Genomic DNA, 144,179 nt, shown 5'->3' on the forward strand with positions numbered 1-144,179 from the left:
GAACAGGAATGTCCAGAAGATCACAGAATTTCTGAAGGTCTGCGAGGTTACGGAGAACAGCGGATCTGCCATCTCTACGGGCAGATAGGGCAAATGGAAAGTTCCACCGATACGTAGCGTCATAGTCCCGCAGAGTAGTTAGGAGTGGACGGAGGAGGCGGCGTTTCTGCAACGTTATCCACGACAAATCGGGGTAGAGTTGTAATGTTGCACCATCAAAGTCCAACTCGCGGAGGGAGCGCGCTTTTGCCATAATTGCCTCCTTGATGGCATAGTCATGTAGGCAACAGATAACATCTCTTGGTGACCCATTGGTAGGCTTAGGTCTCAGAGCTCGGTGCGCCCTGTCAAATTTTATTTTGTGACTGGGTGGCTCACCTAATATGGTGTTAAACAGGCCTTCAAGAGTGTCCATCAAATCGGTGTCTTGTGTAGCCTCGGGGAGGCCCCGTATGCGGATGTTGTTGCGCCTGCCCCTGTTATCCAGGTCCTCAATATGGCGCTGCATGTCATCGAGTGCAAGAGCCTGGGTGGAAACAGTGGAGCACAAGGCGCCGATGTAGTCCCTGGTGGAGTCATGGTCATTTTCAAGGGTATCAACTCTCAGGGATATATGCTGTATATCTTTCCGGACCTCCGCAATTTCCACCCTACAGGCTTCCTTTACCTCAGAAATGAGGGACTTAAAGTCCTGCTTAGTAGGGAGTTGAGATAGTATGTCATGCATCTCCCCCTGAGACCTGGACCCCACCACCGAAGTCTCGGATTCAGAGTCAGTGTGAGGCCAATCAGCCTCCTTATGTGAGGCAGATCGGGTATGTGGCTCAGATGACTTAGATGCTATTGCCTGTCCTCCTCGCTTCACCCTGTCCCCTTTTTGAGATTTAGTAGGGGCAGCCATCATGTACTGAGATATGCGCTGCTGGCCCTTTAAAACGGCAAGGTCTTTGAGCAGGGTCCCAGGTACGGAGAGAGGGTGAGGAGATATAGAGGGATCGGGGTCCCTACAGATCTCCAATGTGTCAGGGATAGTACCTGTGGTGGCAGGGGAAGGCCCAGGAGGAACGCCGGCGGAGCTGTGTCGCAATAGAGGCATGCGGTATAGGCCGCAAGATGGCGGCGCCTCACTCCCTCTCCCGGCCTCACTCGTGGCTCCGTCTGAGCTGTGGCGGCGGCCGCTGTACCGCGTCGGTCTCCGAGAGCGGCGGAGACGGGATATGCCCAGGGCCCGGTTCGATGGACCTCCCGGACCGCTGGGGCCAAGAAGATCCCGTCGCCACGTGTCACGAGGCCTGGGGCGCAGCACTACTGCCGGACGTGTGATGTCCGGGGGGATCACCGGGGGGCCGGGGTCCGTCTCGGGGCACTCACAGGATGGTTCGGGGGTCCCCCTGATCTTCCTCTCCATGCACGGAGGTAAGTCGCTGCTGTGGGTGCAAGGTTTGGCTGCGGATGTAGCTGGATGGCCGGGAGCTCCTCTTCTATGCTGCCGCTCTCATCGGCGGTTCGCCACGCCCCCCCCATATGCAGTATTCTTATGCTGGCCATAACTACAGGGTAAGAACAAAGCCTGAAAACCCTCCAGAATATCCTGAGTACATTTTACCATAACCTACGTAAATTGAAGTAAAAGCAAACAAGATTTAATAGACAGATAACCTCAGCGAAGCCCCTGGGATTACTCTGAGAAGCAGAACATCCAACTGCATCAGCACAGGACATATCCCTTAGGCAGAGAGATGTGTGCAATCCAAGTGGAAAATTCCTCCTTTTATTAACATAGGGGTACAGCCAAAGGAGTAGAGAGGGAAAACTGCAACATGAATATAATGCTGCATAAAATAAACTATCCCTATTATTTAAATGTTGTATAATTGTAGGCAAATGCACAGGATTACTTAGTAATACAGGACCTAAGCATAGCATCTTACTTATCAGCCCTGGGAGATATGCACACAGTGGTAAGTGTCAGTGACCATGTACCCTTTACAGCCGCATCTCCTTATCGAACTTACAATTTTAGGCTATGTTCACACAATGTTTGACTTTAACACAACGTATTCAACAGGACCTGTGGAATTAATAAGCATGTAAATTATTTTCAACCGTTGTGCATTGATTTCAATGCAGTTTTCACTGCATACAATAGCTGTTGCTTGGCACTCCATACAACCAGTGTCGCACTGGGGTACCTTGGGCCCACCATGGAATTTGGGGCCAACCCTACGTACACCAGATGTGACAAGCACCAAACCTTTCACTTTACTATAGCAACTGTGCATAGAGCTGTGTATCTGACCAGCGGGTGCAGTAACATAGTAAAGAAAATATACTTACCGGCATGTAACATACACAGAACCAGGCTAAAAATTACTTACGGCAGCTGTGGGAAAGTCAAGAGAGTGGCCCTGTGGGGGCACTGGGACTGGTCAGTATACGTTCTTTATTATCTTCCCGTACCCCCCAACCTGTCTGTCATTTGTGAGTTTTACAAGACTTCTCTTTTAAGGGGAATCTGTCAGCTGTAATTCATCTTCCAAACTGATGACAATGTTAGGTCAAGAAGACACATGATACCTTAAAGGGGTACTCCGCCCCAGCGGTATTTTTGAACTACGGCCGGGGAGGGGGTGGTTACAGACGGCGGCGGTCACTTACCTCCTCGGTTCCAGCGCTGGGTCCCGGATCGCACCGCCCCATACCCCTGTCCTGTGGCCACTTCCTGGTGTGAGCTGCGGCATGAGACGTGACGTCTCAAGGCAGCTCAGCAATTCAGTGGCCGTAGCGGAGTCCCGAAATCCCAGGTTACTAAATAGAGGCAGTGAGTGACCAGGTGACAACCGTGTGCAGCAATGCTGGGGGATTATATGTTGACCTGGAGCTGCTAAACAGAGAGGCCTACCTCCTGCTCAGGGGCCCACCAGGGGATTCCCTTGCTCCCCTGTGGGCTAGTCCAAGTCTGAATACAACAGCCGTTGTTTATACATTGCGTAAACATAGCATAAAGGAGCGTTACATATATAGTCTACATAGTGAAGAATACTACAGCCCCATGCTGTATGACAGATGCAACCCCAGGATTATAAATGTAATTAAATAGAAGTTTTCACAAATTATTACACAGAATATTGTGATGATAGTAGCTGATGAGAGTTAGGCTATTAATATAAGTGCTTGCTGGCACATTGCATGCAGGTCACAGATAAGATTTGATAAGTATCATGCTGTTTAATCTGGTCATTAGTAAATGTTAGCTCTTGGTAATTATGTATGACAAAATCACCCTTCACTGTGGAGTTCTAGCACCCCATGGTGGACATCATAGCGCACAACATAATTTTGACCTTTTTGATGTAAACATGCTAATTCAGGGCAGTGGTCTCCAGCATGCTAGGAGTTATAGTAATAGTTAGAGTGCAGGGCAGGCCTCAGCCCCTATTCACACATACTTATCATTCTCTGTAATCGCAGACCCCCAACTACAGACAGGTCTACAGACGTGCATTCGTAACCATCCACATTTACACAAACCCATTCATTTAAATACTGTAGGTAATAGAATGAATAGATTGCTTATCAGCATAAGGCTAAGGGTGGTATTACACGGAACGATAATCGGCCGAATTGGCCCGATTCGGCCGATTATCGCTCCGTGTAATAAATGCAACGATCAGCCGATGACAACGATCATCGGCTGATCGTTGATATAGGTTAGAACCTATTTTCGTCGGGCGCCGACCGCGCACCGCTGCGTGTAATAGCGGTGCGTGGCCGGCGACTAACGATATACATTACCCATCCACGTTCCAGGGCTGCTCCTGCCGTCCGCTTCTCCCTGCGTCCCGCGCGCGCTCTAGCGTCACAGATGCCTGTCAGCTGATAGGCCGCTCAGCCAATCACAGGCCGCGGCGGTCCCGGCCTGTGATTGGCTGAGCGGCCTACCAGCTGACAGGCTGCTGTGACGCTAGAGAGCGCGGGGGACCCCCGGGAGAAGCGGACGCAGGAGCACCCCTGGAACGTGGATGGGTAATGTATGCCAGTTTAGCAAGGGCTGCAAGGACATCGGTAACGATGTCCTTGCAGCTCTTGTCAAACGATTATCGGGCTGTGTAATAGGTCCAGTAAACGAGCAACGATCTAGCAGATCGCTGCTCGTTTACAGGTATTATCGGGCCCTGCTCGGCCCGTGTAATACCACCCTTAGAGGTATAAGATGTACACAATCAATACATGCACAACACCAAATACTTTCTTGATTTTTTATCTCAATGAACTATTATTATCCATAAACTTGTAACAATTCAGATATACATCACCACGGTGCACGAATCATGATCAATGTGAGAGGGACTCATGTAGGCTTCGCCCAAATAGGGCTGTCGGAAGACAGTCCACATTCAGAGACACCAGCTGCACATCACGAATAGGCTGAAGTTGGATAACGTTCATGACATGTGGTGTATTATTTCCAGTCTGACACAGTGCTCTCTGATGCCGCCTTTGGCCATGACAGGAACTGTCCAGAGCAGTAGAAAATCACTATAGAAAACTGCTTTTCAGACTGGAAAGAATACCATTTCCTGTAGGACATACAGCAGCTAACAAGTACTGGAAGACTTGAGAGATTTTTTTTTTATTGAAGTAAATTACTAATCTCTGGCACTTTCTGGCAAAAGTTGATTTGAAAGATTTTTTATTTTTTTTTGCTGAACTACCCTTTTAAGTAAAAAGCAATAAAATAAACCAATACACAAAACTAATATTGCCATGTGCAGAAATGTTCTAAACATAAACATTTCATCTAATCTTATAATAAATCCTGCAAGGTGAATGATGTGACATAAAAATGGAGATGGGGGGGAGGGGGGGGTGTTAAAAGCAGAGAAAGATGGCCGCTTTGTGAACCAGCTTGTCACACTAAGGGGAATGTGTCATCTACATTTTATTTTAATGATTAGAGTCAGATACAAGCAGTTCAATGTGACACAAAATAAATCCCCCCCCCAATAGAAAAACAAAATACATTTGGTATCGCTAAGGTTGTATTAACTTTTTCTTTTCTACCTTATGTTAAAGCGAATGTACCATCAGGTACATTGTTTTGTTTTTGTTCACATAAATGGTTCCAGTGCACCAGTCTGGCATGAAACGCTGGAGGCGGGCCCCCAGTGTGAAGAAACCCCCTCCCCTCTGTGACGCAGCTCCATTAGAATCAATGAATCTGCGTCACAGAGGAGAGGGGAGCCCCCAGTGCTTCATGCTGGGCCAGTGCTTGGTAATAGACTGGCACTGTGCATTGGAACCAGGCAGCGGTTCATAAAAAGGACCATGCCACTGGCATCCCCTCGCCAGTGCCGATCCATTCATGTAAAAACCTCAACGCAATGTACCTGATGGTACATTCGTGTTAAACACTGTAAATGGTGCTGTTACATGGACCGATTATCAACTGAGTGTTCCTAGGATCGTTTGTTCCTGATAATCAGCCTGTGTAAGAGGGCCAACATTCATTGGCTGCCTATCTTTTGTGTGGCCATTTAACCCTTAGACGACCCAGGGCGTATAGTTACGCCATGGAAGTCTGTCCCCAGACGACCTAGGGCGTAACTGTACGCCCTGGGTGTTTCTCCCGCTATGAAGCGCGCTCCGGAGCGGAGCGCGATTCATAGCAGGTGGGGGCCGGCTGCAGTGAGCAGCCGGGACCTCACCGGTAATGACACGCTGCAGCAATCACGCTCCCACATGTCATTAACTCCTTAAACGGCGTAACCGCGGCGTTTAAGTGTAAGTGACAGGGGGAGTCCCCTGTCACTTACCGATAGGGACCCCCGCAGTGTGACTGCAGGGGTCCAGATCGGTAAAACGGACTGCTGGAGGTCTCTTACCTGCCTCCCTGCGGTCCGAACGGTGATCTGCTGCACTAAGCCTGCACAGGCAGGCTCAATGAGCAGATCGCCGATAACACTGATCAATGCTATGCCTATGGCATAGCAATGATCAGTGTAAAAATCCAAGTACTGGATGTAAAAGTCCCCCAAAGGGACTTCAAATGTGTAAAAAAAAAAAAAAAAAGTTAAAAACACTAACACACAACCCCAAAACCCCTCCCCCAATAAAAGTTGAAATCACCCCCCTTTCCCATTATATAAATAAAACATATAAAAATAAATAAACAAATAAACATATAATATACCGTAGCGTGCGTAGTTGTCCGATCTATTAAAATATAACAAGCGTCATTGCGAATGGTAAACGGCGTACACGAAAAGAGGGAAAAATGTGCGCGGATTACCGATTTTATGTTACATAATATATAAAAAAATTTTTATAAAAAGTGATCAAAACGTCCGATCTTCACAAATATGGTATTAATAAAAACTAGAGATCATGGCGGAAAAAATGACACCCCATACAGCCCCGTAGGTGAAAAAATAAAATCGTTATAAGCGTCACAATAGGCCCATTTTATTTATAATTAATTGCCAAAAAAAAGGATTTCATCAAAAAAATATATATAACATTAGAGAATCTGTGTAAACCTGCATATGGTTGTGTTCGGGCTGACCTAAAGAATAATAGTATCATGTCGCTGTTACCATATAGTGCATTACGTAGACACAGGAACCCCCCAAACGTTACCATATTGCATTTTTTTTTGCGATTTCACCAATTTATATCTTCATAAATAATATATTTGGAATTACATCATACATGTTATGGTAAAATGAATGACGCCATTACACAGTACAACTATTCCTGTAACAAATAAGCCATTACATGGCCTTGTAGATAAAAAACTGAGAGTGCTAGAGCTCTTAGAAGGGGAGGAGGGAAAAACGAAAACACTAAGATCAAAATTTGCGCGGTCCACTGGGTCATTTTGGGCCTGGTCCTCAAAGGGTTAAATTATTGGCATTGCCCACATTGTCCCGTGTAAACAGGTGATGTAAAGCCAACAACAATGAATTTAAAGGGCTGCATGATGGATTCAGCCCTTTAAGGTTGTGTTTACACAATCAGGTTTTTAACTGCAATTTTTAAATACAAAGCCAGTAATAGATTTGGACATAGTCTCAGCTTTTCGTTTATATTTACCAATGGTAATTGTGACAGCATTAGGCTACGACCACACATCTTTTCTTGAGCCCTTTTAGTCTGGCTAAGACCACGGCCACACAACATCCTTTTCTTGGACAGCTGTCCTTTTGTGGCCAAATAACAGTCTTTATTTTAAAACAATGTCCGGTATTGGTGGAATAGCGGACGTTGTTTTAAAATAACGGCCACTTTTTGGCCACAAAACAACAACCATCCAAAAAAAAGACATTGTGTGGTCGTGGCCTTAGCCAGCCTAAAGAGGCCTTTAAAGGGGTCATCCAGCGCTAAAAAAACATGGCCACTTTTCCCCCAACTGTTCTCTCCAGTTCAGGTGTGGTTTGCAATTAAGCTCCATTTACTTCAATGGAACAGAGTTTCAAAACCCCACCCAAACTGGAGACAACAGTAGGGGGAAAGTGGCCATGTTTTTGAAGCACTGGATAACCCCTTTAAATATGTGTAGTTTATTATACCCACCCAAATGTAAAACAAAAACACTCACTACTGAAATAAAAGCATTTATGTAATCATTTAGTTCATGAATAATGAAAAATACTGCTGCCAGATTGGGAACCCTTCAGTCTGTATACTTCCTGACACAGAACATGCACGCTCCTAATATCGGTATACCTGTATGTTATAACCCTACATTTCTGGGGAATTTCAGTTGCTGTATTTTTAACTTCATCCGCAGACAGTTCTCGGTCACCAGGAGGTCAGAACTGCAGGGATAAACAATCTGGTATTCCTGGGGGGGAAAACCAGTCTATGAGTTTCTGTCATAAGAAGCATTTTCACACGGCTAGTATTTGCAGAACTAAAATTGCTGAAGATTACAGAGATTTTATTATTTGGTGAGATTCCTTAAAGTGAATGTGTCATCAGAAAATGACCCCTTAAAATAAAGTTTTTCTGTACATATAGTTATTTAGATCAAATCTGCTGCGGATCCGCACCTTAAAATTTGCTGCGATACAGTACGTGTGAAGCTAGCCTAAGTAGTTTGTGCAGTTCATGACTAAAAAAAGGTTCCCAAAATACTGTGAGAAACCGTGAATCTCATTGATAACTACTATGGTCAGCCTTTCTCTCATTTTGGGATAACTGATAACAAGAGATATATACCTCTCAAAGGGGTATTCTCATCTTGGACATTAGCAGCATATATCTCCTAGATGTGAGTCCTACCTCTGTGACCTGCACCTAACTCTACAATAAGGGCCTTCTGCTCCCCTACATTGAGCACTGCCCATTCTAAACTTTTAAAATGTCTATGCAAGTCAAGAGTTTATGTAAATGACAGCAACATTTTAAATGATTATAAATGATCACATCAATGCCACTTCATCATCATTTAGCTAACATAACTTTGTGTCTTTAAAATAGGGAACACAAGCATTCACTGTAGATGATGATCATCATAAAAAGTTTGCAGACCACAATAACTGTGTTCACACTGAGTAAAAGGGGCGGAATCCCACCTGCCTCAACGTGTCAATGAAGAATGCCGCATGTGCCTCCATATAAAGAATTGACATGTCAATTCTTTGAGCGGAGAGCTGCGCAGAGCGGAGGTATGTGTGGCATCCCATTCACACACTGAGGCAGGCAGGATTCTTCGGCAGGGGCTCTGCTGCGGAATTGTGCCATTTTTACTCAGAGTGAACATTTGCATTGACACAATTTAGCTCTGGTTCCTCCTATTTCTCTTTGAGATGTTTTTACACCTCAGAGACAGGATAGTATGGAGGCACAGGACAGGTCAAGGGGACAAAACATTTCTGCTGCACTAAAAGTTCCCAAGAGCACAATTAAATGTTAGAGGTTTGGAACAACCAAGACTCTTTCCTTAAAGATAGCCACTCACTACCCCTCAAAGTAATCAGTGGGAGAAGGGCCTTAGTAAAAGAGGTGCCCAAGAACCCGAAGTTACAGTGGCTGAACTCTAAAGATCCTGTTTGCAGATGGGGGAAACTTCCAGCAGGTCAAGCATGATCGCAGCACTCACCAATCTGGGCTTAGTGGCAGACTGTCCAGAAAGAAGCCTCTCCTCAATAAAAGACACATAAAAGCCTGACTTGAGTTAAAAATTATCCTAAAGAGACTGTGAGAAACAAGATTTTTTTGGTCTGACGAAACAAAGATTGAGCTTTTTGGTCTCAATTCCAACTTTCATGTCTGGAGGAAACCAGGCACTAGTCACCACCTGCCTAATGCCATCTTTACAGTGAAGCTCGGTGATGGTACACATCATGCTGAGGGGGTGTTTTTAAGCAGCTAGAAGAGAAAGACTGGCAAAGGTTGGGGGAAAACGGAAAATACACAAATGGAGCAAAATACAAAGATATTCTTTATTAAAACCTGATCCAAAGTGCTCTGGACTCCAGACTGGAACAAAAGTTGACCTTCCAACAAGACAATTACCCTAAGCATACAGCCAAGACAACACAGGAGAGGCCTACACTAGGTACAACTCTGATCGTCCTTGAGTGGCCCAGCCAGAGACCCAACTCTAATTCATGTCTGAAAATACCTGTAAATGGCCATCCACCAAGGGCCCAATCCAATCGGACAGAGCTCTAGAGGCTCTGGAGCAGGGGTGTCAAACTCAAATACACAAATTTCATACAAAGCAAAAGGACAGGCCACTACTAATTTAAATATATAAATTTAGTAATATGGGGTGCTCAACTCAATATGACATAAGGGAACCTAGAATATCACAAACAAGAAAAAGTATTCAAATTCAAAGTCACATTCAAATAGGTGGCACATCCAAAATCAAAGAATTGTTTAAACCTTTGAGAATACAGTCTTTGATTATGGATGTGCCACCCATTTGTATATGACATACTTTTTCTTGTTTGTGATATTCTAAACTCAAATACACAGTGGGCCAAAATAAAAAAAATTGGATAAAGTCGCAAGCCAACCATGATAATTATTAAAATGCGAATGTGGCGGTCCTGGCAATGTCAGAGCAGCGTGCGTTATGTGTCTGTCAGAGCAGTGGTGTGCGTCTCCCAGCCCTGTGTACTATGATAAATGACATAACATGATTAAACCCCAACCCATATAATAGCCAACCCCTCAAAAATTGCCCCAAATATTAGCCAGCCCTTCCATTAGAGCTCAAATAGTAGCCAGGCCCCCAAGTGTCCCATATAGTAGACAGCCCTCCCCATAGTCTCTTATATAGTGGCCAGACCTCCCCAATAGTCTCATATAGTAGCCAGCCCTCCCCATAGTCTCTTATATAGTAGCCATGGCGGGCCAGATGTAAATAAAACTTTGAATTGCCTGGCGGGCAAAAAATAATGGCACCACGGGCCAGAGTTTGACATGACTGCTCTGGAGGGAAGAACACCAGAAATCTCCAAATCCAGGTACTGAAACCTTGTGGTAGCATACCAAAGAAGACTGAAAGCTGTAATCGATGCTAAAGGTGCTTTAACTGCCTAGGTTAAGGGGCTGAATACTCATGTAATGTCAAAACAATATTTTACTTTTTCCTCATAAATAAACTAGAATTACTAATTTCTTTTTTTAATAATTTGATGTACAGACTAATGGGGCAAAGCTTTTTTTTTTTTTTAATAGTAGTACAAAGCCACAACACTATAAAATGTGAAAAAGGTAAAGGGTCTGAAGACGTTCTGAGTGCATGGTAGACCTTGATACTGCCTGCATAATCTTCTAGTTAGTATACATACTATGTAGGTCATGTTTATATCAAAAGTAAAACAGTAACTATCAATAATAGTAAAACACAAAGTCATAATGACTAAATATTAACTGGTCTATTTCATCTGGCAACTCTGCAATTTCCCCATTCTTCATCATGTTCTTGTCTATATGGAGTTATACTGATAATGATGTGTATTCAACAAGGGTATGTACAATATTTGTAATGTGATTTCCTGCTGTTGTGCATGTGTACAGAACAGCTGAAAGAAATATTAATGCCAGATTTGCTGCATGCTAACCACAACTGCTCCCGACAGAACCCATTGATTTCAATGTGGTCAATCAGGTTTCTGTCATGGTGTCCAGAATCATCTGACTGGTGAAAATGTCATATCATGTTGCACTATTCTGTCAAGACTTTAGCGCGATAGAAGATAAGCCATGAGGACTGTAATAGTAATAACCCATTTACTCATTTCACCAAGACTGGTATAAAGAGATATTTGAAATTTTAGTTGTAATGAAAATAAACATTCTTTATTTTAAAACACCCAGAACATTTACAAAAGCTGTACACAGAAACAATGTGAGATCCTACACTTACATGGACCACGCTTACAAAGTAAAGATTTCCTCCTGGGCATTATATGACAGGATGGACTAAGGCAGTTTTATTCGCTCTTTTTTTTTCGGTATCTAAACGTGTATTTCTCCACCTGGATCAGATCTTTATTGTGCATCATTTTCCAGTATAGTAAATTTGAGCAGGTCTATAAACAATGGATGTTTATGTTCTGGATGCCATGACTACATCTGATGCCCACGTATATATGTATACAGGGAAGTGTATTGTTTGAAAATATTCTCCTATAAATGGTGTTAAATATCAGGATGTAAGACCACGGTAGCTAGAACCAAAACCTCCATTCTTTATACTACTGTCTGGATGCAGAGATCAAAGTTAAATGCAATAAAGGGACCTTATTCTTTTGCGACTTAACCTTGCAGTATTTTAGCTTCTACCACCTTCCCCTGTCCCCAGATAAGCAGGTTTTTTTTTTCAGAAGCAAAAAGTAACATTTTTGTACAGCATGGGGTCAACCAGTGATGTGCCAGATTTATTAAAAAGCATGCACCTCTAAATAAATTAGGTCATTCTGACACCAGCAGGTTTTTACTTAATGGGTAACGGTTATTAAAAATCTTCACCCAATCAGGGTACAGTCGCACCCGATGCCTGAAGATCAGGTAACCATGGCTACGTCAATACCAGGTGAATTCTGTTCACAAGCCCTTTTTTTACTTAAACAGAACGCATTTGGCTTGGTCATATCCATAGTAAAGCAATCTTCCAGCAGCAGGAGCGACTGCACACTGATCAGGTAAAGATTCCGAATGACCGGTATGTGGGACTTGCAGGCTTTATTAATATCCCAAACACTAAATGATTTTTGACCTGTAAGGTACAGGGCTTTCCCCTATTAAGCACTTGGTAGTTTGCGGATCCTTTACAAAGTTAGTCTGAGCCCTACATTTGTGTACTTTTTAGTATAATTCCCCTGATATCTTGCAGTTGACTATGAAAGGTGTCTCCAAATGTCTAGAAACACAGCAGCAGCAAATACACCGTACTGAAAATGTAAAACAGAACACAGTTTTACCATCTAAAAATAAATAGAATATTTAACTGGATGTAACGACACCTTATGAATATATTACACATAAATGTATGTCCTTATATTTACACTCAGTATTACACACTCAAGTTGTAAAATATATTTGCAAGTTAAAAAAATTTTATACATTAAAAAAAAAGTGGCAATGTGTTCCTGTTATCAGGAAGGGAAACATAACTTATGAGGACCCTAGCAGAGAACAGGAAAAATATTTTTCACCTTGCTTTTAGCAAATAGATACAACATGGACCAAAAATACAGCTACCTGTATGCTAACTCAATGGATTGCACTGAATTTCTGCATTAACAAAATTTATTTTAAAAATATAAATTGTAATCTATGTGTATGGGTATGCTTTTAGGGGAGCAAGGGGACATCAACTTTCATTTAATAAAAATTAAAACTAATCTTATTTGTAACTAGCAGCTACTACTACTCTGCTTCAATAACTACTACTGTCTACTTTTGGCATCACTTTCTATAGGTCTTAAAAAAAAAAAAAAAAGTGTGAAAAACACTACTCATGGGACTGCAGGGACCCTGCTTTACACATTACTCTCAGCATCACAGCCTGTTCCTTTTTTAGTGGCCCACTGGTTTAAATGGGTATGCTGGTGAATAAAAAATTATATATATTTACTTTTTACATTTCTTTCATAAAGTTATATAACTTTGCAATATAACCATACCAAAGGAAATGCAATTTTATTGTATTTTTTTTACACTGAATATTTCTTATTCGCTGGAATACCCCCTTAATACGTTATACAGATCAATAAAATTCTAGTGTTTATTAGGTTTATCCAGGAAAGGACAGACCCAAAAACTCCCTATCTAGTATGAATATATGTCAATGTATTTATGCATCAAACTTGTGAAAAGAATTGAGCTATAAAGTTAAAGGTTGAGGTCATGTTCACACAGCATAATAAGGGCAAAATAAAGCCATATTTGGATGAATGCGGCCTGAAACAAAAAAACATGGTCATTATTTCAGGACGTATTTATCCAAACTTTTACGAACTAGGCCTTAAAGTGACTCTGTACCCACATTCTGACCCCCCCCCCTAAACCACTTGAACCTTCGGATAGCTGCTTTTAATCCAAGTTCTGTCCTGTGGTCCGTTCGGCAGGTGATGCAGTTATTGCCCTAAAAAAAATACTTTTAAACTTTAAGCCCGTGCCAAACGGGAGTATCTGTACCCTAACTTTGCACCACCCCTCCGTCCCTCCTCCCCACCCTCTTCATCGTTAGGAATGCCATTGAAACATTTTCTCCATGCTGAACATTGCAGGTCCTTAACGATCCAGCCCATGTGCCGGGCTGCCACAGGTGGGAAATAGGAGGCAATCTGCCTGGAGCATTCCTAATGATGAGAGGGGGGGGATGGAGGGGTGATGCAAAGTAAGGGCACAGATACTCCCGTTTGGCACGGGCTTCAAGTTTAAAAGTATATTTTTAGGACAATAACTGCATCGCCTGCCGAATGGACCGCAGGACAGATCTTGGATTAAAAGCAGCTATCCGAAGGTACAAGTGGTTTGGGGAGGGGAAGAGGGGGGTCAGATTGTGGGTACAGAGTCGCTTTAACCTGTCTTTACCTTTATCTGTAGACCACCTATCCACCTGTCATTTCACAGAAACATGAAGCAACAGATATTAGTATGGGAAACAAAACAAATGCATTGGTGCAGATCTGGCACAGAAAAAAACAAACAAACAAGTTTAATAAAACAGCTTCACCAAGGAAGGATGAGGAGTGTGAACATACACTGGGTCATGACTGTTCAGTCGAGAATCATAGCCGACAGGGCATTGAGATCCCGCATGTAAGGATGTGCAGATAAGACCTGGTTGATTTTCTCCCTCTGTTGGGATTCAGGAAAAATTTTTAAAAGGGCATCTTTTAGGGATAAAGTCTCATGAGGAGTCCTCTGGGGTGGCACGATGGCCTGTGGGCGCAGGATGTTTTGCATGACCGGACTTAGTGTGGGTCTTTTGTCTATGGGTAAGAAAGCTCTGTGATGTGAGTGATCAGTGCCCGTAAGGAACATCCCGGAGACTGAGGTGTCGTAGCTGGGAAAAAACACTCCACTGTCCAATGGACGAGGGGTGGGAGGATAATTTCTGAGGAAAGGAGAAAGAACAAACATACAGTGTCAGCAAAACATATATTAATAAGTGCTACTATCATTTAGAAAAAAAAGTCTATAGTTGTGAAACTATTTTAATATAATTTTATTATTTTTCATTCCTAGAAATAAGACACACACACACACATATATATATAGACAAGAATAGGTTGTTCTGCTTGATAGGTTTGATAGTCTGCCGGTCCAGGTAGTAATAGCACTGGAGGTCATCAGTGATAATACTCTCTCTGCCTCCACAGCCTTCTGAAAAATCAAATTAATCTCTGTATGACATGACGGAAAAAAAAACAAAAAAAAAACAAGCCGAGTTTACCCCCCTCATTGATTTATTCTGTAAGCAAAAAGACGGCATGAGGCCTTCCCTCACCTGTACTCTGGCTGCTTGGTGAGAAAATCATCCAGTTTTGGGCCGTGTCGTCCCAAGGGGTCATCTGGGATCATGAAGATATCACCGGCAAAAGTATACTGTAATAATCTGAGGAGAGGGAGAAAGGAAACTTTTGAAACAGCAAAACATGAATTGTGGACATCTGAACATGTTACAACATCTTTCATAGGAGTGTCGATTTAGAATAATTCCCTTTTACGTAAAAGGGTATCCTGGAAATAAGCTGATCACAAACTGTCTCACTGCCCGAGTCCCAGGGACCAACTTTTATTTGTGGAGAAACCTGGCAGTAGGTATAACTTTCAAATAAATTTAATTCTGAATGACTAACTTTTAAATGTCTGTGCAGCGTGCCAAAAGTTACCCTGCAGTATTAATGCCAGGAAAAAAAAAAGCTGCAGTACCTAAAAACAACCTCCAGATCGTGTTCTGCAATAAGTTATTAACCCCTTTTGTGTGGCAGGAGGTGAAATTAAAAAAAGAAAAAAAACTGCAATTGAGGAAACAGGTTTTTTTTTTAGTTTTTTTTTTGGGGGGGGGGAGGGGTTACATGCAGTTAAAAAAAAGAAAAAAAGTAAAACTTTTTACAAAAGGAAAAAAAAATTGTATTTAAATACATTATTTTTATGTCTACAGAGGTGTTTGATGGTTCATTTTTTGTGACATGATCAGTAGTTTTGATCACTTTTAGTATTTTCTTTTAGTATTTATGGTGTTCACTATGCAGTTCCGCATGCAATGGTATAAAATATATTTATTTCTTGGTAATTTTTATAAAAAAAAAAAAAAATAGGAAAAGGAGGGCAAATTTATTTATGTTTTAAAACTTTTTTCTATTCACTTTTGTAGCCTCCCTAGGGGCATTCTGAGAGCAATATCTCGATTGCCATACTGTACCGTACAGATTACTGATCTTGGCACTCAATTGCTCCAGCTTGCTGAAGACAGGCTGAAACAACCCCCGACGTCAGGTCGGAGGGTTTGTAAAGGCCTTGGGCTTCACCAACAATAGATTGTTTCTCAGCCATCTTGTTGCGGGGAGCTGATCTAGACCACTAAGGTATGTCTAGGCCATTTAAATGCCGCCATTAGTGTTTAAAAGTGTCATCTAAATGGTTATAAAGCTCCATGACAGCCATTAGCTAAAGCCCCCAGCTTTTCATAGCAGCTGGGAGGCGCATAGTATGGAGCGGGCTCGATTCCTGAGCCTGCTTTATACTACGTTGATGGCAATAGGAGAAGTATGCTTGGCGTGTGCCATCAACCAATTAAAGGGTTTGTGAGTGCAGGAAGCGTTTATTAATATGTAACTCCGGCTTCTGGAAATATAACAAGGAAGTATATTTACTCTGCCCACTCCCCCATCTCTGCTAATTTCCCAATTACTCGTTCTTCGCTGCTTAACTGTTCTTTACTTATTCCGCTTATGTTTCACATTGACAGAAAATGCCTGCTTAGCAGCTGACCTCTATGCTGTTAATTCTTAGCCATTGAGAGGGCATTTCCTGTCTGCATGAAATGTCAGTGGAGCTAAAAATGACGACAGCAGCAGAGAAGTGGGCTAGGTAAGTATTTCTCTGATATGTTCCCAGCACCCCTAGACACTTGTTTAAAAAAAAAACAACAAACACCACAAACACAACAACCACAAACACAACCACAAAACAACAAGCTCAACCTAGACCAGTGCTTCTCAATTCCAGTCCTCAGGCCTCACCAACAGGTCATGTCTTGAAAATTTACTTAGTGTTTCACAGGTGATATAATTATACTCAGTGCATCAGGTATTAGCACAGGTGATCTTTGTATGGGAAATCCTCAAAACATGACCTGTTGGTGAGGCCTGAGAACTGGAATTGAGAAGCAGTGGCCTAGACAACCCCTTTATAAAAAAGGCAAAACGTGTTCAATCAAAATATTTTACTGACCTTTCCTTGATAATCTTGGTCCATTCAGTAGATTCAACTACAAACTCCCGGAGATTGTCATTTGTAACAATGATTCCTCCAGTCTTCTCTGCCAAGTGCAAAAGGAACCTAGAGGAAGAGGAACATTTTTACATGTTGCATTCGAAATCTTTTTATTCCACCAAAACCCTGTAGTCCTCCAGACCTTCAAAGTGAGGGACCATGGAATCATCTTTAAACCCTTAAAAACCAGCCAGTTAAAATGATTCTAATTTAGATTTAACCCACTGCTGCTTTGCCCATATTGTGCAGTGGCAGCAGTGAAAGATTATTGGCCACACATCAGAGGGGCAGAGATGTTTAGCTTCGCCTCGTCCTCTGTGCACATGGCACAAACAGAACAAGGAGAAAGTACAGTAGCTGCAAGCAACACATGCAGTTGATATGTTGACATGTTCAGATTTTTTCATTGCAACTCTTGAACACATACTAAGTAATGAATTTGAAAAGACAGGTCTCAGTCCTTTAGGCAACTGCATCACAGCTTAAAGCAATACTATCACCCCCTTTTTGCATTATGACTTATCTTATGTGTCATGGTGCTTGTTCCAGTAAAAAGTGATCTTTTATCATCTGCAGATTGTGCTATATGGGCAGGGCTTCAAGCCTGGGCAAGACCTACAAACCTGTCATCATGTGATGCAATACGAGATCCCATCACTGTCCTGGATGGGGTGAAGGATAAGATTCCCAGTTCTTCCAGCTGCTGAAGAAAATGTTGCTCTGTTTGAAGGGAAACAAGAGGATAATGTGTTTGAATGGCAGTCATTTACAACAAACATTCCTAACTCACTATTAAGGCCCTTTGAAACTAAACGATTATCGACCTCACTAGGCCGATTACTAACACTTCAGGCAGATAAGTGTTCAGTGTCATAACGAGTGTTGAAAGGCAACGGTCAGCCACCATGTACCATGTCATGGTTAATCATGGTCTTTCAAAATGCTGAAATATCCTGATTATGTCGGCAGCAGTCCGCTGCACTTCGCTTTGTGCAATAGGAGCAGTAGACTGTCACAGACTCCAATGGGCTGCCCGAACAATCTAAGGATCATTCAGGTGGCCCCTCCCACTGCTCACCGTTCACTATCTGTGCAGCACAGACAGCGAGTAGGGAACAAGGGGGAAGTGAGGGCTGAGCTGAAAGGTTGGCATTCGCTTCCCCTGGAAAATCGTGCCATGTAATACGCTCTTTACACCTTCACACAATGTTCCACACAATCACTGCCTGAAGACATCAAAGGTAATCTTATGAGCAGCAATTGTTGTCACCACCTCCTCAAAGGGGAAGTATCAGCAGGTTAGAGGAATCTAGCCCCCGGGACACTGTAGCGGAAGGTATGTTATCTTCCTCCGCGACGCTGGTCATCAGCTTCATCCTAACAGTGCTTCCAGGCTCATAATTTGTCAACTAACAGCACAGGACTGGTGCAGAGGAGGAAGGTAAGACAGATACCTTCCTCTACATCGTCCCGGGTGCTATCAGCAGGTTAGATTCTCTTTTAATATTGTGTAGATCCCTCTTCTGCTAGCAAAACAGCTCTGGCCTGTTCAGGCATGGACTCCACAAGACTTCTGTAGGTGCACTGTGATACCAAAAGCTTTCTCTAGAAAATTCTCTTAATTCCCTTCCCCATATAGATTTTTTTTAAAGACACAGAACAGAAAAAAAATTCTAGGCTGAAATTGAAAACCCCTGCAGTTACGCAACATTTAAGGGATTCTACTTCTAATTTGTTCACTTTGCAATGAAACGGATAGGTTTTCTTTATTCTGCAGGTCAGCACGATTACAGGGATACCCAATTTATATAATTTTTGCTTTGTTATACTAAATTTGAAAAATTAAAACTTTAAGGAAAAAAGAAACAGCTTTGAAATAACCATATTTTGATTTTGTAGTTTCTATGGGGACCAGATGTTTATTTTATCTGATATATAATATGATTTAAAATGTGTAATTCTGGCATTATGTATTATTTTTTGTCTATCACCATGCTGGATGAATACCAAATATACCAAATGTTTTGTGTTTTTTTTGTTTGTTTAAATTACTTAATTAATTTGTTCTTTGTAATGAAGCCTTTCAAATCTACCATAAAATGTATGACGAAACCCCCCAAAAAATTATTTAGGAGGTAATACGGTAAAACTGACATGATATCTTTATTCAATAAGTTGGTCCGAATACAATGATTTTTTTTTTTAAGAATACATTTTTTTTATGACTATTAGTTTTTTTGTGCCATGATCTTTAGTTTTTATTAAATTCATATTTGTGTAGATCGGACATTTTGGTGACTTTTTAAAAAAAATTTTTTAATATATAATAAAATAAAAATAAAAATCAGCAATCCTGGCATTTTCCCTTTTTCTTTACACGGTTCACTGTGTGGGAACAATATTGACGTACTTTATATTTTAATAGATCACACAATTACGCACACTGCGATATATAATATTTATTTATTTAACTATTTTTATGTGTTTTATTTGTTTAAAAGGAAAGGGGGGGGGGGCGATTTTAACTTATTGGGGGAGGGACTTTGGCATATTTTGAAAAACATTTTTATTTTTTTACACTTTTACACTATTTAATACTATGTCATTGCATAGCATTGATGAGTATTAATAACCACTCTTCTAATAGAGCATACCTTAGAGGAGAGGATTGCTGATCGGACCGCATGTAGGTAAGTAACTCTTTCTGCAGTCAGGAAAACGATTGGGACCCACTTACACTTAAAAAATGTGATTGCGCTGCAGCCTGTCATTAACCCCTTACATGGCGCAATCACATTTTTTAAGTGTAAGTGGGTCCCAATCGTTTTCCTGACTGCAGAAAGAGTTACTTACACCACTTCTGTCTGTCATTAACAGGGAGGGCCCAGCTTCTAATAACAGCAGGTCCTCATCCACTATGAAGCGCGCACAACTATGGCATACAGGTACGGGTTGTCTGGTCACAGGTGCCCATGCCACACCCATACGGCATGGATGATCTAGGGCTAAGGCCCCGTGTTCCCACTGAGCAAAACTAGCGGAATTCCGCGGCAGACAATGCCATTAGCCTCCCGCTCATAATGGGAGTCTATGGGAGGTGCGCGCTCCTGCCCTGTCCGCGCTGAAGAATGAACATGTCCGCTAGTTTTGCTCAGTGGGAACGGGGCCTAAGGCTAGGGCCTAAGTGTCAATCTTTGCTGCTTAAAAAAACCCCACTATTTATGATACAGGATGCACAGGGAGGGGACGCACTTATGTAGTTTTATTTTAGAAATTGTATTTATCTCACTGTCAATACTAACTAATGATATACGGTATATGAGGCTGCAATCTATGAAGAGCTCCAGTCACACAGTATGTATGATGGGATTATACACAAGTAAATGACTAGATGAATGTCACTACATTACCTGTGATGTTGGGATCTCGCTTTGTTCTCCACTGAGGAACAAACACTGTTATTTTCCGGTGTCCTTTCTTCCAGAAATATTCTACTGCGATTGCAATTCCTCGACATGAAAAGAACTTCGACAAACCGTGGCTGCAATAAGCATATGAAAAAAGTTGTTACAAAACATAATTCCTCAATGCGAAGTATCACATGAAATAATTCCTTTAGACTAAAGGCTGTATTCCGTTTGCGCCTCGTTCCCTGCTCGCTGCTGCCGCTATTACATGCGATGGCAGCGAGCCGGTAAGTGCAGGGGAGGTTGCTCGATCGTCCGGGCAGCCCATAGCATATAGCAGCAGTCTGCTGTCGCCACTCCTGTTCTGCAGGGCGATGGCAGCAGATCGTTGCTAAGAGTAGTTTGTCTTTCAACATGTTGAAAGCATGGCTGTGGAGTAGGTAAGCCGCAGCTCCGACTCCAACTCAGACTACTGAATTTTATCAGGACCTACTCAGACTCCTGCTCCTTCATAAATGGCCAGTCATATACCAGGGGAGTTATTTATCACACTGGCTCAGCAGCTTCTCCCTAATGTCCTACATGATCCTGGAGCGACTTCTGAGCGAATAAAGGAATACTGTATATAAAGCAGATTCTCCTGTGTGTGCAGTGGATGCAGCCAGTCTCCAGCCTCCATGTCCTGAACTACTCACGACTAGAGTAGATGGAGCAGGTGGTCTTTTCCTGCTGACAGTCTTCTGTGTTTCTAACTAAATATTCACCATACTACTAAAGCGTTCGATAGGGTGGAGTGGGACTACCTTTAGGTGGTTCTCTCCTGAATGGGGTTAGGGGATCAGTTTATCGGGTATGTGAAACTACTATATGCGGGTCCCGAAGCACGAGTAATTATTAATGGAATACCATCTGATGTGTTTGCACTTATATTATGCGAAAGCAATTGTGTATGTGTATGCTCTATATGTAGAACCTCTAGCAGTGTGGGTTAGGCAGTATCAGAACTTTGAGGGATTTGGAGTGCGGGCCAGTCTGGATAGGATTATTCTCTATGCAGATGACATATTAATTTTTTTTTAAAAGAACCGAGAAAGGGTCTACCCATAATTATGAGTTTGGAAGTCTGTCTGGCCTTGAGATCAATTGGGGCAAGTCCTGCCTGTTGCCCGTAGGAGAGGAGGAAGTGGAAGGGATAGAAGGGGGGCTGAAAGTATTGAGTGGTGGAGATGTGCTGGAATATCTGGGGGTAAAGATCACAGCAGATGTGGGTAGATTTAGTGAGAGCAATCTAAACCCATTTATTAAAGCTCTAGAGAAAAGGGTGTAAACCTGGAAGAGGCTCCCAATAAGTATGGCTGGTAGACTAGCAATCATAAAATTAGTAATCCTGCCACAATTATTTCTTTTCAATGCCTCTCCAATTTGGATTAGCAATACCTGGATGAATAGAGTCAAGACTATGCTAGGGAACTTGATTTGGGGCCGCAAGAGAGTAAGACTAAAATATAATATATTTGCTTCGTGCAGACAGGATGGAGGGTATGATATGCCTAATTTAAGATTATACTTCATATCATGTAAACTTAATAATATTGCGGGATGGAAAAATTGTAGTTATTGCACGTATATTAACACTTTTTTTTAAGACAGGGGACTTCTTTGAACTGTTAGAATCAGGATGACTGAAGCACAAGGGCACTAAAACATTTTTATATATGTTGAATAAAGTGTGGTGGTATACAAAAACACTATGAAAAGTAAAAGGGTAATCTCACTTGCACACCCTTGTGGGGAAATGTGGAATTAAAGGAATTTCAAAAAATTACTAATAATCAGATTTGGATTAAGTATGGGATCACTAAAGTACGACAGATTTCTGATGGGGGGACTATTATTGATTTTCAGGACCTTTGTGGAAAATATGGGTTGGATAGTAGACACACATATTTACAGGTAAAGCATGCGTATGAGCACACCTTAAATAAAGCATTGTTCACTAAAGGTCAGCAAAGAGTGTTACAACTAGTTCTAGGAATGGGTAACGTTAAAAAGGGCCTCTCCATGATCTATAGAAGTATTGTTACTAGCAAGGACCTTGGTAAGGGACCATGTAAAATATATCATAGATGGGTTAGCAAAATCGGCCCCCTTCCAGAGGATAGCTGGGAAGTTGTTGGGAAGAACATCTCCCTGGTCTCTTTGTGCGAGGCACACAGTTTGATCCAATAGAGGATCACTCGGATGACCTACTCCTCCCCACAGATTCTTCAGAGGATGGGGAGGTGGAGGACATCTGACTGTCCTAGGTGTATGCAGCCAGGAGCAGATATGGTACATCTGTTTTGGTCCTGTGGCTCTATACAGCCGTTCTGGCTGGAGATGAATGGAGATCCCTTATTCTCCGGCAGTGGCAATCTTGGGGGACACCCCAGGACTTCAGGATAATGTTAATCTGCTAAGTAGATGTCTATTTTACGCGCGTTTGTCGGTTTTGTGTCACTGGTTTGCCCCGGGTGCTCCATTACTTGAATGGCGCAAGAGGGTAAGCAAAATTTGCCAATATGAAAAAATCTGGTTTGCGCGAAAGAGGAAAGGAAAAGTAATATTTCAGGGGATCTGGAGAGGATGGCTGAACTAGACTAGGAGGTAGTAGTAGAAAAGCTGAGTAATTAGTTAATTGTGCCTTTTTTTTTTTACCTCATTAGCGGTTTTTTTCTCCTTTGCCACTGCTGCTCTCAAGGGGGGGGGGGGGTTGGAGTATTATTGTTTATTATGCCTAGGTTGAAACCCTATGATATCCAGTATAGAGAGAATATCGCTTGGGCACTATCCATGCTTAAGCACGTTGGTTAGTAGACATAGGGTATATGAATGTGCTGTGCTTTTAGCATAGAGACTTGATGTATAGGTTAGGTGGAGGTTGCGGCCTACTAGGCTGGAGCCCACTTTTTGTATATGTATGTTATATCCTAGGCATGGTGACATTTTGGTCGATGTTGGGTATTTTTTATTGTTTATGAATTTGGAAACATATGATATTTTGCAATAAAAACTATTTAAAAAAATAAAATAAATATTCACCGAACTTAAAGAAACACTGCTAACAATACCAGATCCCCGTGATATAGAGGTCAGCCATAGTGATATACAGGGGGTCACACATAGTGATATAGAGGTCACACAGTGATATTGAAGGTCACTGTGGGGGCACGCAAAAGCACGCGCACACACACACACAGCCTGCTGCAGCCATAGCATACACACACACACAGCTTGCTGCAGCCATAGCGCACACCACACACACACACACAGCTTGCTGCAGTCATAACACACATACAAAGCCTGCTGCAGTCATAGCACACACACAAACTACTGCTGCCATAGCGCACACACACACACACACAGAACACTGAAGAAAAACACACAATCTTCTCCCAGAGAGAAAACACCACACTGATGACAGAGGTTACTGCTACACTACTTATGTCTTCTCCTCCTCTATATTACACAGGGTATCTTCTTATTACACTGCTGCTCATATACAGTCATCCAGCATCCAGGAAGAGAACAGCACAGATCTCCCCCCACACAATGGACTCTTCCAGCTCAGAAACAAACTGCCAAATAGTGACCGACAACTTTTCCATGACCCCCCTTATCTAATAGGGCCAGTGTCCTATTACAATGTTGCTCATAATATATATTCATGAGCAAAACATTCATATTAAAATTCAATTCTACATTTTCCATAAATTTTTTTTTTTTTAAGCTGAAGCCGGTACATTTTTTTTCAGACTCCAACTCCAGCCAAAACTAGCTCCGACTCCACAGCCCTGGTTGAAAAACCACTATAAAACAACTATAACGATCAGCCGACATCGGTCATGTTGGATGATTGTTGCCTTCTAATACACGGAACGATTATCAGCCGTTAATCATTTCGTGTAATAGGGCCTTGATTCTCCTTTTTTATATATATAGCACCAACATATTTTGCAGCAATTTACAAAACATATTTAACCATCAAGTCAAAATGAGGAGTAAGGGCCCTGCTCAGAAGAGCTTATCTATAATCTATAACCTGTTGATCAGCACCCACAATACACTGAAAACAGGACCGGAAGCAGTTGGCTCCAGTCACAATATAGCAGCGGCACCACTGTACTGAAAAAGGTGTCTCCAATTAATGGAAATAGGAGCGGAGACTGCAGTAATGCTGATACACTGAAATTGGAGCCACATTCTAAGGGTAGTGCTGGATCAATTCTGATGTGAGGTGTTGCCACCCAGCCTATACAATTATATCCATTTCCTAGAAAACCTTTTTGGCTAAGTTTATATTCGAAAAGAGCTGTGTATGATATATGAACTCAACAGTCCACACACACACACTAAGATAGATGGATAGATATCTTTTTATACTTGTAGATGATTGAGCTTTTGGGGCTCTGACAATATAGCATATGTTCAAGAAATGAACCGAACCAACTCATTAGTAGGCTATATTTAGTCCATTAAAGCGAATGGGTCCACTGTAGGCATGTCATATTACACATCAACCAACCTTTCTGTGGGTGTACTGACATATACCACACACATAGAGCTCTGTACGGTGACCATAACCGTACCGTATGTACACAATGCCTTCACTAGCACAATCGCAGAATAGAGTGCAGCTCTGGTGCATAATATAAAGACGTGAAAGGTTCTTCAAAATGGGCATTGGTAAGATGAACATTTTACACAGGGTAATCTGTGTGTTTAGCTCAGAGAGTTTTCCCTTGTATGGCGTGACCCAGTCTAAGTGAGTGCCTAACTCTGGGATCTCTGGCCATGCCTTGTGAAGGCTCTGTAAACAAGCAGTCTTTTGGCCCTTTCCTGATATCAGCCATCGGTTGCACTTCCCCATGGACCTGTTCCCACTGAGCAAAAGAGGTTGTGTTTACGAGCAGAGTACATCCAGTGGATTCTGCATGTCCTATTGCATCAGTGGGATTTCTTGTGCGCCTCTGCTCATGTACATGTTCATTCTTTGAGTGGAGAGAGGAGAGACGCACGAGAAACCCCATTGAAGCAATAGGACATGCAGAATCCACCGCACAGACTCTGCAAACACCGCACAGACTCTCGTAAACACAGTCTCTTTTGCTCAGTGGGAACGGGCCCTATTACACAGGGATACGTGCAGCTGATGAATTTTCAGCTGACCGGAATGGCCCAATCAGCCCATAAGCAAGTGTTTGTACGTTAGGGTATGTTAAGGTCATGTTCACACATATCCTTTAATTAGGGCTAATTAGCAAGAAAATGACACAAATTAAATGCTATGTGTGAACATGGCCCTACACACCTTGGAGTTTCATCGCGTTTACACAACAAAGGACGGCTGGACAATAACTAAATAAATAAGTACTGCAATGAAGTGATGCAAGAACACAATGAAATGAACACAGCCTAAGGCTACGTTCACATTAGCGTTTGACCATCCGGCACCATTCCATCTACCTTTTCCGTTTTAGAGTAAGCAAAACGGAAACTGTCGGATCCATTAAAATCCCCATAGATTCCCATGATATATTAGTGTGCTCCGTTTGCCCTAATTGTGCTCCGTTTGCATGCAATCCGTTCAAGATCCGTTTTTTTGAACGGAAGAAAAAATAGTGTTTGCAGTATTTTTCTTTCCGCTTAAAAAAACGGATCACGAACGGAAAGTGCACTTCTGTTTTTTTTTTACATTGTAGTCAATGAGGACGGATCTAAAATGGAAGGTATTTCCGTTAACATCCGTTTTTTTTCATCCGTTTTTGCACTGAGCATGCGCAGAAGCAGCGAGAAACCAAAGAAGAAAAATAAACGGATAGAAAAACGGATGCTGACTGATGCAAACTGATGTACAAAAGTCAGTTTTTTTTAAGCCAAAATACAAACGGACCATTAAAAAAAGATAAACATTTTGCAATCAGTTTGCATCAGTCTGCTCATCAGTTTATGCTCATCCGTTTAATTAATATAGACGGATCCGTTAGAAACAAAGAAAACCGCTAGTGTGGCCGAGCCCTTAGGCAGCTGATCACTAGTCCTATCAGTGCAAGATAAGTCTTAGTAAATACAAGATTTATGTAGATTAGTTCCATATGCAAACGGTAAAATAGTGTTCAGATTTCAGAAGTTTCAACTGCATTGATTTTGATATGACCTGAATAACCACTCACATAAAGATACTAAGCAGCCACCATCTGCAAATCTTCAGCTGCTGCTGACACAATGAGTGTCGTAAGACTTGTGCACAATACTACGCAGCTCATAGGTGCTTTCCTGTTGTAGAAGGACTTCAAAACTCATCATAGCTTGAGATTTGTAGTTTCTGCGGCATAACAGTATGTGTACAATAGCAGATTCCTGCCAGCGACTACCCCCATGTGACTGGCTTTACCAGAGGACAGCAATGACTCAGATCCACCTGCCTGCAAACATGACTTCTCATAAGTGTTCACTTTTCTTAAAATTAAAAACAAAAAAAAAAAAACATTTCTAATTTTAAGCCAAGACCCACTGTTCCCAAAATACGCATAACCACCAGAGAAATAAGTAAAGTAATAGGTCAGCAAGGCCGTAAGTCATTAGAAACCTAGAGAAATAACTTCTTACAAAAAAAGAACAACCCACATTATTGAAATGTGTAGATTATTCTGAGACAGGAACGGACTATAAGCAGATAACAGTTCATGAAGGAAAGATTGACATATATGCTCTTTCAAATATATTCCTGGCTTTGGCTTCAAAAATATGTCACATAAATCTGTCTGTGTAAATACACCATAACTGAAGGTGTGAAAGTGATTGCACAAAAAAAACAAATCTATCACTATAGAAAAAAACTTTTGAAGTGTCACAGACATGTCAAGAACTTTGATCGATTGGGGTCTGAGTGGTCAGAATGCGACTGATTAGAAGAACAAGTCAGGAAAAGTAGTTCCCCACTACTTACAGTAGTAGTAGTAAAATATAGTATTATAGGTTTCCAGCTGCTATGGGTAAACAAATGTTCTCTGACAGTAAGCAGAGATCTTTAAAGGGAACCTGTCACCCCCCCCCCCCCCCCCCATGGCAGAACCTACCCGACCCCCCGATAGAGCCCACTAGAGAATCACAGGAGAATCACTGGAACAGTGGTTTCCTAAGGAAATCGGACTGATCTCTTCTAATTTGAGCGCACAGACAAGCGAGCAGTGATTTCTCCGCGCTGGGACCGGTGGGAGAGGGTAAGTATAGTGGGCTCTATTGGGGAGTTTGGAGAGTCCGGCCCGGGTGCAGGGGTGACAGGTTTCCTTTAAAATGGGGATGAATTATAATACAGGGCATGTTAGAAAACACTATAAAGTGAGTTGTCGGGGGCGTGGCCTAGCGATGGCGGAGTAGAGACGTGTATTGGCAGAGCTCCCACCACGAGGCACCATTAGCGGCACATATCCCGGTCCCCTGGCAAGCAGTACCGGCCATATGCACAGACAGGAAGCAGACGCAGCCCAGCACCCGTTGCCTGCGATCCACCCCAAGACAGGGCCGGCTGGACAGCTTCCTGAGCTCCGGATCCCAGCGCCGCGCCATTGCAGACAGGCCCCACACTCACCCCTGTGTGCACGGACCCGCCATCTTCTCCACTCTGCAGCCGCAACCTGTCAGCAGCCTGTGAGGTAGCTCCGGCACTCCCCACTCCCTCATCACTGGAGCGGGCATCGGCAGGTGAGAGCCGGGAACCAGCAACCCCCATCTTGGAGGCGGATCCCCCTTCAGCCTTGTCGGCCTTGTCGCCGCCATTTCTCCCTGCTCACATGGCGGCTAGGGCCTCCCCGCATTCCATGCTCCAAGACCCATCACACTCATCATCCCCAGCTGCTCAGAACTGGGACTGGCAGGAGCACATGAGATCACTACCAACCAGATCTGAAATGGAACAATTTGTTCAGAGGCTCGAGCACTCATATAAGCAGGAGCTGCAATCTCTTAAAGCTACCATACAAGTGACTGAGGCTAAAGTTAAGGAAGTAGTGGCTGAGCAGGGTGTCCTATCTGCAAAAGTGGAATCTGTGGCGGCTAATGTGAAATCTCATGAATATCACATCACACAGCTTTATCGATTACATGATAATAATAACCGTAGCCGCTGCAATAATATAAGAATCAGGGGGTTACCTGAGGCTACGCAGGCAGCAGATTTGATCCCCACCTTGCAAGGGATCTTTAGCTCTCTACTACAATGCCCAATATCCAAAGACTTTGACATAGACAGAGCCCACAGAGCATTGGGTCCACGCAACCCTGACCCAAACAAATCATGTGATGTCATCTGCAGGATGCACTATTATGCAGTCAAGGAGGACATTATGAGGAAAGCTAGAGAAGATGTAATCGATTTTGATGGAGCTTCCATTGTTCTACTGCAGGACTTGTCCCGCCAACGCTGGCACAACGTCGTGCTATGCACCCCCTGCTGTCTACGAGAGAGGGAGATCCCTTATTCATGGGGATTCCCATTCCAACTAGTCAGTCACCAGGGCAAACGCCATATTCTCAGAGACCCAGCTGAACTGCCATCATTTCTTCAGACGTTAGACCTTCCTACAGTATCTCTTCCCACCTGGTCGTTGATTCAGTCGTTTCCTGATCGTGGAACATTCGCCTCTGCACAACCTGGGATTGCGACTGGAACAGGCTGAAAAGCTGGATTCCTTTTCCTCACAATGTTTGTTGGGGAGACCATGTTCTATATCTTTTGTTACCTCACTAGCCTGTTTGCCTTAAGCTCCTTTTTCTGAATCTGTACACTCAGATTATGCTTCTGTTTTTACATATTGGCTCGTCTTTGTATGCGGCTGGATACATAATTTTACCATTATACTGGACCCACTATACAGGTGTGATTCTAAATGGTGCATAATACTTCTGAAGCTAGTGGATCCCTTGTGGGAGGGGGGACGTTATATCTTTCCAGTACCCTTTTGCTGTTCTCCTGGGATAATGGGCCACCACACGGGTGCTGTCTCATGCTCTCAGGGCTGTGCACGTCACGGCCGGAATCTGTGTTACTTATTACTGATGCATGTGTCATTATACCTCGTGGGGGAGACTGCTACCGCTATTGGTAGACAGGTTCCCTTATAGTGCTTGAGCGCCTGGAGCGCTTGATTACACTCTGTTCTTTTCTGCAGAGTCTAGATCTCTGTAGTTCCGGGGCCCCTCTGTGTGCCCTTTTGTCGTGTTAGAGTCTCATTTTGTCCTTGTGTTTTGTCTTTGTCTTGTCCGGTTTTCTTTCCCTGGTGGGTCTTGTCCTCTGTGACCACTCTTTTTTCTCTTCACCGCTTCCTCACCTAGCCATATCCAGGATGGCTGCGACTTCTCTGAAATTATCCTCTCTCAATGTAAGGGGTTTTAACGAGCCCTCTAAATGCTCCTTTGTCACCTATGCTATGCATAAACAATGTGTTAACATTCTTCTATTACAGGAAACCCACCGGGCTGATCATGTGCCTCAGCTACAGACTCGCCATTACGCTCACTGGTACCACAATACAAACCCTGATTCCAAATTGCGAGGAGTCTCCATAGCCCTGCATAGGTCTTTTCAGCATGTACTTCTTGACTCAAAAGTGGATCGCAATGGTAGGTTTCTTTTCCTTAAGCTACGTATAGCCACCTCAGTGTACACTATCGGCAATATATATTTGCCAAATGTAGATCAGGGTCGGGCTCAGAGAAATATTGCTGGAGGTAGACGCTTTCTTGGAAGACGTACTGATTTTAGGGGGCGACCTTAATATGGCATTATACCCTGTAATTGACTGCTCAACCAGACGGTCTGTGGTCCCCAAAACTACCTTACATACAGCCAAACAGACGTTCCACACAAAGCTGGACGACATTTGGAGAGTGCTCCACCCGACCAATAAAAATTTTACATACTATTCACCAGCCCATTCTTCCCATAGCAGAATAGACATTCTTTCTATCGCACCATGCCCTTACCTTTACCCCACACGCTACCATTGGCCAGGCACTGTGGTCAGATCACTCCCCGATCTTTCTCTCCCTCGCTCTTCCAGATGAGACCCCACGAGAGTGGACCTGGAGGCTCAATGAGTCTCTATTAAAAGATGTAGCTTGTAAAGCAGCAGTAGAGCTAACCATTGCAGAGTTTTCGAGGGTGCACGAGCATGATCAGACACCTCTCTCGGTGCAGTGGGAAGCACCGAAGTGCGTACTCCGAGGAGTCTTCATTCAGCATGGGGCCCGGCTCATGCGAGACCGGGGATCTAAAAAAAAATAAACTATTGGCAGAACTAGATTCCATATCCAAGGCCCATAAACATACCTCAGACCCTTCCCTTCTCCCTAAACTAACCTCGGTGCGAGGACAACTTAAGACCCTTATCGAAGATATGCACACTAACCATCGTATCAAATTCCGTAGCTACCTCTATGCACACGCTAATAAATGCGGCAGGGCGTTGGCGAGATATATACATCCGTGCACCTCTACTACATATATACCTATCCTCAAATCGCCTGCGGGTAATCTCCTCCATGAACCTAGACTAATAGCAAAATGGTTTCGCGAATACTATAGCTCGCTATATTCCATCCCAGGCTGTTATTCTGAGCTGCCGACCACTAGCTTGGAAGCAAAAATCAATGACTATGTAGAGAAGACAGCCTTACCTACAATTAGTGTAGAATCCAAAGAGGCCTTGGATTCCCCATTTACATCTGAGAAATTGACAGGTGCCATAGCCTCCCTGAAAAACGGAGTCGGGACCGGATGGATTCACAGCGGCATTTTTCAAATCCCTTAAGGACTGTCTCCTTCCCTTCCTCACCAGGGTCTTCAATGGTGTCTCAATAGTTACCCCCTTCCCTAAGCAATCCCTCAAGGCCCATATCACAGTCTTACCCAAGCCCGGGAAGGACCCACCCAGTGTAGCAGTTATAGGCCAATATCGCTAATCAACTGTGATGTTAAGCTTTACTCCAAAATTCTGGCCACGCGCCTTAAAGGAGAAGTCCGGCGAAAATTATTTTTTTATGTTATTACTTATGGAAAGTTATACAATTTTCTAATGTACATTAATTATGGGAAATGCTCATATACTGCTATTTCCCTTAATTTAGTGTATCAGGAAGTGTTAGAATTATCTCTGAAGCAGTGACGTCACGACCAACGGTGTAATTCCTATGGAGTGTCCAGCAGGGGGCGCTCTATATAGAGAAGTCAATGAGTACCATTGACTTCTATATATAGTGCGCCCCTGCTGGACACTCCATAGGAATTACAGTGTATGTAATGTAATGTAATGTAATGCACTGTACTGTTGTGACTTTATGAATACATTTATGGAATACTTTGGGGAGCAAGTGTCCTTGCTCCCCAAAGTATCCCATAAATGTATTCAATGAATACATTTGCAGGGCACCGAGCAGGGAGGGAGAGAGGTGCCATCTACCTCCCCCCTCCCTCCCTGCTCGGTGCTGGGAACATATACAAAGTACTACTCCCCCATTATCTGCAGATAATGGGGGAGTAGTACCTGTGCTATCCCTATCAACGCCCGCGCCGCCGCCGCTCACACAGGGGCTGCTATTCATCGCGCCGCTGATTCCCCGCCGCCTGCGCCGCTCCTAACTACCCGCCCGCTCGCTCGCTCGCCCGCCCCGTTCCTGGCCGCCGCTCTCTGCTCATGCCGGCCGCATCAGCCCGCCCCCACCCCGGCCGGGAGCACGGTGCTTCCTGGTGGGGGTGGGCTGACGCGGCCGGCATGAGCAGAGAGCGGCGGCCAGGAACGGGGCGGGTGAGCGAGCGGGCGGGTAGTTAGGAGCGGCGCGGAATCAGCGGCGCGATGAATATCAGCTCCTGTGTTAGCGGCGGCGGCGCGGGCGGGCGGTGATAGGGATAGCACAGGTACTACTCCCCCATTATCTGCAGATAATGGGGGAGTAGTACTTTGTATATGTTCCCAGCACCGAGCAGGGAGGGAGGGGGGAGGTAGATGGCACCTCTCTCCCTCCCTGCTCGGTGCCCTGCAAATGTATTCATTGAATACATTTATGGGATACTTTGGGGAGCAAGGACACTTGCTCCCCAAAGTATTCCATAAATGTATTCATAAAGTCACAACAGTACAGTGCATTACATTACATTACATTACATACACTGTAATTCCTATGGAGTGTCTAGCAGGGGCGCACTATATATAGAAGTCAATGGTACTCATTGACTTCTATATATAGAGCGCCCCCTGCTGGACACTCCATAGGAATTACACCGTTGGTCGTGACGTCACTGCTTCAGAGATAATTCTAACACTTCCTGATACACTAAATTAAGGGAAATAGCAGTATATGAGCATTTCCCATAATTAATGTACATTAGAAAATTGTATAACTTTCCATAAGTAATAACATATAAAAAAATAATTTTCGCCGGACTTCTCCTTTAACTCTATTATTCCGCAAGTTATACATAATGACCAGGTGGGCTTCGTCCCGGGCAGCGAGGCGAAGGACAATACCCTGCGCACCATTAATCTGATCTCCTATGCACGTTCGGCTGGAATCCCATTGTGCTTGCTATCAGTCGATGTGTAGAAGGCCTTCGACAGGGTCCGTTGGAGCTTCCTTGTGGCTACTCTGACTCAAGTAGGCCTTGGCCCAGATTATATCTCAATGGTGATGGGGCTATACTCGCATCTATCGGCGAGAGTTTGAGCCAGCAGGACCCTGTCGAGGGCCTTTCAAATTTGCAATAGGACCCGACAGGGTTGTCCCCTGTCGCCCCTACTATACATTCTGACTATGGAACACCTAGCAATAGCCCTGCGGAGCAACCCCGACATGCAAGGGATTATGATCGGACAACGCCACCATAAACTGGCGTTGTTTGCCGATGATCTTCCATCCTCACACTTCCCTCCTCTCTGTCCTACGGGAATTCGAACATTTTGGCAGATAAGCAATTTTAAAGTAAATCTCACTAAGACAGAGGGTCTCAATATATCGTTGCCACCTGCTGACCTGTCTTCTGTCCAAGAAAACTTTTCCTTCCATTGGCAATCTGAAAGTATCACATATTTGGGTGTGCAGGTTCCAGCGCGCCTAGAACTCCTATTTTCTTTTAATTACCTCCCACTGCACCGGAAGACATTGGATATGCTCCAAGCGTACCACCGGAAATTTTTTTCCTGGTTTGGGCGCATGAATGTGCTAAAAATGGATATCCTTCCGCACTTTCTCTATATTTTCCAAACGGTCCCAATATCTGTCCCTGCATCCTATTTCAAGCAATTACAGCGCGCATTTACCAAATACGTATGGGGCAATGGGAGGGAGAGGATCCGAGCCCAGGTACTTACTCAGCCTAAATCAAAAGGTGGGACAGAGTTACCTGACCTGAAGCTATACCACGAAGCAGCAGCCCTAGCATGGATTATTGACTGGACGCGGGAAGGGGAGGGTAAACGCTGGGTAGACAGAGAGGCAGGCCGCGCCTATAGATCTGGGGATGGCCCCCTGGCTACTTAGAGAAGATAGAGAGTCTCTCTCCACGTGGGCATATCTGACTAAACACACACTCAGTATATGGGACAAATGGGTGACACGGTTTAAAATATCCCACAGACCGGGTCCAATGACCCCACTATTTTCTAACCCTGCTTTTGTACCGGGCCTCACCCAACAATCCTTCCTGATATGGAAGAGCTCTGATAATCCCAGACTCCACCAATTAGGTGTGATTACTGCACTCCCCTCCCTACACTCGTTACAAGAGCAGAGTTCAGATAAAGTCCTGTCCTGGTTTTCCTGCAACCAATTTTGCTCCTTTATACGCGCTTCCCTAATGGATTGTGCCTCGAGCCCTGACTTCACAGAATTCGACCATTGAGTGCTATCAGCCGAGAAGAGTGCAGGGACATTGTCACGGATGTACTCCTTTCTCCTCTTACTGAGTAATGACACTAGAGCTCCCCTTTTTTGCAGCCTAGGAGAGAGACCTGGCAGTCACTTTCTCTTCTGATGATATTCTCAAAATTTGTACTTTCACCCATGGCCTGTCCCTGGACTCGCACTCAAAAGAGAAAAGTTATAAACTTCTTTCCAGATGGTACCGGTGTCCAACCTTGCTCCATCATATTTACCCTGAAATACCAGATAGATGCTGGAGGTGTGATACCGAGGAGGGCTCCATCCTACACATCTGGTGGGGGTGCGATAAATTGAAGCCATTCTAGGAGGGTGTGCTGAAGGTCTACGAGGCCTATTTAGGAAAGACAATTACAAACACACCCCAAATTACACTTCTGTCCATGCTGCCTGGCACTCTGGCGACCCACAAGAAAGATGTGCTGAGACATCTATTGGCAGCGGCCCGCACAGTGATACCGCGACACTGGAAAACAACGCAAATCCCTTAGTTGTCCGAGTGGTACAGCGAACTTAAAACGATCCAACGAGCTGAGGAACTGGTGGCTGAGGCACAGGATCGTTCCGATAACTACACAAAGATCTGGCTACCCTGGACCCTCTTTGTGGAGTCTGACATTTTCACCTCCTTAGTACACTGAGGCTCGCTCGGCAGAGCTTCTGAAACAGGCCACCAATTATATTTGTTCTTTGTTTCCATCCCGACTGGTAGTTGGAAGCGTATTTGGCCACCATCACAAGTCCCTGACCATGTGCCATAACCAAATATAGTTCTCTTTCTTTTCTGTTGTTCATTTGTTATACAGTTGAGCCTTATGGGGCGGGCTTTCCCCTAGCAGTTTTCGCACTGTTCATTTTGGTAGAATTTACTTGATATGTTTCTATTTGAGGATGAGACGCATTTATCCTGTTATCGTTTGAAGCATATGCTTTTGTATGTGATGCATATTTGACTGCCTTGTATCTGTCTTTTGTTAAAGTTTGAAAATCTAATAAACATAAAGTGAGATGTCTCATGGATTTTACCCTTTTAAAACTAAAGTTCCCCCTGCTGATCAGCTGCTTTTGGTAGAGGAAGTTGTGGCAAGCCAAGCACTACATCAGGGAATGATATACGCAGCAATGGGAATGAATTTCTACCATTACTGACATATTGCAGTTCATGCCCTTTACTCTAGTGTGAGCATGGGAGGGGCACGTGTCCCTTCTATAGCCAACTGTAATAAAGACCTGACTGTGTAAAAATCCATTACATTGCTTTCAGTATTTCTCAGGTTTCTGCATGAGGCCATACTTATCACATAACCTTTACACCTATTTTTGTATGGTGACTCAAACACATCAAATCTTCCCCTCCCCGCCAATGTACGGAGCTTCAGTCATTACACAGCTGAATGGGCTCAGTGGAAAATTTTTTTTCTATATTCCTCATGAGTTTCAGTCATGTGACTACGGCTTATCACCTGATGATACAATCACCCAGAAACCATCATGTAACAACCATGACATTATAAACTGTGTTCCTACATTGCAGTTTGATGCAATTGTTTTATATAGGTTTTTATTAATCACATACACAGATCAGCCACAACATTAAAACCAGGGCTGTGGAGTCGGTAAGCTGCAGCTCCGACTCAGACTCCTGAATTTAACAGGACCGACTCCCGACTCAGACTCCTGCTCCTTCATAAATGGCCAGTCATATACCAGGGGAGTTATTTATCACACTGGCACAGCAGCTTCTCCCTAATGTCCTACATGAACCTGGGGCGACTTCTGGAGGGAATAAAGGAATACTGTATATACAGCAGCTTCTCCTGTGTGTGCAGTGGATGCAGCCAGTCTCCAGCCTCCATGTCCTAAACAACTCAGAACTAGACTAGATGAAGCAGGTGGTCTTTTCCTGCTGACAATCTTCTATGTTTCTAACTAAACATTCACCATACTTAAAGAAACACTGCTAACAATGCCAGATCCCTGTAATATAGAGGTCAGCCATAGTGATATACAGGGGTCACACAGTGATATAGAAGGTCACTGTGGGGGCACGCAAAAGCACGCACGCACACACACAGCCTGCTGCAGCCATAGCATACACACACAGCCTGCTGCAGCTATAGCACACACACAGCCTGCTGCAGCCATAGCACGCGCACAACCACACACACACACACAGCCTGCTGCAGCCATAGCACGCGCACAACCACACACACACACAGCTTTCTGCAGCCATAGCACACACACATAGCCTACTGCAGCCATAGCATGCACACACACAGCTGCAGCCATAGAACACTGAAGAAAAACACACAATCTTCTCCCAGAGAGAAACCACCACACTGAGGACAGAGGTTACTGCTACACTACTTATGTCTTCTCCTCCTCCTCTATATTACACAGGATATCTTCATATTGCACTGCTGCTCATATACAGTCACCCAGCATCCAGGAAGAGAATAGCACAGATTTCCCCCCACACAATGGACTCTTCCAGCTCAGAAACAAACTGTCAAATATTGACCGACAACTTTTCCCCGACCACCCTTATGTAATAGGGCCAGTGTCCTATTACTGACATATTCCCTGACCACCCTTATGTAATAGGGCCAGTGTCCTATTAGAATGTTGCTCATTATATATATTCATAAGCAAAACTTCACATCAAAAATTCATATCAAAATTCAATTCTACATTTTTTAAATATTTTTTTAAAGCTAAAGTCGGAGTTGGTACATTTTTTTCCCGACAAACTCCGACTGCAGGTAGTTCCGACTCCAACTCCAGCCAAAACTAGCTCCGACTCCACAGCCCTAATTAAAACCGCTGTTCGATGATAAAAACTTTATCATCCCGTGACAATGGCAAGGGGTTGGATACTTTAGGCAGAAAATGAGCGGAGAGGAGAGGTGTGCCAGAGTGTGGCACAAACCAGAGTCAGAACTAGTTTTGGCTGGAGTCGGAAAAAAATGTATTGACTCCAGCTTTAAACAAAAATCTTATAAAATTCATATCAAAACTCAATTTTAAATTGTTCTAAGTTTTGCTCATCAATATATATTATGAGCAACATTCTAATAGGACACTGGCCCTATTACATAAGGGTGGTCGAGGAAAAGTTGTCGTCACTATTTGGCAGTTTGTTTCTGAGCTGAAAGAGTCCATTGTGTGGGGGGAGATCTGTGTTGTTCTCTCCCTGGATTCTGGATGACTGTATATGAGCAGCACTGTAATATGAAGATATCCTGTTTAATATAGAGGAGGAGGAGGAGGAGGGGGAGGAGACGTTAGTGCAACAGTAACCTCTGTCCTCAATGTGGTGTTTTTCTTCAGTGTACTATGGCTGCGGCAGGCTGTGTGTGTGTATGTACTATGGCTGCAGCAAGGTGTGTGTGTGTGTTCTATGGCTGCAGTAGGCTGTGTGTGTGTGTGTGTGTGTGGCTGTGTGTGTGGGTGTGTGTGTGTGCGCGCGCTTTGGCGGCTGCAGCAGGCTGTGTGTGTGTGTTTGTGTGTGTGTGTGTGCGCTATGGCATTCCCCCCACACCTACAGTGACCCCTCTTTATCACTATGTGTGACTTCTCTATATCCCTATGTGTGACCCCCTCTAAATCACTATGGCTGACATATATATCACAGGTATCTGGCATTGTTAGCAGTGTTTCTGTGTGTATGGTGAATATTTAGTTAGAAACATAGAAGATTGTCAGCAGGAAAAGACCACCTGCTCCATCTAGTCTAGTTGTGAGGAGTTCAGGACATGGAGGCTGGAGACTAGCTTCATCCACTACACACAGGGGAATATTCTTTATATCTTTCATTATTCCCTCAGAAGTCGCCCCAGGATCATGTAGGACATTAGGGAGAAGCTGCTGAGCCAGTGTGATAAATAACTCCCCTGGTATATGACTGGCCATTTATGAAGGAGCAGGAGTCGGAGTTGGAGTTAGAGCTGCGGCTTACCGATCCACAGCCCTGGCACAAACAACTCCTCTTTGCCTCTTCAGTACAGTAGGAGATGTGAGATTGGTAATTTTCCATGCAGTGGATTATGCACAAAGGTCACCATGCTCACTAGGGGAATGCCAGCTACAGAACACTGTCAGCAGTGGAAGGTTGGTAGGATTATAATAAAGACAAGCTATTTACCTGATCATGTGATGTCACAGCCCCACTAAGCCAATCAGTGACTGAGGCGGGACACAGCTGCATCACGGACTGGCTGAGCGGGAGGTTTCTGTGGGGCCACAATGATTTCAGAGCACAGACGCTGGCAGATCTGATAAATCTGGGCCTATAGCTGATCTCTATATCACAGGTATCTGGGATCGTTAGCATTTTTTTTTTTATATGGTAAATATTTAGGTAGAAACATACAAGATTGTCAGCAAAAAACAAACAAAAAAAAACAAAAACACCTGGTCCATCCAGTCTAGCTTTGAGTTCTTCAGGACATGGAGGCTGGAGGCAAGCTGCATCCACTGCACACACAGAGGAGAATATGTTTTATATCTTTGCCTTATTCACTTAGATGTCGCCCCAGGATCACGTAGGACAGGGGTCCTCAACTGGCGGACCATGGAGACCAGCTATCCGGAACCCTGCTGCAGCTCATTATACCTGGGCTGCTCCTCTCTCCACAGTAACTATGAGTGCTCATAGTTACCGTGCAGCAGCAGCACTGGCAGAAAGGGAGCCATCGGCTCCCTCCCTGTCAGTCACTCTTGTGGCCGCAGCTGTCACAAAAGGCCGCTCTGTCCTGTCACTGGTTTCAGCACTTGAGGGACATCACTGGAGCACCGGCACCAAGACAAGGGGAGAGCGGCCTTTTGTGACCACTGCAGTGCGGCCACAAGAGGGGATGAGAAAAGGAGACACCGGACCCAGGTGAGTATGTGTTTGTTTGTTTTTATGTTATATGCAATATAGGAGGGGGAGCATAGGGGGACTAAATACTACTTGGGGAACGCATAGAGGGGCTATATGGGAGGAGGAATTCACACCCCATTCTATCAACTTTAGGCTGAATGTGAATTTTTACACACACATTTTAAAGCAAACAGGAGTTTTTGCAAAATTCAGCTGCTTTTTGATGCATGACCCCCGACATATTGGCTTTTTAACCACCCCCTCCCCCCCTTTAGTTTTTTCCTATTGATGATCATGGAGGTCCTACATTCTAACTGGCTAAACTATAAAGGATTTTGCCCAACCTTGTGACTTGACCAAGGATAAAGAAAGTTAAAATATGCAGTACAGTACTGACCTCATGGCAACATTGCTTCCATCAATAATGATATGTCTGAGATTTGGTCTCCCAGGCTCATTTTTTAACTCTAGTCTATAAGGTATTTTAATAGAGTTCAGGAATATTTCAACTCCAGTTACAGGTGGCTTGTGCATGTCCGGCCTCCCAAACGGTGTATGTTTTAGGTCATTTTGCACAAGCTTTGGTGCATTAATAGCACTGCAGGATTTGACAGGGATCTGCTTTGTAACCTTGGCTTGAGGCAGGTTGGACGGTCCTGGCGCCTCGGAGGCGATGATATTCCTTGGAGGACTACAAGCACCTCTTGCAACAAAATTAAAATGTCTTGGTAAAACCCTTTCCATTTCTGGATTTTTAGGCTTTACACAGATTCCATTACTAGATGTGTATGTACTGATGGGATTTACAGTCTCCTCTTGCTGCGGCTGAGATCTGGTTTTAGGAACAATAACATCTTTGGCATCTTGCTGACAACAGCTTTTACTCTCCAAATGGCTCTGTGCTGTTGGCACCTTATTACTTTCTTTTTCTATTTCCTCAAGAAGCTTTAGAGGTTCCGCAGTCTGTCCCAAGTCATGGATAACCTTTTTAACAACTTCCTCAGAATATCCCATAGTCTTAAAAAAGTTAACAAGGATTTTGTATTCTGTTTCTGCACTTACACCTTTGTCTTCTTCTACAATGATAAGAGAGTCTTCACCAGAATCAGATACCAAGTCAATGATGGAAACATCAGCCTTGCCAGGAGCTCTGGAGATGGGACTATCTAACTGAATGCATTCTATAGAGAATGGCTTTTTCAGGCATCTTTCTTCATTCTCTGAACATCGTCTCTTCGTTGACAATCTGTCCTGGTGGGAAAGTGACGCGACTACAGGGCTTGGTAGAGTCTCTGGTACTTTGGTAAACACTAAATCCAGCTGGTTGGTCAGCTCAGTCACAGGTGTCCGTGTTCTTCTTGACTGGTCAGTGCACGGACTACTATGAACCTGGCCTTTAACATCTGTATTTACTGCAGCTATCTCAGATTCTGCATTATCAGAAACTGAACAAGACTGTTCCTCTGACGTGAAATTCAGTAGTTCCTCCTTTAAAGCAGTGGGCAGTAACAATAAGTCCATTGTATATTTGTCTGCATTTGCCTCAACAAAATGTTTAAATCTCCGTTTTACCTCTGGTTCTCGGCCATGTGGTAAAATTTCATTATTTTTAAAAAGTTTAACAAACTGCTGAATTTGGCTTTGAGCCATGACAACAGGTTCTGTTCCCCCTTTAATACTAAGAACCCCGATTTCCACCATGGCAACATGGGCACAAGTGTCCATTATCAGACGGTTGAGGAATAAACTCTGTGCGCCAGCAAATATGCAATGCATCTCCTTAGGGTAGCTTTCTCTTATCTCCATCTCAGGTTCACAAAGGCCTTTAACATATTCCTGCAAGAGAAAGAAATAATTAGATCTTGCAAAGTACACATGGCACTAGGAGATTAAATGGGCACGGTCATTTAAAAAAAAAACAAAACTTGATATCGTTGTAGAGACACAACGTGCACACTAAGCATATTCTCTGTACCACATGACTAAAACCAGTCTCATAATGCAAGTCTTTGGGACCATAAAGGTCCCATGGACAGAAAGCAGGGAGAGAACCGCTCAGCAACGTGCTTTTCTCTCTGCTCATTCCTGCAACTGGTTGGGGTCTGGACACTTAGACCCCAACCAAGTAAAACTTTTGACTCTATGACAACCTAAAAGCTTATTTAAGTAACAAGTACACTTTAAAAGGACTTAAACACTAGAGTGGGATCTATCTAGTCTGCTTATTGATAATGGTATAGGGTAGAGATGAGCAAACCGGGTTCGGGTTCAAGTCCATCCGAACCCAATCGTTCGGCATTTGATTAGCGGGGGCTGCTGAACTTGGATAAAGCTCTAAGGTTGTCTGGAAAACATGGATACAGCCAATGACTATATACATGTTTTCCACATAGCCTTAGGGCTTTATCCAACTTCAGCAGCCACCGCTAATCAAATGCCGAAAGTTAGGGTTCAAATGGAGGTTTGCTCATCTCTAGTATAGGGGTACTTAGGAAAAAAAAAAAAAAAAAAAAACATTGTTAAAGGGGTTATCCAGTGCTACAAAAACATGGCCACTTTTTCCCCTACTCTTGTCTCCAGTTCAGGTGTGGTTTGCAATTAAGCTCCATTTACTTAAATGGAACAGAGTTTCAAAACCATACCCAAACTGGAGACAAGAGTGGTGCAAAAGTGGCCAAGTTTTTCAAGCGCTGGATAACCACTTTAAATCCACTGCTTTTAAAAAAGTTCTATTTAGGGTATGTTCACACTGAGTAAATGTGGTGGAATTCCGCCTACATCAGTGTGCCATAGCATGTTTTTGAGAGGGCTTGCGTGCCTCCACTCCAACCGCTCTCCGCACAAAGAATTGACACATCAATTTTTTGCGCCGAGAGCGGCTGGAGCAAAGGCGCAAGCCCTCTCAGACTATAGCACACTGAGGCAGGCTAAATTCCGCCTCATTTACTTAGTGAGAACATACCTTTTACCTTTTTTTTCCCCAACTCAGCTACAGGTTTGTGCCCTGCTACACACAGTGGTCCTGTCTTCAGGGGATTAGTATGTGTAAAGTTGGAAGGGATTAGCATATAGAAGAGTTAAGTCAGGGGATATGCATGAAGCAGAGTTGAAGCAGGAGATGGACAATCCCCTGCTTCAGTACTACACGCTGATGCCTGGCAACACACAGTGACGGGATTGCTGAGTTAATTATTATTATTATTATTATTTTTATTTTTTTTTTATTTATTTTTTTTCACACATAATAACTTTATGGGAAACTCTTTGTAAAACATTAAAGTGGGTACAAAATAAGATTTTCAGGTCACACTGTGAACTCATAGATGTGGAAAGTAAACCTGGAACAAGTCAAAACGGTAGTGACTAAATCCCAAACCGTAAAGGGACCTTGCTGGGTGGGCGCACACACCTCTCCAGGCAAGCCCCGCCCCGGACGGATTTTATTGGCTGCTTTACTCCGGGCTTCCTAACAACCAAAATCAGACCCAGCCGGACACCCAACCCTAATCCGAACATTTAGTTTTAGGGTTAGGGTTGGGGGTCGGATTAGGGTTACTACCAAACTACTTAACTCTCCCCTGCCCACACAACAACCCTAACCCTGGGGGTTGGTGTTATTCATGAAGGTTAGGGTTAAGGTTAGGGCTGTGGGGAGGGTTAGAACATGAGAAATCAGTGGGACATAAACCTAAGCAGACCCCCAACCCTAACCTTAAAACTAAACGTTCGGATTAGGGTCGGTGGTCCAGCAGGGTCTGATTTTGGCTGCTAGGAAGCCCGGATTGTAGCAGCCAATGAAATCGGGCCAGGGCGGGGCTTGCCTGGAGAGCTGTGTGCGCGCACCCAGCGAGGTCTCTTTACAGAATGGGATTTAGACACTACCAAGTCAAAACACATATTGGGGGAGATTTACCAAACATGGTGTAAAGTTCCACCTTTTGGCTCCGTTCCCACTGAGCAAAGCTAGCGGAATTCCGCGACAAAATTGTCCGCCGCGGAATGCCGTTAGCCTCCCGCTCATAATGGGAGTCTATGGGAGGCGCGCGCTGCTGCTCTGTACGCGCTGAAGAATGAACATGTTCATTCTTCAGCGCGGACAGGGCAGGAGCGCGTGCCTCCCATAGACTCCCATTATGAGCGGGAGGCTAACGGCATTCCGCGGCGGACAATTCCGTCGCGGAATTCCGCTACCTTTGCTCAGTGGGAACGGGGCCTTTATTTTCCAGTTTCACTTTACACCATGTTTGATAAATCTCCCCCATAGTGTAAATATTGCAGATGTTCTGTAGTATTTTTAACTAATACTAGGAGTGGTATTCTCTACGCTAATCGACTTGTGTTGGCGATGTAATAAAGACAGAGGTACTATGCTTCATATATGGTGAGGGTACAACAAACAAACAGTTATGGGAAGGAGTCTTCGACTAATTTTACAAAATCACAGGGAAGAAAGCACCTAGAACTGCCCAGGGGGGCTCTCCTTTCCATCCCCTCAGGAGCTATAGGTAGACTGAAAAAAAGTCTCCAATTTTGTCTGACTGCGGTTAGTTCGGTTATTCCCTGCCATTGGTGCTCTCCACACATACCCACTGTGACAGAGAGATGTGATGGGATGTTGCACCTATATGGTATGGAGGAATTATGAGCTCAAGCATCAGGAAACAATGAGCGGTATCCAGCAATATAGAAGCTTTGGCTTCTTCTCTTAAGACACTTAAATGGCTTTTTACACGGGACGATTATTGTGCACAAAAACCTCAACTTGTTTAAATTTAAGCAATAATCTTCTGATGTAAACGTGGCAATCATTTAAAAGAAAAATAATTGATATTAGTTCGAAAAATGATCACATAAGGATTTATTTGTACGTGTAAAAGGACCCTTAGGGTACAAACACACATGACAGATCTGCAGCGGATTTCTCGCTGCAAATTCGCAGTAAGATGTGGATCCCCGCCCAGTAATGTCTTCAGGGCAGGGCCACTGATTGGCTGAGCGGGACGTCTAGCTGGGAACCCCCAAAGCAAGCCAGATCCTGGAGCAGGTAATGTATAAGCTCCGTCCGGCAGGGGGGGGGGGGGGTTAACAGGGCGGTCTCCTGACATACTCGCAGCGGAATGTCAATGGAATAACTAGATCGACTGGGTGTCCATTAAGGAGAGTGGCAGTCTGCTGCCGCTCCTGTTGTTGCACGGAGCTACAGGCAGAAGACCGCCGCTGTCTTGATTGAACACGTTGTAAGGCAACGATCAGCTGACATGCACAACCCTAAAAAAGGGGGAACATCCTTCACAGACAGACCACAAAAGAACGTATAAAGATTGGTAAACCAATTCAAAGAAGGAAAAAAAAAAAAAAGAAAAGATGAATAGAGAACGCAGCCAGTGGACTTCCAGTCACAATCAGGCCACTTACTACGTGTAGAGTTCTCAGAATATCCTGGATGCACCCTGTGGAGTTTCCCTGCACATCTTTCTGTCCAACCAGAAAAATACAAAAGGAACTTCCTGTATAGCAGTGACTACAGAATACACACACTTCCTCATAACTCCTCGCCAGGGCTTTCCACACATTACAAGGGACTTTGCCTTATAAACTAATTACAACTTAGCAACCCACATTCAAATACGAACACATACATTTTTCCACAATTACCGTATAAAAGCAACACCAAAGAAGGTTAAAAAGAAACTGACAGTACAAATATGCATATATATCCATGCTGCTATCACACCAATCAAACGAGCATTGCATACATACCGTTCTTTATCCCGGGCTGACAGCTCCCGCCCCTATCTCCAATTACTGTGGTACCTACAGATGGCTGCCAACCTACTCAGTTGGTGGTCTGAAGTTACAGCAGCAGCCAAAGTGCCCCTGTGACACTGTCAGCCAAAGATAAAGAAAGTTTTTAGCAACATGCTCGATCACACGAAAAAGCTGAAATCCAAATCCAGCAAATCCATGCTGTAAGTTTTCCTTTAAAAGCTTTACTAGTTTAGTCTCTCCTTTTTGTGGATTTTTATGGACGTGTGTTTTACTGCTATAACCATGACCGTACTTTGGACTTTAAGGGTATGTTGACATGGTACTCACTTCCCCAGATACAATGGTCTGTTGTCACATGTGACAACGTGTCACTAGCATAGACCAGGTGTGCACAGACTAGCAGAGCACGCATCATGTCATGGTATAGTGATCACCCCCCATTTTTTAACAGTGTTTAAAAAGTTATTATTTGTACCACGACTTGCAGCAGCAAAATTTGCAACAATTGCATTTTTGTGCATTATGAGTTTCCCATTGATGTGCCGTAGTGTGTTTGTGCGACACTGAGCGAAGCCATTGAGGGCATAGGCTTTGGCCCTCAGTGCGCCTGCGCCGTTACGACACACTACGGCACATGCGCGAATCATGCCGGGGTACGCGCGCCATGAATATTCAAGACAAGCTGGGATGAGGTAGTAGTGAGGCGGGCCACAGTGCAGCACAAAGTGCTGACAGTTGTGAAGAGAAACTACAGCACCGATCTGACAAAGTACAGCACCGATGTGAAAAATAAAGGTATGACACGGCACTAGAAGCACAGACCTTCATCACATTGTCAGCACCTCAGAACAAGAATAGGTGCTGACAGATTCCCTTTAATAGGGACAGAGTAATAAGGCCACTTCCAGACACCTTTGGTAGAGGCTCATTTCCTGCGAGTATAAAAGGAATCCTTCTCATTTGACCATTTTATCAATTAAATTTGTGGTGAAACCAGTGTCACATCTGTCTCCAGGTAATGTGTGGTAAGGCAAATTACTTCCATGCACTTCAAATGAACAGAGTTGCAAACAGGAGTGATGCAGTTACTCAAAGGGGGGGGGGGAGACTTTTTTTTTTTTTTTTTTTTTAAAGCCTGGACAACCCCTTTAAACTCAGTTTTCGACCACAGTATGCAGAGCCACTTTTCAACATTCGACCAATCAGCAATTCATGTCCTACTGTGAATACAGACTATGAATCATATAATCCTGAAAACTCCCTTTAATGTATCTGGGCACTTTTATGCCTCTTAAAGGGTTTGTCCAGCAAAAATATTTTTCTTTCAAATCAACTGGTGTCAGAAGTAAATTACAAATCTATATAACTTTCTATTAAAAAAATCTCAACTCTTCCCATACTTATTGGCTGCTATATGTCATGCAGGAAATGTTTTCTTTTCAGTCTGACACAATGCTCTCTGCTGACATCTCTGGCCGAGACAGGAACTGTCCACAGTAGGAGAGGATTTCTTTGGGGATTGATCCTGTCTCAGCCAGAGATGTCAGCAGAGAGCACTGTGACAAACTGGAAAGAAAACAACAGAAGTAATTTATAAATCTATATAACTTTCTGACACCAGTTGATTTGAAAGAAAGATTTTCGCTGGATAACCCCTTTTATTCCTATGGCAACACTGACATTTAACAAAAAGGATCACTTTATGAGTATGTTTACACATATTGAAAATGCTTTGAATTTTACAATGCTGATTTTATGCTGTGTTCAACTACTTCTTTCTAGCAATACACAGCATTAAAAATATGCTGCTAAGACTTCCTAATATCACTCGTTAGATATAATTAGGTGCAGACAACTCAAGAGTGAAGTATTTAAAATGATTCTCTTAAAAGGCACACATCATCTCAAGCCCACTGTTATATGCTGCTTTTATGGCGACTGTCTCTATGCAACTGTCTCTCAGATGCAATGAAAGAAAAGCTTTACCCACCTCACATTTCCCTATTTCATTTATTCATTTTTTATAGTAACATAAAAAGAGGTGTATTACTAACAAGTGAGATGGTACATCTGCATGTCACAATCCAGTGGAGGCTACAGAACATAAGCCTACTAACCTGGTAGTACAGGTTTAGTAAACCTCCAAGTTCCTCAATGGGGAAATTACCTTTTAAGACATTCTGACACATGACGGAGAAGCATGCTGCGGCTCTGCTTTCTCTAGACATCCCTTTTATTGTTTACTAGGTATAGTGCAAAACTTTTTTAAAGCAGTATTTCACAAACCCTTTTAAAATGGAGTAAGGGGTACTTTAAAAATAAAAAACAAGGCATACTCATCTACCCGTATCCCCTGCTGTTCCGAGAGTGCTTAGTACCCACTGCTCACCGCTTCTTTTGACCTGCCGACAATTTACAAAATTGCTGGCCACTAAAGTCCGCCGCCCAAACCAAGTGGGCTGAACAGGCATGTACAGCCCCCAATAAGTAGCCAAGTGTACTCACCACACATACATTCTCCATGTTCAGCAGTGCAGTGGGGTGGCAGGACTTGATAATGGAAAACTCACTGCTTCTTCCTTCCTCAGCACTCAGAAGGACAGTGCGTATGTACTGCAGGAAGTGGTGTATTCTTTTTAGTCTGGAGAGCAGGAGAGGTTTTCTATGGGGATTTGCTACTGCTCTGGGTAGTTCTGGTCACAGACAGAGGTGGCAAGAATACACCACTTCCTGCAGGACATACAGCAGCTGATAAGTTACTGAAAGGCTTGAGATTTTTAATAGCAGTAAATTACAAATCTCTGGCAATTTGTGGCACCAGTTGAAAGAAAATTTTCTTTTGTGAAGTACCCCTTTAATACCAGGCACAGCAAATAAAAAAAAGCTGTGGCTGGTAAACAATGAAGGAATTGAGCACTGTGGCCCCTTCTATTGGCTAATCAGGCAGAAATTAGAACTCCACAATTCTGATATCGATAGCCCACTCTACTTTTGTACTTCTAGAACTACTTTTTTTTAATGGAGAGGACCAGCCACAAACTAAAAATCCACTGCATGCAGGGGGGGGGGGGGGGGGTGTGAACAAAACAATGTATACTTACCTGTCCCATGCCCACGTAGAGCCACATCACTAGCTCTCTGACCACTGCCGGACTTAACATCCTCCCAGTTTCCTACCCGCCTAAAATTGTGATGTGACGACCCGACTCCCAGAGCTGTGTGGGCTGTGGCTGCTGGAGAGGATGATGCCAGGGGGACAGTGAGGGACACAGGGCACTGGAGGGACACTGAGCATCCCTCTGCCATCATCCTCTCCAGCAGCAACAGCCTGCACAGTGGTTGGGTCGTGACATGACCATTTTATCCAGGAAGTGAAGCCTTGATGCAGTAGTAAGTGCAGGGAAAAAAAGCACTTTATAAGCATTTCCCAGAACAATTGTATATTGTTAATTTGTATAACTTTTAGGGGGCAACACAATACTTTAATAAAAATTTTCGCTGGATTTCTCCTTTAAGCATTCTCTGACTGACTGGTCGCTAGAAAAATACAGTGGTTGCCATGCATAGTATGCCTAGCAAGCAATAAACATATCAGACATGAAAACTGGATGGGCAGAGCTGTAAGTGTATAAAGAATTATTGAAACACATGGATGCAAATGCACTACATATTTCACACTATGCTCCCATAGGAGTAGACAATGTTTAGGTGTGTCTGTGCTGTACCTTAGCTTTGAGTACAATTTGTTGTTTTCCTTTAAGTTGCAGCCAGATGCGACTCGGGCCCTTTCCATTTTTTCCTTTGTCATAATGAAAGTTCTCCAAACTGCCCAAGACTGTTAACATAACTGGGAATAATGCTTGAACCCGGGCACGGCTTTGCTCCAAAAAGCTTGCTTGTTCTCCAGGGGCAGTGAATTCATCCACCACATCTGGTGGATCACGGGTCTCATCTTCTACCCTGCTCTGTATGGCCACGTGAGCCATCCCTTGTTTATGATCAGTCTGGAACAGCGGTCATTCTGAATGCTGTGGTCCTGAGAGAAGCAAGAATATGGGATCAGGTAACACATAAGAACCGCTTATTTCTCTTGTTGGAGTACATAGGACGTCTGATAATCCAGCACAGAACAGCAGTGTATAGAACTAGGGAAACACTTTTCATTTAATTTGGTCTTTCAGCCTAAAATTTCTTTGCCCATACCAGCATATTTTATATACCGGACATACTTATTCAGAGTTATAGCCCCAGTGTGTGTAAATACATATAAAAACACATACATTTTGTGTCAATACGTAAATGACAAGATTATACCCTATAATCCATATTTCTTAAAAGGAAATTATTATAGCGTATCTTACTGCTGGGACCATCAGACCTTATACACGTATTCCGGTATCATCTACCAATAAGATGCTGGTAGCGGGGAAACCGTTGAATATTCGCGGCAATTTAAGTAAGCAGTCGCATGTCTGCGAAACGCAGAAGGTGTGTATAAGGCTTTACAGATCAGCTGTAATCTGCTGGGGAATATGGCAACAAGTGATCAATTCCCCTGCAGATCCACCACACAGGAAATTAAGTATTATATAGTTCACATTGATGTAAATTGTCAGTCTATATAAACCAGATAGGTCACAATAAATTTTCACATGGCAAATCCCCTAGTGTGACTCAAAAAAAAAAATCCCTGCATTACAATGGGTAAAAATAAACAAAAGACTACAATACTAGATATTGCTACATCTGTAATGACCCCCCCCCCCAGTGCGACTAGATTACCTTTAATAAAGCTACACTACGTTCAGTCTCTGCCCCCAATGAATATAGGCGGGAAATCGGAGTCTGATCTCGTTTATACAGACATAATGGCGGAGATTTATCAAACATGGTGTAAAGTGAAACTGGCCCAGTTGCCCCAGCAACCAAGATTCAGATTGAATCTTTCATTTTCCAAAGAGTCTGTGAGGAAAGAAAATCTCATTGCTAAACACTGGCTTGATGAGACCCCTCCCTCGGTAGCGGAATTCGTGGGGAAGGTTACTGGTTGATTGGCATTGAGAAATATGCATACAAGAAACGGAAAGCTACCACCAAATTCAATAAGATATGGGGCATATGGATGTCTACTCCTGACCTTGCGCCCCCAGATTCCCGCACATAAACCATATTCAGTTTGGACTCTCTCTTCAGATAGGTGGAAAAACCACTATAATTTCTGATTTAAGTAATGTAATTAGAGTGTTGTCACATACACATTTCTATCACACCATAAGGAATGGAAGGTTCAAGGGGTGGGGGGAGGGTTGGGGCAGGAACGGGTGGAGAGGGTATGCCCTCTCTGGGTTTTGTTTGTACTGTGGGATAAATTGTTTAAAAAAAAAAAAAAAAATTTCAATAAAAAAAGATTTAAAAAAAAAAAAAAAAAAAAGCTACACTACATGCAAAACCAGTTTTTAGACCTTATTTTGGGGTGTAAAATTTTCAAAAAAATGTATATGGTGTAGTAATAGTGATGGATAAACAGTATATAAATGTAGTAATAGAGAGGCAGGACAGTATATATGAGTGTAGTAATAGTGATGGATAAACAGTATATAAATGTAGTAATAGAGAGGCAGGACAGTATATTTGAGTGTAGTAATAGTGAGGGGGGACGGTATATATGAGTGTAGTAATAGTGAGAGGGACAGTATATATGAGTGTAGTAATAGTGAGGGGGAACAGTATATAAGTGTAGTAATAGTGAGGGGGCAGTATATGAGTGTAGTAATAGTGAGGGGACAGTATATATGAGTGTAGTAATAGTGAGGGGGGGACAGTATATATGAGTGTAGTAATAGTGAGGGGGGGACAGTATATATGAGTGTAGTAATAGTGAGGGGGGGACAGTATATATGAGTGTAGTAATAGTGAGAGGGACAGTATATGAGTGTAGTAATAGTGAGGGGGCAGTATATGAGTGTAGTAATAGTGAGGGGGAAGTATATAAGTGTAGTAATAGTGTGGGGGAACAGTATATAAGTGTAGTAATAGTGAGGGGGGGACAGTATATGTGTAGTAATAGTGAGGGGGGACAGTATATATGAGTGTAGTAATAGTGAGGGGGGGACAGTATATATGAGTGTAGTAATAGTGAGGGGGGGACAGTATATATGAGTGTAGTAATAGTGAGGGGGGACAGTATATAAGTGTAGTAATAGTGAGGGGGGACAGTATATGAGTGTAGTAATAGTGAGAGGGGACAGTATATGAGTGTAGTAATAGTGAGAGGGGACAGTATATAAGTGTAGTAATAGTGAGAGGGACAGTATATATGAGTGTAGTAATAGTGAGGGGGCAGTATATAAGTGTAGTAATAGTGAGGGGGCAGTATATAAGTGTAGTAATAGTGAGGGGGCAGTATATGAGTGTAGTAATAGTGAGGGGGGCCAGTATATATGAGTGTAGTAATAGTGAGGGGGGACAGTATATGAGTGTAGTAATAGTGAGAGGGGGCAGTATATATAAGTGTAGTAATAGTGAGGGGGGACAGTATATGAGTGTAGTAATAGTGAGAGGGGACAGTATATAAGTGTAGTGACAGTGTATAGGTGTACATAACAGTGAGGGGGACAGGATGGCAGTGTAAGCTGCAGGCTCGGTCAGGGATACTCACAAGTCCATACAGGCGCCCTGTGCCCGGTGTTCGGGGCTCCGCTGTGTTTCTCGGCAGCACAAACAGAAAGTGTCACAGCCCAACAGTCAAAGCAACCACATCCGGGTTTTTTAGGGTTACAACACTAGAGGCCGCGCTACCTCCTGCATACGGCGACTCGTCCTGACTGTCTCCGGGAAGATGGCGGCGATTGTGGCTAAGAACTTTGTGCAGTATGAGAGAGAGGGAGGGAGTGAAAGAGGGAAGGCAAGACAGGACAGTATATAAGTGTAATAAAACTCAGGGGAGGAGTATATGACTGCTGTGAGTGAGTGTGTGTATGGGGGGGTTAGTATTTGGCTGTAATGAGAATGAGGGAGGGCAATTTTCAATAAAAAAAGATTTAAAAAAAAAAAAAAAAGCTACACTACATGCAAAACCAGTTTTTAGACCTTATTTTGGGGTGTAAAATTTTCAAAAAAATGTATATGGTGTAGTAATAGTGATGGATAAACAGTATATAAATGTAGTAATAGAGAGGCAGGACAGTATATATGAGTGTAGTAATAGTGAGGGGGGACAGTATATATGAGTGTAGTAATAGTGAGGGGGGGACAGTATATATGAGTGTAGTAATAGTGAGGGGGGACAGTATATATGAGTGTAGTAATAGTGAGGGGGACAGTATGAGTGTAGTAATAGTGAGGGGGGGACAGTATATGAGTGTAGTAATAGTGAGGGGGGACAGTATATATGAGTGTAGTAATAGTGAGGGGGGGACAGTATATGAGTGTAGTAATAGTGAGGGGGGACAGTATATATGAGTGTAGTAATAGTGAGGGGGGACAGTATATATGAGTGTAGTAATAGTGAGGGGGGACAGTATATATGAGTGTAGTAATAGTGAGGGGGGACAGTATATATGAGTGTAGTAATAGTGAGGGGGGGGGACAGTATATATGAGTGTAGTAATAGTGAGGGGGGGGGACAGTATATATGAGTGTAGTAATAGTGAGGGGGGGGGACAGTATATGAGTGTAGTAATAGTGAGGGGGGACAGTATATAAGTGTAGTAATAGTGAGAGGGGACAGTATATGAGTGTAGTAATAGTGAGGGGGGGACAGTATATAAGTGTAGTAATAGTGAGGGGGGACAGTATATAGGTGTAGTAATAGTGAGGGGGGACAGTATATAAGTGTAGTAATAGTGAGGGGGGACAGTATATAGGTGTAGTAATAGTGAGGGGGGACAGTATATGAGTGTAGTAATAGTGAGAGGGGACAGTATATAAGTGTAGTAATAGTGAGAGGGGACAGTATATGAGTGTAGTAATAGTGAGAGGGGACAGTATATGAGTGTAGTAATAGTGAGAGGGGACAGTATATGAGTGTAGTAATAGTGAGAGGGGACAGTATATGAGTGTAGTGACAGTGTATAGGTGTACATAACAGTGAGGGGGACAGGATGGCAGTGTAAGCTGCAGGCTCGGTCAGGGATACTCACAAGTCCATACAGGCGCCCTGTGCCCGGTGTTCGGGGCTCCGCTGTGTTTCTCGGCAGCACAAACAGAAAGTGTCACAGCCCAACAGTCAAAGCAACCACATCCGGGTTTTTTAGGGTTACAACACTAGAGGCCGCGCTACCTCCTGCATACGGCGACTTGTCCCGTCTCCGGGAAGATGGCGGCGATTGTGGCTAAGAACTTTGTGCAGTATGAGAGAGAGGGAGGGAGTGAAAGAGGGAAGGCAAGACAGGACAGTATATAAGTGTAATAAAACTCAGGGGAGGAGTATATGACTGCTGTGAGTGAGTGTGTATGGGGGGGTTAGTATTTGGCTGTAATGAGAATGAGGGTGGGCAATATATGATAGTAGTGATGCTGAGGGTGGGGACCAGTATAGTGATGGGGGGTAGTATATGACGGTAATGACAATGTGGGGGTAGGTGTACGAGTGTATTGGCAATGGGAAGGACTGTGCATTTCACTTACTGATAGGAGCTATGGATTGTTGACTTTTGCCATAAAAGCAATTTAAAAAAGGGGTCTCCATGATGCCACCATAGACAGATAAGTAAACAAAAAACCACACTGTACTCCAAGGTGTGGATAACCTTACAAAATGTGGACATCTCATACAACAGCACTGAAGACTCTCACCTGTATTGGTTGTGCCTGTATGGGAAATTGTTGCAAGGGAACGCTGACCACAGCCACTCCTATGTAATCTACAGTATACAATACACCTCCGCTCCCCAATCACAGGTTCAATCAGGCGCTGGTCACACTAATGAGGTGTCCGCAAGAGATGTTCCATATAAAAGATGAATTTATTCCATTAAAAAAAAATCGACACATTTCCAAGTTGTATTGAGACGACTGGCTGCATTTGGCATTTCTGTGGCCAATCGCATTGATTACACAGAGCTCTCCAGTGGCCTATGCCCAGTGAATGCCATCCTCCATTACAATGACAATTACTCGCCATATGCAGTAATGAAATCAAAAATCATGGATGGAGCATAAAGCCTGTAGTTCACTGATCCACAGGAGCTTACACTACATCCCAAAATTTGGTATCTACTTTTGACAGTTAAGCATTTCCACATAGGGCTCATGGTTATTTGGAGCATGTATGCTCACTCGCACATGGCTATGAGAGGTGGAGCAGGTTTGTCAATGGGAATTACCCACTTTATGTTTATCCTGACTCAGCTGAGGTATTTGTGACTCTTTTTCCACATAAAGACCAGAAAATCTGGTTCTTTTCTAACATTCAAATAGTTTTCATGCATGATAAAAAAACCCCCACTAAATTCTCAATTTCCCTCAAAGTATGATATATTATACATTTATTGTATTGTGGTATTTTTTCCTATCGTGGTCGTCATAAATGTTATTATTTTGCCTGATATAAATGTCCTTACTTAGAAAGAATCAATCACGATTAATGCAGATAATGCTACTAGAAGCGCCTGGAAGATGTGCAAAAACACTCCCTTACCATGTGTCCTGTGTGTTCTGTAGACCCTTTAGCTGCTAAAACAAATGGGGAGATTTATCAAACTGGTGTAAAGTAGAATTGTCTTAGTCACCCCTAGCAACCAATCAGATTCCACCTTTCATTCCTCACAGATTATTTGGAAAATGAAAGGAGGAATCTGATTGGTTGTTAGGGGTGACTAAGACAATTCTACTTTACAACAATTTGATAAATCTCCCCCAAAGTCTTTCATTCCAGCGCACTAGACATGCAGTGAGCCAGGAACTAGTCATCTGGGCCATGACTAGTCATTGCTCTCTGCCTGCCATCGCTCTCTGCGGTATGATTGACAAGAAAAAAAGGTCTGTTAGATCACTTAGAGGGGTTTTCCAATTTAATAATACTTGTATCCTGTGGATAGGGGACAAGTATGAGATTGTGGGTGGTCCGACCTTTGTGCCCCCTATCTGTGACCCACGGCTTTATTCATTTTCTATGGAGCCACCAGAGAGAGCACAGTGCAACACTTGGCCCTTTCCAGCAGCTCCATAGAATGAATGAAGCCACAGGTTACGATAAAGAGGTCCCCGGAAGGCACAAAGGTCGGACCTCCTGCAATCACATACTTGTCCCCTATCCTGTGGGGACACAAATCGGAAAACCCCCTTTAAAGTGAACCTGGAAATGTAGTACCAAACCTCTCCCACCCTCAGGTCTCCATCCAATGACAATGTGTAACAAAGTATATGTAATAATTATTAATGGGAGCCGCATCTAGCCTTCATCTTGGATACCCAGCAGTTAAAGGGGTACTCCGGCGACAATCTTTTTCTTTCAAATCAACTGGTTTCAGAAAGTTATGTAGACTTGTAATTTACTTCTACTTAAAAATCTCAAGTCTTTACATACTTATCAGCTGCTGTATGTTCTGCAGGAAGTGGTGTATTCTTTTAAGTCGGACACAGTGCTCTCTGCTGCTACCGCTGTCCAAGAAAGGAACTTTCCAGAGCAGGAGCCGTTTTCTATTGGAATTTGCTACTGCTCTGGACAGTTTCTGTCTAGGACAGAGGTGGCAACAGAGAGCACTTTGCCATACTGAAAATAAAACACCATTTCCTGCAGGACATACAGCAACTGACATGTATGGGAAGACTTGAGAAATAAATTACAAATCTATATAACTTTCTGAAACCAGTTGGTTTGTAAGAAAGGTTTTCACTGGATAACTCCTTTAACCAGTCACCAGGGGATTTGCTGTGCAAAGTAGTGCAAAAGGATAATAATCATATACATTTTTACTCTGAAATGTAATTCTAATGATGTTTGTGCATATAGTAATGGAATAATATAATAATAATAATATTTATTTGTATAGCGCCAACAGATTCCGCAGCGCTTTTATAACCTTTTAAGGACACGTGCATGTCACACATTTTCTCACCGCATTGCACGGAAAAGCTTAGATTATTTAAGACACTTTAACTCATGTCCAAATCAGAGGGTAATTTGGAATTTTTGCAATATGTCCTGCTTTCAAAGCTATTCTGGGTAGATTGTGCTCTGTACTTCCTTTCTATGTGACTCATGGTTATACAATGATATCCATGAATCTCTGTATTGTGTCATAGGCTGTGGCAATAATGATGCAACCTTGTTGAGCCGTATGGGTCTTATTATGACTTTGTCTCAGAGAAAATAAACAAAATATGAATAAAATTTTGCCTGAAATGTAAGAAAGTAAGGGCCCTATTCCACGGGACAATTATCGTTCGCATAATCGTTAACAATGTAAACGATTTCAAACGACCACTATTGCGAACGGCCTGAAATCATTCACCCATTTACATGGAACGATAATCGTCACTTATGATCGTTCTTGCGGTCGTCTTGTCGTCGCTATTGCGTTCGTTGCAACTGTGAACGGCCAAACAACGTCTTATTCAATGCGAACAATTTGCGGACGAGCAACGGTAAAAATAGGTCCAGGTCTTATTAAGCGATCATCGATTTCTCGTTCATCGTTTAATCGTTAACTGCTATTCAACCGAACGATTATCGTTTAGATCCGAACGATGTAACGATAATTCGAACGATACGATACTTGTCCCTTGGACACCACACTAAACCCTGACATGAATACAGCAAATTCAAAGTAAAAACCCTACTCACAGCTGAGGATTTGTTAGAAGAGAACTAGTATGTAAACTGTGTATTGCCAGGATATTATTAGAAACAATGAAAGTTTCCATTCATAGACGAGAGCAGAGATCATAGAAGCAATAGAAACTAATAAAGAACGTCTTTTTGAAAGTTGCAGATTTTTTTTCTTACAATATTACAATAAGTCATTTACATATGACTAGAAAATCTGTTACATTTCTAATATAGTGTGTTAAAATTGCTGCCAAAAACTATTTTTCGAAAACTTTTTCTATATTAGTATTTTACTATGTTTGCTCCTTCATGTTCAGCAGCCATTGCTTGTGGGGAAACCTGCATTCCAGCTACTGTATGAATGCTAGTCTGACAGTTTGTAACTTGCAAATGTTTTTCCTCATAGCTTCTGGAAATACTAGAACATCTTTAATTATTTGGAAGTCCTGGAACTTCTTTAGGTGGAGCTTGTTCTTCAGTGAATAAGGCCGGTTTATTATGAGTGTGAAATATTAGGAAGGAGCCGTATAAATGCTCAGGACACCATTGTTAACTACAAGATAGAGAGATGGTAGAACAGTGAACTTCAACCTGTGGCTCTCTGGATGTTGTCAAACTACAAGTTCCAGCATATCCTGACAGTTCACTACTGTAGAATATCTTAAAAAGAAATCCAAATGATCTCAGAATGATCTTGTGAGTTCTCATGACATCAGAAAATCTCATTGATAGAGTCTGTGAAGTCAGACCTCCTGCTACCTACAAAACCATAACCAGCCCAAAACCACTAACTTGATTTCTAGAAATGTCCACCTGGCTTTTTATAAACATAAATGAATGATGGTAGAAAATGGCCACCTGGTCTAGCTAGTCTGCCCTTAGGTTATTTCCTTTTTTGTTTTATCTTAGAATAGATATATGGTTAGTCAGTTGCTGTAAATTTACCAACCACATCCAACATTATTTTTAATTAAAGGGAACCAATTAGCATAAGGAGAACTCCGGGCTGGGGTGATTTTTAGCTGTAGAGTGCTGTGGAGCGTAAAAGTAATATGCTCTAACCTCCCCCACTCTAGCGCTGGTGCTCGTATCCCGTAGCTGCGGTCCCCCATTCCCAGCTGGGTGGGGATCGGGGACGTCAGTGGCCAAGCAGTGGCTAATGGATATTCTAAAGGGTCCCTCTACCATGTCTGGGGTTCCTCTGTTGGAGACTTCACATTCCGGCCAAACGTCTTTTATGTCGGAGCGCAAGGCAGAGAGAGAGACGGGAACAATTATCTGGGCTGTGACTAGTCATGGCTCCCTGCCTGTCAGCATGCTCTGCAGGGTGATTGACAGGCAAGGAGGCCTGTTAAAAGCTTCAATTAGGCGCTGCATGGAACTTAAAGGGAATCTGTCAGCTCCTGGGCCCTAACTAAGGGGCTGACAGTTTGCTGTAGCTTACAGTCCCTTAGTGAGCATGGTGACTTTTGGTAATTTTCTGTGCAGTGGATTGTGCACAATCTCACATCTCCTACTGTACTGGAGAGGCAAAGAGGAGTTGTTCGTGCCACACTCTGGCACACCTCTCCACTCCTTCCTCCTCCCTCTTCTTCATGAATAACCAATGCTGCCCGGCCTCCTGCTCGCACAGCTGTCAGTGTCTCCGACTGCAGATCAGTCCTTTGTAGGCAGGTTATGTCTGAAATAAACTGTGTAGGGGCTGTAGTCTAGGGGTAACTCACCTGTCTAGTGACCTGCCAGCAGTTTGGTCTCTGGTTAAAATCCCCTGATGGAAATGAAATAGAGCTCTTTGTTTTTTTTGTTTGTTTTTCTGTCATTATTGTATCATTGTTAAAGGGGTTATCCAGCACTACAAAAACATGGCCACTTTTCCCCCTCTCTTGTCTCCAGTTCAGGTGTGGTTTGCAGTTAAGCTCCATTTACTTGAATGGAACTGAGTTTTAAACTCCACCCAAACTGGAGACAAGAAAGGGGGAAAAATGGCCATGTTTTTGTAGCACTGGATAACCCCTTTAAGGCTATGTTCACACACAGTATTTTTGCTCAGTATAACCAGTAGTAGATTAAAATCACAGAGAGGCTATGTCCACATGCTTCTGAAACTGAGTGGATAGCAGCCACCTAATGGCAAATAATTACTGTTATTTTAAAACAACAGCCAATATTTGCCATTAAATGATGGCCATGCACTCAATTTTAACAGTGTTTCTATAGCCTTTCTATGTTTTCAGTTCACTCCTGGTTTTGGTTGCAAAATACTAAACATAAATACTGTGTGTGAACATAGCCTTAAAATGATAGAATAATTAGGAAAAAAAATAAATAAATAAAATCCTCTATTTCCATTAGGGGATTTGAACCTGAGAATGAACTTCTGGCAGGTCTCCAGACAGGTGAGTTACCCCTAGACCACAGTTCCAACACATTCGCACTGAGAGATTCAACTATATATGCATGTTTCTTTCAGACTTAAAGGGGAACTCCAGGTAGAGGTTAAAAAAAATGAAACTTCTGCAGAAGCATATAGTATTACTTACCTGTCTATCCCAGTTTTGAAACTACCAAAAATCCATTTGTTTGGGGAGTTTTTGCTCTGTTTTGTGTTTTTGTTCTTCCTGGTTTGGCCTTTCCCAGAATGCAATGCTTTCCCTCATGTGATCATCACAGCCCCCACCCATTAGAATCAGTAAAATTTGTGCAGCAGCTGCTTCTGTTCAGTCAGAGATGGTGAATCAGTCAGGGGATTGGGTTATCCAGCCAAGCCTCCTGTGACATCACGCCTTGCCCCCTGTATGCATCATCAGCAAACACAATGTGAGACAGAGGCATGTAAGATTTGTCTCCTGGGGGGGGGGTAGCAGCAGGAGACAATGTGAATTGGCACAGGGGCCATTTTTCTTCACTTCCCCCGGACCCCAAACAACTGCAGCACCCAGAAGGCCTGCTCGGCTGGCAGGTGCTGCAGGCTATGTCACCCCAGGGGCCCCCTGGTGCTGCAGAGCCCCTGCTACGGCACCTGTCTGCAAGGATCGGCAGCTCTAAACCTTGTAAGGACAGTCCATCTGTAAGTACAGATTCACACCTACCTAACCTATTGTGGATTTGATACTGATTTCATCAATATAAATAAATACCTAAAATCTGCAGAGTGGATTAAGTACATGTGAACGTACCTTAATGACTGGCCGCTACTCTTACACCACTGCTGTGTGCTCGCTTCCTCAGGCTAAAACTTGCCAGCCCCTGATTGTGATGCCACAAAAGGTTCACCAACCTGTTAGTTGCAACTTGAGTATACTTAAGTCAAATCGTTTGGCATTTGAATACCAGTGGCTGAAGAAGTTGGATGCAGCCCTAATAGTGATTAGAAAATGTCTGAAAATTGTCCGTTATGTGATGCAGATGCACCCCTAGAGCTGCAGGAAAACATGGATACAGCCTATAGCTTTGTTCCCACACAGTATTTTTGCTCAGGATTTTAGTCAGTATTTCACAACCAAAACCAGGAACGACAAATAATTGCTGCTATTTAAAAAAAAAAGGAGTTATTTACCATTATATGGCGGCCATGCACTAAATTTAATCAGTGTGTAAACATAGCCTTTGGGTATATTCACACGAACGGACTCGTAGCGAGATTCTCGCTGCGAGTCCGGAAGGTCCTGGCAGTTTCCACACACTATATACTCGCTGCGGTCTGAACGACCGCAGCGAGTATGTAATTCTACCGCCCTTAACCCCTTCTGCTCCCCCGCTGTAAGCATACATTTACCTCTCTCCTCGCTGCACGGGTCCGGCGTCCTGCTCTCCCGTCCGGCCAATCAGTGTGTTGCCCAGCCGCAGCCACTGATTGGCCGGACGGGAGAGCAGGACGCCGGACCCGTGCAGCGAGAAGAGGTAATGTATGCTTACAGCGGGGGATCCGGGCGGGAGCAGAAGGGGTTAAGGGCGGTAGAATTACATACTTGCTGCGGTTGTTCAGACCGCAGCGAGTATAAAGTGTGTGGGAACTGCCAGAACCTGCCGGACTCGCAGCGAGAATCTCGCTGTGAGTCCGTTCGTGTGAATATACCCTTTCTGTGTTTTCTAGTCACTCCAGGTGTTTTGGTTGCAGAATACTGAGCAGAATTACTGTGTGGGAACATAGCCTATGGCTGTATCCATGTTTTCAAGAACTAGCTAGGACAGCATTCAACTTCTCCAGAAGCGGACAGAGTGTTTAGGTTCAGCCACACGGCCAAATCTGTACAATTTTCTGATGTTTCCTCATTGCTAAGTCCTAAGACTGCCTGAAAAAAAAATAAAAAAAGATACATTATGTGGCTGTGCTTCCACTTTTGGATTTTTGAAACCCAAACCAAAAGTGGATTAAAAACACAGAAAGGCTATGTTCACACACTGTTGAAATTAAGTGGATGTCCGCCATTTAATGGCAAATAACGGCAATTATTTGCCATTAAATAGCAGCCATCCACTCAATTTTAGCAGAGTGTGAACATAATCATAGTCTGTATCCATGTTTTCTAGGACTCCCTAGGGCTCCATCTAACTTCTTTAGCCACCAGTAATGAAATGCTGCACAGTCTGACTCTCTACTCTATTATTCAGTGTAAAATGATGTTGCTTGCTCCCACTCAGCTTGGGCAGGAACAAAACTGGACTACAGTAAGGGTGGGTTCACACTGAGGAATTCTCGCGGATAAATTCTGTGGAATTCCATCGCCTGTACGCGTGCACGGCCGCACGCCTCTCCGCCGGCTCCATAGACACCGTCAATTCTTTCAGCTGAATGCGGAATCAGCTGGCCCATAGAATGGTGTCTATGGAGCCGGCGGAAAGGTGCGCCGGCGTGCGCGCATACAGGTGACGGAATTCCACAGAATTTATCCGCGAGAATTCCTCAGTGTGAACCCGCCCTAAAAGGCAACATAAAGTACACGAAGGGAGGCTACAAAGCATACCACCTGCCTGTTCACAAGGGTAAAAAGGAGCGCAAACAACACAGCTTTCTGTATCCTATAGACTAGTGTCTTCACCTAATAACAATAAATAAAAAAATCTCCAGTTAATGTAAATTGTGAATATTAAAAATGTGTGGTAAAATAATCCATAAAAACACTCAGGTTCTGCATGAAATCAGTCAGAGCTCTACACAATTCCTGAACAGCCACAGCACCAACACGGCACATTCTACGCTGATATCCAGATGATTTTCTCTAGTGTGAACTCTGCCCATAATAACAATGCCTATACAAAGCCATAGTCGCCTTCTGTGGGGGGTTTCAGGTTTCCCTCAGGCAGCAGGGAAGCTAGATCAGCCCTCAATGGAAGCGATCATTGATTAATCGCTGGCAGATATCCTGCCAATCATCTCCTCGCCCCTCCCATTATGTCAGTGTGTTACATATAATGTCCCACCCTTTCTAAAGCTGTACACTTATAAGTTCCGCCCCACTGATAGTGATTGACTAGGAAACAAACCAATAGGAACGCGTAGTTTTCACCGTGCACTTCGGCTTTCACTGCCTCTCATAGCAGAGTGACAGCCTTAGAGGCCAATCAGCAGACGCGGCGGTCGCCATGGTTGCGGGCGGGGAGGATATCCGTTGCTAGGGGCGGAAGCGGCTGGCGGTGTTGATACTAGAGTGAAGCAGCAGCTATGGCGGTATGATTCGTTGCGGGAGAAGATAAAACGGCTGGGAAAGCTAAGAATAGCAGCGTGACGGAGACTGCCCAGTGACGGGCGGACATGAGATAGCGGAGGTAGGTGTGTGTGCTGCGGAGAGCGATAGAAGGCCTCAAACCTTCCGAGCTCAGTGCCGCTCCCCAGTCTGGCACGGCTGTCATCAGCTGACCAATCAGGAGGCTTGTCCCGCCCCTTGTCTATGCCACGCTTCCAATCACAGGCGGAGCCGAATGTAATTGACAAGCGCCTAAGTGTCCCAGGCGGCAGGTTCATAGCTGAGCATATAGATTGTTATAGAAGCCACTGCTGGTGTGTTATGGTGTGTTATACACGACCTCTGTATGGTGGAGTGTATGTGTATGCACTACTACAATGTCAGCTTATATACATTACATGTGAGATGTGTATATACTGTGTGCTGATATACGCTTTATGTGAGATGTATATACTACAGCAGCCATATATACTATGTGAGATGTGTATATACTGTGTGCTGATATATGCTTTATGTGAGATGTGTATATACTGTGTGCTGATATATGCTTTATGTGAGATGTATATACTACAGCAGCCATATATACTATGTGAAATGTGTATATACTGTGTGCTGATATACGCTTTATGTGAGATGTATGTACTACAGCAGCCATATATACTATGTGAAATGTGTATATACTACAGCAGCCATATGGCCAAGTTCAGTAATTTGTTTTTGGTCCTGAAACAACCCGCTAAAATTTATGGATTGGACATCCGTATTTCCGTAAAATTTATTTTTTACTACTCCAATGCTTTTCAATGCACTTCATCCATATTTTTTTTACGGAAATACAGACGCCAACATGTTACAATCCGTAAACAATTGATTTCAATGAGAGGATCCGTAAAAAAAAAAAATTTCTACTGATATATACTACAGCAGCCATGTATGTTATGTGAGATGTGTATATACTACAGCAGCCATGTATGTTGTGTATATACTACAGCAGTCATGTATGTTATGTGAGATATGTATATACTCCACTATTTATGCTCATATGTGTAAGATGTAAATACCACTACAACGTAAGCTTATATACATTACATGTAATGTGTATACACTACAGTGTCAGCTGGTACGCACAGTATATGAGATGTAATCCCAATACAAGTACCTGCAGTGCAGGAAAGTTAGAGTTCAGTAGACTCCTCACCAAACCAGACCTAGGTTTGTATTTAATCCAAAAATATAGTGATTAAAAGTGGAGTGTATTCACACAGGTGCGTGATGTTTTGAAACTGTGTTCAAGTTGCTGGCTTCCCTCCATATTTTTTCATATGAGATGTATATGCTGGACTACAATGTCTGCTCCTATACGTGCTACGTGAGATGATGTAGAAGGGAAGCCCTACCATGTCAGGTAGGTAGGGTGCAAGTCAGGGCCTGGGGCTTGAGCCAGACAACCCTCCACTTCAATGGTTTACAAAAAAATATTCACTGCAAAACTCCCAAAAAGCACGTTAAGGTGTGTTTATTATTCCATCTTGTGTGAACAAGCGATGTTTTGGTTGCCTTGCTTGAGAGGTTCTGTGAGGTAACCAAAATGTTGCTTGTTCACACTTGATGGGGTAATAAACGCCCCTCGCTCAGTGCTGCAGTGCATGTTCTTTTGTAGACAAAGGGCTAGTTCACACAGAGCAAAAGTAGCGGAACCTCGTCTGCCTCAGTGTCTTTATGGGAGGGCTTGCGCACCTCTATGCGTCTCTCCATGGCTCTCTGCTCAAAGAACTGACATGTCAATTCTTTGAGCGGAGAGAAACACAAGTGGAGGTGCGCAAGCCCTCCCATAGAGACACTGAGGCAGGTGGGATTCTAACACTTTTGCTTCATGTGAACTAATATTTGACATGCATATACTTTACACTATCAGCTCATACATATGTGACATGCATATACTCGACTACACTATCAGCTCATACATATATGTGACATGCGTATGCTCGACTACACTATCAGCTCATACGTATATGTGACATGCGTATGCTCGACTATAAGCATCAGCTCAAACACATAATGCGTGATGTGTATATACCTGACTATAGTATTGGCTCATACACAGTGTCGGACTGGGGTACCTTGGCCCACCAGGGAAATTGATTCTTGGGGCCCACCCAACATATAAAGACATAATCAGCGCCAAACCTTTCACGTTAGTACAGCGACTTTGCATAGAGCTGTGTATGTGAGCAGCAATGCTAGTGCACTGCCAGTCACTTATACAGTTGTTACTGATTTATGCAATTGTGGTAAAACTGCACCATTTATGTAGAAACTTTAATGAAATTCCAACAATATTGCTGTAAAAACACATCAAAAATGTAATGTGTGAACACAGCCTCAGAAGATGAAGGAAAAAATGACCATCTAGTCTGCTCCTCTATTACAATCTCCAGCAGAGGAGACCCATGACGGTTTATTCTAGCCTCACCACAAACTGTTGGGCTGGAATAAGACTTTAAAGGACCATCATGAAAAGCACATCAGTGGTCATTAAAGCGTTAAAGGGGTACTCTGGTAAAAAAAAAAAATATATATTTTTTTTAATCTGATGTCAGAAGTTACAGATTAGTAAATTACTTCTAATTAAAAATATTCAGTCTTTCAGTACTTATCAGCTACTGTATGTCCTGCAGGAAGTGGTGTATTCTTATTAATCTGACACAGTGCTCTCTGCTGCCACCTCTGTCCATGTCAGGAACTGTCCAGAGCAGCAGCAAATCCCCATAGAAAACCTCTCCTGCTCTGGACAGTTCCTGACATGGAGAGAGGTGGCAGCAGAAAGCACTGTGTCAGACTCGAAACAATACACCACTTCCTGCAAGACATACAGCAGCTGATAAGTACGGGAAGACTGGAGATTTTTAATTAGAAGTAATAAATAAATTCATATAACTTCCTCACACCAGTTAGTTTAAAAAAATATTTTTCACTGGAGTACCCCTTTAAGGTCAATACAAAATGTCAGACAGACGTGATTAAAAGTTTAATCTGTCTCAGGGGTGAGACACCCAACAATGGCCAGAATGTCACTCAGTCCATCATAATGCAAGTGAGGGGCTGAGCACTCATTATAGGAGATGGGTTCCATTATAGTCTATGGGCCCGTCATGTGTAACATGACTGATGGAGTGATGATCTAGCCCCCAGATGAGGTCTCAGCACTGACACCCCGACTGATCGAAACATTTCACACATCTGCATGATGTCAAAAGTTTTTATAATGACAGTCCAGGCTCTTGCACACATCCGTGTATGCCTCCATAAATGCACCGTCCATAACCGCACGCTGCCCAAGTCTATGCAGCCCGGCTGCAATCTGGGCCATTTAATAACATGTATTTCTTAGAGGTTCTGCTGATTACAGGAAACAAACTTCATATAATATAGTGGAGGCTGTTACTATCAGAGAGACCCCGACCAAGCTAAACCTCTCATATGTCAAAAGTTCCTTCAAATAACAGTTAACACTTTAAAGACTGCAAATATTCACAATCAATGGCTGCAGCAGGTCATTGCAGTGATTGGCTGAGCGGGTTGTCAGCGAGTCAGGACCAGTAGAAGCAGCAGGAGTGCACCAGTGGAAAGAAAGTGGTAAGCATGGTGTCACACAGCTAGGTTCACACGGTAGTTTGGTCATTTTTTTTGTAACCAAAACCGGGAGTGGATTTGAAACACAGAAAGGCTCTGTTCACACGCTGTTGAAATTTAAAATAACACCAATTATTTGCCATTAAATGGCGGCCATCCAGTAAATTTCTACAGTGTGGGAACATAGCCTTTCTGTGTTTTCAATCTACTCCTGGTTTTGGTTGCAAAATACTGAGCAAAAATACTGTGTGTAAACCTAGATTTAGGCTGGGTTCACACCACATATAACACCGGCTGTTTTGTGACGCAGCTGGGTCACAGAGCAGCCGGTGTTACTGGAGATCATCCCGGATAGTACTGCAGTACTGGCCGGATGATCTTCATTTCTGCTGAATTCGGATGCAGGTGCACCAGTGTGCACCTGCATCCGAATTCACCACTGCACACAATGGAGCGTGTGGCTGGAGCTGCACGCTCCATTGTGTGAACTGCCATGTCTGTACGGCCACAGAAAAATGACATGTCAGTTTTTCGTGCGGCTGGAGCGTATACTATGTGTATACGCCCCGTCTGGGATTCCATTCATTCCAATACAACGTGTGTTTTGCATAAATCGCGGCTGTTATTGCAAATTGCAACAACAGCTAAGATTTATGCAAAACATATGTTGTGTGAACATGTTTTTAAGATGTAATCTGCCATTTTATACTAGTAGAAGAGAGAACACCATGCGGCGCACATAGCGTATTACTGCAGAACAAATGTGTGTAAGTGGCTAAACTTGTTGCTCACCTTGGGCGGTCATGCTACAAGCCCAATACCGCCAGTCACTTTAGCGGTGGTTTGTACACCTTGATGCCGCTTGCAGCCCTTTCAACGGAACCAGGAGACTTGGTACAATAATTAAGCAGCGAAGACAGCAGCAAAGTAGTCAAAAATCTTGTGACTTTATTAACTCCCTCTTGTGCAATGTTTTGCCTTTCTCAGAGCTAAAACGAAGAATTTTTACTACTTTAGTGCTGCCTCTGCTGCTGCTCCGGAGGGGGTGCAGTCAGATGAGGGGTGCATAATCCTACCTATCACTGATACTACTGCTTCGGAGGGGGTGCAGTCTGGTTAGGGGGCATAATCCTACCTATCACTGATACTACTGCTGCTGCTCCGGAGGGGGTGCAGTCAGATGAGGGGTGCATTATCCTACCTATCACTGATACTACTGCTTCGGAGGGGGTGCAGTCTGGTTAGGGGGCATAATCCTACCTATCACTGATACTGCTGCTCCGGAGGGGGTGCAGTCTGGTGAGGGGGCATAATCCTACCTATCACTGATACTGCTGCTCCGGAGGGGGTGCAGTCTGGTGAGGGGGGGCATAATCCTACCTATCACTGATACTACTGCTCCGGAAGGGGTGCAGTCAGATGAGGGGTGCATAATCCTACCTATCACTGATACTACTGCTCCGGAAGGGGTGCAGTCAGATGAGGGGTGCATAATCCTACCTATCACTGATACTGCTGCTCCGGAGGGGGTGAAGGCCGATGAGGAGGGGGCATAATCCTACCTATCACTGATACTACTGCTGCTGCTCCAGAGGGGGTGCAGTTTGGTGAGGGGGGCATTATCCCACTTGTGTCTGTGTCTGCTGCTTATATCTTTATTCTTGAGTCGGTACAATAGTTGAGAAGAAGTTCACACTCTGGAGGTCCCAGTTGTGCAGGAGATCCGTGAGGCTTGGGCGATGATCAGCTGATTCAGGATTCTTACATTAAAGATGATAGGTGTCGTATTAGACGTAGGAGTAAGATTTAAATCAATGGATGAGGCGTTTCTAAGGGAATCCTCAATAGATCTGATAATCTCATCTGATGAAACACGTCATCCATTGATTAAAGTCTTACTGTGATATCAACTACAACACCTATCATCTTTGATGTGAGAATCCTGAATCAGCTGATCAGAGCCCAAGCCTCACGGATCTCCGGCACAACTGGACCTCCAAAGTGTGAACTTCTCATCACATACATACAGTATACATATATACACAAATAGACATACTGCAGACATACACACTGTATACATATATACACAAATAGACATACTGCAGCCATACACACTGTATACATATATACGCAAATAGACATACTGCAGACATACACACTGTATACATATATACACAAATAGACATACTGCAGACATACACACTGTATACATATATACAAAAATAGACATACTGCAGCCATACACACTGTATACATATATACGCAAATAGACATACTGCAGACATACACACTGTATACATATATACACAAATAGACATACTGCAGACATACACAAACATGCAGACACAACACACCTTACATATATACATCTATTCATGCTAACACACACAGACTCACCAACATAGATATACAGATACAAAAGCATGCAGATTACACATAATATATACACTATATACATGATAGAAAACACACACACACACATATATATCACTCACATGCATAAACACATGACACATGTACAGACACACACTGATGACAGATAGACAAGTATATACACACACACTCACATGTTCAGCAGGGCAGGAAGCTTCTTATCTCCATCTTCTCTTCTCCCTGCCAGGCCCAGCAGCCTGCAGCCTCTCCCCATCTCCTGTGCACCGACTGCACACAGCAACAGGAGAGTCACATGATTGCAGAGGGGAGGGGGGATGGAGGAGGCCCTGCTGCTGCTGCTGCCGCTCTCCTGACAGGCAGGAAGAGGTCAGCGCTGAGGTCCAGAGCTGATGTAAGGGAGTCAGGTGAGCAGGGGGGAGGGGAGGGCCCATGATTACAGAGAGAACGGGCCCTGATGCCGTGCTGAACTCACCCCAGCAGTGTAGGAGCCAGCAGGGGGCCCCTTGAGCTCCCGACACTAGGCAGCTTCCAAACGGGAGGCCCCTCTCTGGCTTAGGGGAAGGGCCCTGCAAGAGGGAGGAGGGGGTGGGGCCCACCGGGGGATCCCCCGGCTCCCCGGTGGCCCAGTCCGACGCTGCTCATACACATAATGTGTGATATATCTGACTACAGTATTGGCTCATATTCATAATATGTGAGATGTATATACTAGACTACTGTACGGTATCTGATCATATAAATGTGAAATTTGTATATACATGACTCTAATGTCGGCTCATATACGTCTACTCAAAACACACTTGCTATGCCAATAGAGAGCCAGAGAAATGTTTGACAGATGTATCTCCTATGAGACAGATGAATAGGGAGTTGGGCCTTCTTTGTGCCTACATTGGGATGCCTAGCAGGTGATCAGCTTCTAGAACCCAAAGGCAGGGTACAGAGTAGTTTGGTCAGTGTTTTTAGGTAAAACCAAGAGGGGAACAGACAGAAGTAGAAAATATAAGGGAAAGATTTGCACCTTTTAATGCGTTTTGACTGACCAAAATGCTTTGTGTGAACCATGTGAAAACATTGAATGCATGTTGGTTCACATACCAAATGCTGTCACCCAGCAGTAGAAAGTGATGCTATCATACACGGGATCATTATTGAAGGGGCACTCCAAGTTAGAACACTTATCCCATAGGCTTCACCGGAAAAGCGGGAGTTTGTGTGTCAAGAACGAGGACCCAAGTCTTGTTTTGGACCACCAGACTACTATGATTTCTTACAGCCACAACTTTTCTACACAGAATCTGCCGCATTGGTGGTCCACCCAGCTGTGGGGTATGTAAGTGGCTTGAAGTGAGGGTTTCGGTGGCTTGGGGACATGTAGGTAGGTAGGTGACTCCTTTTCGTGGGTTGTATCCCACCCTGTGGGTAGTGTCTCCTTTTAGGCGTACACAGTGATTCCACTCATGCATCGGAGCCTACAAAGTACAAACTGAATTTAGTGATCCTTAAATCCTTTAGTGACTCCTTATCCCGCAAACGGCTCTAAAGTCTGGAGGGATCAGCTGCTGTGTCACAGTTGGTGCGGCTGAGGCATCGGGTATGTCCACTTCTACACACTTGCTAGCTGTTGCCCATTCCAGAGTTCTGGGGTTCCAGAGTGTTATGGGGTGTTTTTCCATTGGTTATGATAGGCCAGACAGCTGCTTGGATAATTACATGCTGTGCTATACACACCTCACGTTTGTGTGTCAGTGACTCTTGTGAAGATCTATCCTTATCACAGCCAAGTGTCACCAATCTGGAGTGACTGTGGCTTGTTACATCGTAGTCCTGATGACGACCTGGGGAAACCATTATAATCCTCCTGTAAGAATCCTAAAATTGTGCTGCACAAACACTAGCTACCATTTATACAGGACAATTGCTGAGTGAATTTTTTGGTGTAAAACGTTTAGTTGTTTGCAGGGATTAGTGGCATGCTGCTATGACACTGTCTTACAAAACAATATTAAAACAACTGAATTTACAAGTTTTGTAGCAATTTCAAACAAATCACCACTTGTCGATCACTTAAGCAATTTATCTGCACATGTAAAAGGACCCTTAGAGCTTGGTTGCATATTGGCTCTCGCCCATTATAATTTTTTTTTATCGGATAGCCTCATGCTGGGTTCGTACGATTAACGTCCGATCGTATGATTAACGATTTCGAAGTAACGTTTTTGTTATTTTTTATAACAATCAGCGTTTAGACGTAACAATAGATCGTACGGAAAAATCGTTTTGCGATCGCTTAAGCCTATCTCGCACATAGGTTAAATCGGTGATGGACTGTTTACACGGAACAATCTGCAACTTTTTTTTTTTTTTTGCGAACAACCAACGACTATTTGAGAACATGTTCAAAAATCAAAATGAACGATTTCTTGATCGTTCACTGCGTTTACACGTACGATTTGTCGTTGGAATCCTATCGTTATTGTGCAAATTCGCACGATAATTGTTCCGTGTACACGCAGCATCACAGACATAAGTTTGGTTTATGTTTATTTGGAAACATGAGGCACAGTATGATAAATACCTATGGGAAGAATAGTGGCCCTCTCGTGTGCAATTCCCTTAAGACCAGACCTGGCGGATGAACCTCAAATGTTTAGGAGAAAGATACCCGGCATGATCTTCGCAAGGATTCTTTTATTGGAAACAGATGGCGATGCGTTTAGGGAACTGTACCTCTTTATGCCTAAAGAAGGGAATGGTACAGTTCCCGAAAGGTGTTGCATCTGTTTTTAACTAAAGAATCCTTGTGAAGATCGTGCCGGGTGTCTTCCTCCTAAATGTTTGAGGTTCGTCCGCCGGGTCTGGTCTTGAGGGAATTGCACATGAGAGCCACCATTCTTCCCATATCCCATACTCCATGAGAACAATTAGAGAAATAGAAAAAGGTTATCCAGTCTGTAAAAATCAATAATCTATTGTCAGGGGTCTGACTCCTGGCACATCCTCTGATCCTCGGAACAGTTTGAAGTGCCCATTGTGCTGCAGCCTCTTCAATATTTACTCATCTATTTGTAGCCAAAGTGCAGGGAATGACAACTTTGTTCCATTCAGGTGAATGGGGCAATACTGCAGTGCCTTGCAACAACAGAAGGTAGAGGCTGCAGTGTTAGCATTTTGCCACAAACCCTTTTTTTAACATATGATTTGCAGCAGTGCTGGGAGTCAGACCTCTGCAATATTTATGGTCTATCTGGAGAATTGGCCATTTTTACAGGCTGGATAAACCCATTTAAGCTGACTATACACATTAGATAAATGTTACTTGAGCTTGCAGATTTCTGCAGATGAATGAGGGCTTCCCTACTCTACCTTGACGACAGATTTTTCATGTTTTTCTTGGGAAAGTAAGTTACTGTCAGGCTGGAAACACACAAGTTTTGTGCCAAAACCAGAAGTGGATTCAAATGGGATAGGAAATATAAAGGGAGAACTTGTACTTCTCTTCCCTGTAAGATCAACTTCTGGTTTTGGGAGAAAATCTGCCATGTGTGAAAGCAGCCTCAGAGTCTTCTCTTTTTCTGAGCAAAGTGTGCATGTGTATTGAGCAAGGTCAAATGTCTGTGCTTTTTCTATGGAGAGACTGGTGGTGAGTTCAGCCTTCTCTTACATATATGGACCCCTTTAAGTTTTGGCACTTGTGAGATTGGTGATACTATTGTGAATAGCAGAGAAATATGCTGGATCCTGACTGTTAGCATGGCTAGTCACAGGTCGATTATGGAGGCTTCTGTGCTCCTGATAATCCTGCAGACGTCATCGTTCTGCTTTGTAAAACCTCAGAACCCATTGCAAGTGTTCAATGAGCCCTAGCTTTTATTATTGTAAAACCTATACATAAAAGGTAGAGTGCTCTTTTCATTGTCTGCTGCCACTGTGTTCTGCAGTGTGATCTAAATGCTGGAGCATAGCCTGTGTCATTGAGAGCCCTATGAATGCTCAGGCTTTCAGCTTAATGCCTGGAGCTGCCGTGTTTGTGTGGAAGCTGTAGAATTAATTACTGCTGCAAAGTGTCTGTACTTTACTGCAGCGTCTGACACAACCTGTTCTGTAATGTGATAGGCGTGAGTGTTTAGCTGCCTGTCCTCCTATGAAGGTATGTGAAGGGGCTCTGGAGGTTAACCCTGTGTCACCCAGGAGTGAAGGCTCGATCTGTATGGGTGGGAGGCTGTGGTTGTGGAGCGGAGCACAGTGAATGGAGGGGACGATGAACGCACAGCTGGGGTGCAGTCTGTCAGTGTCACAATGCAGGAGTTGTGGAGCTTTTCTCTGCAATCCTGTCTGGGGGAAGGCTCACTGGCATTGGGAGGATGGGATCCTCTCTAGACTTTGCTCTGGGTAACTCGTCAGCCTTGGCTGGATATTGCTGGATACGATCACTCTTTGGTTTGCAGATGTTTCCTGTCTTCAGAGGGAATTTGTAATGTTGCTGCATTCCTGACACACAGCTGACACACCCCTATGAGGCATGACTATAGCATGGCCTAGTCACACGCTCTCCCAACTTACTGCAAACTGTGTGCATGGCTCACCCACAGAATCCTGGCTCACCCACAGTCCTTGGAGTGACTATGTAAAAGCTACCTGGTAAACATAAGTCTTCTAATCTTCCTCTTCTGTCAACTTGTTCAAAACTCCTGAAAAAGCTGGGTGACAACCATTATGACTACTGTTACATCTCAGTTGGTTGGTATCCTGCTTTACCATGATCTTGAATAGAAATTGTCTCATTGTGCAGCGATCTAGGAGTATATGACTGTACGTATCTCTGCAGTCACATAATACAACTCTGACAGATCAGGAGACTAGGAAAGCTGGGTGACTATGCACATAGGAGCTGTCCTTGTGAATATATTGATTTCCCAACAAACTCATGTTATAGCAGAGGAGGACTCTAGGGCAAGTATTCAACTTTTTTTTTTTTTTTTTCTTTTACATTTAGGGAAGAAAGCGCTTTTTAACCCATTTTGTCCTAATTTTCCTGCAAAAATCTAGCCCAGTCCCAGCAAGCTTTGGATGTTACTGTACTCTCATCATCTTGCATTTCTCTCTGTAAATATTACAACATCCGTGAAGTGACTTGACACTTGAACACTTGACAATGTTGTTATGGTATTCATGAGGTTAATGTTCCCTGAATCCAGTCACTATGGATAGTTCAGCTGCAGGCTGAAGTCTTCCCCTTTGGCCTGGCACGCAATGAGCTCACACTCAACTATTCTGGATAATGCTGCCTTTGTGCAGCAACTGCCCCACTGCCTGTATTGTCCGACACAAAAAACGTCTCTGTATCTGGAAATGTGTAGTTGTGGTAGTATGTTATCATCTGTAGGGGACCATACTGCCTCATTCATGGCCACAGCATATATAAATTTGTCTCCAAAGTACCCCTTTGTGTTATCCGGTGTAACCTGAGCATCTAGTCTTCTAAGTTTCTGAAGGGATCCTGGTGTTCAGTCTTTGTTTTGTATTGCAGTGGCAGAGGTTGATCCTCAGAACAGAGCCGTGATTTGCCCAGAGGTGAGATGATGAACCCATTCTGGAGCATGTCATCAGCGTCTGTACGAAAGGTAAGAAGCAAGATCCAAGATCGGGTGCAATGCCTATTCTCAAGGGACTCTTTCAATAAGCATTGGTTGTCATAAAAGGGGTTCTCCATTTATGACAACCAATGCTTAAAGTGATTATGTGAATGCCAGATTTTAATATAAGCATTCAGAACATACTTGTGTTGTCCCGTTATTTGGGCTTTGAATAGTGCCAAACAGGCAAAGCCTCCTCTTTGGGCCCTAGCACCGCACATACACTTTACATATAACACAATGAGGAGTAGCAGTGCTGGGGCCTAAGGTACCACCGGCTTCGCCTCTTTGACACTACTCACATAAAATTAAGTTGTTTTTTTTATGAGAGTAAAAACAGACACAGGCAACAAAGGTATGTTCTGAAAGCTTTTTATGAGATCTATCAGCAGTGCCACCAGCTCAGTAGCCAGTCGGGTGTCACAGATCCACTTTAATGCTAATACAGTGTATTTTTCATTAAACAATGGCTGCTGCAGCGGCCGATTAGATTACAGCCTATGGAACCACGTCCGTAGTGTATACGCTACGACCGGGATTCCATGCAGCCGCACAGAAGACTGACATGTCTATTTTGTGTGACTGCTATTCAGTGAACAGTGGCCACAAAAAAAATACTGTGCACACAATGTAAAGTACGGCTCCAGGACATACTTTACATTGTGTGCTATGGCTAATTGGAGTGTGAGCACACCTGAATGTGCCCGCATTTCAATTAAAATGAAGTTATGTTCAACTGACAAATACTGCAGTATTGGCCGGGTGAACATCTCAGACCACAGCCGTTCTGTGACACAGCCATGTCACACAACGGCCGCTGTTTACGCCATGTGTGAACATGGCCTAAATTAGTGGATCTCTGAACATGTACAAGAAGTGTGTGGGGTTTTTTTTTACACTTTTTTTTTTTTTTTTTTTTTATAACCTCAAAAAAATCCTTTATTAGTTTATAAATTGATCCTAATTTTATACGCACAGGTTTAAAGGGTACCTGTCACTACAGCCACTGCCAGATCAGCTGTGAATTTCTCTTGTAATCTGGGAGTTTGGGTATTTATGACAATGAACCACATTGACGGAATGTGTGAGATCTCTATTTTGATTCAGGGAAGATTCTGTGTGGTTTGTTGTCATGGATACCCAAACTCTCGTATTACAAAAGAAATTCACAGCGGATTCAGCAGCAACTGTAGTGACAGGTACCCATTAACAACTGTTTTTATTTTGTTTGGAAAGTAAAAGGGTAGTGAATCAGCAGTCATGCATGTTTATCTCCATTTCTACTTGCTGTCTATGGGACCGCTAAATATAGCAGAGTACAGCACTCTGGTATCTCCAGTAGTCCCTAGACAGTGAATGGCAATGTGCATGCTTGACTGCCACACTCTTTCTATAGGTTACCTCGGTTATTGATCACTGGGGGACCCTAAGTGATCATACACTTTGATGATGGAGAGGGGTCTAGTGTTTATGGTGGCGCAACCCCCTAAAAACCTTTTCCCTTTTATGCGAATGTATTAACATTACAGTTTATATTATTACCATGTGACCACTGTAGTGATGCAGGTGATGTATAGCATTACCCAGAGTTTTATTGTTTCCAAGTGTGACTGCCAGTGGATAAATTGACTCTCTCACTTAAATTTTTTAGAAACCAGACAATGAGGAGAAGATTGTAACGGCCGACCAGAAAATCAGCCCCCCTCGGTCCTCATCCACCAAGAAACAGCTTCCTTCTATACCGAAGAATGCAGTCCCTATTACCAAACCCATCTCTCCATCCCCCACTGCACAGTCCACAAATGGAACCCATGCATCCTACGGCCCTTTCTACCTAGAGTATTCCCTTCTGGCAGAGTTGTATGTATCTTCAGCCGTAATGTTACTTTTAATGCAGAACATGTCAAAATTTTAGTGTGTGATATCTGGGTGAAGAGTAAAGTACCTCCTTAGAAACATGTGTGCTTGACTTGGCAGCCATGTTTATTTCTTCCTGGAGGAGAAAGTCACAAGCCCGTGCTAGTATGCCAAACCAGAGAGTATAGTGGGCACCACCCTATAACCTGAGTGCTAAACCAATGCATATAATGCTACATTCACATTAGCGTTTGACCATCCGGCACCATTCCGTCTACCTTTTCCGTTTTGGAGTAAGCAAAACGGAAACTGTCGGATCCGTTAAAATCCCCATAGACTCCCATGATATATTAGTATACTCTGTTTGCCCTAATTGTGCTCCGTTTGCATGCAATCTGTTCAAGATCCGTTTTTTTGAACGGAAGAAAAAATAGTGTTTGCAGTATTTTTCTTTCCGCTTAAAAAAACTGATCACGAACGGAAAGTGCACTTCCGTTTTTTTTTTTTACATTGTAGTCAATGAGGACGGATCTATAACGGAAGGTTTTTCCGTTCACATCCGTTTTTTTTTCATCCGTTTTTGCACTGAGCATGCGCAGAAGCAGCAAGAAACCAAAGAAGAAAAATAAACGGATAGAAAAACGGATGCAAACTGATGTACAAAAGTCAGTTTTTTTAAATCCAAAATACAAACGGACCATTAAAAAAAGAGGAACATTTTGCAATCAGTTTGCATCAGTCTGCTCATCAGTTTATGCTCATCCGTTTAATTAATATAGACTGGTCCGTTAGAAACAAAGAAAAACGCTAGTGTGGCTGAGCCCTAAGAAACACAGAAGGACTATGAAGAAAAAGCATATGCACAAAAAGGTAGCACATCAAGAGAAAAATCTTTATTTATTAAATAGCCTTACATATATATACAAAACAGGAGCAGTAAACCTAGGGAGACAAACCCTAAATACCACTCAACATTAAAAACACTAAAATGTCTTCCTTGGTCCAGCTGGTGTCCCAGCCCGGACTTAACACCCTACCTGACCCTGGACACCCTACCTGACCCTGGACACCCTACCTGACCCTGGACACAGCACATGAGTAAAATGCAAGAAAACAAAATCCCCAAAACGATTACAAAAATAATGCAGTGACTAATAATGAAAATGAAAAGTGTACTGAAAACAGTATCACAATGTGCGGTCCAGTAGATGAAAGGATTGGTCAGGTGGGAGCAGAAAAAACACCCGGTGCTAGACACCTGGCAGTGACTTATTTTCTAAGGGTACAAAGCTGCCCAAGTAACCCAACTCTTTAACCTGGAACTATTTCCAGAACTAGGGTTCCACCACACCATTCCTTGTTTGCGGTAGTTTCCGTAAACTATGTGCTCTTATATAGGCACCCAAGTATTATGATCTATTGCATACTAACCAGTTATTACTGTTGGCACCACATCATGCTGTACTTTTGCCCTGTGTATGTATACTTTTGACACTATATCTTGTATATACATATGCATTGTGTACTGAATGTATGGCCTTATGTGAATCACCTTGGGAGTAGAGTGCCTGTCATAGTGTTTGAGTGCTAATGTGCCTACTACTATAGCTGTTTGCTTACTATTCGATTGTTTTGAGTTTTGAGTAATTTGCACTATCCTCACTGACTACAATGACTGCCTTTGTATGTGAGACACTGGTGATTGATATGTTATTTTAAATATCCCACATTGATAGCCCTCTGTAAAGGTCCTATTATACAAACCAGGCAGACATTACCCAGTGTAGAGCCATCGATCAGCAGACAAACGAGCAAAAACTAGACCCTCGGTTGATCGTTCACTTTACACCTTTAAAAAAAAAAAGAGATGTGTGGTCAATAACTCATTAAAGCCAAAGATTACACAAACTAGCAATGTTCGTGCAGCGCTGGCCTCATGGTGATTGAGCTGTGTAAGCAAGTGCTGGTTAACATTGCAGCTTAGGCTGTGTAATATGGCTGTTGTAAAACTTATCTCGGCTCTTCACTAGTTCTACTTTAACTTTAAAGGGGCTATACATGACTACCTGACTAACCCTCCTTTAATAAGTGGTGGGGGACGACTTAGGGTTGTTCAGGTCATGTACCTATGCAGGATCACCCTGGCTTGGGTGTTCTGCGGTTATGCAGGGCTTAGTGTCCACAGAATATGCATGACCACCTCTTTGTTCTCCACCTACCAGGCAGAGCTGGGATTGGGGGACCCCTGTTCTAGAGATGGGTGGGACCTCTCATATTTATGGTGTATCCTGTAGGTATGCCATAAATGTTTTTAATGGAAATACCATTTTAAACAAATTATTTCTTGAATTGTTTCTCTATTAATCACTGTCATTCTGCTGTATGGCATATTAAAGGTTGTGTTTTTGTTTTTCCCAACTTCCACAGTACTCTGGTGGTGAAGCAGAAACTGCCGGGTGTCTATGTGCAGCCCTCCTATCGCTCTGCTCTAAGTAAGATGTTCACAGTTTATTATATGTGGCACATGCTGACACTAATATACCTGTCCTCTTACAACAGCAAACACTTTAAAGTCCAGTGGAATTTTTTAATAAAGTACTGTATTGGCCTGCAAAAGTTATACAAATAACAAATATACTCCTATTACAGGAAATGCTTATAAAGTGCTTTTTTTTTCCCTGCACTTACTACTGTATCAAGGTTTCACTTCCTGGATAACATGATGATGTCATGACCCGACTCCCAGAGCTGTGCGGGCTGTGGCTGCTGGAGCAGATGATGGCAGAGGGATGCTCAGTGTCCCTCCAGTGCCCTGTGTTCCTCAGTGTCCCCCTGCCATCATCCTCTCCAGCAGCCACAGCCGGCACAGCTCTGGGAGTCGGGTTCTGACATCACCATTTTATCCAGGAAGTGAAGCCTTGATACAGTAGTAAGTGCAGGGAAAAATGCACTTTATAAGCATTTCCCGTAATAAGTGTATGTTGGGGATTTGTATAACTTTTGGGGGGGCAATACAATAGCTCAGATGCTTTTTACTCTGAATCTTTTTTGTATATTCCCAATTATATATTTTGCTCACCTCATTGACTGGTTGTGGTATTAAAGGGGTAGTGCGGCGCAAAACAATTATTCACTACATAACACACATTACAAATAAGCAACTTTGTAATGTATGTTATGTTAGTGAATGGCCCCCTTCCCCGTGTTTCCGCCCACCCACGCCACCCCCCAGAAGTGTAGTGCTCTATACTCACCTGACGCATGTCGACCCCCTGTCCGCTATCTTCCGACAATGATGTAATCTTCGGGCGGCCGGCCGAACCGCTCCGACCGTCCCTCGTGCCGGCCGCCCTCTGCCGCGTCATCAGCTGCTCAGCCGCGATTGGCTGAGCACAATTATGCTCAGCCAATCGCGGCTGAGCAGCTGATGACTCGGCAGAGGGGGGGGACGGTCGGAGCGGTTTGGCCGGCCGCCCGCCCGAAGATTACATCATTGTCGGAAGATGGTGGATGGGGGTAGATGCGTCAGGTGAGTATAGAGCACTACACTTCCAGGGGTGGCGTGGGTGGGCGGAAACAGAGGGAAGGGGGCCATTCACTAACATAACATACATTTACAAAGTTTTATAACTTTTTGTAATGTGTGTTATTTAGTGAATAATTGTTTAGCGCCGCACTACCCCTTTAAAGGCATACTGCGGGCTAGAAGTATTTTTACTGTACGGCCGGGGAGGGGGTGGATAAAGACACCGCCATCCACTTGCCTCCTTGGTTCCAGCGCTGCGTCCCAGATCCGCCGCCCCCTTCTCCCGTCCTGATGCCGCTTCCTGGTCTGAGCTGCGAAACGGGACCCTGCTACGACCGCTGAATGGCTGAGCTGCCTTAAGACGTCACGTCTCAACCCGCAGCTCAGACCAGGCAGCGGCAAGGGAGAACAGGGCGGCGCAATCCGGGACCCGGCGATGGAACTGGGGAGGTAAGTGGATGGTGGCATCTATATCCACCCCCTCCCTGGCCATACAGTAAAAATTCCCCTAGTCCAGAGTAAGTCTTTCTTTGCCCATACACCCAGTGCCCAAAAACTGATGGCCAAACAATCGTACTGCTGACTAGGGATGCACGATGCACCGAAATATCGATACTACTATCGATATTTCGGGCAAAAAAATGGTTCGATACCAGGATTTCCTGGTATCGAAACTTTACGTTAAGCTGAGAACACGGTGGGTGGCTAGCTGAGCGCCGGCCGTGTTCTCTATGTGCCTCCCCCTGCCCCCTGCAGTCTCCTCCTCTGCTCTCCCTCCCTCCGCTCCCATTGGCGCCAATTTCAAATAGCCGGCACTTAGCTATTGCTAGTGCCGGCTATTTAAGTATATAGATGCCGCTGTCACAATGACAGCGGCATCTGACCCCTCCTGAGCCCGCTCCATATACTGTGTGTAACAGACCCCCGCTGCTGGTGTCTCTCTGATAACAGAGTCCGGCTCCGCCAGACTCTGTTATCAGAGAGATGATTTATGCAGAGGAGCCGGAGCTGCACGGAGGAGAGCGGCTGGAGAGGGAGAGCGGGAGAGGAGGACGGAGGAGAAGGCTGGAGGGAGAGCGGGAGGTCCGGGAGAGAGGAGTACGGAGAGGGAGAGCAGGATGTCTGGGAGAGGAGCCGGAGCTGCACAGAGGAGAGCGGCTGGAGAGGGAGAGCGGGAGGTCATGGAGAGAGGAGGACGGAGAAGGCTGGAGGTGGGGAGGATGAAGAGGGAGAGTGGGGGTCTGTGAGATCCGGGAGAGGAGGCCGGGGGAAGTGCAGCACATGTGAGGATCCAGCCGGCTGGCAGGTGTGGGAGGTGGCCGGGGCTGAGAGGAGCAGATAAGATCGGCTGTAGTGTGTGGGATCCTGTGCAACCTCCTCTTCTCTTCCTCCGCAATCTTGGTAACTGGTGCAGCAGAGCTGTCTTAGTGATGGGTGGTGCAGCAGAGCTGTCTTAGTGATGGGTGGTGCAGCAGAGCTGTCTTAGTGATGGGTGGTGCAGCAGAGCTGTCTTAGTGATGGGTGGTGCAGCAGAGCTGTCTTAGTGATGGGTGGTGCAGCAGAGCTGTCTTAGTGATGGGTGGTGCAGCAGAGCTGTCTTAGTGATGGGTGGTGCAGCAGAGCTGTCTTAGTGATGGGTGGTGCAGCAGAGCTGTCTTATCGCTTGGTATAGCAGAGCTGTTTTAGTGATAAGGCTATTTGGAAGAGCAGAATTGTATTAATGATAATGACTAGTGACTATATTTCTACCCCTGTGTTTTGTTTTTTTTTTGTTTTTTTTTTTATACTTTACTACGTATCGAACCGGTATTGAGTATCGAAATAAAAGTTAGTATCGGTATCGAACTCAAATTTTTGGTATCGTGACATCACTACTGCTGACACTTCTCCAAGCCTTCTCATACATATGAACTTTTGACTCTGCCAAATATTAATGTGCTCCCTATGGGGAGGGGAGAAGTAAACCACAGCCAGACTGCTCTGGCAGCAGGCAGTAACCTGATCATCTTCTGTGTTTCTGATCTGTCATCTTCTCTCCCTGATAGAGATCCTCCTGGGGAATTGTAGTCTGTTCTGTGACTGTATTTTTTTTTTTTTTTCTAGTGTGGTTTGGAGTGATCTTTATAAGGCATGGCCTATACCAGGATGGTGTATTTAAATTTACAGTGTACATCCCTGACAACTATCCAGACGGAGAGTGTCCAGTGAGTGCTTAATAGAATTGCAGAGAGATGGTTATGGTCAGTTATGTGCTGTATTGAAATGTTAGCTGACTTTGTTCTGTATCTTAGCGCCTTGTTTTTGACATCCCCGTCTTCCACCCTCTTGTGGATCCAGTCTCTGGGGAACTGGATGTAAAAAGGGCGTTTGCAAAGTGGAGGTGAGTTTAATTGATTTCCTTGCTATTGCAGCCTATAAACACACTGGAATTATGAAAACTGGAATCTGGTTGCCATGGGAAATAGTGGGGGAGATTTCTCAAAGGGTATAAAATTTAGACTGGTGTAAACTGCCCACAGCAACCAATCACAGTGATTGGTTGCTGTGGGCATTTTACACCAGTCTATATTTTATATCCTTTGATAAATCTGGGCCGCAGTTCTTATTGGCACACCAAATGTACCACAGTCCCTAAAATATTTTCAACTGTCTAATAATTGAACATGTACTGTTACATGTAATTCACTACCTTTCTGTGGTCTTTCACACTTGTCCTCTAAGGGACTTCCTGCTCCTGGTGTACACTCTAGCTGGGAATTCAGCCAGGGCTCTTTCTGCTGTTTACATTAGTAGTCTTAGGGTACGTTCACACCTACCGGATCCGCAGCGGATTTGACGCTGCGAATTAGCAGCAAAATCTGCTGCGGATCCAGTACTGTGAATTTGAATGGGTCCCATACACGCAGCGGATCTGCTGCGTGTATGGGACCGGCCCCGTCAGCCAGCACCGCCTGCCGCCCCGAGCATACATTACCAGCTCGGTGCAGTGGCTTGATTAAGGCTTCCGGCTCCCTTCGCTCCTCCTCAGGGCTACCGTGCACTGATTGGCTGAAAAGGAGTGAAGGGAGACTGGAGCTTCACACAGCCGCGGCACCGAGCTGGTAATGTATGCTCAAGGCGGCAGGCGGTACGGGGGGCCGGGGCTGTGGGCGGGCAAGCTTTCGGCCGGCGGCGCAGGGGTTAAAGGGGCCGGTCCCATACACGCAGCTAACTCGCAGCGTCAAATCCGCTGCGGATCCGGTAGATGTGAATGTACTCTTAATTTTTCTGTAAACCAGAAAAAAAGTTAAATTGTGCTTACCCCGTTCGCCCTATGATAAAAATGTTATCTATGTTTGCCAAATACTATTACAGTGATAGGAAACTAAATGTTCTTTAAAATTACTCTATTCTGATCCTAATAACGCTTTTATTTTATGGGGCTGTGTAAGATGTAATTTTGCATTTTTTGGCGCTTAGGAGTGCATGATCAGGGATGTGATAATTTAATAAGGTGGGTGATTATGCATGTGGCAATACCAAATGTTTTATTTATAAAAAGGGAATAGGTGGCTGATTCAGACTTTTAATATGGAAAAGGGATTTTTATTTATTATCCACTAGGGGGCAACATTATACATTACACTGATTCCTCATAGCAATCAAAGTAGTGTTTTTACTTAACATTGAATTCATTTTTCTGCAGATCGATTGTAAGGGCTGCTGCAGACGTTATCGGTCTGTCTGTGAGCCGGGATCAGGCTTCAGGAGTCCTGGCCAAACCGGTAACGGTGATCAGGCTTCCCCGATTGCATACGGGGAAGCCTAATCACTGCCACTGAATTAGGGCTGGGCGATATGGGCAAAAAATAAAATCTCGATTTAATTTTTTGACGATTCTCGATTTAAATCTCGCTTTTTTTTCCTTTTTTGCTAAATAAACAGAACATTTTCTCCCTGCAGCATCAGATACTATTTTAATATTTTAGACAACAACTGTATTGATTTCCAGTGTAACAGAGGCCCCATATAGTATAGGAAATCATGTTTGTGCCTCCATCTACGTAGGGTGTAGTAGTGGAGGTATAGTGGATAGGGGGTGTAGGAGTGGAGGTATAGTGGATAAGGGGTGTAGTAGTACAGGTATAGATGAGGGGTGACTGGGGTAAAACTGAAGGGGACTGGGGTGACACTAAAGGGGACTGGGGTGACACTAAAGGGGACTGGGGTGACACTAAAGGGGACTGGGGTGACACTAAAGGGGACTGGGGTGACACTAAAGGGGACTGGGGTGACCCTGGGGGACTGGAGGGACAATGGGGGGACACTAAAGGGGACTGGGGTTGACACTAAAGGGGACTGGGGTGACACTGGGGGACACTAAAGGGGACTGGGGTGACACTAAAGGGGACTGGGGTGACACTGGGGGACTGGAGGGACAATGGGGGACACTGAGGGGACTGGGGGGACACTGAGGGGACTGGGGGGACACTGAGGGGACTGGGGGGACACTGAGGGGACTGGGGGGACACTGAGGGGACTGGGGGGACACTGAGGGGACTGGGGGGACACTGAGGGGACTGGGGGGACACTGAGGGGACTGGGGGGACACTGAGGGGACTGGGGGGACACTGAGGGGACTGGGGGGGACACTGTGGGGACTGGGGGGGACACTGTGGGGACTGGGGGGGACACTGAGGGGACTGGGGGGGACACTGAGGGGACTGGGGGGACACTGAGGGGATTGGGGGGGGGACACTGAGGGAACAATGAGGGGACTGGGGGGGACACTGAGGGGACTGGAGGGACAATGGGGGACACTAAAGGGGACTGGGGGGACACTAAAGGGGACTGGGGGGGACACTGGGGGGACACTGAGGGGATTGGGGGGGGGACACTGAGGGGACTGGGGGGGGACACTGAAGGGGACTGGGGGTTGACACACTGAAGGGGACGGGGGGGGGGGGACACTGAGGGAACAATGAGGGGACGGGGGGGACACTGAAGGGGACTGGGGGGGGACACTGAAGGGGACTGGGGGGGGGGGACACTGAGGGAACAATGAGGGGATTGGGGGGGACACTGAGGGGACTGGGGGGTGACTGGTGCAGCTGGAGGTGATTGGAGCAGGAGGGCACATACATCTCCTCCTCCTCTCACCTCCACACACACACGCTCCCCTCCCGGCCAGATATGGAGGTCCCGGGTCTGTGGAGGAGGAGGCCGCAGGGACTACAGTAGGTGGTGATCGCATAGCTGCGGGTCACGGAGCTATACAGCGGGAACGGGGGTCTGCAGCGAGCCCCCCGATCCCGCTGTATAGCTCCAGGACTAGCAGCGCCGCGATCACCACCTACTGTAGTCCCTGCGGCCTCCTCCTCCACAGACCCGGGACCTCCATATCTGGCCGGGAGGGGAGTGGGACGCTCAGTGGAAGGGGCGGGGGCAGGTCAGCGGCGGCGCTGTCAGTGGCTGGAGGCCGCCGGCACTGCACCGCCCCTCTCCAGCCTGGCCACCCAGCATCTTCTCCCCGCTCACCCACACCGCCCCTCTACGGCTCTCCCGCCGGCCTGCACCGCAACCCCCCTTCTCTCAGCTCCTCCCCGGCACCGCAGCCCGAAATGATTTTTTGTGAAAATCGAATTTACGATTTTCACAAAAAATCAAATCGATTTCAACGTTCTGGACGATTAATCGAATTAATTCGATAATCGCCCAGCCCTACACTGAATTACCAATGACCGTTTTTAACAGCATTTAAATAGCCACGGTCCCCAGCTGCAGATAGCAGCCAGGAGAAGTGGGATACAGAGCTGGCAGCACGCCTTGCTCCCCAAAGTATTGCATAGATGTATTCAATCAATACATTTGGAGGGCACCAAGCAGGGGAGGGAGAGAGAGAGAGGTGCCTGTGCATCTAACTACCCCCTCCCTCCCTGCTCGGTGCCCTCCAAATGTATTGATTGAATACATTTATGGAATACTTTGGGGAGCAAGGACACTTGCTTACCAAAGTACTCCATAAATCTATTCAATCAATAAAGCATAGTGTACAGATACACTGTACTACTCCTCCCATCATGGGGGAGTAGTACCAGGGCCATCACCAGCACCCCCCGCCGCTGCATAGCAGTTTACGTCCCCTGCCGGGCGACTGCCCAGCTCAGCGCTGTCCCCAACCCCCCCCCCCTCGTCCTGCCGACTTGTTCCCTGATATCACCCCCGGCAGCTCGGCAGGACACTGGGGCGGCGGTGAGCTCATCAGTCACCCAGCAGGGGATGTGAACGGCTGTGCAGCTTCGGCGGGGGGTGCTGGGGATGGCCCTGGTACTACTCCCCCATCATCTGCACCTACTATGAGCACATGATGGGAGCAGTAGTACAGTGCATATGTGGTGGCAGCGGCAGCAGGGGGGAGGATGGTGATGGGGATGGCCCTGGTACTACTCCCCCCATCTGCTCATACTATGAGCACATGATGGGAGGAGTAGTACAGTGTATGTGTGTCCCACACCACCGAGCAGGGAGGGAGGAGGGGAGGTAGTTGGATGCGCAGGCATCTCCCTCCCTGCTTGGTGCCCTCCAAATGTATTAATTGAATACATTTATGGTATACTTTGGGGGCAAATGTCCTTGCTCCCCATAGTATTCCATAAATGTATTCAATCAATAAAGCATAGTGTACATTACACTACATTACATACACTGCCATAGACTTCTACATATAGTGCGCCCCCTGCTGGACACTCCGTAGGAATTACTACTAATTTGAGACGTCACGGTTTTTTACAGAATCTGAAGCCTGCCTAATCTACTAAATTAAGGGAAATAGAACTATATTTGCATTTCCCATAATTAATGTACGTTAGTAATTTGTCTAACTTTTCATAAGTAATAACATATTAAAAAAAAATAAATAAATAAAAATTGGCCAGACTTCTTCTTTAAGCCAACATGCTGGTGACACTTTGTGACCTGTCTCTGAAAATATAATTATGAATAAACACTACTTGCATTTTTGCTGTTATTGCAAACCTCAGTGTTACTTTTCTTTTTATCTTTGTAGAAGAAACCACAACCACATATGGCAGGTGCTTATGTATGCAAGGCGGATCTTCTACAAGATAGACACAACCAGCCCTTTGAATCCAGAAGCTGCGGTGCTGTAAGTTAGGCTTTTTGATATACTTTTATTTCACATATGAACAATGTATTGTATATAATACTTATTTATTTTTTTATGATTTTTTTTCTAGATATGAAAAAGATGTTCAGCTGTTTAAAAGCAAAGTGGTAGACAGTGTTAAACTATGCAACAGCCACTTATTTGACCAGCCAAAAATAGAAGATCCCTATGCAATTATGTAAGTGACCTAAAACTAATACAATACATGCCATGTGTCACTGCTAGGAGTCCATGCACAAAACCTCAGGTGTACTGCTGTATGCTATACTAGCAATCACATTATTGCAGCTTCAATTTCACTGGGGGGGGGAGCTAGGAATGCTTTATAAAAATTTCAAACAAAACTGTATAGCAACCTGTATTATAATTTTCCTACATGGTAAATGCTGTGGGGAAAAAACGTACAAGAATTCAAGAATTGCTAATTTTGGCAAATTTTTAGTAAAAGGCCAGATGTACATCAAATATTGTATAAAAAGTTCAACTTCTGAAAAAAAATCTTCATACAACGGTCAGACGAAAAATATTTATATAATATCTTAAAGGGGTTGGCCACTTTTATAGTAAAGTTGTTCTTTGTACAGTATTAGTAAGTCTTGTTTTGTTTCTGTCCATAAAATGGTTGACATGGAGGAGCATGTGAACATGCCCTGCCCCCCAGTGTCCACCACTGAGCCTGTATATGTCAATGGACGACACAGGGGGCGGGGCATGGTCACATGCTCCTCCATGTCGGCCATTTTATGGACAGAAACAAAACAGAGGAGGGCAGCCCACTCTGGAGGAGGGGGTACTGATTTAAGCTCTGAGGTACACCGGGAGCTGCTGTCAGTATATACTTTGAGTACAGTTACTAATACTATACACTGACCTATTTTACTATAAAGTGGCCAACCCCTTTAAATAATAAGTTATGGCTGTGAAAATATGGCGACACACAAGTTTTGCACAAAAATAAAAAGTCGTAAAACTTTATATTTGGCATTGCCATCTTCATACCAACCCACAAAATAAAGATGTTTAACTTATATTTCACAGTGAATGTCAGTGTGTGAATGACTGCGGCTTCATTCACACACTGTGGGACTGCTCAAGATAGCCAAGCGCTTTATTCAGCTATCTTTGTCAGTTTAACTACAAAAATATCCCAAAGTACGTAAAAATATCACAAAATAGTAAGCCTCCTTTGTATCCGTATTACTACAACACGTACTATATACCTATATGTAATAGAAAAAACTCATTACCATAATATACCACTAAAAACCACAATGAGCATAATTTTCTTATAAATAACCAATCTTTATTCATAAAAAATATTTAGATTATACCATGCATTCAAAATAAGGAAAAGGATGTCCATAGTACAGTATACAGGTCACAACAGAATATGTGACAATATTATATTCATGATATCTATATTATGTCCAGAGTGAAAGTAATAGCCAGGACAACAACACTATGGGTAAGAAACTCTAATTGGTTTACATTTCATCATGCACTTTACTTAGTTGGGCTTGTGGCAATCTGTTTAAATTTAAAATAACTATTCTTAGTTGTGTTGGTTCATGTTTACTTATGCCAAACTGCTGGTGCAGAGGCAATATTGTAATATTATACATAATTTGGGTTTTGTACAAAGCGATTTCCCCTCACTCTGGACATAATATAGATATCATGAATATAATAGTGTTGTGAATTATCTGGAGTGCCATATTCTGTTGTGACCTGGTATACTGTACTTTGGACATCCTTTTCCTTATTTTCAATGCATGGTATAATCTAAATATTTTTTTTATGAATAAAGATTGGTAATTTATAAGAAAAGTATGCTCCTTTTTGGTTTTTCGTGGTATATCTATCTTTGTCAGTTTAGTTGAGTTTGAATGAAGTGGGAGTTCACATACACGACTGACACTTCACTCAAATCGACAGTCGGGACCACTGTTCTTGTGATTGGAGGGATTTAAGCAGTTGGGGTCCCATTGATCAATTTTAAGTCATTGTTTGGTGTTGAGGAGTGATGAGTGAACTTGTCAAGTGTTTAGGTTCAGCCAACCCGGCGGTTGGAGAAGTTGGATGAGGCCCTAGGGAGTCCTGGAAAACATGGATACAGACAGTCTGTATCTATATTTTCCTGGCAGCCCTAGGGCTGCATTCAACTTCTCCAACCGCCTGTAGTCAAATGCTGAGTGTTTGGCAAGTTTGCTTATCACTAGTGTTAAAGTGACTCTGTACCCACAATCTGACCCCTCAAACCGCTTGTACCATCAGATAGCTGCTTTTAATCCAAGATCTGTGGTCCGTTCAGCAGGTGATGCAGTTATTGTGGATACAGAGTCACTTTAAGTTCTAGTCTTGGAAATACCCATTTCGGGCATTTATTATTTTATTACTTTACCACACTAAAAAAAAAAGTAGTACATTTTATAGAAAACTGTTGTATTGATCTGCGGACGTTAACATGTCACTTTATATTACAAATGGAGTGCCCAAAAAACAAGACATCACACAGCTACCTTGATAAAAAAAATAATTCACGCTACGATTATGTATGTATGTATTTATTTATTTTTGTTTCCCTGGAACATTTTCTCCATGCTGAACATTTGCACAGGTGTCTTAACGATCCAGCCCATGTGCCGGGCTGACACAGCTGACGAATAGTCAGCAATCTGCCTGGAGCATTCCTAATGATGAGGAGGGTGGGGAGGAGAGACAGAGAGGTTGTGCCAGCCTAATGCATACACAATCTAGGCCACTCCCATAGGGCACGGGTCTTCCAGTTTAAAAGTTGTCTTTTAGGGCAATAACTGCATCACCTGCCAAATGGACCGCAGGACAGATCTTGGATTAAAAGCAGCTATCCGAAGGTACAAGCGGTTTGGGGGGGGGGGGGGGTCAGATTGTGGGTACAGTCACTTTAAATTAGACAGCAAAATCTCAGCCAAAGTTTGATTATTTATTGCCCAATTTGCCCAAACATACACCCCAAAATTCCATTTCCATAAACTGCTTCCAGATATGTTAGGCTTAATATCACTTCACTAGAATCCTTCATATAAAGCCCGCAAGAGGACTTCATGGTATATAGCTCTGTTCAGACACTAATGCTATTGTAACATGATTTATGTATTTAATTTTAACATCCACTTTTGTGTCCTTCTTTTTTTCCCATAGATTTTCCCCATGGAATCCTGCACTACACGATGAAGCCAGAGATAAAATGTTAACACAAAAAGTATGACCTAAAGTATAAACCTTCATTTAAGCCATGCCCATACTTTACTACGTGTTTGTTTTGTGTTATTTATTCTGAATAATTAGGAGCTATGGAAAGTCCCCCCCCCTCCATAATTTGCCCTTTCAGCAACACTGGCCTACTGTCTTATGTTTATGGGGGTCTGAATTCTACCACCCAATCCATTTGTTCTGTGGAAGTAAACTGCTAGCAGTGTACTCTTGGGGTTAGGACTCTAGTGGGTTGTCTTATCAGTGGCTGACGGCTACTCCTTATATACTCCTGTATACTCCTTAAGGGAAGGCTGTCAATTACTGATTAGGACTGCCCACGGGACTCCTAAGTCCAGAATCAACAGAGGCTAAATTAGCTTTAATGAATCCTAAACCACAAATGTCTATATAGATCTCAGCTTTTCTTGTTTTGTTTTGTTTTTTAACAGGCTGACTGCATAGAAGTATGCATTTTCAACAAGAGAGGTTCCTATTTAATACAGTTGTATTAAAATGTTATAGTAACTTATATTAGTTATAGTAAGCTACATAGTGACAAGTGCCCTTTTAATCTTGATTTACATTAAATCTTGGTAAAATAAGTTCTCCTAAATCCAAAGTTCTCCTCCATCCTGTGGATAGGGGAAGAACTTTGGAGAAACCCTTTAAAGCATACCTGTACTTATAAAATAAACTTTTGACACTTTAGTAAGCAGGAAGGCTCCATAGACTTGCATTATGCGGTTGTCCTGGTCATGTGACACAGCCAGGAGAAAATGTGTTGATAGCGGTCTTCTCCTGGCTTGCTCTTTTGATTGGTTGCGGTCTAAGCACTCAGACCCGACCGGTCATGTTAGTTTATTTTTTTTTTAAATTTCACGTACGTGTAGGTTTTATGTTCAAATGAATGAAATGGCAGACAAGTTTCCATGCTACCACTTTATTCAGTCCAAACCCAGTTTTTTTGATTGGTGGGGAAACCAGCGTTTGGACCCCACTAATGAGATATTTATCACCTAAGCTGTGAATAAATTATAAATTTTGAGATAACTGTATAACTTTCAAGAAAGATTAATCTGGCTTGGGTACCAACTTTTTTTTTTTAATTTACGTTTTTATAGTGATGTTGCTTTATCTAAATACAACATCTAGAGGACATTTTCTGCTATAGACTGTTTAGCTGTATTTGTTTTTTTTTTTTCCCCCCCACCTAGAGGAAATCTGAGGAGCAGAATAAAAGCCTCCATGCCACTGGGTTGTCCTGGGTGAAACCTGGATCTGTCCTGCCATTCAGTAAAGAGGAGAACAGTTTGCAGACCTAGTGCCTGCTACACACAACATGAAACAGGGCAACCAGTGGACTCCAATTCCTAATGACATTGACTGTATAGAAGAAGATGGGGAAGGGCAATTTTTCCCTCTTTTCAATGAAGATCAGGCTTTCAATTTTATCTTGTGGATCTCCAACATTGATTTGGATTTTAACTTAATCTGGAACCCAAGCGTTTCATTTGTTTTTTTTGTTTTGTTTTTTTTAATTATTTCCGATGCTCCTGGGCAGTGGCACATTACTCCATCTGAAGCTGTAGAAAGCCCTAGGAATTGCATGCACGCTTCGGCTTCTTTTTGCAATGCTTTTGGCAATTGGCAAGATGTTGACCTCTTTATTGGATGTACCTATTGGAAGTTTATGGCTTACTACATTGGATGTGGGTCTCAGTATATGGAAGATTTAAAAGGGGGTTATAACTATGTTTGATAAACTATACACCACATAACTGAAGTCTGTAGTATAATGGTTTTAATACTGCCTTTTTGTGTAAATACAGTTAGAATATTAAAATTGTAAATACCGTGTTTGATAACTCCACATCTAGCACCTTTTTTTGTGTTTCGTTTTTTTTTGTATGGAAGTTTGCAGTTTGGGAAATTGTCTTACAGTGTACCTGGGGCCTGCACAGCCTGGGGATAGACACATTTGAGTGGAACCAACCTTTGTTCATTGATTTGCTGTATTATAAAGCAGGATTGGTTCCATTTTGTGAATATTGGCTCCACCCCCAATGTCTGCTTCCAATGTGCATCTGTTATAGGTATACTTTTTTAGGTAAAGGGGTTCACTGCAGTGCTGGCATTCCCAAGTACCTGTAGTGTTGTCACACAAGCACACATCAGTCCTGGTGAGAATAATCTGTTATCTGCAGAAATGGGTTAATTGTGTTATTTTTCATCATTTGTTCTTCTTACATGATCACTTGTGTTTTGTGTTTTATGTTCATTCAATAAACGGATACATTTGTTGCCATTGCTGCTTGATACAGAGACTAATGTGTGTTTTGCTTGTTTCAGAGGTAGGGAAGTGGAAGTGTACAATAATTTTCTTGCTTTCGTATTCTTATAAGACAGTTTAAAGGGCAGACACAGGGAATGTAATCTTTATATTATGTACAAACTTGTGCTGAAACTTTGTAACCAAACCAATCCTGAACGGAGGTGATGTCTAGAATGTGGTTAATGGGTTGATATGTGCAGTGGTAGACAGATTTATGTGCTAAATCTCTATAAAAACTTCTCAGGGTGTGTTTAGACAGTGCTTAGTCTGTTCCTGGTTTTGGCTTCAAAAATCTGTCAGATAAAGCTCAGAACAGGTCATAAAGTAAAGACTGAGATTTCTCCTGTTTTCAAATACTTTCCTGGCTTTTGCTTCAAAAATCTGTCAGATAGATCTGTCTGTGTAAACACACCATTAGGAGAACCATTCACCACAAAATGGTAAATTAGGCACTAAATTCAGTCTAATAAAGCCTCCAAATACTTATCTAATCCCTATCACCTTTACTTGTACCCCTTGAAAAAGCACTTGGTTCAATTACTGCGCTGTATGTAAATTATACTTATCTAGGCATCAGAGCGGTTCTGTGTGCTGACGTAGTCATGGCTGGCGGGAAGAATGGTCTGGGCTGTTATTGCACCTCTGTGGGTGTGAGTCATGGTGCAGGAGCTGGCCCAAAGTGATGACAGAGAAAGATACAGCCGGCCCCCTCTGTGACTCTCTACAGGCTCCTGCACCACAAGTCATGATTACAGACTATTCTTCCCGCCAGCTGTGACTACTTCAGCTCATAGGATCACCCTGTTGCCTAGATAATCATAGTCACCTAATGAGGGTGGTCCTGTGCACTGAAGTCACAGCTGGTGGAAAGAATAGTCTGTAATCATGACTTGGGGTGCAGGAGCCTGTAGAGTCACAAAGGGGACCAGCTGTATCTTTCACTGTCATCGCTTTGGGCCAGCTCCTGCACCATGAAGCACACCCACAGAGGTGTAATTACAGACTATTCTTCCCACCAGCTGTGACTACTTTGGCGCACAAGACCACCCTGATGCCTAGATAAGTATAATTTACATACAGTGCAGCATTTAAAGTGCTTTTTTGTGTGTGCGGGTGGGGGGTGTGATGGTGATTAGATATGTTTTGAAAGCTTTTTTAGGCCAAGTTCACACCGGGTATTTTTTTCGTTAAACGACTGTTGCAGGTTTGCAGTGGCCAATTACACTACAGCCTATGGAACCACAGCTGTAGTGTATACTCTGCAGCTGCAAAGAGAACTGGCATGTCTATTTTGTGTGGCCGCTATTCTGTGAACAGCGGCTGCACAAAGTAGACAAAGTAGACTGCAGACAATCTAAAGTACGGCCCCCGGCCGTACTTTACATTGTGTGCTATGGCTAATTGGAGTGCGGGCACACCCTAATGTGCCGACATTCCAATTAAGATGAATTGATGTTTAACATCTCAGACAATGGCTGTTCTGTGACGGTCGCTGTTTTGCCATGTGTGAACATGGCCTTAGATTGGATTTAGTGCTTAAGGAAGTACTGTGAAATAAAAAGCGGATGGGTGGGTTTACAGGAAAATAAAGTAAACTTGCCTATCCTCATGCCTTGGGACCAGCTGACAGCCACAGTCTGCCTGCAGCTGCAATGTCCTGTACCCAGATGAGCAATGGCCCAGTCAGCCAATTAGCGAATGGGACAGGCAACACCCCTGTCACTGACTGGCTCAGTAGGCAATCGACATGACGTTGCAGCTGGAAAAGCCGGGAACATGAGGTACCCAGATTCCAGCTGAAAAAGACAGCCGGCATCTCAGCGGGACCAGGGAGCAGTGCAATGGAGGTATGAGGACTGGTAAGTATACCTTGTTTAACTTCCCCCACCTGTTTTGAATTTCACAGGACTTCTCATTTAATGTACCATTCTGTGGTGGTTGGTTCCCTTTTAAAAGCACAAAAGGGTCGTATTGGTAGAATGAAATAAGTGCTTAAGAGAACTTTATTACGTGGAAGTAGGATATTGACGCCTTCTGTGAGCTTGCTTCAGAGATCTTAAGGTATGTCCACACATGCCATATACTGCATGCTGCAGATTTGCTACTGGTAAATCAATGACATGATTTGTGTGGTATTACTGTAAAGGTGGGTTCACGTGTAAGGGATCCACAGCGGATTTCTCGGATCCCTGCCCTGTACACCCTATGGGCAGACAAACTTGCAGCAGGATGGATATCCCGCTGTTAGTATGTCAGCAGCCCGCCCCATTAACCCCCCCCCCTGCCGCCGGACCCTATACATCACCTGGTCCCCGCTCCGGCTTGCTTCGGGATATCCATCCTGCTGCAAGTTTGTCTGCCCATAGGGTGTACAGGGCAGGGATCCACATCTGTTACGCGTGAACCCACCCTGAGGGTACAAACCCACTTGAGGTATTTGCTGCGTGAATCAGTCTTAAAAATAAGCAGGCAAAACGCAGGTTGGCTTTATACGATTGTTCTGCGTTAAAATACGCAATTGCGTATTTTTGAAGCGTGAAGCTTGTTGTTAGCAAAGCATCAGTTGTTAACAACCTGTGCGAAAAATGCATGTAGCTTCACGCTTCAAAAATACGCAATTACGTATTTTAACAACTGATGCTTTGCTAACAACAAGCTTCACGCTTCAAAAATACGCAATTGCGTATTTTAACGCAGAACAATCGTATAAAGCCAACCTGCGTTTTGCCTGCTTATTTTTAAGACTGATTCACGCAGCAAATACGTCAAGTGGGTTTGTATCCTAAAGATATATTTACACGGGCAGCTTTATTGCAGGAATTTCATTGCCCCATTTATATAAATGGTGTCTGCATTTCTTTCTCTAGCATTTGCATGGATTTCTGCAATAAAATGATTGAAACTAACTAACTTTTATTGGAGAAATTTGTGCAACAAGTCTTTCATGTGACTGTACCCTCATAGTCACTTGCAAATCTGCTGAGCTGCTTTTAGGCTGTATTCACAAATTTTATTGTAGTTTTTAGACCAGATTTATAGGTGTTGATTCTTTAATTTCTGGAAGTAACTTTGATTTCCATTGTATTCTAGCCCTGACTTTGGTGGTTGCAAATATTGTACTTGTGAATTCAAGCCCTAAGCTACTGTAGATAGAACATACTGTGTAGCAGTGCTTCTTAAAATGTTAGGTGTGGAACTCTGGTAGTGCCAGACATGCACTGCTTCATGTACATATAAATTAACTTTTTTCCCCTCCCTTATTGTTTTTTTCTTATTTTATAATTTATTTTATTTTACTTGTAGAAGATTATGGGAGCTGCCATCTGCCTAAGTTGGTTTTTAATAGCTTTTAATGCAGTGCTTTATGGCAAGCCTAATGGACATAGATACAGTTAAAGGGGTACTCCAGAGACTGAATGAAAACATTTCTATTTTATTTTTTTGCTAATACATAGCTTTAAAGTGTCACTGTGAAAAACTTTTGACATATATCAAAAGTTTTGATCGGTACAAGTGTGAACACTCAGACCCGGACCGATCAGGAGAACGAGCTCCATCCCTCCGAGCGTGCTGTATATAAGAATATACACTATACAGGCAGAATGGGGCTCTGCTCTGTTCAGTACTTTGCAGCAGTGCTATAACAGATCTGGGGATCGGGAACTTCTAGACACAAATGGTGGTAGCAGCAGATGGGGCTGTGTCTCCCATTACTGCTGTCGGTCAGAAGTATATGTGTAAATAAACAATACATTTTTATAACATTATATTACTAAGTAATATAACATTATTAAAGCAATGTATTACAAAAAAATTTTTTGTAACTGGAGTACCCCTTTAACATCTCCAGATTCATTGTATGGGACACATTTGTGGGGTGCTGAGCTGTGAGCTATTCTGTATAAAGAAGGGCTCCATTGGGAAATGATCTGTACAAAACAGGAAGTCCCAGGATTATTTTATAATATACATAGTAAGATTGGAAATAAAGCAATATTCTTAAATATGTTACATATTGTTTAAATCTTTATTTTTTTTTTTTTATGTTTGATGACACATTCCCTTTAAGCCCTGAAAGTTTTAGTAGCTACAATCTGCATGTGTATCCTAAGGTTTAAAATTCACTGTTACTATCCTAAGGACTGTGTTTCATTACTTGTACAAGGTGCGTGCACACTACGGAATTGCCGCGTATAACCCGCGGCGTATTCAGTCGCTCAGACCCGCACGTGGCGCGCATTTCCGCCCGTGCCATAGACACTATTCTATGCACGGGCGGATTATGCATTCCACCGAAAGAAGTGACATGTCAATTCCGTAGTGTGCACGCACCCTAAAGCAGACTAAGGCTGTGTTTATACTATGTAAAAGCAACGGCTGTATTTTATAACAGTGGTTGCTGTTGTGCAAACAACTGCCGTTAGTTGAAAAAAATAATGTCTGTTATACATTGTTAGGGTACAAACACACTGGGCATATCCGCTGCGAATCCCTGCCCTGTACACTAATGGGCAGACAAACTTGCAGCAGGATGGACCTCCCGCTGCGAGTATGTCAGCAGCCAGCCCCGTTAACCCCCGGGTGCCGGAGCGTATACATCACCTGGTCCCTGCTTCGGGGGTTCCCGGCAGGTCCTACTCTGCCAGTTATTGGCTGAGCGGTAAATCTTTCAAATCAACTGGGTTTCAGAAGGGCATATAGATTTGTAATTTCATTCTATTTAAAACTCTCCAGTACTTATCAGCTGCTATGTCCTGCAGGAAGTGTTGTTTTCTTTTCAGTCTGACACAGTGCTCTCTGCTGACACTTCTGTCTGAGACAGGAACTGTACAGAGCAGTAGCAAATCCCCATAGAAAACCTCTCCTGCACTAGCTGGAGAGTGGCATATTGACACCTGTGATCTAGTCCGTAAAGGCTTCTTTCTGGTATTGCAAAGAAGCTAATATTTAGGGTTCCCTATCGTTAATTGTAAAAATAAATGAAAATTTTTCCTTAACACAGATAACAGCCCAACACGTGTAAGGTTGGAACATGTTAAAAGCCTTTATGTAACCTAGTTATTGGGAGTAGAGGGTTGTATAAATGACTGCTGGATTGTGCACTTTTTAAAATTTTATTACAATATTGTTGGTAGCTCATCTCCTATTTAGACTGACAAATGGGCTTTTTTTTTTCTTTGCACCAGGTGTAAACAAAGCCATAAAAATTGTGTGAACACAGCATAAAAAGATCAGCCTGCAACTGAATGTTTCCTTGTCTGTCAGCTGATCATTTACACAGGGCAGAAATCTGGCCTTTCCAGGGAGGGGTTAATCAGCACTTCAAAAACATGGCCACTTTCCCCCTACTGTTGTCGCCAGTTTGGGTGGGGTTTTGAAACTCCGTTCCATTGAAGTAGATGGAGCAGCTTAATTGCAAACTGCACCTGAACTGGAGACAACAGTAGGGGGAAAAGTGTCCATGTTTTTGTAGCGCTGGATAACCCCTTTAAGGCAGCAGGTAGTAATCTACCTTAGTTAATGGCTTTGTATGTTATAACTTAGTTTTTTTTCTTTAGTATCTGGTCTTGTTCTGTATTGTTATACACTGTTTTTCATCTGTATATGTTCTTTTTGTTAAATGTTTATCTGCAGATTTGCATATGTGAACTATGAAAAAACACTGACATTTTTAAATTCAACTCACTGATTTCTGTGGGATTCAAACGGTACTAATACAGATTTGTTATGTCATGAAGTGTATTTGTGGGGGAGGCATACAAAATAGAAAAGTGAATAAATCCATTTGACTGTATTGGCAGTGTCTTTTTTTTTTTTTTTTTTTTTTTTCTGTTAAATTAAAATCAGTTGAACATAATTATTGAGAATAACCTATACCTCCCACAGAAGTTAGTTAATAAATAATTAAGAAATCCGATTGAATCCAAAAATTCTTAGAACACACGTCACTGCCAAGGGATTCAAAATGCAGGTTGAACGGAGTCTGTAGGCAAAGTTGTTCGGGCTGTATTAATTATTGTATTGTAAACCGCTACTGTGGCAGTGTAGTGCTCTCCCTGGCTAAATATATTCAGTTTACTATCAAGGTAAACTTGCAACAGAATCTTGGGTGATTTAAACCTAGGCTCCAACCGTCCCATTAGTTGGCCTCCTACCCTTTCCAACTTATGAATCCCCTCCACAGTCTCCTAGCAAGCATAAAATCATCCAAAGGACTTAATAAAAGCAGTAGCAGCAGTGAATTCACCTTAGCACTCAAAACCATGCAGGCTTTTTAATACAAAAGGTATGCATTAAAGGCGTATATACATGATATTCCTATGCCTAAGGGTCTATTTACACAAAGAGGTTCTCATAGAATTGCCAAAGATTTGAAGCCAAAGCCAAAAACAGATAATAAATGGAGATCAGGTCAAAGGAAAGCCTGAGATTTCACCTCTTTTGAAATCCATCCCTGGCTTTGGCTTCAAATCTTTGGCAGATAATCTTGCTGTGTAAATTGACCCTTAGGATGTGTTTATACAGACAAATTTTCCAATGCAATTATTGAAGATAAAGCCAGAAACTGACTATAAATAGAGAACAGGTCATAAAGGAAAGATTGAGATTTCTCCTTTTTTAAATACATTCCTGGCTTTGTTTTAACCCATCTGCAACCAAAAATCTGTGTGTGAACACACCATTACAGACAGGATCTGATAACTGCAGACTAGAGATGAGCGAACCGGGTTAAAGTCGATCCAAACCCGAATTTTCGGTATTGGATTAGCGGTGGCTGCTGAACTTGGATAAAGCTCTAAGGTTGTCTGGAAAACATGGATACAGCCAATGACTAAATCCATGATTTCCACATAACCTTAGCGCTTTATCCAAGTTCAGCAGCAGCTAATCAAATACCAAAAGTTCGGGTTCGGATCGACTCGAGCATGCCCGAGGTTCGCTCATCTCTACTGCAGACACCACTGATTGATAGAATGAAGATGTTGCAACACTAGTTTTTGCTTCTTCATGGCATACCGACTGGCATTATGTTGGTAATGGTAAAAACATCTCTACATTTCTTTCATAAATTTACAGTATATAACTTTGTAATATACAGTTATTAAAATGTAAAAAAAAATTTCTCCATTGGCAGCATAAAAGGATGATAGCCACCAATGGCTGCGTCAGGAACCACAGGGCTGCACAATGGTTAGTGATAGGCTCTCTCAAAATCTAAAGTCTATTCTGATGTGAATGAGCATTAGAATAGACATTGAGAGGCTCAGTATCGTTACTGCTGCTTTCAGTAGAGAGTGATATGTAACTGTGCTGAGACAGAGCAGTTCCTGACACAGCCATTGGTGGCTGCAGAAGGGCTGTGTCACTTCATACTGCTGCCAGTGAATGCACATGAAAAACTTGGAGTTATATTAAAGTTCAATAACTGTATGAAAATATAAAACTTAATTTGTCAGAATACTCTTTTAAGGATGGGGGCTGTGATAGAGATTTGTGCTTCGTTTTATCTGCAAATGGCTTATCAGCCGCTGGCCTTTCATCTCTGATTTGCTCCTTGCCACTTCTCCCCTGGCAGGTGCCAGGAGAAACTGGATCCAGCCCTAGGAAACTTCTCCCAGGGTTTAATGAGGAAAAACGTGCACTTTCCCAATGAACATAGACACATCATAATTTCATGCTGTATTTTATATAAAATGCAATCAGTTACACAATCTTTTAAAAATATACATACTGTTGTACAAAAACAAATAGTAAATATTCCTGACTTCATTATACAGCTATTTACATACCTTTTCCATGTGACAAAATTACCAATGTTCCTGAGTATTATGGCACTTTGATCAGAGCACCACCAACAGTTGCTAAAAACCTGGTAGGTAGATGTGGTTATCCTTACTCTGGAGGGGTGGTACTTGGCAGTCACTATGATGCTAACTTATACTCTATAAAACTAATGTTGTGGTATTTTAATTTGGTATGACAACATTTTGAACCAGAAATGATGAATGACTGCTACTTTTGATTTGAGGGCGTTTCATAATTTATCATGATTGTAGAATTTGTGAAAAATTACTCTGGATTGTGATGGAGAATATTCCTTAAAAAAAAAAAAAAAAAAAAAAAAGTTTTTATAATGGGCACACGCTGAGCCTCTCAGTAGTCCGGTAATGTCCAGCACTGTGAGCTGATAAAGTGCTGGGATCACTAGGCTCAGAGTAGGGATACTGGCTTATTCTGGTTCTGTCTGGGGAAGTTCCTCGCGGAGGCTTGGAGATCACAGTTGGGGAGATTTTATTCAGTTGTTGGAGCAGATATTCATTTGTGCAGACTAATGATCTGTGGGCACAAAATGTACAGCCTGAGACCAGAAACTATAAATCTTACTATATTAAAACAATATCAAAGCAATATGTACACACAATGTTAGTATCTAGTTTTTCTTGTAGCTAGGGGCCTAGGAGAGGTTCATAGTAAGATGTCACCAACATAGCCAAGAGAACCTCTGTGTATAATGTAAGAATCCAGGATGGGCAGGTTATACTTTCCTTGTCCCCTACAGCCCAATGTCACCACTCACAAACCTCCACAGCATCATGACCTGGTTCAGGAATGTCCTCTCAGCAGGTCCGTGACACCTCTACAGTCACTGACTGGCTAAGTGGGAAGTTCCAGTTGGGTCATAACACAGGAAGCCAGTAAAAACTGGAGAATAAGCGGTGGTGCTGAAGAAGCATGGGGACTGGTAAGTATCCATTCTTTACTATGTTACTGCCATCACCTATCTTCCTGACCTGGATTTTTACTTTTCCCCAGAATTCTCCTTTCTGAGTTATGTGTAACCACATATTGGCAACTACAGCACACCATTAAATGACAACTCCAGCGGGACCCCCCCCCCCCCCCCCCCCCCCCCCAAAAAAAAAAAAAGACACCATACTCACCATCCCTCCGGTGACGATCGCCACTCCATTCGCCCGCCTCACCGTCACCTGCGTCCAGCGATGTCTCTTGCTTCCGGGTCCATGAGAGAGAAAAGGCTGCCAGTGCGCTTGCGCACCGGCAGCCTTTTCATTGGCTTGAGCGCATCACATGGCTTCCAGCAAGCTCAGCCAATCAGGGCTGAGCAAGCTGGAAGCCATGTGATGCGCTCCAGCCAATGAAAAGATGCACATGCTCAGCCAATCAGGGCTGAGCAAGCTGGAAGCCATGTGATGCGCTCCAGCCAATGAAAAGGTGCACATGCGCACCAGCAGCCTTTTCTCTCCCATTCACTCTCAATGAAGACGCCGAAGAGGAAGAAGACCCGGACCGCCCCCCAGCTCTGACGTCACCAGATGCCGCCCGGGAGAAGAGGACCGTGTCGACCGTAATAGGTAATGTATACATTCTTTAACTTCCGGGGTGGGGGTCGGGAGTCGGAAAGTGGGGGAAGGGGGCCAGACCGGGTATTTAACCACATTACAAAGTTATATAACTTTGTAATGTGTGTTAAATAAGCCCAAAAATTTTTCCGCCGGAGTTGTCCTTTAACAACTTTTGACTAATAGTAAACCTTTATTCTCTTGAACACCATGTGGTATATACACAGAGGGCAGAATCACGACCCTCAACCCACAAAGACTCAACACTACATCAGTGCAGTCTAAGCTTCAGAGTTTGTTACTCCAGGCCCATCTCACTTCTTCCTTTTGCCTCAAACCTTCTTAAAAAAAGATGTCTACCTTAGGGTACATTTACACAGAAAGATTATCTGACAGATTATTTGCCAAAGATTTGAAGCCAAAGCCAGGAATGGATTTGAAAAGAGGAGAAATCTCAGGCTTTCCTTTATGTCCTGATCTCTGTTTATAGTCTGTTTCTGGCTTTGGCTTCAACTCTTTGGCAGATAATCTTTGTGTAAATTAACCCTTAAACTGCCCTACAACTTTTCATCAAACTCACTTTGCGATCAATCTGGCTTCCTCCCCCACCGTTCCACTGAAACTGCCCTAACCAAAGTAGATGATCTGTTAACTGCCAAAGCCTCATGCCAATGCTCTGTTCTCCTTCTCTTGCTTCATCCTCTGTCTTTACACAGTCAACCATTTCCTCCTTCTACAATCCCTTTCATCCATTGGTGTCATAGTCTTGTCCCTCTCTTGGATCTTAAACATAGAAACACAACTACACACTCTTCCACTAACTCACCACCCCCTTACCTCACCTTCTCACTGTTGTGAGTCCCCCATGGCTCATTCCTGGGGCCTCTACTCTTCTCTAGCTATAAATTTTGGCATGGGAAAGATGATAGAATCCCATGGCTTCAAGTACCACTTTTACGGCGATGACAATAAAATCTCTCTCCCTGGCCCAGATACTACCTCTCTGCTATCCAGGATCTATACGGGTCCTTAAACATGTACAGATAAACCGCTTAAAGAGGATGTACCACCAGGTACGTCCTCTTAAGCCTGACACAGGGATAGAACGGCGCCGTCACGGGAAAGCCGGTGCCGCGGTCTGTTTTTCCGACCGCGGCCCGGTTCCCCTGTACGGCACCGTTCTTTCCACGGTTACCGGTGCTCAAGCACTGAAGGTAGGCCGGCCCGCCCCCAGTGGGAGGGAATTCTCTCCTCTCTATGACGCAGCTGTGTCAGGTTAAAGAGGTGGTACATCCTCTTTAAGCGCTCATAGGCATTTAGACAAGACGATAAATCGCTATAAAGAGTTGTTAATGCGATCGTAATAGCGTTCATCTAAATTCTGTGAATGATTGCATTTGTGTTCCTGTCTATATACTGTAAATGATGAGCATTTACACTGAAAGTCTTGGGAATGATGAACAATGATTTTGAGGTCAGCTCAAAAGAAGCTCAATGACATATTGAAAAACATATTTTCGTTAGTCATTTAAATGTTGCCTGCATAAACACTGAAAGATTATTGCTTAAATTCTAACGATTTATCACACCATAATCTTTCCGTGTAATAGGGCCCTTACCATCATTCAAGACATTACTGCCTCATCTCAAGTTTTGCTGAATTTGCTCTTTCCTCAACTGACCACACAGAACTGCTGGTACATGCTCTCATCATCTACTGCTTGGACTACTGCAACATCCTCCTCGCTGGCCTTCCATCTAACAACCTTGCTCCCCTCCAATCCATCCTCAACTTTTCTGCCCGACTAATCCACCTCTCCCTCTGCCAACCACTTTAATGGTTATTCGTTGCTCAACTGATTTAGTTTATATTGGTAACTGTGACATGCAAGACCATTCACAACCTGGATCTCCCGATCCTGCACTTCATGCAATCTCTGATCCTCACAAGACCTCCATCTATGCTCTCCCTGTGTCCACTATTTCACACCACTAGCTCAAAGATTTCTCCTTAGCTTCCCTCATACTCTGGAGCTCACTACTCTGACACAACCTTCTAAAGCAAATTAAATAATCCTTAGACAAGGCTACAACCTACAATAAATCTGCCATCACCTCATTGCACTGTGATCAGTAGCTCCCCTCACCTTTTAGATTATAAGCCCTTGCAGGCAGGGTGCTCTCTCCCTATATACCAGGTTGTCATTTTATTCATATTTTTTCTGGATTTCATTACATTCTTTGTTAGCCCCTTATCATATAGACAGTGCTCTGGAATCAAGGGATCTTTATGTAGAAATACTACTACCACTACCTGCTGCAGTTTCCTGCACAGCCAGGTGGATGGGAACCTCTGTAGAGGGAAAAGCAGATGAGAGGACTTGGCAATACTCTAGCATTGTAGTCCATTTATCTTCCAGATTAGTTGGAATATCAAGAGTTGGACCCTCACCGTTCTTTTAAAGAGGATGTTTGGGATGCAGAAGATGGCTCAAAGAAGCTCTCACTTCCTGCCCTTCCACATCTTGCAACATTGTGCAGCAATTGGTTATCATTTGCAGGCTTCTTTTTACCTGCACAGAATGATTGGGATATACACCTTCCTCCCCATCCTGGGGATATACTCCAGGATGTGGAAATGCCGTGAGAGTTGTGGGCAAAAGGCTTGAGCCGTTTTCTGCTCTTCTAGTCCTAATTTTCCAATCATTTGTTTACAATCTTGTCTATGGTATAAAAATTATCGGACAAATTGAAAAATGCCAGTCAGAAGAATTCTCCTTCCTGCTCTAAAATTTATCATGGTCATAGCAGTAAGTGTTAGTGCCTATATATGTATACCTCTGGCTGTTGTGTAACAGGTTAACCGTCTCTTGCAGTTTACTGCTCTTTTCCAGCTGCTGCTGTAAAGCATCTACCTGAAGGCTCAGCTGCTCATACTTCTGCCGCAGATCATCTAAAAGCAAAAAAAACCCATTACAACCAGTTACTGCATATGCCGTAGTCCTGAGACTAGTTTTCATCCATTTGCAGCACACTTTTAGTGAAAATCACCTTGAGGTAATGATAGACCTCCTGATCCTTCCTTTCGAGTTGCCTGGTTCTCCAGTTTATACACCTTGGTCCGAAGGAAGTGATTTTCCTCCATGACTTTTATCAACTTTAGTTTTACAGAGTCCTAAGAGAAAAAAAAAAAAAGGTTTTCCAAGAGCACTGGGCAGTCAAAAGTTTACTGCAGTAGATTCATTCAAGTGGAGATTGGATAGAGAAATGGCTGGGTATGTTCATCCCTCTCTCCACTTAAAAATCTTAAATTGGAATGCCGATGTATGTACAGGTTGGCATCCCATTTTTTTCATGTTGTATTTGTGCATCAGCCTTAACAATAAAATACACAAAATCAGTATACTTAATATGTTGATATAGCTGTAGATTTCACTTTGCATAGCAATGAATAAAATCCCAGCATAGCTATAATCTGCTGCAGTTTTTGTTTTTTACATTGTATAGGGTTTGTTAAAACCCCATTAACTTATACTGTACCGTGTTTAATAAAATTTTTTGTGTCAATGCACCAACAAATGCGTGATGTGTAAACTCACCTAAACTCCCCTTTTACTACTTTTGTGAAAGAGATTTGTGTTTTTTAATGCAATTTTTGCAGCATTTTTATTTCTCGTTGCAAATCATGTGATTCAAGAATTTCTTAATATAAATAAACTCAATTACACACGTTTGTGTTTTGTTAGTTTTTTAAGAGAAAACCAATAGACGTCCATAGCACAACTAGAGCATGCTGCATTTTTTTTAAAAACTGCCACTTCTGAAAAAAAAAAATACACCTCAAGTGAGGAAAAACACCACAAGAAAGGATTGTAGGTATTTTTTTTATATTTTGCTATGTACTTCCAGCTAACATTTAGCTGCAGGGTTTTTCCCTACAAAAAACACACACACACACACCACGTGTGAAACCACCGTCTCAGGCTTGCCCAGGATTAGGTAAACATAGCTGTGTCCTTCCAGAAAATAGTGCCACACCTGTCCGCCAATATAGGCTCTGGTTTATTGATCTGTCAGACAAATATGAATCTAATGGTCCCTTTACACGGAGCGATAATTTGCAAAATCAAACGAATAACGATTTAGAAGTAACAATGTTTTTTATAACGATCAGCATTTAGACAGAACAATAAATCATATGAAAAATTTTAAGATCGCTTAAGCCTCTCACACACATAGGGTGAATCGTTGAAAGACTGTTTAGACAAAGCGATCTACTAATTTTCTGCGAACGACCAACGACTATTTTAGAACATGTTGAAAGATCACTATGAACGATTTAACGCTCGTCACTTGACCATACACTGTTTTTACACGAGCGATTATCGCTGAAATGCGAATCTTTCAACGATTATCGCTTTGTGTAAAGGGACCATAACAGACAGATAGGAACCGAACAACTTGTGTTAAGAAATGTAACCTAAGCTTTGATTGGTTGCTCTCAGACACATTTTTGTCTCCAACAGATTGATAAATCTGAGCCAATGGGCAGTATTGCAGCTCAGTTGCCTGGACAGGTAAGCAAGCATTTATTATTTTCTTTTCCCTTTCATCAGCCGTTGGCCACACATCTGCTAGTACGCAGAGAATTACACAGGCAATGGCCGATGATTTCTTTTTTTATATATTGAAAGACAACAATCAGCTGATGATAGTCTCCTTCCACGGATTGTTGTCTTTATTACACAGGGTAATATCTGCCTGATTCAGCAGATAATCGGTTGCTTTGTGTAATAGGGCCCTCAGACACTGTTTGCAGATGTAGGGTCTGCTGACAGAAATGTTATGTCTAAAGCTTGCTCTGTGTGTATATAATTTGTGTGTGTGTGTGTTTTTATGTATTTTCTCTTCCTCTTCAGTGAGAGAGAAGCTTGTATGCATAATACAACTGTAACAGGAGAAAACAAAGGGGCTTTGTGTTTTAACCCTGTGAGGACCTAGCCCAAATGACCCAGTGGACCGCGCCAATTTTCATTTTTTCCTCCTCTCCTTCTAAGAGCTCTAGCACTTTCAGTTTTCTATCTACAGGGCCATGTAAGGGCTTTTTTTTTAGGAATAGTTGCACTTTCTAATTGTGCCTTTTAGTCTACCACACCATGTATGATGGAACCCCCAAAAATGTTATTTATGAAAATGTAAATTGGAGAAATTGGAAAAAAGAATGCAAAATGGTAAGTTTTGGGGGGTTCCTGTGTCCACGTAATGCAATATATGGTAAAAGTGACATGATACTATTAATCTATAGGTCAGACCGAACACAACTATATGCAGGTATTTACACAGATTTTCTAAAGTTTTATTTATTTATTTTTTTAAATTAAATCCTTTTTTTTCAATTAATTAGTAATAAAATGTCCCTATTGTGTTTCAGAGCTGTGTGGGGTGTAATTTTTTGCGCCATGATCTCTAGTTTTTATTAAAACCAAATTTGTGTACATCGGATGTTTTGATCACTTTTTAACAAAAAAAACTCAGTAATGTAAAAAAAAAGGCAATCCTGGCACTTTTTCCCCTCTTTTTGCTTACGCCGTTCACCGTACGCAATGACGATTGCTATATTTTAATAGATTGGACAATTACACACGCTACGGTATATATGTTTTTAATATGTATTTTTATATGTTTAATTCATATAATGGGATGGGTGGGTGTTTTTAACTTTTATTGGGGGAGGGGCTTTGGGGTCTTTATAAAAATATGTTTACTTTTTTTTTTACACACACTTTAAGTCCCCTTGGGGGACTTTTACATGCAATCTTCAGACTGCAAACACTTATCATTGCTATGCTATGCCATAGGCATAGCATTGATCAGTGTTATAGGTGCTCTGCTCATTGAGCCTGCGTGTGGCAGAGCGCCGATCGGACCGCACGGGGGAAGGTACGAGACCTCCTGCAGTCCGACACAGCGATCAGAACCCCTGTAGTCACACTGCGGGGGTCCTGATCAGTAAGGGACAGGAGCTGCTTCTGTCACTTACACTTAAACGCAGCAATCATGGCGTTTAATGGGTTAATGACAGGTTGCAGTGCGATCGCTGCAGCCTGTCATTAATGGTGAGGGCCCGGATACTTATTGCAGCAGGCCCCCACCTTCTATAAAGCGAAGCGCGCTTCATAACCCAGGACATACCTGTATGCCCAGGGTCGTTTGGTGACAGGCGGCCAGGGCGCACAGGTACGTCCTAGGTTGTCTAGGGGTTTATAATACATACACAGTTGCTTACGTCACAAACAACCTACTGTGGTCTCATTGTCTTCATCTTGTCCGTGGCTGACCGTAGAGTCCACCTGCGATGTTTGTTTTGCAGAAATCAGGCTTGAGAGCAGATCTCGAGCAGGTACTAGTATGAAATAAGTATTATCTTAATAAGCTTTCTAGACATTAAAGTTAATGTTAGTACAACAGTCAATTTCATGTCAAAAAGTGGCGTATCTGCTGAGAAGCACCAATCAGCAATCGGTACTGACGTGCACTGCCTTTACAAGGCAAAATTGAATCATGTGGCCGTTAAAATACCACGTTATTGGCCGCACACCTCCTGTTCAAACAGAAAGCGGTGTGGTTGATCACAATGATTTTATTCACTGTGCAAAAGATCAGATCAATTGTTTGCTTGCTCGTCAGCTGATCGCTGGCCTTTTTACACGGGCTAATTATTGGGTGAATAAGCATGATAATGGACCCATATAATGGTGCGTTTACACGGACAGATTATCTGACAGATCATTGAAGCCAAAGCCAGGAACAGACTATAAACAGGGAACAAGTCATAAAGGAAAGACTGGAATCTCTCCTCTTTTCAAATCCATTCCTGGCTTTTGGCTTCAAAAACTGTCAGATAAATCTCTTTGTGTGCAAAGATAAAAGGGCCTTTAGTGATGAACAGATAAGTAGAGGAGGCGGGAGCAGCCTTGCGAGTACAGAAAGAAGCTCTTTTGCATATGCATATAATTTTGTCACAGAGTTTTTATACTTGCTTGTATTATGTCTGCAAAGTTGTTTAACCCCTTAAGGTCCAAGCCAATTTTTCGTTTTTGCGCTTTTGCTTTTTCCATTTTATGTTTAAAAGTCCATAGCGCTTGCATTTTTTCACCTAGAGACTTATATGAGTGCTTATTTTTTGCGAAACCAATTGTACTTTGCAATTACAGGCATAATTTTTCCATAAAATATGTTGTGAAACCGGAAAAAAATCATTTGCGCTGTCAAATGGAAAAAAAAAACGAATTTGTTTTGATTTCGGGGAGTTTTGCATTTACGCCGTTCGCCCTATGGTAAAACTGACTTGTTATGCATGTTCCTCAAGTCGTTACGACTATGATATATAACATGTATAACTTATATTGTATCGGATGGCCTGTAAAAAATTCAAACCATTGTTAACAAATATATGTCACTTAAAATCGCTCCATTCCCAGGCTTATAACGCTTTTATCCTTTGGTCTATGGGGCTGTGTGAGGTGTCAGTTTTTGCGCCATGATGCGTTCTTTCTACCGGTACCTTGATTGCGCATATACGACTTTTTGATTGCTTTTTATTAAATTTTTCTGGATTCGATGCGACCAAAAATGCGCAATTTTGCACTTTGGGATTTTTTTGCGCTTACGCCGTTTACCGTGCGAGATCAGGAATGTGATTAATTAATAGTTCGGGCGATTACGCGCGCGGCGATACTAAATATGTTTATTTATTAATTTATATTTATAAAATGGGAAAAGGGGGTGATTTGGACTTTTATTAGGGGAGGGGATTTTTTATTAATAAAAACACTTTTTTACTTTTTTTTTACATGGACTAGAAGCCCCCCTGGGGGGCTTGTATATACATAGCACTGATCTCTCATAGAGATCAATGCTGTGTATATACACAGCAAAGATCCATGAGATCGGTCATAGATTGCTATGGCCTGCTGCAGGCCATAGCAATCTACTGCCGAGCCGGGATCAGCGTCATTCCGACGCTGAGGCCCGGCACGGGCAGAAGAACGGATCTCCCCCCCCCGCGATTGCATCGTGGGGGGGAGATCCGACCCACTAGACACCAGGGATGTTGTGCATAAAGCACTTCAATGCAGCTGTCAGGTTTGACAGCTGCATTGAAGTGCTTAATTAGCCGGCGCGGCAACGGGACCCGCGCCGGCTAACAGAGGCACTGCCCGGCTGCACGTGTCAGCCGGGATCAGCGCCGTTCAGAGCGGGGTCCCGGCGGGACCCCGCTCTGAACACCCCCCGCGGCGCCATGACGTATCAGATACGTCATGGGTCGCTAAGGGGTTAAAATGACGGAGTATTTTTGCTCAGAATTTTGTAACCAAAACCAGGAGTGGATTGAAAACACAAAAAGGCTCTGTTCACACACTGTTGAAATTGAGTGGATGGCTGCCATTTAATAGTGTTATTTTGAAATGGCTGTTATTTGCTATTAAATGGCGGCCATTCACTCAATATCAACTGTGTGTTAACATAGTCTTTCCGTGTTTTCAATCCACTCCTGGTTTTGGTTGCAATGTACTGTGTGGGAACACAGCCTTAGGCTCAAGAAAGTTTGAAATGGTAAGACCTAATGTCTTTACATGGTATATATTGTATGTATTTTTGTGGCATTTTTTTCATCAGCATTTTTCTCTTTATATTTTTCAACCTACAGAAGTCTATAGAAGGAAAAACGCCTCAAACTAGGTGAAAAAATGCCATAGCTAGATCATGCTGCATGTTTGGAAAAACTGCTTCTGATCCAAGAAATTCCAATCAAGGGACAAAATGCCATGAACAAAAAAGAAAACATTGTAGGTACTGAGGCATGTTAGGAGAAAAAAAAAACATGCATAATTTTTTTTTTTTGTAAAGACACTTTAAAGTTGAAACAACCTTATATTTAGTTGCAAAGTTACACCCTTTTTGGGACTACGTTTTAGCGGGTTTGCAATTGGGAAGCATTTTCTGGCCCAAAACATTTCATTTTATGGTTCGGTTCTAGTGTACTTACCTAGAAATCTCTGGTTGTGAAGAAGGGATCCAGAACCATTCCAATAGCGGTCTACTAAGTCTATCAGTTGCTGCAGGATGTCATTGATACTGGGAACCTCCGACCTGCGGAAGCTGTCCCTCTTTTTTAGCTCGTTTCCACTTAAAAAATCATCATTCTACAAAATGAAAGGTTAGCTTAATTGCAAATGGTTAACATATTAAAAAGAACAATTATAAAATAAGACATAAGAGCCTAATAAAACACTGACGTATTGCTTGCCGCTGTGACATTGACAGGTTTTAGAAACAAGACAGAGCTGGCAATAGTGGTACCAGATACCACCTAGAGGGGGTGGGGCCTAGGCCTTAAGGCCAGCCTGTTCCAATGGCCAACAAGTGGGTGGGGCATGTGTCTATGATGTCATGGAGGGGCGGGGCTAACAATGGCGCTAAGGGCGGGGCTAAGTGGTGCTGTTGCCGTGAAGCCCCGCCCACATAGCACAATCTGTAGTTGATAAAAGATCACTTTTTACTTAAACAAGCGCCATGACGTATGATATAAAAGTAAGAAAACTGCTAAATTTACCCTTTACACCTGTGTAGAGAAGTCAGAATGCAAAAAAGGGGGTGACAGTGTCACTTTAAAACATACCCGTCCTGGTGCTTAGGCTGAAAATTCCACAGGTAGATGAAGTTAAAGCCAGAGGTTTGGACTGCTGTGGAAACGTCCGGTGTCCCATGAGCCTTATTCTAACTTAATAGGGCTTGTCCATGGAACTCACCTTGACATGGGGCATTTCTATGGCAACCAAAACTTCCAGTGTCAGCTTTGTCTGCACATAAAAGTTTTAACCCAATCACCTTTTCATATGTCAAATGTTTGACTACTAGGGGGTCTGAGTGTTCAGCTCCTTACCAATTGCTAGAATCAGCAGTGAGAAGTGCTCACTAATAATAATAATTATTCCGCAGCGCTCACTAAGCATTTTCTCTCCCCACTTTGTTCTTGTGGCAAGAGACACACTTCTATTGAAGTCTATAGGCCTGTCTCCTGCAGCGACACACTTCTCCCCGCTGGTTCTAGCTATCTGTGGGGGTCCGAACTCCCGGAGCAACACCATAAAAAAAAATGTATGACAACTCTTCTCTGCCAACAGCTAAACTTCAGCAGAATGCCAAGCAAGTTTTCTTTTACTGCCCACCTGTAGCATATTATAGCTAAACAACCAGCCTATATGTCCTCATAGGGAAGACAAGAAAATGCAGCCATGCCAAACAATCATATGTATGGGGGGGGGGGGGGGGGGAGACCAGGAGAGATAACTGTTGGCCAAATGATTACTCGGCCTAAAATTATTAAAAACATCTAGTGACATTTCTATGCTGCTCCAGATTCGTTCTCTTGGGTAACCACTGAAATGATATCCTAGTCATAATTTGCCAGGTTCCTTTAATAGTAAGCAATAACAAAGCTGTAGGATTTTCCCGCTCCCCCCTTTCTTTTACTTCTATTTTCTCTAGCGATGCTTTATATTTTGTAATCTTACTTTGCACTTCCGAAATTGCCATTCATTGTTGGAGGCAGAGTTCTCTGTTTTTGTGTGGTTGGTCCTTTTTAACCATTACCTTGTTTAGATACTTTTGTTGTGAAACTAGAACGTAGTGGCTAGATGTGCACTTACGTGTGACTCCTGATACACACTGCTGACTTTAGGTGACAGCAAAGAATTCAGACTGCTAGCTCTTTTCATTCCATTTTGTGGCACTGACAGGCTGTCAAACTTTATGTTGGATGGTGTATCTGGGCTCCAGTTCTTGTAATCTCTGTTATATTCAGTGCGACTTTTTCCTGTGGACAAGTGAGTATTTGCCAGTGTGGGTTTAGATGGCAGCGTGTAGGTCTTTGACACATCGGTAAAGCCTTTTCTTAAGGCAGAGAGAGAATTTAAAGATGTGGCAGGATCATTCAGATGCGTGGTCACATACAGATCTACAAACGGGAAATACAACAGGATTATTATCCTCACAGCCCAGTATATGGATGATACTAGAGGTAGCTGGTTGGTGACACTTTCAGACACAATGGGGGAAATTTATCAAACATGGTGTAAAGTGAAACTGGCTCAGTTGCCCCTAGCAACCAATCAGATTCCACCTTTCATTACTCACAGAGTCTTTGGAAAATGAAAGGTGCAATCTGATTGGTTGCTAGGGGTTACTGAGCCAATTTCACTTTACACCATGTTTGATAAATCTCCCCCAATAGCCCCCAATTTACCTGAACTGAGTCTCAGTAGTCTGTCTCTGCTTGACTCCTCTGTAAGCTTAAGACGATCTCTGGATTCTGTGCTCTGTCCAATCTCATTCAGGGTCCCAACATCGACCCTCATCCGCTCACTGCTGGTGGACTCCTTCCTTAGAGGGGTGGATGTGAGGTAGGTATTTTTGAAGCTGAACATTGATGCAGGTGTATCTGAACTGGTAGATGTGGATTTCACCACACAGGCAAGATCTTCTCTTTCTAAATTTCGGACTAAATCCTCTTTCTTTGGAAATAGCTCAGATATGGTTGAATCTGCAAATGTAACGCGGTTCCCTTCTTTAGCACGTGAAAAGGGACCAGGAGAACGTAAGGATGAACGTGTTGGTGATGGTAAGGAGCGGTATTCTGTAAATATTACAAAAGACATGAAACACTTAGGGGGAGATTTATCAAAGGGTGTAAAATTTAGACTGGTGCAAACTACCCACAGCAACCAATCACAGCTCAGCTTTAGGCAGTGCTGAAAGGAAAGCTGAGCTGTGATTGGTTGCTGTGGGTAGTTTGCACCAGTCTAAATTTTACACCCTTTGATAAATCTCCCCCTTAAGGTTCCTTCAATAGCTTGGTTAAAACAAGTAGCAAGGTACTAATATAAACTTTGCTCATTTACTCCCAAATCTGCTCGGTTGGTTCTTTAAAGCCAATAGCTAACCATGCAGCCCCTAGAAAATGCAAAAAGCTGTCAAAACCAAACAAAGTGGGATAGTAGGGCTTCCTACTACTGCTGCCACTTTGGTTTATCCAATGTTGATGGAGTACTGTGGTGATATGCCCTAATGGAAGAATTTATTATGTTCTTTGCTCGGTGTAGACCACCCAAAAGTCTACCGCACTCGCCAAGTGGACGGGGCTTCCAGTCCTGCATGACTGTAACCATATTAAGTAACTGAATTTAGGAAAATTTACAACTCTGTAACCAGTGCATTAATGTTGCCAAGGACTGGGAGCAAACATGACCAGTCTTTGGCATGAGAATGACTGATCTGAGATGGCTCAAAATCAGTCAGTCATTCTGAAGCAAGCCAAGCAGGATAAGTACATAAACAAGTGAAAATCATTCAACTGCACAGATTTTTGGATGCCTACAACAGTTAGTGATGCCTCTGTTGTTAGTTACCCAAGAGTAATTATAGTAAAACTGTAATTATACCAATACCGTCTTCAAAATCGCTCTGTGGCTGCGCATGTGACTGGGGATCTTCAGTCTATGAAAAAGAAGGGTAAAAAAAAAAAAAGTTTTTGTGAATATAGAAAATATAATCAGAAATGCAACAATAAAACCCTGCCCACATGGGATGTATGATATTAGAATATTTATCTATGTATTAGACTTTTTCTTTCCATTGGCGGTGTCTGGGACTACAGATTATCCCATTCAATTGAATTTATCACTCTGTATTAACCCTTTCACGACCTGGGGTCATTGATGCTTCAATGGCCAGGACGTGATTAGACATCAGCTTAAGGGATCATAATGATCCCATAAGCTGATGTCCGTATCTCTGCCCTCTCTCCTCTGTCCCCTGCGGCTGTTACTATCTTGCATCAGCGGCAGGGGAGAGGGCAGAGCTCACGGGCGCGCGCCTTCCCTCTTGACCCCCGCCTGAGGCTTCCAGTTTCCATGGCTAACATCGGGCTCTGCGATCAGTTCACAGAGCCCCGATAGACACCGGAGAGAGAATTCTCTCTCTGGAGCCCTATAGATGCTGCGATCTTACTGACCTCAGTATCTATAGGGTTAACTCTCAGCACCGGAGCGCGGCTCCAGTGCTGAGAGTTTCAGCGGGTCCTCGGCTGTCACTGATAGCCGGACCCCCTGGGAATGACACAGGCGCAGCTTCTACGCCTGTGTCATCCTAGAGCGTTAATTAAAGTCGTTGCAGCCTCAGGCAAAGGCTGCAGCGCCGTTAATTAACAGTGGGGTGGCGGGAGAGGGTTAAAGAAGTCTGGGGAAAAAAAAATATATATATATTAATCACGGGCAGGGGGGACAAAATAAAAAACCTATACTGTACTTACCGGTCCCTGTGCCGCGTCCGGCTCCCCGACACCCGCCAGGAGTCTCCATCTCGATCTCCTCATAGGGATTGTTAAGTATAGGTTCAATCATGTTCCCCACTCCCTGCCTGCACTGTAATTCTTAATTTTGCTGGTCTTCTCCTTTACCACATTCATAATACAGAAGCTCTCGGTCCGAGACCAGGTTTAACGACCTATACTGAAAGCATCACAGATAACTATCATGCTTTCATTTGGGGTCTCCAAACTAAAGGCTGGGCCTTCCATTCATAATTTGAACAAAAACGTGTGCTTTTACTACAGACCTATGGATGTGGCCTAATGCAGGTCTTCTTAAAACTTGGATTGGAACAAAGACCAAAGTTCCAGACGTTATACTTCTCACCTAAATGTTGTGTGCACAAGGCCTTATACCAGCAACCAGCAGTAATCTGCTGATTTTACATAGAGGCAATCTCTGTGCAATGTCTGTGTTTGAGAATACACTGTACCTACCTGATATTTAGAAGGGGAGATTTTCTTCATGTAATCTGTAGGTTCATTTTCCCGGTCATTCATCTTGCTGAAATCTAAAACATAATTTAAAGCGCAATTATAATTTCAGTAGCCAAAAAATGAAATTCCTCAAATAAAAAGCCCGTGTGTTACCTTTTAAAAAGAGCCCTAAACTGCGTTGATAGCGTGTACGCTCGCTGATATATCCCCAGTTGTTTGGCTCAGAAGAATAAATGAATTTTTCATTTGAGACAAAGTGGGCGTGGCCTATCCCTCATCTCCCTGGCTGGCTCTCTCCATTCACTGAGCAGCACCTTAGCAGATGTATCACACATAGCAGGATCAGATAGAGCCCCAGCATACAGTATCACAATGTAAGATTAGATACAGAGCCCCAGCAGATGGTATCACACACAGTGGGATTAGATACAGTCATCTGCTCTCCTAACACTGTAGGATAATGTCAGGCATGGAGGTGGGGGCACCTGCTGCAGACATCTGATAGTGAATGTTATATGTACTATGGAAGGACTACAGCTGTGTTGTGCTGGGACTTGTAGTCCTCCCATCAGTGACTCACCCACTCTCCCTCATGCAGCACATTGGTTGGGTCATGGCTGGGATGTCCCTCCTTGTTGAAGCACTGAGTACTTGTCCCTTGTTGAAGCACTGAGTACTTGTCCCTCCATCCAGCTCTTCCCCTGCGCTGCTCCTCACACACAACACCCTCAGCTCTGCTTAGTCACCTCTGTGAGGGGAGGGGGGAGAAGTGCTGCTAGGAGGTGAGGGGAGGAGGGTTTGTTTATGTTTCTCTCTGTGTCAGGGCTGTTATCTGATCCTCCTGTCAGAGTCCATACACTCAGGACGATCTCCAGGGAGGGGGCGTGTCCAGCAGGAATGCAGAAATAAGTCAGAGCCAGACAGAGCTGTAAGCTCATAATCAGCCTTATGTATATAAAAAACTGTTCTTTTTAGGTTATTAATGTATATTGCAAAAAGTCTTATCATGACCTAAGCTAACTAAAACTGAATGGTCAAAATATTTTAAAGTTGCGCTTTAACAATGTATGGTATATAGCATTAGTATTCAATTTTTAAAGTAGAAGATGTGCACATTCATTGCTTGATCTGCTCACTTTGGTGAGGATGCCGAACCCTCCCCCGATGACACGTTCATCAGGGGAGGGGTTGGCGTCCTCACCGAAGTAAACAAATCAAGCATCATGTCTGCCTAAATGAAGTGAAATAAAGGCGTCAAGCATACGGGTGAGTGCCCTCATTCTTTCCTCTTCTTCGAATGGATTTGTTTTTGGCTGGACGACACTGTCCTATACTTTGAGCGAACACCGCCCCAGCTGACAAACCGTAAATCCTTGCATCAATGCTAGTGTAATACCTCCTATAGACGCAATAGCCAACAGCAGTGCCGACCACTCTATCTTGCCCTGGACACTATAAAAACATGGCCACTTTCTTCCAGAGACAGTTTGGGTGCAGGTTTTGTAACTCAGTTCCACTGAAGTGTATAGAGCTTTATTGTAAACCACACCTGACCTGGAGACAAGAGAAAGTGGCCTTGTTTTTGTAGCACTGGATAACCCCTTTAAATTGTTTCCCCATGTGAGTAGCAGTGTCTACATTAATACATATGTTCTAAAATAATGTTTTTACCCATAGCTGCACCAGGACGTTACTGAACGTCCTCGTGCCGCTATGGGAGTTCAGAGGGGGGGGGGTCGCACGGCGACCCCCCTCTGAACTGCCGCGATCCCGGGTGCCGCATGTAGCCCGGCATCGCGGCTATTAGCGGGCACGGTCCGATCGCCGTGCCCGCTAATTAAGTACTTAGAAGCAGCTGTCAAAGTTGACAGCTGCTTCTAAATACTTGCTCATATCCATCCCTGCTGGTCTAGTGGGGGGATCGCCCCCCCTGCGGCGCGATTGCGGGAGGGCGATCCCCGCATCCATCCCGGGCCGGGGTCTGCGCCGTAATGGCGCTGATCCCGGCTCGGCATTCTATTGCTTTTGGCTGCAGCAGCCAAAAGCAATAGAACACCGATCTCATGGATTCATGCAGTATAACTATACTGCATGGATCTCTATGAGAGATCAGAGTGCATATACTAGAAGTCCCCCAGGGGGGCTTCTAGTATATGTGTAAAGTAAAAGAAAAATGTATTTTTAATAACACAAAATCCCCTCCCCTAATAAAAGTCTGAATCACCCCCCTTTCCCCATTTTATAAATAAAAATAAATAAATAAATTAATAAACAAACATGTTTGCTATCGCCGCGTACGTAATCGCCCGAACTATTAATTAATCACATTCCTGATCTCGCACGGTAAACGGCGTCAGCGAAAAAAAATCCCAAAGTGCAAAATTGCGCATTTTTGGTCGCATCAAATCCAGAATAATTGTAATAAAAAGCGATCAAAAAGTCATATATGCGCAATCAAGGTACCGATAGAAAGAACACATCATGGCGCAAAAACTGACACCTCACACAGACCCAAAGACCAAAGGATAAAAGCGCTATAAGCCTGGGAATGGAGCGATTTTAAGGAACATATATTTTCTTTAAAAGGTTTTAATTCTTTACAAGCCATCAAATAAAAGTTATACATGTTACATATCATTGTAATCGTAACAACTTAAGGAACATATATAACGAGTCAGTTTTACCCCAGGGCGAACGGAGTAAAAACAACCCCCCCCCCCCCCCCCCAAATAAAATTTCACCACACATATAATTTTTTTCTGGTTTCCCGTCACATTTTAGGCAAAAATTACATCTGCCATAGCAAAGTACAATTAGTTGCGCAAAAAATAAGGGCTCATTTGGGTCTCTAGGTGGAAAAATGCAGGCGCTATGGCCTTATATACACGAGGAGGGAAAAACGAAAACGCAAAAATGAAAATTGGCTGTGTCCCCTAAGGGTTAATTACAATAATATATTTCAATTAATTTTTTTTACCTGTTTTGCTCATGTTAAAATCCAAGTGAACTTTTGCTGTTGTCTTCTGGCTGAAGGAGTTACTTTTTCCTATGCTGAAAGACAGAAATAAATTCTGCTATAACAAACACTATAGGTCAGTCCCTGTCTATCACACAATATAGTATACAGTCACCCATCATTCCATACAAACAGATGTAATATTACAATGAACTCAATGTGCAGGTAGGATTGGCAGTCTACTAGCATTATAAAGATCATATTACAATATTGTCATACAGGGAATTTCCAATATTGAGGTTGTGTTGCTCTGTCATACCCATCCCTCTGACCTGATGCAAGATTACAATTACTTGGATGGGCAGCGTGCAAAGATATCTCCCTTGTTCAGCGTACGCCTCATGTCTTCCACCAGTTGCATGCATTTCAAAAAGTTGTGCTTGTCCTTAAAGGTGTTGCCTGCTTTATACTAAAAAGATGCTGCTGGAGCTGCAAGGAACATAAAAAAATATATGGCAAATGACTGCCGTGGTCTGTGCCAAGCAGCCATTTCCTGTCCGCATGGCACATCAGTGGAAGTTTTGAAGAAGAGTACGGCAGCAGATACTGGGTGCCTGGAAAACTATTATTTTCCCCGCAGCATCTTTAATGTTTGGAAAGTACAGGACAACCCCTTTAATAAAATAAGGCGCTTGGCTAAAAGTGGCTCTAGAATTTTATATCCTTTGTGCTGGGTGGTGATACTGCTTGACTGATTCTATGTAACAAAGTACATGACAATGTTTTATATATCATAAATAAAGACTACAGAATAGTACAAGAGATCATCTACAATATACCCAAAGAAAATACAATTATAAGACTTATACAGCTATAAGACTTATACAGCTATTATAACATATTCCTAACTCATGATAAACTAAGGGGGACAAGCACACGTACAGGAGCTGCAGCAGATTTGATGGCAAAGATTGATGTTCAGTCATAGTTATACTGATAGCAGCAGCATCAGATCTGCTGCAGATCCTGTACATGTGAATGTTAAAAAAAATCCCAATTCTTTATATAAGAACATAGTAAAATATAAGACAAGAAATCTCCCAATGCATTATAAACACCTACCTTCCAATTTCCACCTCTGGCATTTCCTTAGTTTTATAGTCTTTCAATCCAAAATTAAACCTTGCGTTTTTTCTTTCGCTGTCCCTCACTGGACGTTCATCTGAAAACAAGGACATAGCTGCTATGAAGTTTTTGACTGTCAGATGTAAAACCTTCCACCCCCTCCCTGTCCCAACTGTGGAAGAGCAGAGGGTGCGAGGCTGAAGAGCTCAGTGTGAATAGGGCTGACAGTTGGATAAGGTTTGCGGAGACTCCTGGTGAAGCCATGGCAACTCCCTGTGCAGGACACAACAGAATCCTGGGGAGGGAATGGCTTGTAGTTTCCTCACGCCCACTTGATTATTCATTATTAACCTCTTCCTTGCCTTGCTGCTATATCAACAGAACCTACGCTTATATCAGAATACAGAACAGTTTTAATGAATAGTCTACAACCTGTGCCCCTGCTGCAGCTGAGTGTGCAGGAAGTTGTGCATTTACGGCATTGCCACAGTTAAGAGCACTCAATGCATTCCTCAAACTGACAAAGCAATTCACATTGAGGTGACTTTAAAATGATCTAGTAATGCTGATGTTTACTTCTCTGCTATTGCTTCCCACTCCAGACATGTTTGCTATAATCATCTGTGTTTGTTACTTGCAGAATAAACATACTGATAAAAGTCCAGTCAAGCAAACAATATGACTGGTGGCCAGAAAGTGCCCGACATTGTGTTGTGCCACATGGGGATCGCTACACTTCACATCGTACAGAAGACAGCTGTACCATGATGTAAAATTTATTTTACATATCCAAATATCTATTGCATTGTTTTATACAAAAGGCTTAAAGGGAACCAATCACCTCAAAAACGCATATCCAGCTTTTGAAATGTGCTGTTAGACCACACAGCACACTTGCCACACATGTTTTCATAGCCTCCTTGTCTCCCCTGTGTAAGCCGCAAAGTAACTTTATAAAACTGGCGCCCTGTATGCAAATTGTCTCAGGTAGTCATCTGGACGGTGTGTGGCTAGCAGGTAGTCACGGTCCCCTGGGCGTTCCTCCGCTGTAATCACGTCCCTCTGGGCGTGATTATAATGGGCGAGTAGCTGTGACATCACATGATGTCACAGCTACTCGCCCATTATAATCACGCCCAGAGGGACGTGATTACAGCGGAGGAACGCCCAGGGGACCCGGACTGACTGTGACTACCTGCTAGCCGCACACCGCCCAAATGACTACCTGAGGTAATTTGCATACAGGGCGCCAGTTTTATAAAGTTACTTTGCGGCTTACACGGGGGAGACAAGGAGGCTATGAAAACATGTGTGGCAAGTGTGCTGTGTGGTCTAACAGCACATTTCAAAAGCTGGATATGCGTTTTTGAGGTGATTGGTTCCCTTTAATTACAGTAATGTAAAATTCTTATAATGTAATATACTTTGTGTATCGGTTAATCACCATAATGAAGATTTTTGCTAGTCTATCAGTGACTGGGGATATCTCTGTTACATACAGAGACTGGAAAGCTGTACAGATCTAATACTTCTCAAAGCTGAGGATTTGCTACAACTGTAACCAGTCTAGGCAACCATTTGTAAGTAAAAATTGATGTTAACGTCTTATGTATATACATTGTAGCAAACTATCAGAACAGAAGCATTTGTGCTACTTAAGTATTGACCTCACAGAAGACAGAATAAAACTGTACCAAACCCTCAGCTGTGAGAAGTGTTCAGTGATTTCAGTAGTCAGGGGGGCGAAATGCATCAATCATGCATATTTTCTTGTTCCTATAATGGATAAGAACATGCACATGTCTGGCTTATTCATGTAAGTGGTACACGATCTATAATAAACTTAAATCTAAAATGATTGTCTTGTCTAATGTGTGGCGATTACTTTTAATGGTTTATGGATGAGTTTGCTTCTAATTATGCCCAGCACTGGAGTCAACTTGCACAAAAATGTATGCCTTATGCCTTTAAAAAGAAAAAAAGTTGCATATCGTAAATCTTGCTTGAATATTCCAAATAATCTGAGTGCAAGTAGTGACATTGCACGTGGTAATAGATGGAAACACAAAGTATACTAGTTATATGAAATTATAGAAATAAGTTTTTGTTTTGTTTCCATATTATTCACGTTATTTTGCCAGTGTAAATCAGCACTCACCTAGCGTCTCTAAGTTGCCTAAAGTATGGATGACAATGCGTCGGTAATCGGCGTCTTGTCTGGTGACTGGATTGAGTCGCAGATCCAGGCTCCGTAGATGAGACAATGGTCTAAGGCGCTTTATCTCTTCCAAAGATTCAACATCATTATAGTATAGGTTTAGGGAGTGAAGAGCATGTAGATATTCTATGCCCTGTGAAAGTAAATGTGAAGAGAATTCAACTCCTCCTAAACTACCTTGTTTTATTATCTTGTAGGAACTGTAACATTGTCTCATGATAGCCAGTCTATGCAGTTATCAATCCAATTCCCCTCTAAACATGCATCACAAGTGATGTCAGACATTTCTGATGCTGCCTATTTTCATGGTCCACTCCATGCCCTTCCTGATATCAGTTAGTATAGACAAAATTCCAATATGTATAGCAATCTTCACGGTGCTTTCAGATTTTATCTAAAATAAAGCCGAGAGCTGTGCCTTACCTGTAAGCTGATGATTAGATTTCTAGACAGGTCTAGGGATCGAAGACTTTTAAAATTCCTAAACGCATCTCCCAAGGTAAGGATTTTTTCTCTGTATGTCCCCTGGAGATTGAGTGCCTCAACTTTGTCTTGAAAGTGGAAAGAAAAGAAATGGTGGCGTTATTATCTAATCTACAGTAGATGTGGCAGATGCATATTTATTAGTAGAAGGATCTTTCCAGCGCACAATGCTATATGGCAGGGGGAAGGGGACATAGATCAGTTATACTATGCAAAGGAAAAACAGTGCTGGGACCATGGCAACAAATCACATCAGGTATGAGCTAACAAAGAAAGCATGGGGTTAGTGGTTTAATAAAGCTTCCTGTACTGTATGATAACTGTTAAGGCACATTTACATGGCTTATAACAACAAGGTTCCTGATGAAGAATCTGTGCTGATTTTCATATCAGAAAACCGCACTGTGTCAAAACAGGTACATATCAGTTACTGATGTCAACAGAAGCTTCAGGGGTGCATCCCGCCATAGATTATGCCTGTGTGCCCTTACAGGGTTCAACCAGTCATATAAAAAAAAAAAAAACACTTTGCAATTTCGTAATATACTGGCAAGCCAACTTGAAGTTTTTTTTTTCTTCTTCTGGACAACCTATTAAAAGAAACAGACACCACCATGTGTGGAGACTTCTTTAAGTGGTTATAAGCGACTGAGGACTTGCTGTAATGTCTGGTCTTGTCCAGTACAGATAGATGCAATAATTCCACATATTGTATGGTGTATGGCTCTTTAAAACGCAGCATTCTGATAACACAAATAAGGGGGTGCCATTAGGATTACATGACTGACTGTGGTCTGGTCATAACTTCAATTTGCCATAAAATGCAGTTATTTGTTCAATTAAAGGGGTTGTTCAGCAAAAATATTTCTTTCAAATAAACTGGTGTCAGAAAGTTCCCATACTTATCAGCTGCTGTATGTCCTGCAGGAAATGTTTTCTTTTTAGTCTGCCACCGCCACCTCTGTCCATGTCAGGAACTGTCCAAAGCAGGAGAGGATTTCTATGGTGATTTGCTGCTGCTCTGTCTGGGACTGGACTGGAAAGAAAACACCACTTCCTGCAGGACGTACAGCAGCGGATAAGTATGGGAAGACTTGTGATTTTTAAATAGAAATAAAATTACAAATCTATATAACTTTCTGACACCAGTTGATTAGAAAGAAAAGTATTTTCGCTGGACAACCCCTTTAAAGACAAGGTAGCTATCTGCCCCAATGTTCTCCAACCTGTGGCTCTCCACCTGTTGCAGAACTACAACTCCCACCATGCCCTGTCTGCCTAGAGATGTTGGGATACAACAACTGAATAGCCACTGGTAACACAGGTCTATCACAGAGCTCCCTTCATAGAGGGAAATAAGGACTGTGCTTCAAGCCGATGAAATTATCCAAGAGCGGCTGCGATAGACAGGGGACTAGAGGCAGATGCTGGAGGCCATAATGTGAATTCTGTCCTATTACTAGCTGCAGTGTGGGGTGACTATGAGGACTATGTGTGCAGATCGAGGGTCTCCAGCATCCCATGCACTCACTGGGTCCCTGTATTACCTGCCGCGCACGCTTGCAGCCCGGCTCTCCTGTACACCCAACTTTCCCTCAGATGAACCCGCTTCACCGCCATCCTATTCAATGGGTGCAGCTCTGTAAACAGTCCCTTAGCAACCGCGGCAAACAAAGATCGCGGGAAAGGTTCCTGGGGAGAGCGGGAAGGGACAACAAGCAACACAGAGAATGGGGGTTGTCCAATAGGCTGCAGGAACAGGAGGATGTGGGCGGGATTTCCATGGGGAAATAGCTATTGGTAGTTTCCATAGTGTCCGAGTGATTGATGCTGTTGCCATGGGGGCAGGGGGTGGGGTAACGCGCTTGATTTGGTGGCGGGACGTTTAGTGAGGTGGTATTGCAGGTGAGTGAGCGCTAATGCTGGCGGGGACGGAGCGGTCAGCGATACTGGTAATGGCGGCATTCATTAGTGTAACACCTCAGGTCACATGGCTTACTGATACCATATAAACCGCCCTCAGCCATGACTTATCAGAGCGGGCACAGCCGCCTCACAATGTCTCCGTACTACACACTGCCTATATATATTATATCACATAGAGAGACCCGTTATGTCACAGCCAAAACACCACAGGATATGGGAAGCCTGGCACACCATAATAATCACGGTAAAAATCGTTTATTCAGATTGACACATAAACAAATACATGTCCCTTATATAAAAACCCTCACCATGAGACTGTTTATGGTCAAACAAGTCCTAGGAACATTACTTCTTGGCAGAAAAAAATTGTTATATTCTCCCCAAATACTGTACATCCTACAAATGGTATCCATAGGGCTCCCAGCTGCCTTTCTCCAGTATGTTCCATGTTCTGATTCCTACGGAAGGGGAAGAGGCTTAGTCACAAACCACTGAGGATATGTGCTCACTGAGGAAAATAGGTGGAAATCCTGAGCGGAATCCCAGCCACGGTCTCAGTGTCTCGGGTGCCTTCAGTCACCGCGGCTCTCCTCTGAAAGAATGGAAATGTCCAATCATGCAGCGGAAAGCGATGGCACCCTTAACATTGAGACACTGAGGCAGGCAAAAATTCCGATCAGAGTCCGCGGTGTTGATTCCGCTCAGGATCTCCACCCTGACACAGCACAATAAACTAGGAGGAATTGGATTACCTGACATTCAAACATCATATATAGCTATCCACCTGGGCAGATGGTTAGACCTAGCATTGACAACCCCCTCACCATCCTAGTCCACCTCTTTCTCCCCGGTATCCCCCTGAATACATTATAGTTGCCCACTATACAATCATCCATCCATCACAGGTCATCCATCGGCGACGCAGCTTCGCCAGACCTCCAGCTACGCTCCTTGGACTGCCACCTGGTTTCTGCCATCCGGTGCTTTATTCCCCACACCCAGTGTGTGTAGCCATCAGCATACCCGGATCCGCTCCTCCAGGCAGGCGCAGCCTTGCCAACATATCCATACCTACAGATCCTGTTCATTCCCTATATACAGACTCCTAGATAAACGTGCCTTCACCGAAACGTCGGATTCTGTCTGTGTTGTACCACGATTTCACAATAAACGATGCACAAAAGCACTTGCATTTCAATGCTCCAGACTATCTTGTCTTCTATTCTCATAAAGTGTACCAGTGGATTACTGTCTATACTGCCCACTATACAAGTTATAAATAACCCAGCACTCCTCCAACACTAAAGGAAACCCTTCAGGTCTGGAAGAATCTTTCCCGCCTACTGATACCGCCACCATCACCAATGGTCAACTCACCTCTCCCCGTGCCTTTACAGCGATGGATGACAGATCCAGGACCCCTGGGCTCTGGGATCTTCTCTGCAGCCGTCATTACAACCCTGGTGGATTGACTTCTCCTTTACATCACACTCCACTCTCTGTCTTAGTTACAGATGTCTCAAAGGTGGACATGGAAAGGGCTAAAAGCCAGTTAGCGGGATGCAACCTTAGGCTGGGTTCACACTACATATATTTCAGTCAGTATTTTGGTCCTCATATTGCAACCAAAACCAGGAGTGGATTAAAAACACAGAAAGGCTCTGTTCACACAATGGTGAAATTGAGTGGATGGCCGCCATATAACAGTAAATAACGGCCATTATTTCAATATAACAGCCGTTGTTTTAAAATAACAGCAAATATTTGCCATTAAATGGCGGCCATTCACTCAATTTCAACATTGTGTGAACAGATCCTTTCTGTGTTTTCAATCCACTCCTGGTTTTGGTTGCAATATGAGGACCACAATACTGACTGAAATATACGTAGTGTGAACCCAGCCTTAGGCTGCATTCACACGCTCCATGTTCCTCACGGAACACGGACGTGGAATGCCTGTAACAGACTCTCCCCCCTCCCGGGCAGCATCTGTAATATTCCTATAACACCACAAGCCTGCCTAGGCTACAACATGAGTATCCTACAAAGAAGGGCTACAACACTTATATATATATATATATATATAAAATTCAATGCTTTATTAATTAATCAGAACGGAGTAAAATAATTCTTCACACAGGATCCAATATCACAGCCACATGATTATAACATAGGAGGATATATATACAAGGCATATACCAAATCACAAACCACAATAGGTGAACAATGTAGAGACTCCAATGTCTATTGCACTGCCCTTTGTCAAAGTGCTAACCTAACCACCATACATCACTCCAATCCTAAAGTGCGAGTGCCTGATAGTACAACATATAAAGAGGATGAAAAAGTATAAGCTAGTGATATTACCCTTCACACTGTGTGCAGATTAACCCCCAATGTGCGTTTCGCGTCCGGCTTGATCACGGAGGCCATGTAATTAGATGCTGGGAGCTGGGGAACTGTACAGATATGCACCGCACTGTAATAAATCAGCCGCGTGGCTCTGTCATTACAGCATGGCGCATATCTCTACAGTTCCCCCGCTCCCAGCATCTAATTACAGATGCTGCCTGGGCGGGGGGGAGTATGTTACAGGCATTCCACATCCGGGTTCCGTGCGGAACATGGAACATGTGAATGTAGCCTTAATTTCTTGCACATGGCTCACATTTCTAAATGCTTCACCCAACTCCTAACAAGTAGAGATGAGCGAACCTCGAGCATGCTCCAGTTTATCTGTACCTGAGCGTTCGGCATTTGATTAGCGGGGGCTGCTGAAGTTAGATAAAGCCCTAAGGCTATGTGGAAAACATAGTATAGTCATAGATATAGTCATTTGCTGTATCCATGTTTTCAGACAACCTTAGAGCTTTATCCAACTTCAGCAGCCACCGCTAATCAAATGCCGAATGTTGGGGTTTGGATCAACTCGAGCATGCTCGAGGTTCGCTCATCTCTACTAACGGCTCACAGATTTTGAGAAACTCTGCACTTCTACAATACACGAACAGCGCTCCATTTCTAACATCTCTGACTCCACAAAACCTAGATATCTACTGTGTTGGGAAAGAACTACAAATCACAGGCAAAAAGACAATTTTGGTCAGCTCTCCTAAAACACCATTCACACTAGGCAGGAGCAGGTTGTTATGGCTGAAATTGGTGATTATTTTTGCCAGTATGGCTTATTATATGCCATGGAGAGGCTAAATTACAGTGTAGGTCCATCCCAGCATGAGGCCACCTTATCGTGGTGGGGTGGTTTACACTATTTGCAAATTATTATTTTTTTTTTTGTGTCAGTTGGGGGGCTGCTTTTAGTGACTTTCATACATGTGTTGGGTCTGTATCTTGCCATTAGCGGTGAGCTGTTGCATTTTTTTGTGTTTTTATGTTTGTACAAATTACATTGACATATGTGGAGGGACACACTATCTTGGCCAACTCACATGGCTTTTCTAGATGTGTGCTGTTATAGGAAAACCATTACAAACTTATGGCGAGGTGGTACAAGACTGCAGTGGTGAAGCTGTCAGCTTACTGGAGCGGAGCTGAGGAAGCCATTAACTCTATCACGGGGGCGTCTATCAGGCTGTTTATGGCAATAATAGCCTTGGACTTTCCTTCGCCTAACAATAAACCCTCCAAACTCAATGTAGCCTCCCACCAACTCAAAGCAACAAGATCCCTCATTCCACTAAAGTGGAGACAGACCACACCTTGTGCAATTTTTTAAGAGATATGACTGTGAAAATGGGTTGTTGCTCCACTTTTTTACTTTTCTTTTACCAGTTCCATTGCGTAAGAGGTATACCAGTCCACCCCCTCTCGTACCTTAACACGCTATCCTGCCATGTTAAAGGAGAAGTCAGGCGAAAACTTTTATTAAAGTATTGTGATGCCCCCCAAAAGCTAACAAATCACCAATATACACTTATTACGGGAAATGCTTATAAAGTGCTTTTTTCCCTGCACTTACTACTGCATCAAAGCTTCACTTCCTGGATGGTGATGTTACGACCTGACTCCCAGAGCTGTGCGGGCTGTGGCTGCTGGAGGGGATGATGACAGGGAGCCACTGAGGGACACAGGACACTGGAGGGACACTGAGCATCCCCCTGCCATCATCCTCTCCAGCAGCCACAACCCGCACAGCTCTGGGAGTCGGGTCGTGACATCACCATTTTATCCAGGAAGTGAAGCCTTGATGCAGTAGTAAGTGCAGGGAAAAAAGCACTTTATAAGCATTTCCCGTAATAAGTGTATATTGGTGATTTGTATAACTTTTGGGGCGGCAATATAATACTTTAATAAAAAATTTTGGACTTCTCCTTTAAGGTACTGCTTGCTACTAGATGAATATAGTTCCTTATCAGGGTACAAAATTAACTCCCACAAAACCGAAGCCTTGGCGATTAATATCCCTGACACTGTCATTGCCTCGCTGCGCTCCTCTTATCCGTACAAATGGGGGGATGGCTCAATTCGATACCTGGGCACCAACATTACCCCGTCCTATACTACATTATATAAGCAGAACTTCCCCCAATTGTTTCAGGATATCTCCCAATGCCTGAAAAAATGGACACAATTACCCTTATCCCTAATAGGCAGAATTAATGCTGTAAAAATGACTGCCCTCCCACGGTTCTTATATCTACTAGAGACGCTCCCGGTTCCTATCCCAAGGGGCGTTTGGGTAAGTTCCAGAGCTCCGTATTGAACTTTGTGTGGAAGGGGGGTAGACACAGGGTGGCTCAGTCGGTGTTGTGTGCGAGTCGAGGAGAAGGGGGGCTGGCAATAACGGATTTCTTCAAGTACTATCTGGCGACTCATTTACGGAATGTTCCGTTTTGGACCAACTTGTTGGCCTATACTAAATGGGCCGAAATTGAAAAACTATGGATAGCTCCATATCATCCGTCAGGTCTGATCTGGTCTTTACATCCCCCTTCTTCCTTGCCGGCACTCTTAGGACCGATTAAGCATACAAGAGATGTATGGCTCTATAGCCATGAGCATTATGCATTGCAATCCCAACCATCCCTGTTAACCACATTCCTTTACACTGATAAAATCCCAGGAGCATACACCTCCGAGGCTATTTCTCCTTGGCAGGTGAAACGATTATTCCACTATGCCGATGTGGTATGCCCTTTCACTAGACAGGTACAACCATTTCAAACCCTCCGGGAGCGGTTTGACTTACCCTTATGAGCAGCGACTTACCATGAACACATCTCCTATTATGCGGCCCAGATTTACGGGCAACAGGCCATTCCAGAATCCCACGGTGTATGAGCAATTATGTAAGGGTACTCCATCCACGAAAGGGTTGATCTCGGTAATATATTCTCTGGTTAACTCCAAGCTGGGTGATTCAGCTACTCCACACAAATACATGATGCGGTGGGAGGAATACTTGCAGCGGCCAATACCGATGAGTTTATGGCAAATAATCCCAGGCGGCCAAGTCATCATCATGTGTTTCATATAGAGAGAATCAGTATAAAATTTAGTATTTCTGGTATCATACTCCCGATCTTCTGCATCACATGTACCCGGAGGTCCCAGAGACGTGTTGGAGATGCCTCTCGGAGAAGGGAACCCTACCGCACATCTTTTGGGAATGCCAGTCTCTACAACCATTCTGGGGGGGGGGGGATCCAGGGTCTAGTGGCAGCAGTGTTGGGCCAGGTGGTGCCAGGGTGAGCAGTGCTTACTTAAATCCTTGTGTGTCTGTTGAGTCTTTGTCTACCCCTCATTATGTGTTGCGTTACTTTTTGCGTTTTAGATGGTTGAAAATGTTCATTATTTTAATCGGTTATAGAGCCCTGTTGGCTTTTTTAGTGCGTTTCTCTTTATTTTTACTTGCTGACTAGGGAGTGTTGAGTGATTACTGATAGCACTGTGTAGTCTCCTGCATATATGCATAGTCTTATGATTACGGGGCACAGTTCCGACTGTTCGTGGTTCATGCATCCTTTCTTTTGCTCTCTTACTCTAGAGTTGTATGGAACTCAACGTCCCATAATTTAGCAAAAGCTCTTTGTAATGTGTTTGTTAAAATTCAGAAATAAACAATTTATGAAAAAAAAGGTACTGCTTGCTGCTGTACTGGCCTATTCAGAACCATTCCAGGACTCTGGGCATGTCACAAAAGGGACACAAGCCAGCGGCTGAAGATTTCCTATTCTGGACATGTCAAAATGGGGCCACTGGGAATTCAGCATTCCAGAACTCTTCACATGCCATAATGGGATCTCAGCCAGCAGATGGGAATTCCCTATTCCAGAACTCTAGATGTGTCACAATGGGCACCAGCCAGCAAATGGGGATTTCCAATCTGGAACTCTGGACATGTCACAAAGGGACCAAAGCCAGCGACTGGTGTTTTCCAAGTCTAGAACTCTGGATGTATCATAATGGGGCCGCTGGGAATTCAGCCTTCTAAACCTCTTCACGTGTCATAAAGGGGCCCCAGACAGCAGACAGGGATTTCCTATTCCAGAACTCCAGACATGTCACAAGATTTCCCGTTCTGGAACTGATGACCTGTCACAATGGGCACCAGCCAGCAGCTGGGGTTTCCCCCCTTTCCAGGACTATGACAATGTTGTTTCTATCAGGAACCCTGGACGTGTCACAATGGGAACTGAGCCAGCAGATGGGGATTCCCCAGTCTGGAACTGTAGATCTGTCACAATGTGTGCTCCCACCAGCAGCTGGGGAATCCCCATTCCAGTACTCTGGATATGTCACAGTGGGGTCCCAGCCAACAAGCTGTGGATTCCCCGTTCCAGAGTTCTGGACGTGTCATAATTGCGCCGCAGGGGATTTTTCATTTCAGAACTGTGTCACAAAGGAACCCTGGCCAGCAGCTGGGGATTCCCCATTTCAGACCTGCCCTGGTATATCACAGCACTTGGGCTTGTTCAGATCCTAATACGGCACAATCCCAAATAAATGAAACAGAAGAGAGATTGAGGGTCAGAGGCTATCCCCCCGCCACCCTAATGAGAGCCCGCAACATAGTAGGTAAGATGGATAGATTGAGACTCTTAGACAAGACCCCCGAAAAGAAAAATAAATTACAGAACAAAAATTTAAGTAAGGGCGTGTATTTTTGTACCCCATATAACAAAGAATATACAACAATCAAAACCATAATTCAGAAAAACTTGGGGATTTTGAGGCAAGATAAAGATCTGGCATCTATACTGGATGAAGGCTGCCATTTTATTTCTAGGAGGAGCCCATCCCTTGGTATGATGCTGTCCCCTAGTTTGTATAGGAGCCCCAAAATAGAGACAAGATCGGTAGGGAGGGTGGGGTTTCGCCCCTGTAATTCCCCTCGGTGTGGCATGTGCAAATACACAGGAATGTATACCAATTTCAAATCCAGTGATGGTAACAAAGTTTACGATATTAGGCACAACCTAACATGTGACTCAGACCATGTCACATACATTATAAGTTGCACTAGCTGCAACCTTTTGTATGTAGGTTGTTCGATTCGTAAACTAAAAATCAGAATAGCCGAACATATATACGGCATAAAGAAAAACTGTCCAGCTCTCTGGTGCTTCAAGACACTTTGTCCAAGAACATGGAGGAAAATTGGACACTTTTACTTGTTATGCCATAGACAAGGCAATAAAACCAACGAGAGGGGGAAATTGGAGGAAGAAATTGTTACTTAAAGAAGCAGAGTGGATTCTAAGGTTAGGGACAAGAACCCCAAAAGGTCTAAACATCAAAAATGATTTAATGTATCTATATTAACTATATATGTTGCCCCCACTTTTTGTTATATCATTTTTCTGTAGTGGCGTGTGTTTCCCATCAACTCCTCATTCATGTATATTCTATTATTAGGATCTTGCTCTGCTCTATTCACATGTATTTTACAGTATATTCTACTCCTCTTTTCTTTGGGAATATATACTATCACCAGGGTATGCGACATAATTTTAGCACAATACAGATAGGTGATTGTCACGAGGCCCTTAATTAATGAATATTTAATGCCCCTGCTGTTGTGTGCTCTAACCTGGAATGCCCCTGTGGATGTGTGCTCCAATTGGTCACACGGTGGTACCGTGTCTTTAAGAAATTTATTTGTTTATTTGCATCACAGTTGCTATGCCGTGCGCTCTGCTGTAGTGGGCGCTTGATGTGCGTCCCAGGCTGGAACGCACATATGTCATTAGATAACTGACGGAAGTAAGGCCCTTAGATGTGCGTGTGGTACCGTGTCTTTAAGAAATTTATTTGTTTATTTGCATCCAAGTTGCTATGCCGTGCGTTCTGCTGTAGTGGGCGCTTGATGTGCGTCCCAGGCTGGGACGCACATACGTCATTAGATAACTGACGGAAGTAAGGCTCTTAGATGTGCGTTCCAGGATGGAACGCACATACGTCACTTACCCTGTGCCGGAAGTCTATTCCACAATGTGTTCATAAAGTGGCGCCTTGCATTTCATAGCCAGACGTCTCTGGCCGCGCCAGGCGTCTACTACATACTCCCGATAGGATGCTTTCCCAGGTATGATTTGATTCATATGTTCATCTATTAGCAGATTTCATGCTTTTTACATTGACCTCGATGTTTAGTAGAGATGGAGTGTAATTACACATTCATGTTCTTTCCGTAGTAATCACTTTATCTGTCCGCATTTTGGATGTTATGCATGCAGCAGGATATAACTGCAGGTAAATAAGTCTCCTTTCATTCATAAGTGTATATGCAAAGTTGTTTATCTTCCTAGAGAAATTCTCTTTAATTTAATATGGTATAAATATAAGCATAGTTCATGGTATGACAGCATATGGCACAAATATAAGTAATACGGTAAGCATAGTGCATGGTATGGCAGCTTATGGCATAAAATATAAGCAATACGGTACAAATATTAACATAGTTCATGGTATGACAGTGAGATAATTTATGGACATTATGGGATTTTTGATTATATATACACCCATACATGGTCATGTTAACCTTTCACATATATGCCCCGGAATCTGATTGTTAATGTTATACTAATAGTATCACGATTTGTATATACACTTTTATATGTTTTGTGTAGTTTTGTTATTTAACATAACTAAAAACTTGTATATTGTCTAATTCATCTTTGTCACTAACTTATGGGGATGGTTATTTATTGTGTGTCGATATGTTTTTATGTATAGAAAACCATGACTAAGGACCCAGTGGGGTCTGAAACGCGTCGGTGTTATATGCACATCTAATAAAGCATTCAACTATATTTGAGCTGGAGAGGATCTCTTCTTCTTTCTTTTATATCACAGCACTGCCTAATGCCACTAGTGGGTGTTGTGAAGAGGAGCACATCCGCCCTGGTATGTAGCAGTGCTGCCTGCCGCTACCCCTGCCTGTCACATAAGGGGGCACAGCCACCATGGCATATCATGGAAATAGTTACTGCTATAGAAGTGCTTACTGCTTCCTTCACATGTCAAAACATGTCTACAGATGCCCTAGCATATCACATAGAAGGACACAGCTGCCATGGCATGTTACAGTACTGCCTAATGGCACCAGGGCTCAGAACCTCTTAGCGATCTGTTTTAATTCTTGCAGGATAATTCAGAGCCAGCACTTGGTGTCCCTGACTTATTCCACTTTAATGTGGGTGTTTAGGTATTCGTCATCCTTAGGATGGCCCTCGCTCACTTTGGTGATCTGTTCTATGGTGAGAAGTCTGCAGCCTCCCTCCAGCTGATAGCAGAATTTTCCTAGACCAGGACAGATTTGTTTTCATTCATGTCCATCATTTACTCCTCGTGACACAGCTCTCCTTATCCTGTCTGATTTGGATACTCTGTGAATAAATCAAAGCGTTCAGCCTGCAGCCACTGATGGAGGTCTGTCTGACTTGTGTACATTACTGTGTATGTTCAGAATGTGGAGCAGCATTTGTAGGGGTCATCACCTAGCTTTTCTAATGGTGCCTTTACACAGAGAGATTTATATGACAGATTTTTTAAGCCAAAGCCAGGAATGGATTTGAAAAGAGGACAAATCTCAGTTTTTCCTTTATGACCTGTTCCTTGTTTATAGTCTGTTCCTGGCCTTGACTTCAAAAATCTGTCAGATGAATCTGTGTAAACACACTCTAAGGGCCCTATTCCACAGTAACGATAATCGGCTGGAACGGCCCTATTTGGCCCTATTCGGGCGATTATCGTTCGGTGAAATAGAGAGAACGATCAGCCGATGATCGTTCATTTAGGACCAGACCTAAAATCATCGTTCCCCCACCGCGCATCGCTATGGTTGAATAGCGGGGCGCGGCGGGCGACCAACGATTTGACAAGCAGCAGCATCATACATTACTTGTCCAGGCTTCTCCGCGCTGTCTTCATCCACGGGTCCCGCGCGCTCTATCTTCAGAATGGCCGGTCAGCTGATGGAGCGGCCTGTAATTAGCTGAGTGTGGCCTGTCAGCTGACCGGCCATTCTGACGATAGAGCGCGCGGGACCCGGGGATGAAGACAGCGCGGAGAAGAAGCCTGGACAGGTAATGTATGATGCTGCAAGGACATCGGTAACGATGTCCTTGCAGCCCTCGCTCAAAGATCATCGTGCCGTGGAATAGGCCCAGTAAACAAGCGGCGATCTAGCAGATCGCCGCTCGTTTACATAGTTGATCGGGCCCTTATCGACCCGTGGAATAGGACCCTAAGTGCAGAAGAGGAAATCTATGAGAGGATGGGAGGCACATGATGTTAGGCCTTTAAAAGGGTTGTCCTGCATTAGAAAAACATAGTTGCTTTCTTTACAAAACAGCGCCACACCTGTCCCCAGATTGTGTGTGGTATTACATCTTACATCTCTGCTCTATTTACGTCAATAGGAACTAAGCTGAAAATAGAAAGGAAGAACTTCTATGTCTTCCTTCTGCTGTGTCCACATTTGGCTTTGGCTTAAATGGCAAAATTAGCTAATGAGTAACTGATTGTTGGGGTGCCATTAGCACCCAGACATATTTTGCAAGGAAAAGCCATAAAAGTAATTATCCACAGAGAGAATGTGCACTTCTAGGTCACCTGGAACTGTTGTATTCTATACAGTGTGCTGTTTTGCGATTTCTTCTTATATTACACGAAATTTCCTACATGCTGGAAAGTTTGAGGTTTGAAAGTTTGGAAGCTGGAAAGTTTGAGGCTGAAATCAAATCTTCACACTGAAAAACACATTTTCAGGTTGTTTACTTGTTTCCCCCCTTTTGAGTTCAAGGCTTAATTTACAGATTCTGTATTTCCATAGTAATGTCTTGGACAGGGACAGCTGTGGGTCATGAAAAAGACTGTACCAATCTCATTGATTTATTATTTGCTTTTAGGATATGCATGAGATAGAAATCCAGAGACAGCCCTATTCTCTGATAACAATACGGCTGGCAGAAAAGGACAAAGTTACAAAGCCTTTCTACATTTTGGCCTTGGACATATTGGCTAAATACCCAGACTCTGCTCTATGCCTGTTGAGCATAGAGCACAGCACAGATGGCAGCAAGTTGTACATCATCGGCACTGGGACCCTCTTTCACGTAAAGTGCATTGTGGCCACTTTACTTTATGTTAAGTCCTTTTTTATTAAAGATGTTTACATGTATATAAACAAATACCAACAGCTACATATCACAGAATAAATTGCACAATACAAAAATAGGGCAAGGTGTCAAATGTAAACATGAATGCCATAGTGTCCAGAAAGCCCAATAGACCCGGAATGGAGTCCGTAGGCAAAAGTGGCCCAAGCATGATTATAGTCCATTAGTGTAAAAGCTTTTCTTTTAAAATATGCTTCTACATTTCGAAATACATTGTAGAGGAGCAGAAACATGTCTATTTAATAAGTCAGAAACATTTTAGAAAGTTATATCCTATTCTTCCTTCCATTTTAGCAGTACTTCATGCATAATGTAAACACAGCAAATATAGCCCATTCAAACTTTTTTTTGGTCACAGGATTATTTTCATTGCAGTAAGTAAATTATGTGTAGATTTCACACAAAGCTTTAGGCCGGGTTTACATATGTCCGGCGGTGCGGCAGCGTTTCCCTCCGGCGCAGGAGAAAAGCGCCGGAGGGAAACGCATCTTTGAACTGATCCCATTGTTTTCAATGGGATCGTTCAAAATGTGCGGCGGTGACCTAGTGGCCGCCGCATCGCCGGACCGTCGGTGCGTTAGGACGCATCTTGCAGCGTCCTGGCGGACCGCCGCTCCGGTGATGCGGCGCCGCACCAATACAATCGAATAGAGCGCCGGATGCCTCGCCGGGCAGGACGCATGCCGTTCGGCTCTGGCATCCGGCGTTCAGTCAAATAGTAGCACAAAATAAACATATATCTCCCCCTGTGTGCTCTCCCCCTCCCCTATAGTCCCCCCTTGGTCCCCCAGTAGTATATCACCCCCCCTGTTTCTCCTCCAGTAGTATATAGCCCCCCTGTTGCCCCCCCCCAGTAATATTTAGCTTCCCTGTGTGTTCTCCCCCAATTAGTATACAGCATTGCTGTGCGCTCTCCCCCAATAGTATATAGCCCCCCATGTGCGCTCTCCCCCTCCCATATAGCCCCCCTGTGCGCTCTCCCCCTCCCATATAGCCCCCTGTGCGCTCTCCCCTTGTAGTATATAGCCCCCCTGTGAGCTCCTCCAATTAGTATATAGCCCCCGTGCGCTCCCCCGCAAATCCCATTGAAAATGACAGGAAAACATACTGGGGAAAAAAATGTCAACTGATAAGCGCAACTTGTGACAACTGATGACAACTGATGGAAACTGATGGCAACTGATGGTTTTTAATGAAAAGACAGATAGAAAAACTGATGACAACTGATGCATTTTTGGCATCAGTTGTGACATCAGTTGTGGTCAGTTTTTAGGCAAAAAACGCAACTGATGCCAACTTATATATGTAAACCCAGCCTAAAAGTGTAACTCATTAAATTTTTTTTATTGCAGAAATCAATGGTACAAGCGATTTTAAGAAAACATGCAATAGGTTTTATCAGGCAAAAAAAGCCTCTTTCTGTACTCAAGCTGTTTTGCAGCCTCCTCCCCTCTCTTCTTGTCTGTTCATTATCAGGCAAAGTTGTCTTCATTACAGAGAATCAAAGTTAAGACGGATTTGCTGAGTCTTTTATAATCTATGGAGGGGGGGAGGGGCCAAAGGGATGAGTGAGCAGGAAGAGGAGACAAACAGTTGTATAGTTTGGAGACTTGCCACATAAAACGCTCGATTCAAAGGTCAGAAAGGTTAGTGATGGTCTTGGAACCTGGTCAGATAAGTTTGCAGGATGTAGTGTTTTGCAGAGCTGCCTTTTCTCCTCTTCATGCTAACTTATCCCCCTTGACCCCTTCATAGAGCATAATGGACACAAATCCTGCTTCTGCAGTGAGTGGGGAGGTAGGAAAACAGCTTTTTGAGTACATAAGGAAACTATTTTGCCTACCTATTTAGTACTATTGATACTTATTGATTTCTAAAAAGTGACATTTAATTGATAGGCTTCAAGACTGGGTGCACAGCATGGAGTACTGTGTGCCCTGTAGCAAAAAATCACCTCTTATACAGTAAATTGTCAGCCTGTTATGAAGTTATTCATTTTCAGCAGACAAAAAGTAAACTTGTGAACAAAATGAAATGTTGTTGTCAAGCTTCTGATTGATGCTCATGGTTACAAGTTTTTGAGACAGTGACTTTTTGGGGGGGCGGGCTGTACCCACCACTTCTGTTGGCTTTAGCTTCAATCAATTGTTTGAAATGAGGAAATCCCCATTGTATGCTTGTACTTTAATATCACAATATCACTGTAGCATTAACTTTTTTTTAAATCTTCATAAATTTCATCCACAAACCAAATATCCTTAACTATTTGTGAGTATTGTATATTTACATAGGTGACAGCTGGGCGGCCAATGTGAGAGCACTCCCATCAGAATTGTAACATCTGTCAGAATAGAGTCACTCGTATGCCACCTACTTGAAAACTCTGCTGAAGGTACAGCCATAAATTGACCGTTCTGCATTGGTTCCCTTCTGTAATGTTAATGCTGTTTTACATGGGCCAACGGGCAGCAGCAAGCGGGGATGCTCATTTGCCTGTTAAATCGACCTATGTAAAAGGGCCTTAACTTAAATTGCACAATAAATCTGTACATGTCCATTACTAATGTGCAATGATGCTACAGACACTGGAGTTGGACCATAGTACAGATAATATATGTTATGTAACAAAACACAGTAATCTCTGAACTCAAGCAGATCAGTGAAAAAAAATCCAATGAAGTACTCAATCAAGAGTCTCCACTGATGCCCCCAAAAATTTTAATTTTCAAAACAAGAGTCTGTGGAGCCTCGGTTGCGAGTCTAAAACACAGGATAGCCAGATATTTCTAGCCTGTTGCCACGGGGTGCCTCCATGACGGGGAGAGGCACCACACCACCCTAATAGATATCCCCTTAAGTCCCACTCGGTTGCGAGTATTGGAACATAAATAGGGAAACAACAGGGTGGCCCCTTTTTGTCAACGTCTAACTCAAGGTGTGAGTATTGCGATCATGACAAGGGCTTGCCAAGGCAGGCATCCATCCGCAGACAGCTGTTTCGGGGTATTTGCCCCTCGTCAGTGTGGAGCAGGATTCTGGCTGGTTGGGGCAATGACAAATCAACCCACCAAACACAGCAATCACTGAGCTCAAGGAGATCAGTGAAAAAATTCCAATGAAGTACTTAAGAATCTCCACTGATGCCCCCAAAAATGTAAATATGCAAAACAAGAGACCGTGGAGCCTCGGTTGCGAGTCTCAAAACACGGGATAGCCAGATATCTCTAGCCTGTTGCCACGGGGTGCCTCCATGACGGGGGGGGCAAATACCCCGAAACAGCTGTCTGTGGATGGATGGATGCCTGCCTTGGCAAGCCCTTGTCATGATCGCAATACTCACACCTTGAGTTAGACGTTGACAAAAAGGGGCCACCCTGTTGTTTCCCTATTTATGTTCCAATACTCGCAACCGAGTGGGACTTAAGGGGCTATCTATCAGGGTGGTGTGGTGCTTTCCCCGTCATGGAGGCACCGCGTGGCAACAGGCTAGAGATATCTGGCTATCCCGTGTTTTGAGACTCGCAAACGAGGCTTCACAGACTCTTGTTTTGCATATTTACATTTTTGGAGGCATCAGTGAAGACTCTTAATTGAGTACTTTATTCAATAGGCCGCTAGGCCCCGTCCACATATACCAATCCACAGGTGATAAAAATGACTTTTTACCAGAACAAGCACCATGAGGTATAAAATAAAATAAGTAATGAAAGCTGTAACATTTACCCTTTACACCTGTGGAGAGCAGTCAAAATGCAAATAGGGGGTGACAGCGTCACTTTAAATGAGTGCCGATCACTGGGCCTATTACATGGCCCGATAATCAAGACAAGACAAGGGCTGCATGGACATCGTTACTGCCCGCAGCGGTCCCGGCCTGTGATTGGCTGAGCAGTCTGTCAGCTAAGACAGGCAGCTTTGAAGCTGGAGAGCGCAAGACCCGGGGAGAAGCAGAGTGCAAGAGAAGCCCTGCAGCATGGACAGGTAATGTATGCACTTTGCATATCGTCAGCCGCCGGCCACGCACCGCTATTACACGTAGCGATGCACGGTCGACACCCAACAATTATAGGTCCAAACCTATACCAACGATTAGCCGATATTCGTTGTCATCGGCTGATCGTTGTGTTTATTACACCGAACGATAATTGGCCAGATAGAGCCGGATTATCGTTCTGTGTAATAGTACCCTTACTGTGGTCCAGCTTGGTGTTAGCAGAGACACACTGAGCCAATCAACAGATCAAGTGAAATGGAGAACCCTAGTGATTGACAATTGAGACCCGTTTTTCAGTGAATAAACAGCCACACTTTTAATGGAATCAGAAGCAGTGGTTTTACATTTTCCCAGCAGTGCAGACTCCAGCTTTGACCCTACAAATTCAAATTATTGTATTAAAGGAGCGAAAATTATATTAAAGTCCAGCGAAAATTTTGTATTAAAGTATTGTATTGCTTCCCAAAAGTTATACAAATTACCAATATACACTTTTTACGGGAAATGCATCTGCCATCATCCTCTCCAGCAGCCACAGCCTGCACAGCTTTGGGAGTCGGGTCGTGACATCACTATTTTATCCAGGAAGTGAAGCCTTGATGCAGTAGTAAGTGCAGGGTAAAAGCACTTTATGTGCATTTCCCGTAATAAGTGTATATTGGTAATTTGTTTAACTTTTGGGGGGCAGTACAATACTTTAATAAAAATTTTCTCCTTTAAGAGAAGAATGAGCAGGGAGAAGTCTGCACTCATCTCGTTCTTTGCTGGCTTAGTGTCGTGTGACAGAGACGGACACATAATGTAAGTCTTTTGGGCTGTCTTGCTCACATAGACTCTGAGCGCTGAGAGGGGAACGTGGTTGCACATGTATCTCCCTGCTTGTTCTCTTGATCACTTGACTGGCCTTGAGCCCTCAGAAAAAGTGTTTTTTTTTTTGGTGACAGATATGCTTTACGGTAAGACTTAAAATTCAGGCAACCCATGACACAGGTGTAACTGACTATACAGGATCTACTCCTATATGGGTTGGGGTACCATACCCCCTGAACCATAACAAGCTATTTGCATGGTTATGAATATTTGCAGTGATATAATACACTTTTATAGATGCATAGAAACTCACGTGTGCAAAGTACAATGCAATTCTAGGGATACAATACTGTAATGAAACAGTACACATAGTAGGATGATTTTCAGAAAGTTGTAAATGCACAATATCTATGAAAGGTAAAAGTAGCTTGAATGCAAGTTATAGCACTTAATGTAACAGCACATTGATTTATTGCTTATTTGTCGGGGACTGTGTCTATTGATTTATGTATTTTTGTTTTTTTCAACTGTATTCATGCCAGCATAATTGAATAAATACAGTGTGCATGAGAAGGGTGGAGAATTACAATTGAGATACATTACATCCTTAGCCTCAGGAAAGCACACTGGTTCACCTGTAGCCTCTTCTTGTTAGGGCCCTATTACACAGAGTAATAATCTGCCAAATCAATTTATCGGGTTATTGCTCCATGTAACAAAGACAATGATCAGCCAATAAAACGCCCATTGCTATGTATAAAAGTGATGCACGGCAGATGGCTGATGTGATGTGTCCAGGCTCCCCTAGTGTCCTGCTGCCTTTGTTTTCCGTTCACCACAGCCGACTCCAGCACTTGCAAAGCCATCTCTGAGGTGACAGGCCACTCACTGGCCATGGCTGTGTCTTGCCATTGAAATCCTTGAGGCGGCTGCCATGAGCAGGAAATACAAAAACAAGGCTGAAGGACACTGGGGGGCCTGGGCAGGTAAGCACATGTCTTTATTATTTTTACACCCAAGCAAGGACTTGTTGCACGAATTAGCAACTCAGCACTTGCTTACAGTGTAATGTTTAACTGTGTAATGCGGCCCTTGGTGCATGGAGATGGAGAAGTTTAGACACATCCTAAACAATTTAAAGAGGTATTCCCCTCAGGTAAAATACCTGTTGAACCATCCCCCTCTACTCCTGGGGGGATGATTACACCTGGAGACTAACAATTTGTTCTTACTTGTTACTTTTTTCTCCTTTCCCCAGTTCTGAGCCTGCTGCTTCCTTCTGAAGACACAAAAAACTATATGTGAACTGCTCCCCCCCTCCCTTCCAAGACGGGAGAGAACAGCTCATACATGGTTTTCTTTGTCTTCAGCAGAAAGCTCAAAACTGGGAAAGGAAATTGAAAAGGTACAGTATAGGAAGTGATTGAGCATGTGTATACCCCTTTAAGACTTGGAAATCTACACATTTTAGTTTACATAATTAAGAACAGTTCTTGGCTTTTATCCTGCTATTATTCCTTTTTTTTCTTTATAACTCAAAAGGAAGGTTACGGACAAGATGAGGCCATAAAGCATACATATCTCATAATATATATAGTAAAGCTCAACCAGGATAACTTTTTATGGCCTTTATTATTAGTTCTGGAATGTGGAGCATTATCTAGTCACTTTGCCAAGTCCACACTTGATGGCAGTGTTCCTTCTTATAGTGCCATCAACAGTAAAAAAAAAAAAAAAAAAAAAAAAAAAAGGAGAAAGCTCATAAAATTAAGCAGAGTTATGGTGCATTTACACACAGATTTATCTGACAGATTTTTAATGCCAGAGCCAGGAATGGATTTGAAAAAAGGATAGAAGTCTTTCCTTTATGACCTGTTCTCTGTTTATAGTCTGTTTCTGGCTTTTAGCTTAATCTCTCTGTGTAAACGTACCATTAGAAGACAGCTTTAATACTGTTTCTGTACAACCACTCTTAATATTATATTTATATCCAGTTCTCACTGCTCCACGTGGCTCATTGTATATGCAGTCTTACAGCCACACAACAGCTCATGGCATACTCACTGTTTGTCACTAATGTCAGTCTTGCACTGGACAGGCTTCAGATGGCTTTGTTTGGCCCCAATCAGCTGTAACTATATATAGAGAGAAAGAGAAAAATACTCCTCAGCACTCGAATAATGAAAAAAACGCGCAACACGTTGATTTATTCCATATACCGATTTACAGCAACTGTACAAGTGATAAGCGACGTTTCGGCGTCTCCTACGCCAAACAATAGCAAACTCACTCAGTTAATTGATACATGATTGTGATTGGGGAAAAAAATATTCTGTCGCTTAAGTGTTAACATGATTCTGCTCCACCTATGTGCAATTCATTGGTGTAGCAAAGTGTCTCCCAAACTGTTACGAGCCCGTAGGCAAATAGGTGAGTAGTCCCAGCACAAGTCCATTCAGAAATTAATAGTGTCCATTGATACAGTTCACACTATCCCAGTGCTCCCGTGCGTGAATTGATGTGTAAAAAAAAACCTTGAATTGGCATATTCATAAACTTGTAAATGTCCACATGAAGACAATCCCACCATGTATAATCCTATTCAAGTCCGATGCTGATTTCAGTAGCTACGATAGCAGCAAATCATAGAGTAATTGTAAGGTGCATGATGCGTCTTCCCATAGATAGTAAGGAACACCTTCTGGGGCCGCCGGAGATCCTCCTCCCCAAGGACAAGAGATCACCAACAGGAACCATGTAGACCCCCAGGATGCGGTACTGCCCCCATGGACATCGGGATCCACCCCCCAGGGTTATCTCTCCAGGTACGGATAAACTGCAAGGAAGACGCTGCATATGAACGGTAGCCAAAGCACACTGACTGTAAGTAGTTTCTCTGCTTCGGCTTGAAATCCAGTATCTAGGTGGAGTGTCCTTCTGTGTCACAATTATGTCATGAATTTGAATCTGCAAATAAAAGATAGTTTATTAAAGGAGAAGTCCGGCCAAAATTATTTTTTTTATATGTTATTACTTATGGAAAGTTATACAATTTTCTAATGTACATTAATTATGGGAAATGCTCATATACTGCTATTTCCCTTAATTTAGTGTATCAGGAAGTGTTAGAATTCTCTCAGAAGCAGTGACGTCACGACGAATAATGTAATTCCTATGGAGTGTCCAGCAGGGGGCGCTCTCTATATAGAAGTCAATGAGTACCATTGACTTCTATATATAGTGCTAGTGCTGTGTTAGTATCCATGTCTTAACATCTAGAGTAGTCTCGCCCACTTATATTTTGTCACAGGGGCATTTCAGTACACAAATTACCCATTCTGAGTTACATGTAAAGTAACAAAAAGAAAGGATGCGCATGTAGATAAAATATACAATTTATTAGATATGCAGTAAAAGGTAACAAGATATAATTTACAATAGGTAATTCTCCGATATCAAAAAAGCATGAGTATTATGTCAGTACGTCTTGTCGTGTCGTGTCTAGGAATCATCTATGTACTACTCACAGATCTCGATTCCACCATTCAAAACACCTCCAAGGTACGCTGACTAC

At 43.3% G+C, this 144,179-nt stretch overlaps 3 protein-coding genes and 1 long non-coding RNA gene across 9 annotated transcripts; 2 read left to right on the plus strand and 2 right to left on the minus strand.

Annotated features, from left to right (window-relative positions):
* Nucleotides 1–14,160: 14,160 nt before the first annotated feature.
* On the minus strand, nucleotides 14,161–62,541 carry N4BP1 (NEDD4 binding protein 1). 3 transcript variants are annotated; one of them, XM_069966258.1, is made up of 8 exons: nucleotides 62,243–62,541; nucleotides 48,711–49,021; nucleotides 39,614–41,052; nucleotides 20,385–20,515; nucleotides 17,598–17,694; nucleotides 16,933–17,040; nucleotides 14,984–15,091; nucleotides 14,161–14,590 (listed from the first exon to the last, which is right to left on the minus strand). In XM_069966258.1, exons 2-8 carry the CDS (start codon nucleotides 48,969–48,971, stop codon nucleotides 14,251–14,253), a joined length of 2,484 nt encoding a protein of 827 aa, XP_069822359.1. In that variant the 5' UTR covers nucleotides 48,972–49,021; nucleotides 62,243–62,541; the 3' UTR covers nucleotides 14,161–14,250. The 3 variants fall into 3 exon arrangements, with proteins under 3 accessions (XP_069822359.1, XP_069822358.1, XP_069822360.1); XM_069966257.1 differs by lacking the exon at nucleotides 62,243–62,541 and adding an exon at nucleotides 51,644–51,752; XM_069966259.1 differs by lacking the exons at nucleotides 14,161–14,590; nucleotides 62,243–62,541 and adding exons at nucleotides 14,721–14,859; nucleotides 51,644–51,752.
* On the plus strand, nucleotides 62,343–92,108 carry AKTIP (AKT interacting protein). 4 transcript variants are annotated; one of them, XM_069966265.1, is made up of 11 exons: nucleotides 62,343–62,524; nucleotides 74,000–74,093; nucleotides 75,757–75,965; nucleotides 78,390–78,454; nucleotides 81,592–81,692; nucleotides 81,780–81,868; nucleotides 86,534–86,632; nucleotides 86,724–86,831; nucleotides 89,834–89,894; nucleotides 90,337–90,373; nucleotides 91,102–91,195. In XM_069966265.1, exons 2-11 carry the CDS (start codon nucleotides 74,049–74,051, stop codon nucleotides 91,110–91,112), a joined length of 825 nt encoding a protein of 274 aa, XP_069822366.1. In that variant the 5' UTR covers nucleotides 62,343–62,524; nucleotides 74,000–74,048; the 3' UTR covers nucleotides 91,113–91,195. The 4 variants fall into 4 exon arrangements, with proteins under 4 accessions (XP_069822366.1, XP_069822363.1, XP_069822365.1 ...); XM_069966262.1 differs by lacking the exon at nucleotides 90,337–90,373 and having other exon boundaries at nucleotides 91,102–92,108; XM_069966264.1 differs by lacking the exons at nucleotides 62,343–62,524; nucleotides 90,337–90,373 and adding an exon at nucleotides 62,745–62,766 and having other exon boundaries at nucleotides 91,102–92,108.
* Nucleotides 92,109–100,331: 8,223 nt separating this feature from the next.
* On the minus strand, nucleotides 100,332–123,918 carry LOC138788416 (leucine-rich repeat-containing protein 36-like). The gene is made up of 15 exons (XM_069966260.1): nucleotides 123,778–123,918; nucleotides 122,171–122,298; nucleotides 121,688–121,880; nucleotides 119,527–119,626; nucleotides 118,426–118,499; nucleotides 115,449–115,522; nucleotides 114,091–114,139; nucleotides 112,890–113,279; nucleotides 112,294–112,601; nucleotides 110,631–110,787; nucleotides 107,884–107,984; nucleotides 104,633–104,756; nucleotides 104,420–104,534; nucleotides 104,155–104,304; nucleotides 100,332–100,556 (listed from the first exon to the last, which is right to left on the minus strand). The coding sequence occupies exons 1-15, from the start codon at nucleotides 123,848–123,850 to the stop codon at nucleotides 100,349–100,351; spliced, it is 2,244 nt and encodes a 747-aa protein (XP_069822361.1). The 5' UTR covers nucleotides 123,851–123,918; the 3' UTR covers nucleotides 100,332–100,348.
* A 128-nt stretch (nucleotides 123,919–124,046) lies between these two features.
* On the plus strand, nucleotides 124,047–136,206 carry LOC138788418 (uncharacterized). The gene is made up of 3 exons (XR_011362599.1): nucleotides 124,047–124,135; nucleotides 132,814–132,871; nucleotides 135,532–136,206. It is a non-coding gene; the product is annotated as an uncharacterized lncRNA (long non-coding RNA).
* The last annotated feature ends 7,973 nt before the right edge of the window (nucleotides 136,207–144,179 follow it).

Source organism: Dendropsophus ebraccatus, chromosome 4 (genome assembly GCF_027789765.1).
Source record: "Dendropsophus ebraccatus isolate aDenEbr1 chromosome 4, aDenEbr1.pat, whole genome shotgun sequence".
In the NCBI taxonomy this organism is placed as follows: domain Eukaryota; kingdom Metazoa; phylum Chordata; class Amphibia; order Anura; family Hylidae; genus Dendropsophus; species Dendropsophus ebraccatus.

What these genes read in the sequence shown, in the direction of transcription:
- N4BP1 (XM_069966258.1), bottom strand. Translation starts at nt 48,971, where the DNA reads ATGGCTCACGTGGCCATACAGAGCAGGGTAGAAGATGAGACCCGTGAT. An exon ending in GCGAGATCCCAACATCACAG is followed by an intron (nt 17,695 to 20,384) that starts GTAATGTAGTGA and finishes CCCTTCAAACAG; the next exon opens with AGCAACATTTTCTTCAGCAG. An exon ending in ACCAAGATTATCAAGGAAAG is followed by an intron (nt 15,092 to 16,932) that starts GTCAGTAAAATA and finishes CCCTCTCCTCAG; the next exon opens with ATTATTACAGTATACTTTTG.
- AKTIP (XM_069966262.1), top strand. Translation starts at nt 74,049, where the DNA reads ATGATGAACCCATTCTGGAGCATGTCATCAGCGTCTGTACGAAAG. An exon ending in CATCAGCGTCTGTACGAAAG is followed by an intron (nt 74,094 to 75,756) that starts GTAAGAAGCAAG and finishes TAAATTTTTTAG; the next exon opens with AAACCAGACAATGAGGAGAA. An exon ending in ATCCAGACGGAGAGTGTCCA is followed by an intron (nt 81,693 to 81,779) that starts GTGAGTGCTTAA and finishes TCTGTATCTTAG; the next exon opens with CGCCTTGTTTTTGACATCCC.
- LOC138788416 (XM_069966260.1), bottom strand. Translation starts at nt 123,850, where the DNA reads ATGGCGGTGAAGCGGGTTCATCTGAGGGAAAGTTGGGTGTACAGGAGA. An exon ending in CCAGAGGTGGAAATTGGAAG is followed by an intron (nt 118,500 to 119,526) that starts GTAGGTGTTTAT and finishes TCTGTCTTTCAG; the next exon opens with CATAGGAAAAAGTAACTCCT. An exon ending in GTGTGTATCAGGAGTCACAC is followed by an intron (nt 110,788 to 112,293) that starts GTAAGTGCACAT and finishes TTCATTTTGTAG; the next exon opens with AATGATGATTTTTTAAGTGG.